Below are 122,920 nucleotides of genomic sequence, written 5' to 3' on the forward strand. Positions count from 1 at the left end.
AGCTGTCGAAAGTCACCCCTTTACACAAAGATGGCGACAAGTATCAAACAACTAACTACCGTCCTATAGCGATTCTCTCCGCACCTGCTAAACTATTGGAAATAATTATCCATAAATATTTTTATACCAAAGTTGAACCATTCTTGATCGAACAACAACATGGATTTAGACATGGCCGATCAACCACTACAAATTTAATGGTATTTACAGATTACTTGTCGAGAGCACTCCATAACAACGAGCAAGTTGACGCATCTTACCATGACTTTGCAAAGGCTTTCGATAGAGATGATCACTTAGTGCTTCTAAATAGGCTCGAAGAAATTGGTTTTTCGGAAAACTTATTGAAACTCTTTTGTAACTATTTGAGTGAAAGAGAACAATTCGTGTCCTATGGTGAGTTCAACTCTAATGCATATCCTACAAATTCTGGTGTGCCGCAGGGATCCAATTTAGGACCCCTATTGTTTTTAATTTTTATAAACAATATTCAGGGAAAGATTAAATTCGTCCGTTTTCTACTTTTCGCCGATGACATCAAACTCTTTCTGAGAATAAGATCGATAGAAGACTGTAGAAAGCTCCAGAAAGATATCGATGCAATTATTGACTGGAGTATTGATAACAAACTTGAGTTCAACTTCCAAAAATGTTCAGTGATGTGCTTTACAAGGGCACACAAGACCATATATTTTAATTACAAAATGAAAGATACGTCACTGAAGCACATGGTGACTTGCAAGGACTTAGGAATTGTGTACGACATTCGCTTAACATTTCACGCTCATATTGAAAAGATCTGTAAATCAGCCACTAAGATGTTGGGTTTTGTCATACACAATTCGAAAGACTTGACCAACCTTGCAGTAATAAGGCTGCTTTACTTTAGCTTAGTGCGTAGCATTCTCGAGAATGGATCTCAGGTATGGGGGCCAGAGGACACTGTCTATATACTAATGGTCGAGAAGATACAAAAAAAGTTTTTACGATACCTCTACATGAGAGAATTTGGTTATTACCCATGGCTGTTTCCAACAGCATTTATCTTGGGAATGCTGGGTGTATGCAGCCTTAGTTCCAGAAGGGATGTTGCATTACTCCTGATGGCGTATAAGCTACTAAACGGTTTAGTATCAATACCAGACATTCTGGCTAAAATAGGATTTTATGTCCCGGATAATTTTGCGCGAGGCCGCCAACACAGGCTTTTGATTCTTCCTAGGTGCAGAACTAACTTACCAATGGTGATGCCCTTGGGAAAAATCACTAGGTTAATTAACTGCCTCACAGGAAATGTGGATATTTTCCACATGTCCTACAACGTATTTAAACGTGAAATATTATTATTCAATACTTAAAATTGTAAATCTAAATTTGAAACTTTTTTCTTTGTCCCACTTGTAAATGTACCTATTTGTTATTCACTTTTTTGTAAATGTTAATTATCGATATTGCAATGTTCTGGTTCATACTGTTTTTGCAAATAAACAATAAATAAATAAAAATAAAAAAATAAAAAAAATAAAATAAAAAAATAAAAAAATAATAATTCTATAAAACAGACAAAACAAAACTTACAAAACAAAACTGACAAAACCCTTTAAAATGCATGTAATCGCAATGGGCCAATCAAAAGTGGACTGTAAAAAATAATTGTGAACTTTGGAGTTGACACAACTATGGTTGGAGATGGTGAACATGTAGTAAGGAAGGAATCTGACTTGCCCCTTTGATGTTCTTCAAAGATGTTGATGGTTGGATTCATTCACAGGAGATATGATTTATTTCACACACAAGCTTCTATAACATCCAGGTTAGATAAGAAACACACCGAGGGAACCGAATATGTTCACTGCACAGCTTTCTACCCTGAGTTGATCAATAAAAAGCACTGATCACAAATAGATGTTAATCAAACAGGCTTCATCAATAAACTGATTTGACAGTCACTTTTATTGTTGTAGAATGTCTCACAAACACGTGGGTATAGTCAGATAATGACAGGTAGGTAAAATGGGATGGGAGAAATTGCAAGGACAATGTTAAAGGAAGATTAATAGTTGCTTCAACAATACATGTGTAGAGTAGTAAATAAAGTTTACAAAAAAACCATCGGTAAGCAATTTTAAAAATGTTAAGTATGTTTACATTAAAAATATATATATAATTCATACTATGTCTGTTTGTATTATTAAAATCTGAAAGATTCTGACTAACTAAAGTGAACAAACTGAGTCTGAAGGACTAAAGAGTCTGTCATATGCTTTCAAAAACCGTATTTCATTTTGGCATACATTCAAAAACAGCGAATCTCTTTGATATTGAATGTCAAGATGGAATATTTGATGACATGATTTTTTGGTCTAGACCCAAGGTTTTAATTTTTTATTTTGTTAAAAGCAGTTTAATATGTCATATATTAAGTTTAAAGCCTTTACATATCTAGGCAACTTGAATTTCTAACAAATTTTTCGTGCCATTATTCAAAATACCTCCAGGTAAATCCACAAAATCATTCCCGTTCAAATGGTCCATTTCATAAAAACCCAGTAGAAAGCAGTTTCAGGTTTTAATTATTTCCTTTGGGAGAACTTTAGAAATTTGGGATGTAGCGTAAGTTTAATAGCTGCACTCAATCAGGACACGGACCAAGCGAAGTGGTCTATTGAACAAGTTGAGGGCAAAACCTGGATTTAGTCAAATTGCTTTTATTATTAATTACCCAACATTTTATTTTCTTGTGTTCTTTGAGAGTAAACTAAATAGGTTATTAATTAATTAACTAAAGCGGCTCGGGGTAGGTAGGTAATTAATTGCAGGAGTAATTATTTTAGGTTTAGGTCTATTGTCCACCTTTTAATTAAAAATCTTTTAAGTACATCATTTTAGGGTACGGATTCTAAATTCGGAAACACTTATAAGAAGCATAAATCACTTTGGTTGTGGATTTTCTGTTTTGTTTTCTTGATTTACAATCTGCAATAAATATTATAATAATATTCCTTTGTTGAATGAAGTTGTACAACGGAGAAACACAGGCCGAAGAAAATCAGATATCAGATAATATATTATCATCAATTATCGCCTCTTTGAGGGTTTTGAAGTCTTTGGATTTATTTCCTAAAATTTCTCAAGTACCAACCTATTTTAACTGAAACATTGCAAATTTACCTTCAATATTTTCTGAACAACCTATTATACAGAAAAGATTGAAGGTAAATGGGCAATATCAACCTATTGATGGAAACGGTATTTTTCATAATCTGGTTATTTTATACATTCAGGATGTTGTCGGTGAAATTTTTAACTTTTACTAGGAGAAAAAAATTCTTTTCTAAGGCATACCAACTTTAAAAAGACTTCCTCAACACAGGCTAGCCTAGTAAGGCAGGTTATGAGAAAACTCAACTTTTTCAATTTGTTACATACTACCTCTGGTTTTTATATTATTATTTTCTGTTGTAAACCTATTTACCACTTAATTTATAAACTAATGTACACTATGGAGACTTGTATGAAATATGAATACTTCTTGAAACGTGTATTCTTAGTTATAGTTACAAATTTATTTTACGATTTTCCGACTTTTTGTCCGGGTTAAATCTTCCCATTGGGGAAAAACTAAACCCTTCCACACACTTTTCTACAAATGATCATCTAGTCAATCCACATTATGCAAGTGCATTATATAAGCATAATAAATACAAAATAATACAAAAACAATATGTCAAATCACCAGAGATCAAATAGGAAAATAATTCACCGACTCCAGATATTTTCAGATATCAGAGGGTTCGGCTTGGTAGAACTTCTAATTATTTAATTAAACCTATAAATCCTACTGATCCCTCAATATTTCGTAATCCTACATGTATTTAAAATGACTGATTTTTGCATTGATATATATTATTATTATTAACTTAATAACATTATGTGTTGTATTTTGTCCAAGATTATTTTAGCACTCCATTAAAGCTACCATTGTTTCAAATGTCTCATTATGGACTTCGTAGTGGATATCAGAGTCCAATCTCTCATTATACACCTGCGCAGTAATCAACTATCCAATAACGTTGATTCATTAAGTGTTGAAATGTTGCTGTAGGTACAGCAACTTGACCAAAAATGATTCCTTGTCTTCATTTGTATTCCAGCCGATGGATATGAGCCCTGAGATTGACGAAGACAAGCGCGCTTGGAACAATCTCCACGGCGGCTGGGGCAAGCGGGGATGGCAGGACATGAACTCCGCTTGGGGCAAGAGGGCGTGGCAGAACCTTCACGGAGGCTGGGGCAAGCGCGGATGGCAAGACATGAACGCCGCCTGGGGAAAGAGGGCATGGAACAACCTTCACGTAAGACAGCATACATTACAATTCTTTATATTGCACTTGGTGGGACTTGGGACCATATGACGCTGCAGAACCTACATGGGGGCCGGGCCAAGATGGCTAGCAAGATGTGAACACCATGAGCGAAGGCGTGGAACAACCTGCACTAAATATACCTTTCAATAAGTACTCCTTCACATGGTAGGGCAAGATAGCGTTCCACGGCCGCATTTAACGTCACCCAATCTGACATTCTTCACTATACCTACACACTGGGGGGGCACCTGGATTATAAATAAGATATTTACACGCGGCTTGGGGTAAGAAAGTGTGAAACAACCTGCACAATTTAAAGCAAAACAAAAGTGTACCCCAGGGATCACATTTGAGACCAGTGCTATTATAGATACGAGTACTAATAAAAGATGTTGTCAATATTGTCAACATTCAGTAACGTTGATTTTTGACCATTCGCAGGTGTACTTGAATACTGTCACACAATTTTAAAGATAATTTGAATAATCTATGTAATTGATGCACTACAAACAAGGTTTATGCAGTTTCCCAGGAACCCATGTTTGGAGCTAATATAAAAAATAATATTAAAAATGATAAAAATTAGATTTAATAAAAAATAACAATAAATCGCTGGTCAGTGGCGTCGCGTTTGGGTTCCACCCTGGTGTCGTGTGTTCAAGTTTCAGCTGTCTAAGTCCCCCATCACAACACAAGCAAAATGTTGAGCTTGCTATAGTAATAATGTAGTAGGAGATAATATTAATATGGTAGTAGGAGATTTTCAAATATTGTCAGATTATTCGTAACCAGGGAATGTTTGTCTTTCTTCTAAAAAATATGTAAAAAAGATGGAACGAGATAAATTTAAGATAAATAATGATGATACTAATTTATTGTGTGTTCTGTATCCAGGGAGGCTGGGGAAAGCGCGCCTGGAGCAACCTGCACGGGGGCTGGGGAAAGCGGGACGCGGCTGATCTTCTGGAACTGCTGGCCGCCAGCCCCTCTCCCCTCGACCAGGACTATGTGGAATCTGGCAATATTGACGCCTATGGACCCATGAGACAGGTTACTAACACAGCATCTCTGTCATTTCTGCTACCTGGATCTCCACATCCATCAATGATTTCCGTAACGGAGATAGCTTCAGGAGATCAGCGCAAATTAGTAACCTAAAGCGATGATTTCTAACTGACTATCTCTTATACTAGTAGGTACTATACAATGTTGATATCTTGGTACAAACTTTTTGCTTCATTCACTACAAAATGATGAAAAAATGGAGGAAAATGATTTCCCTCGGGGCCTATGTCACTTTTGCGAATGCTGTATGGAGTGTCTTTGAGGAAAGGAAGGAGTGAGCCCGGGTCGTGAAGACACCTATGTTGTAGGAGTCTTCACGACCACTTCACGAGATAAAAATCATTTCATAGCTGAGCTTTTACAAGAGCAAAGAACAAATCGTAGAAAAGACCGTTCTCAACTTTATGTCAACTACCGAATGTTAACATTAAACCTACAAGTTTTGGGCGAGAGTTTGGCGTGTTTCTCGACTGTGGACCGGTGCCGAAAGGATCAATGACATTTAAATACCGGTAGAACACGGACAGCTTTCCCACTCGACGCCTGTGCTCTAAAGATTGCAATCCGTTGGTTAAGATGGGAGAATCTATCAAACGGACTGTCCGTCTCTGTACAGATACATGCCATGTCTTTTCGAGATGCCCTTGAGTTTTTCTTCCAGTCACTTTCATGTTATAGAAATATTTTTCTGTAATTTATTTCTCCATCCACGAAAGATAATATATTTATAACTTACATAGTATCTACACATAGATGGATTGACCCAAAATCGTTCTTCATAAATGCCAGGTAACTGACTGATCTCAGTCTGTTTTGCCTAGACCACTTTGAAATTCGCCTGCCTGTAAATTTGTTTGTGTGTCCCGTGTTCGGTCAATCCTGTCAAGATGGTATCAGTGGTTAATAGTACCTTTTTTATTACTGTCGCGAGCTGTCAAGTGAGAGTAATCAATATTACGCAAAGTCTAATGTTCTCAGAACTACTAGTTTGAAGAGTTTTTGAATGACATTGATTTGTTTGTAACGATTGCAGATTCTGAACAACAATGCCGAGAAGATCCTGGAAGCCGAGGCCGACCAAGACTTGGAGAAGAGGAGCTGGAGCTCGCTGCACGGAACCTGGGGCAAGAGGTCCGGAGACCAGAAATGGAGTAACTTCAGGGGTGAGTGGATTGATTTATTTAATTACTCAATTTTTGTCAATCTCTTTGATTCTAACCCTAATACTGCGTATAAACAGGAGAAAATTTCCGCGAGCCAAACTACGAATTATGGGGAAAAATTAAAGGATCGAAGCAACTGCAATGGGCTTTTCGCATTTCCTATAATTTCCCATAATCCGTGGTTTTACTCGCGGAAATTTTTTCATCTTTATACGCAGCATAACAGACGTGGAAAGCAGCAATCTAACTCAGTCCAAGTCCGGGTGAAATTAGTTCATAAATTTGATTTTAAAATAAAACATACAATGAAGTGATAGACACTCGCAGTACCCGCTGCCCTAAAAGAATACCATCTATCGATATAAATAAACATTTTTAAACAAACGTTTGTTCAAAATCTTAAGTCTCCGAAATTTATTCACCGATTGCTCTGAAATTTTGACACAACTTTGCATTTGATCTGTTCCTAACTTGTTTCTTTATCTGCACAGACAGACCGAGCCACAGCGACGGCGGGTTACAGCTAGTTCAGAATAAAAATATTTCCGTGTTTGGTGACCAGATCATCCATGTACTTCCCAACCTACTTCTTCCCATATCCTTCGTGTCCCCTCTCCCTTCAGCCTCATAGCATAACCCAATCGGGAGTCACAATTTTTTTTCGCATATCGAAAATACATATAGTAGAGTACCTAATGCATTTGAAGCAAAACAAGCTAAAAGTAATTTTAAAACTCAAATTATATATATTTTTTTTAAATTTTCAATTTGGGAGGTGGGTACGGGTGTCGCCGCCTTGGTAACCATTTATTTATTAACTAACGCCTGTGCCATATGTCACCCCAAGTGGCTCGCTGCGTTTGATTACTTAGCAGGGGTTCCATGGTTAATGGGTAAAGTTTGTCTACGTCTTGGCGGCGCATGCGTCTGCCAACCTACTGCTTGACAGACCGGATCGGGAAACACTGGTTGAGGGATACCTTTGACCTCTCCAACAAGACTCTATCTACCCATAGGCCATTAGGGAAATTGTTTTCCTCAAGGCCTGTGTGGAGCAAATGTAAAAAAAAAAACGAATGGACTGTGGATTACAATATTCACAGAAAAAAAACGTCAAAGTCAGCATTTGGTCATTTATCCTGAGACCTTTAGCTAATAGTAACTAGTGGATTAATGGATGTATATTTTCAGGATCGTGGGGCAAGCGAGAGCCCGGCTGGAATAACCTGAAGGGACTGTGGGGTAAGAGGAGCAGCTTGGACTCTACGGATGGTAATATATCTATATAACTATATTAATATGGATAGGAATTCTAAAACAAGTGCCAAAACGAGAGGAGGTGGTGTAGCCATTGCTATCTCAAAATATCTCAGTTCTTCAAAAATATCCACAAAAAACACATCCATCGAGCAACTATTTGTCAATGTGAACACTTCTAGAGGTAAAATAATAGTGGGATGTGCATACTTACCTCCGAATTCTGATGTCCAAAGCTACAGCAATCACTGCGACGAGGTTGAATCAATTTGTGCTAAATATCCTAATACTAAACTACTTCTAGTTGGTGATTACAATCTGCCACATTATGATTGGTGTAATATGAATTCTGTCAATTCTTGTTCTAATGTTAATATTCGTGTTATTAGAGATATGGCACTGTTCTTAGGTCTAACACAGTGTAATAATGTTCATAATATAGGAGGTCGTACGTTGGATTTGGCACTGTCAAATGTGTCTGACATCTGTGTTGTGAGAAGTACCGAAATTCTATTACCTGTCGATGTTTACCATCCACCACTAGAAATATGCATGTCTAATCTTAAACCAATTCCTATCGTAAAAAAGGTAGTAGAAACTCGAAATTTCAAAAAAGCTGACTATGTTAAAATTTCAAATTTCCTTAAACAGACTGACTGGTCATTCTTTGATAGTGACGATGATATTAATGTACACCTTAAAAAATTTTACTTCATCGTTAATTCTGCAATTGAACAATTTGTTCCTTTAACGACTTACAGAGAAACTCTATACCCAAAATGGTTCTCAAAAGACCTGATAGACTTAATTTACCTCAAAAAATTATCTCATAAGAGATTCAAACAAAGTCGCTTGGCCATCGATTATACTGCGTTTCAAAAATTGAGGGCAGAGTGCAATAAGCTCTCCGCAAAATGTTACAAAAATTACATTAGTGATGTCGAAGGCTCTATCATGGACGACTCAAATTTCTTTTGGAAATATGTTAAATCCCAAAAAGAAAATGGTACTTACATACCTAGTAGTGTGTCATTCGATTCTAAATTATCCCAAAATCTTCAGGAAACTGTTAATCTTTTTGCTGATTTTTTTAGCGGTGTTTACATTAATGCAAGTGAAGACAGCAATATTTCGTGCTTTGATTTGGTTGAAACTCTTGATATATCTGACTGTAATGTAACCATAGACGATATTATATCTAAGCTGAAGAGTCTTGATTCCCGAAAATCCGCAGGACCTGATAATGTTCCGCCCAGGTTTTTAGTAAATTGTATGCATACATTGTCATATCCTATTCATAAGTTATTTACAAAGTCACTCTCATCAGGTGTATTCCCGGACCTTTGGAAGTTTAGTCTTTTAACGCCCATTTTCAAAAAAGGTAATAAGAGCGAAGTAACAAATTATAGGCCAATATGTATAATGTCTACTTTACCCAAACTTTTTGAAAGCCTAGTACTAGATAAGTTGATATCCCGAATCAATCGAACCATCTCTCCCCTTCAACATGGATTCATTAAAGGTAGATCTACTCTTACCAATTTGATATTGTACACGAATGATATCGTTAATGCCCTTAATGCATCACATCAAACTGATTCCATATATACTGACTTCAGTAAGGCATTTGATAAAGTAAACCACAAAATATTATTACGTAAACTAAAATTGTTGGGAATAAGAGGGAGTATGTTGGAATGGTTTAAGAGTTATCTATTAGGAAGGTACTTAGCAGTCAAGATAGATTCGTTCACTTCTTATACATTTGCTGCCTCGAGCGGAGTACCACAGGGATCTCACTTGGGCCCAATTTTATTTTGTTTGTTTATCAATGATATTGTTAATATTTTTACTAATGTTAAAGTCCTGTTATTTGCCGACGATCTGAAGATATACAGAATAATCAAAGACGATGACGATCGCGCAATTTTGCAGTTGAACCTTAATAAACTATGTGCGTGGTGTTCTGTCAATGATTTGCAACTAAATTTAGGTAAATGCCAGATTATCAGTTTTTACAAAGGCAAAAATCCACTTAATTTTTCCTATTTTATGAATGGTGCTAATCTTCTTCGTGTATCACAGATTCGTGATCTTGGTGTTATATTCCACGAGAGTCTACAGTTTAACGAACACATCGATGAAATAACAAGCGATGCGATGAGAATACTAGGTTTTATTTTGAGAATGGGAGCAAATTTTAAAAGTATGTCAACATTAAAACATCTGTATTGCTCGTTAGTACGAAGCAAATTAGAATACAATTCCACCGTATGGTCACCGTACTACAAGGTCCATTCTCAATCATTAGAAAAGGTACAAAATAAATTCCTTCGGTACATTAATTTTAAAATGAAAATTCCAATCGAATTTATAAATTACAATAACTTGCTTGCTGAAACTAAACTTCTTAAATTATCTGATAGAAGAGTGTTAATTGATTTGCTATTTTTATTCAAAATTATTAAATCTTTAATTGACAGCCCTAATTTGTTGGAACTTATTTGCATTAATGTTCCTGCTAGGCAAACTCGCAGTAAAGATACTTTTAAATTTAACAAGAACCTCAACACTAATTATTCTATTTTTTCACCAATTCCTAGAATTCACAACCTTGCGAATAAATACTGTGAACTTATAGATATATTTGGTTTTGACAATTTTGTGAGCTTTAAAAGGCAACTTATTTCGATTCTATCGGCTAATAATTAACTTTTATAGCTTTAATAATTTTATTACATCTTCTCCCATTCGAAACCTTTCAAGTAAATTATATCCATATTTGTTTGTTTTTTATTTGCTCTACTATACACTTATAATAGTATGCATATACCAACTAACTACTTTTTATAAATAACACTATGTTCCATCTCAGATCTTATTATTTCTTATTCATGTCGATATTGCTAAATTCTATTAGTTTTTGCTTTTTACAGGTGCAACTCTTATTTTGTTATTTTTTTTTTTTAAATCTCTGTTATAATGTTCTTTACCTCACGAGTAAGTTACACTCTAATTTATATTGGTTTATCGATTTGTTAAACACACAATTAATACTGGGTTTAAACACACCCACTTACTTACTTTTTATGTTGAACTTTCTTTTACTTACTATTTCATGCTTGGGTATATTTTATATTGAATCCATCTTATTAGTGTTTTGCTAATTTGCACAAAATTTTATTATATGTGTTGCTTTCTTACAATTAACTCCATTTATCTTCTTATGTTCAAATATTGTAATCAATGTAAATGTATATTTTCATGTAAAAGCCCATAAGGGCGTAAATAAAATAATAAATAAAAATAAAAATAAATAAATAAATATATCTATAACTGTTGTGTATCCCACAAACAGTTCTCCAACTCGTCGTTTAAGGAGATTATAAATGAATGGTTCTTTGTGATAAATCAAGGATTTATTAATACTTCGCGTATTACAATGGTGACTCGATAGTCGACCTAACTAGAAGCTGGCTAAATGAGATCTGAAACAGTAAGTTTGTCTGGGAGCATTCCCACTGACCCTGGCGACTACTGGCCGCTGGCTGCCATCTTGCGGACTTCCGTGCAAGCTCTATGCACTGCCCTCTATGAGTGCATCTGTGAAGCTCTTACTTCCCAACAATTACCAGTGATGGTTCATGGCCTTCTCATTGGGAGTTCAATCGGAGATTAAAAAGGGAGAAAAAATTCTCTCCGAAATATGAAAAAATCCTTTGTTAGTCTTTTTCATATTATATTGTTGTATTTTAGTTTGATCATATCACTGCAATACGAATTAGCGAACTAGCAACAAGATGGAATTCGGGGATTCATTAAAATTAGCTCACTGGCAACACAAGATGCAATTCGGGGATTCATTAAAATTGGCTCACTAACAACGAGATGTAATTCGGGGATTCATTAAAATTGGCTCACTAGCAACAAGATGCTATTCGGGGATTCATTAAAATTAGCTCACTAACAACAAGATGTAATTCGGGGATTCATTAAAATTAAAATTAATTCAGTTAAAAGAATACAATCTTATAAAAATTTTAATCGAAATCGAATGGAAAATATAAGATAAATATATACAAAATATGTAATCGAAAATCACCAATGACGCAAAAAACAACGCAAGAGTTTGTTTTTTTAACATATTTTGTAATTAACTAACTCATTTTAATAAAAACACAATTAGATTATCGTGTCACAAAATAATCTAATAACGGAAAAAAATCTGTTGATTTGGAAATTTTCCCTTCAAATTTCATTATAATGTATTTTATTTTTAATTTTACTTATTTATAACATGTTTTTATTTTGTATTATCATTAGGGACTTATTTTTATGTTTTTTTTCTCTCTAAGTGATAGTTGTATATTCATCATGTAATATGGCAGATGGGGATTGCTCTATTCTCCCAGTGCTGCTGCATTAAAAAGTTAAGGCGATGCCATACGTAGTAAAGCAAAATCACGTGTTTTGGTTTGAAAATTTGGTCGCCTAGAAATGTTTCAGATGCTTTAATTAAATACTGCGAGTAGAATACATTTTGGCCTTTGAAATAATCGAGTATTTTTTTAGATAAGTCTTTTTATAATGTATAAGGCCTATGGAAACTGTTTTCAAGTTCAAAATCTCCTAGTTACGAACCCATTTTCGGTTATGATTTTATTGTATGTATAATGTGGCAAATTAAGTTATTTATAAAATGATCGAAAAAAAAATATATTTATGCCTGAACATCCACAAAATAAAATAAAAGGCACTTTTTGGCCATGTTTTTTTCTTGAATAAATCAAAACAGGCGGATGGTGTTAAGCGTGAATTTAAACCTTATCGCCATCTACGTTTGGGTTATTATTGATAGCGGCTCAATTTAAAATATTACACGACGTAGTGCAAATTCGGTGTTAGTAAATTTCTGCGCAGGCAACTCGTAGATTTCCAAGGTTTGCAAGTCTACCGCTCTGGCGCCACTAGTGTGTTTTGTATCTAATGCTACGTATACATATGCGATCCGAACTGCCGAGCTGAACCTCAACTTATGGAAAAGGAACGAAGAAACCGCAAATGGCGCGAAACGCCGCTTGCAGTTTCTTCGTTCCTTTTCCGTAATTCGTGGCTCGGTTCGCAAATGTATACGCATCATGAGAAATATTCAAATATTCATAACCTATGGGATATGGGAGTCATTTCGGGTTCGCTTTTAAGCAGTGGTCATAAATCATGATCACGAGTGTCAATTGAGTGGCACTCTCCTTTTTTAAAGTTTGTCCAAATTGTAATACAATTTTGACTTATTTCCGTATATTTTTTATTGGAATTCACTACAAAAAAGCACTCTAAAGAAAACCGCCAATGAATATAACACCCTTTCCCCACACGCAAAATAAAATACCCGTTTCTGGGAACAGGAGAAAACCTGAAAATACACAAATAAATTCCTAACCCTAAAATCGAAAATACGTAATTCGTCTTAGACAAAACCCTTCAATCATAAATAAACCACTACAAATAATAAACCTTTCTATAGTGGCGGAGTACACACAGAATTTTCTGTTCAGAAAACACACACAACAGCATTTGAATGCTGTTATATGCGAATTGTCTAACGATTATTATTTGTTATATCAGAATTGTCTAACGATGAAATCGAGCGATGAAATATTTGTTAAGAACTGTACGCTATCCCTGTGTTCAAAAGGAAAAAGAGCGTTGAAACCCGGTAGTCATCACCCGGTAGCCATTATCATCAAATGTTTTGTGTGATAAAATTGTTTTAAATCAGGACAAATGAAAAAGCTGAATGTACATATGTTTATTTTAGATCACACTAACAGAATGTATTTTGTTTCAGATTCACAGGGAACGTATCTGGACAGACAAGAAGAATAAATAAATTGTAATGAATAAATCACTAAACATGTATAAATATGTATTACCAGCCCTACGCAAAACTTTATTACAAATACTACTGACTCGAAGCCAAAAATCTAATATTATAAACATAAGTTATACACTAGTCAACAACTGAAGCCACGATTTACGTCTTCTTTCATTTAGTTAACATTAATCCTTAGCTATTCCTTTAGCTTTTTTGATTTATCGTTACTGAACTTATTTAATTTACATCATTATAATTATTAATATTCTTATTTGAAATGTTATCTTTTTTAAATGGCACTCATGTTTTCGTTATTATAGTTCAATCACTAATTAATAATTCATTTTCGGTTAAATGTTGAACTGTCTAACCAAGTAATATTTAAAACATCATCAATATCTTGAAAATTAAACTATAATAATAACATTTTTATTTAATTATCGAACTCTTCAATTTAAAAATACTTACATTGCTTATGAAATATTAAATGCTGTTAATACCTTTATTGTTTGTGATTGATTGATTAATTATGATTGTTTAGTTTATCAACCTTTTTCATACAAACTTAAATTTGAATTTACGGCCAAAATACCCATCCAAACTAAATGATTAGCTTTTAATTCAAAATGTATAATAAATATCTAGTACGAATATGTGCTAATTTATTTATTTTTGTTTTAAATTATGATATATAGGAGATTAAATAATTCAATTTTGCATAATTTTATGCTTTTTTTGTGAGTTAACTGTAATTATTAAAAAAATCTTCTCATACCTACCGTTCATAAAATAAAATAAAAAATAGCATCATCGTAAAAAAAGTGTTTTTTGGGAAGAAATTTTAAATTATTTACGACATATTTGTGTTCCACCATAAAATTGATTGTTTTAAATATTTAGTTTTCGCCCATCAAAATGCTTTTATTTATTCATATAAATTTTTTGTTTTGTTTGAAAATAGTTATCAATAACTCACAAATATTTGACAAAGTTGCCTAAGAAATCATGAAAAATATAATTCTTCAATGTCCTATATTTAATGATATAGAACACGAATAGATAAAATAGCTACTTCTAGTAGTGTACTAGAAAATTACCATACCTTTGGATTAAGAAAATAATTTTTAACTTTGATTGTGTATTTTGGCCACAAAAACAAATTAATGTTTTGTATTTTTTTTGTATTTGCCGCGCTGCCATTGCCCGTAATTGATTGATAAAAAAAAATTGTGTTATACATACATACATTTTCATTTTGATTATTAATTTGTGTATTGAGATATCACTTTATGTTGATTGATTGATTTAAGAATTATTCATTATGATTGATTTAAGAATTATTCACTATGAATGATTTAAGAATTATTCATTATGATTGATTTTTAGAATTGTCCTTTATGATTGATTTAAGAATTATTCATTTTGATTGATTTTTAGAATTATTCATTATGATTGATTTAAGAATTATTCATTATGATTGATTGATATTTAACAGCTTGAGGGAAGTCCCAGCCATACAACTCACATTGTATTCTTCTTTTAAGCTGTTGAAACCATTTCGTAGCTTAAACTTTCACTAAATATTTATGATTGAATTAATAGAAGATAATATTATATAAAACACATAGATATTTAAAGTATATAATACCAAATAAAATTGTATCTAGGAATGTACAATTATTTGTCAATAAATGCTGAAAAATATTACTTTGTGAAATAAATATTAAATGTACTGTACAAGCAATATCTTTCTTTTAATATCCGTTATTCAATCCACTTACGAAAATAAGAAATCTGTCGCCATTTTGTAAAAGGCAAGATGATTCTTCAAAAGTGACCAGCTGCTTACTCTGCACAGATCTGAAATACATCCGGCAAACTAACAGCCACCTCTGGTCTAGAGCCCCGAGATGGTAAACTTGCTTGAACTTTTATTTTTTTAAATGTGAATACTGCAGAGTCCCAACTGCTCCCAACCGTCTGGAGCCGGTGAGACTATGGCATCCACAATTGGGGTATGTTGCGAGGCTGAAGGTAGTAGGGAGGGGGAGGAGATGGGAAAGAGGAGGGTGGGGATACTTATCTATTCAGATCTGGTCACCAAACACGGCTAAAGCCATTTCAAGCAAACTTTTCAATTCTGTGTTGTGGTCTTACACCAGGGCGATACTGAGAGTAAGAGATACATTCCGTAAGTATACTACATATTACATATTTTAAATGAATAAATTGTGAAATAACACAAATTAATCAGAAAAGATTTATTTGCGCCCGCCGAGATTTGAACTTGCGTCCTTCGGCTTGCTAGTTGCGAGCCTTACCCTTCGACCATGGAGGCCGTCAAAACGACTTGGAGGAACTATCAACATTGAACAGTTCTTTGTCTGTCTTCCTCAACTTAATTTTAGAATCTTCAAAAACAAATAAACCACTTGATTCAGTCTATTCGGGTGGCAATAAGTGTAGCACTGACTCTACAATAATTCAAACAGCCAGGGGATCTCAATTAAGTTGTCTCTTTAAAAAAATCCATCTAAATAAATAACAATGTAAATGTTTTTGAGGATTTGGTAAGGAGACAATGAAAGATGGTGGTTGTGATGTTACAGCGTTTATTTTGAGTCAGTGCAGTAGAGCAGTTGTGAGATGACTCCGGAAGTGGACGTGGAGTGGTCGAGGAGATAAAGTTGGTGGCTCGAAACCGCGTTGGTGGAGACCGGACTTGACGATGTATTCAGCACTGGGGAATGACGTGGAGTGGTCGAGGAGATAAAGTTGGTGGCTCGAAACCGCTTGGTGGAGACCGGACTTGACGATGTATTCAGCACTGGGGAATGACGTGGAGTGGTCGAGGAGATAAAGTTGGTGGCTCGAAACCGCGTTGGTGGAGACCGGACTTGACGATGTATTCAGCACTGGGGAATGACGTGGAGTGGTCGAGGAGATAAAGTTGGTGGCTCGAAACCGCTTGGTGGAGACCGGACTTGACGATGTATTCAGCACTGGGGAATGACGTGGAGTGGTCAAGGAGATAAAGTTGGTGGCTCGAAACCGCGTTGGTGGAGACCGGACTTGACGATGTATTCAGCACTGGGGAATGACGTGGAGTGGTCGAGGAGATAAAGTTGGTGGCTCGAAACCGCGTTGGTGGAGACCGGACTTGACGATGTATTCAGCACTGGGGAATGACGTGGAGTGGTCGAGGAGATAAAGTTGGTGGCTCGAAACCGCGTTGGTGGAGACCGGACTTGACGATGTATTCAGCACTGGGGAATGACGTGGAGTGGTCGAGGAGATAAAGTTGGTGGCTCGAAACCGCGTTGGTGGAGACCGGACTTGACGATGTATTCAGCACTGGGGATGACGTGGAGTCTTCCGAGTACTCCAGCGTGAAACAGGGTAGCCAAAGGTAAGATTGACCTGGACGGCAGATGTGTAGAGCCGGGCGTAGGTGAGTAAGTCCGTGGTCTGTAGCGGCGCAGTGAAGTAACGGCGAAGCGCGACGCGGGGGTAGGCAGAGTGGCCGGCCACCTCAGAGACGGCGAGCAGTCGCAGGGCTCGCAGGTTGGTAACTGCTAATTAATGAATGACTGAGTGCGTCTCGATGCGCCCGTTTTATAACGCCCGGTGCGTCGAGAATCTTCGGGCGTGTAGGTATTTGCGCCGAATATTAATTGTATCTAGAGAGTTCTAGCTACGATGCGTTTGTATGGGCGAACGTTCCTGAATATTCTAGTAGCATCGCTACTTGTTTGTTTATTCAAAATCTTAAATTTCCAAAAGTTGTTCACCGATAGCTTTGAAATTTTAACATTCGAATATGCGTGTGTTTTTATGTACCTATATTACATAGATGTCACCTGTGACAGGTAAAATCATGCTTTGTGAAAAACAGCATTATCTGTTGGACGTAAAAGCAACAGGCACTATTGTTTATCTATCTGCACAGACAGACTGAGTCACAGCAACGCATGGTGGGGTACAGCTAAAACATAATACAAATAAAAATTATCCAAGTCAATTCCTGATGCTAGTTAACGGTTCTATGACATTAGTCAATTCCTGATGCTAGTTAACGGTTCTACATCATTAATCAATTCCTGATGCTAATTAACGGTTCTATGACATTAGTCAATTCCTGATGCTTGTTAACAGTTCTATGACATTAGTCAATTCCTGATGCTTGTTAACAGTTCTATGACATTAGTCAATTCCTGATGCTTGTTAACAGTTCTATGACATTAGTCAATTCCTGATGCTAGTTAACGGTTCTATGACATTAGTCAATTCCTGATGCTAGTTAACGGTTCTACATCATTAATCAATTCCTGATGCTAATTAACGGTTCTATGACATTAGTCAATTCCTGATGCTTGTTAACAGTTCTATGACATTAGTCAATTCCTGATGCTTGTTAACAGTTCTATGACATTAGTCAATTCATGATGTACAGGGTTTTCCAATAAGAGGTTTTATTTTGATATTCAATCGTAAAAGATTAATGGTTTCGTTGCTTGTGTGGCACGTAGCCCCGTCTTGTTGAAAGTAAACGTTGTCCAGATCAATACAATCCAATTCCAGCCATAAAAAATCATTAATCATCTCTCGATAGCGCAATCCATTCACCATAACTGTTGCTCCAGCCTCATTTTCGGAAAAGTAAGGTCCAATGACAATGATCCGCCGGACAATAAACCGCACCAAACAGTCACACGTAGAGGATAGAGAGGCTTTTCAACAATAACTCTTGGGTTTTCCGAGCCCCAGATGCGAAAATTTTGCTTGTTGACGAAGTCACCGAGGTGGAAATGGGCCTCATCACTCAAGATGATTTGCATTTGATTCACTCAAGTGAATTTTAAAAATTTCAATGCATTGTTGAAGTGTCTATCGTTCCATTTTTATTAATGGCGTAGTTTCTACTTGTCAAATGTCAAAAAATGACAGCTTCAAAAGTAACATCTACCGAAATAGCGGGCTATTCAAAATAACACCTCTTATTGGTAAACCCTTTAGTTAACGATTCTATGACATTAGTCAATTCCTGATGCTTGTTAACAGTTCTATGACATTAGTCAATTCCCGATGCTTGTTAACGGTTCTCCTACATTAGTCAATTCATTCTATGACATTTAGCATTTTTTAAATTAATTATTTTTTATTGTGTCAAAGATAATACTACACAAACTCATATGAAAAGATTTACATAATATTATGTGTTTGTAATATAAATATAAAATGGCTGACAATAACAAAATAAAAATTATGTGAAAACCGCACAAGAGCTCCAACTCTCCGGAATCAGTGGGACTATGGGGTATGTTTTTGTGGGGCTGAAGGGAGTGGGGAAGGGAACGAGATTGTAAAGTGGAAGGTTGAGAAATGCATGGTAATTAAGAGCTGGTCACCAATAATGGCTTCACACTTCAAACAAGGCTTCGATTCTGTACTTCTTCTGCACTACCACTCTGTGTCTACCACTCTGATCACTGCGACTCGATGTAGTACTCGATGTACACCACATGTAGAATATAGGAACTAGAGGGAGACAATAAGGGACCAGAAGTGAAAGCTTTTCCCAGGATTCTCCAACGGGTTGTAGGGCTGATAATCATGATAAATAACATAATTATTCTGAGAACGTTTAATTTTGTCATCAATAAAAAAACATGTTTTATTAAAAAAATATACATTATAATATGCAACAGGTAAGTATGTAAAAATACATCATAGCTTTTCATAATATTATTATAATTCAGTAATTCAGTAGTCTGATTTCAATAGAATTTCTCCAAAATACAATTTTCATTCTTGACTAAAATAACCCAAAACATTTTCGTATCAGGAACAAACTAAGTGAAAAATATTCAATGATTTATGTACATCTAATCATTTTAATATGGCTTTTAAAAAGCTAAATTCAGCAAGTATTCAGCTTGAAATTTTCTTTGCGACAATACAAACATTCTCAGGAGAAAGAGCCTTATCGACATAAAAACACAAATTTGTATCGAAATTCTTTCCGCGTAAATAAAGCAAACGGCCCCAATCCAAGATGGCTTTCGCCTTAAAACCAATTTCTTCTCTTTGCTTCAAAGAGAGGCCAAGATGTTTGGTTATAGACATGTGATATTTACCATCTTCCGATTTGTCATTATCTTTTTCGTCTTCTGATCCAGAATCATCATCGTCCATTTCTTCGCCATAGTAAGTTTCTTTACTAGAACTGATATCTTCACTTTTTTCCGCAATCATTACGGAATTGTCTAAATTTTCAGTAGTTTTGACTGCATCTTCAATATTCTCAGAACCTTCAACTGTAACTTTAAAATCCTCGATAGAATATTTTGAATTAATGGCAGAAACAACATTATTAGATTGGTTGTCTTTAAAAGTATCGGAATTTTCATTACCAATTTGAGATTTGCTTTTCTTAGCTTGTTTAGAATTGTTGATTTGCTCCCTCCTTTTACGGCTAAGACCTGATCCACAAGTGGCCCAGGAAACTAGCCCGCAAACAACGTCAAATTGTGAATGCGACACTTTATTATCCTGTAAAAAAAAAAAACAAGACATTAAAACAGCGCACAGTGAAATAACAGTAAACTGCGCTATATAAATGCGATGTTATTATGATTATTACACACACAGTAAAATCTCAAATATTGAGAAGAGGTAAGATTAAAGATTCAAAAAAAAAATTTCTTCAAAAAAAAATGCAACATTTCTGAGCTTCTTAACTTGAGTGATGGCTACCCTAATTTAGATGTTATTTTTATGAATAATAAATATTTTTTTAAATTTTAAATTCTTTTATAAAACCTAAAAATATGGGACAAATAGTGAAATCTAAATGGATTTGTTGTCTTTGAACTGCAGTAAGCAGTTCATATGTCTCCGTATTAAGATTTGGAGGAATGATATTAATTACATCGAATGCCTGAATCGAAAACCGAAAACATGGAAGTTCCATTGCTAGAGTGGTTTCGTTTAGACCCAGGTTCACTTCATCCTTTCCTCAAAAAAAACTCTCCGCACAGATACAGGGATAAAGGTAATATAGGGCTTTATCTGTGTCGAGTTATAAATGTAAATATTTTTTTTAAATATGCCAATGTTTAAATTTATGGGAGATTTTAGGCAACCAAAGACACTGAAAGAATTTCTGTCTAGGGATGAGAGCCATACTGGCTACTTATTCAAGAAATTGGTGAGGTTATGTTGAATTTAATTTCACTACACATGTTTTAATTATTTAGTCCCAAGGATTTTACCTCCAAGAATGGTCTTCCCACGTAGGAGTCCCACACACACCTGTGGTGGCAACATGTAGCCATTACTAGTCCTGTTGTCTTTTCCACAATATCATCCTTAGTCACACAATTCAGGGCTAGGTCTGGAAACATAAAGGAAACATATTGTTATAAATAGAAGGTAGATTACCTAGCAACAGCGGACAATAAGAGAAATAAACAGTTACAATTTAACCCGCCTACACTCGCGAGGGGTGTTGTCAGCACCCCACGCATTTTTTAACGTAAAAATGAATAATAATTTGTCTAGTTACGAGTCCGCGCTTTTCAGTACCTTCAAGTGACCTTTAAGCCCGTCGACACGGGGAGGGAGGGGCAGTGTGGCGCGAGCGCTCGCAACATGAGGATGTGTCAAAGTTTGCGAGGGGTGGTCACGACACCCCGCGAGTGCTCGTGTTATACTTATGCGGAGGTTACTTTATTAGGTTTGTTACGATAAATAAGAAAATTTTATTTGATTTTGTTAATTAACTATTATATTTATGATTTTCAATGAGAAAGTTTATGTTAAAAACTAAGAAGTTGTTTTTTTTTGGGTCTTTGAGGAATAATCTCAATATTATGACTAAAAAGGCTGATTATTATAATGTTTTGTAGAACAGTAATAAAGTTGATATATAAAATTTACGTTTTTTATTTACATACGTCATACAACACTAAATAATAAAATGCTGGTATAATTCCATTAACTGATACTATATGTATAAAAATGTTCTTTGAGTATGTGGGGTGGCCACAACACCCCGCGAGTGCTCACGAACGAACGGCTAAAAACCGCGCGAGTGATCGTGGGTTAATTGAATGTGTGAGTGTATTTCTCACCAGTAGCAACACCGCAAAGATGCTTAGAAACCGCCACAACGCTTTTAGCCTCTACAACGGCCGGGACGTTGTTGAGCACCAGGTCCGAGATATCGGCACGGATCCTCACAACGTTGGTGGTCGTGGTGGCTTCCTTCAGCAGCTTGTTGTCCTGCTTGTGACGGTGGGACGCCCGGTCCACAAGTAGCACAGAGCACGCGGCCAGGTGGTCCACTGCCTTGGAGAGGTAGTAAGACAAGTGACCTGGAAGATATAAGATTTAAAAAAAGGAAGTTATGTATTTCGGAAGAAACAAAAAGTGAACTTATCCCCGTTTTATAATGATATTTTCCTTGTGATTTGAATGACAGTCAATTAAAACACAATTGAGTTTCTCTGTAATGAAAGAAGAGGTTTATTTTGTTAATCTCACAAGAGTTACATACAGAAAAGCATTCAGTAACAAAACATTACCTGTAATGAAAGAAACGACATTTAATGTTATTAATTTTATGTCAATTCCTTAATCACAATCACGATAGCAATTACAAATTATTTCCATCAATCTGTCGTGTCACAACCCATAGATTATTTTTAATATGTCACCATAGATAACGAAATATCGAGTCGACTGTGTAGGTACTGTGGCGCACATCCAGCCAGTGACAGTCCACGACACACACAGCCACAATGACGAGACAAGCTCGGCATTGCCTTGACTTAAAGAAAATTATTTTCTTTACATATATATATTAAGTTTTTATAAAACTACTATATTTTTTTAAATATTACTATCGCAGAGCTGTGAAACATCATAGGATATATGGATTTTGTCTCCATGGTGCAGAATAAAAAGGATATGTGCATGCGGCAAACCCAGATATTTTCTTAAATAAAATTACAAAAATTTATAATTAAAAAATTGCCATAGATGAGAATTGAACCTTGATCAACTGCATGAAAGGCAACTATATTGACCATTACACCATCAACTATTGTAAGAACAGCAGCATAAATTCATTATATGTATTATGCACTGAAAATAATAAGAATTGTGCATTTTCGAATTTTACAATGTTACGTACATCACATTGTTTGTTAATAATACTAAACTTGATTGTTGGTTACGCCATTACTCACTATACATCAATTTATACACACATCTCATGCATACGTATGTACATACATGCGACCACTGTACTGAGATAATATTTTTGTCCTTTTGTCCTACCCTTCCTATTCTACTCCTGCACCTTTTTGTGCACATTGCAGTCAGTCTGTTACAATAACCCGCATAGCTCACTATAAAACCGCATCCGCGCGAGATCTTATTTCGCTTATTTTATTACATTTTACATCCGCGCCGATATCGTGCAAAACCGTTACGTGTTCAGTGCCACCGCCGTGATACCTGAGAAGATTAAACAGGAAGAAATGAGTGCCCTTGTTCCTAATGGTGAGTCCTTCCTTCCATAAAACATATTACATACTGTCTTATGTGCTGTGGTAATTACACTAACATTCAAGGTCCTTCGACAAACATCTTTTACACTCCTAAAACAACATAACATAACACCTTTTACACACCAATTATGTCTATGTAACAATACTAATTTTAAAGTCTGTGGAGTCTTTAAATGTACAAACTTATAAAATGGTGTAATCTGTTCAATATCAGAAAATGTATGAAAGCTAATAAGACAAGTTAACCTTTGTTTTTGACACAATTTATGTGTTTTAGTGAAGCTTTATGGATCACATACGCAACATAAGCATACTGGGATAACCGATAATCTAGAGAGTCAATCTGCAATTCCGCAAACATAGTGCCTCACTGATGTCGCTGTCTATTTAAGCCTTTCACCAACCTTTCCCAGCTCCCAGCTCCACGAAGCAGGTGCCCGGTGTTGCCAGCCCCCGGCCCTGAAGCACGTTGATGAGTGAGGAGGTTTGTAGCAGATGGCGCCGCGTATTGTCCCCACGCCCGTCCGTGTCCAGATCGCACGCCACTGCTGCGTGGCAAGGAAGCTTTTCGCACGTAGATATGTTACCAGATATTATACCTGGAAATGCCAACACTTTATTAAGCATATCTGGATGTTTACTTATTTAATTAAATATAAACACCCTGGTGGACTTTTAATAATACAGAAACAACAAGACTTTTAAATGTTTCGATAGCCAAAAATAAAAATAAAAAAACATAATACAAGGTAGATTTAAAGGTGAATTTAAGTGAATATCTTAATGTATAAAAATCACGTGTCACTGTATTTGTACACTCCAAAACCGCCCAAACGATTTCAATGAAATTTTGTGAATGCGTATGGTTGGTTCCAGCATGAAACATAGAATAGTTTTGTAGCGCTGTTGTCGAGATTTAAAAAAACCAAAACCACAAATTTTAACTTCCCTACATAGAAGGCGGTCTGTGGCAGGACAACATTTTATATTATAAAATGCATTCCAAATGGTTCAGTTGAATTCTAACTGGTTTCTAATCTTAATATATTTAAATTTAGCCTGCGTATGTTTGTGCTCGCAAAACTCGAAAAGTAGTCCACCGATATCGCTGAAACTTTCAAAGTTTGTTCTTATTAGTGCCAAGAGTGTTTAGAGATGTTTAAATGACAGAAGAATTTGGGGACGCCTGAGGAATACCTAACACAATATCTCTGCACCCTTGAACCCGTCAAGTCCCGTTGGCGTCATGTATCTTTTATCGGGAGATTTTTCAATGTGGATGAGTGTTTCAGGCTAATAATTATTGCTTATAAAAAATAATTGTTACCCTTTGTGCTATGCATAAAAAATCTTGTCTTAAACATTAGTTTACCAAAAAAAATAATTATTAATTATTTAAGAAATAAGATGGGCCAAACTCGACTCCGACATTTATCGCTAATAGCAATTGAAAACAAAACCGCATCAAGCCTGGATTTAAACGAAGTCATTGATACTTTTGCGAAAACTAAAGCTAGGAAAAAATTGTAAATATAATTGTTATTTAGTCAGTTAGTAGGCCCGACCTTTATATAATAAACCCTTGAATCTTCTCTATTTCGTTTTATTAGCCAAACCTACACCAAGTATTAATTGTAATTTTTGTTGTTACTGTTTAATATTTTTATTACCTGCCCTGCAGTCTGCAGTACACAAAAAGAGCTTAAGTAGCTTAGCATTTTTAAAGTGTTTGTATATTTCATATTTTTATTTGATAAAACCTAATCAGTTTACATAGCAGTGGGGCCCCATTTTTTAATTTGCCCCAGGGCCCTTGGTTACCTAGCTACGCCACTGTAAGGAAGGTGAGAAATAGGTACATGTAGGTGGTAGTACTGGCAGTTATTCCTGAAATTATAATTGCAGAATAGATAGAATATGTTTAATTTATATATTCCAATGGAAACAGAACTGTCCCAGTGAACAATGTTAAATGTGGAAAATGGCACTGGAGCTATTTTTTAAGGTTTCATTTAATATTTTTTAATTATTTTTACAAGTCTAACGCAGATTGATAGAGATAATGAATTTTATATTATATTAATGAATAAAAGTTTATGAACAACTCATCGCTACTTCACACATTTGTTGAGGTTAATAGAAGGATCTGATTAAGTCCAGTCCATAGTCCAGTTGGTATATGGGGACAAAACAAATCGAAATTTTAAATTTAAACATCAACAACAAAAACAAAGATTTCAAGATCTCACGGAGAACGAACCACCAAACAATTCTGTCTTGGTATACACTCCTTGCTTCATTCACATTCATACATTGTCTCATGCATACATCATGTTCTGGGTTGATCAAAGCAAAACGAACTCTAAGCAGAATTCTTGCCTGAACAGACTATGCAATAATTACAATAGCGTATTATCCAAGGTTGATATTTTCAGTTGCGAACTTACCAAATACAAGAGGTCCATAAAAGAATATTTCTCTGATGGTTTGTGAATAATGCTTATGTCTCTATCGTTTATATCTCTATTATGATTTGATTTATATCTACAACCTCTCTCCATGGCTATAAATGTATTGTTATGTAAATTTTTCGTTTTATATAATCTTTTGTTTTGTATAATTTTTTTTAATTCATATTCTTTTCTCACAAATTTAATTTACTTATTCCATATTATGCTGTCTCAGTAGAGGTAAAGTCACAAGGAGGAAATCCATAATTGGTTTTATTTTAGCAATATAATACTTATGTACAAACTGATTAAATGTAAACCGTCGATTTCCCAAAAATGAATAAATAAATTAATACCCTTCTGTTATTCTTGATATAGCCCAACTCGAGTATTTTGTTAACATGATCGTGCCATATCATAAATTTACCAATGTATTACTATTAAAACAATATTCACCATCAAATAACTGCTCCACAATGGTCACCACCTGCCTCAACACGTCATCAGTTACATTAGCCAGCGACCTTCTGTTGCCGTCCTCGGCGATAGCGATGTACTTGGGAGTGCCGTCCTCAGCAATAGCTATGTTCTTCGCACTACCATTGCCGGCGTTGGCGACGTTTTTACCGGAGGACGCCACATTGCAGTTCTTGCGGATGTACGATGGGAGCACCCCTTGCTTGGCGTTGCATACTTTAAGGTGCTTTTCTAATTTGCTGATATAACAGGTACTGAAAAATAAAAATCATCTATATAATAGAATACTTGCATAAATACAAGTCTCAAACCATTTTACTGACAGCACGGGCATTAATCATAACAATATGGATTTATAGATGTAGAGAAGTATGTTAGTCGTAAATCTCTAGTTTTGAGCCTCAATAAGAAAACCTTCAATTTATCTAAAGCATATTTTTTAGTATTCATAATGTACACCAATTCGTTATAAAGATTAATCAAAATAGTGATTTAGCACTAAGCTTCGCATTAAGATTGAAGTTAAATATAAGTTATGACATTAAAAGTTGTTGTACAGTATTGGTTGTATGATAGACAACATAAGATATAATTGCACAAATTTAAAAGCATCATTAAAATGATTTTTTGCTACAAAACGTGCAATTAAAAACTAACCTTTTACATATTTATGTTCATTTAAAAGGACTTACTGTTTGGGATCCAAAGGACAGGTCATTCGTAGTGCTGATTCATTCTGAAATAATATTTAGCATACTACATTTGTATGTTCATAATACAATAATAAATTAAGTGAATTCAAAAATTACAATACAAGAAAACTTTTTTAGGTTATTAGTTTATTATTTATATTAATAGATTTCTTTGTACCCAAATTCCACAAGCAAAGGCGTGTGATGAAATTGTTCAAACATATTCATAAGTCTCATCATTGGTCACTGGATACAAATAATAGCTATTACAGTCTCGGAGAAGTTATCTATAAGTTTAATTTTTATCAGGTCGAAACTAAAAGCCTGATTCCTGCTTATAATTCCCGGTTAATATTTTAATAATAAAAATAAGAAAGTACACAGATTTAGGAAATGAGATTAAAACAATTTGGCATTCTTCGACTATAAAAATATTACCATTTGTTATTTCGGCTACTGGCATTATACCTAGCTCTCTCATTCAAAATTTAGGCGTATTAGATCTATCAAAGCCGAACCCTCTGATATTAAAATATCTGGAGTCGGTGAATTATTTTCTCATTTGATCTCTGGTGAGTTGACGTGTTGTTCTTGTATTGTTTTGTATTTATTATGCTTATGCTTGCAGAATGTGGATTGACTTGATGATCATTTGTGGAAAAGTGTGCGGAAGTAGTTTTTCCTATGGGGAAGATTTAACACGGTCATAAAGTCGGTAAAAAAAAAAAAAATGGTTGATTTGTATAGCGCCATTTTTATGCAAAATAATACCTCATCGCTCAAGTGGTTAGAAGACATTTATAAATCGTAACAATAAAGCAGAAACTATTGTTTTCTGATGTATGAAACATAAAAAACTGTCGAATTAGAAGACCTTGAAGGGCATGGAAATAATGTGCTAATTTTGAATGATCAATTTGAAGAACTTTAAAACTATAACGTGTCAAAGTTACCTAGCATTGATAATGAATAAATTTCTGATGTTTCCAACACACAACTTTCACCTGATAATTGTTCGCATTGGAAGATGCTACTAATGGTGACTTGTCGTGTCATAGATAGATAATCTCCTTTCGATGTTTCCAGTTGAGTTATATAAGATGTCATATAAACAATTACCTGTTTGGATGGACCATCGCTGTCGATCTTGGGTTCGTGTTCACCGCAGAATGAGGCTCCTGTCCGCACTGACATGCGACAGAATCTCTTCTTGCGTGTCACAAAGTGATTACATCTCCCTACTTCGAGACTCATTTTAACAGGAGATCAGTGATAAACTATACTTCATAAATAAATTTATAAATTATACAAACGTTCATAAACTCTAATTCAAACGATAAAACAACTCGGATTTCATGTCACTTTAAGCAAAGTTTTACATGCCGGACTTATACTTGCCCACGCGAACGAAACTGACATATTAATGACAGCTGACAGTCAGCGTTGCCATATAACGACAAAAAATATATTATTAAAAATAGAGTAAAAACAAAAAATACATTTGTGTACGTACGGTGAAACGGCGATTTTATTTTCGATTCATAAGGTAGGTGTCGACTTTTAATTACTAATAACTCTAATTTGCTAACGTTCATTAAATTTTAAAATACGCCAATTTGCTACATCAGCAACAACTAATCCCGTTTTTTTTTTAAATATTAATTAGAATTTAATAAAAGTTATTGTTGTATGATTATGATCTATGCAATAATGTTACGTGTTGGGATCAAAAATACTATGTTTGAATTTCTTTCCAGTGTAACAGTGATAGTCTAAAACTTCATTACTTTGTTTGGTTTAAATTTAAAATGAGTGTTAAAACTTCACAGGTACGTTCTTTTTACATCACCTTGATTTGTGGGAACTGTTTCAATTTCAATAAAAATTAATTAAATAGTCAACGTAAATAACGTTAAATTTCTCATTTACCCCCACAACGCTTACCATTACTTGGTTTCCCACGAACTAATTTTCTTTTCCCGCTGGATTGTCTTCTCTTCTTTTATTTTATTTTTTCGATTTTTATAACCATTTCTTCTCCCACGGTCAATTCTGTAAATTATTCAAACTGTGATTAAATATTATTCAAATTTGGTTTTCATTACAAAACATTACAAATATGTACTCTAATTTTTAATGAAAATTTGAAAAGTTTGGTCCCAAATAATAATTTTACCAATGAAAATGGTGTAGGTACCAATGATATATAACACCCATAGACGTTATATATCTATGGTAGGTACCTAAACATGTTTTGTGATTTTCTAAATTGGCAGCATTGTTCACTTGAGGTTGTTTTCATTTTTAAAGTCATGTTTTTACGGTCATGTTGTCAACCATTGTCAACTGACAAGTTTTAAATGTTTGAAACACTGACGAAGAATTAGTTTTCTCTTTCGGATATTATTATCTGTTTATTTTGTTCGTATTATCAAAACCTTTTATCAAATGAGTCTACTGTCGGTAATTCTTCAGGTGGCTGACGAGACGAACCGAAATGAATTCAAAGTACAATTTAGAGATGTCAGCAAAAGGACGTCGCTGTTTGTTGACAATGTCAAACATTTTACAACTGATATTAAAGAAGTTCTAGTGAGTCGATTCGTTGATTATTTACCAATTAAAAGCCTGGAGTATATCAATTTTTCCGAAAGACGGTCCAAACTACAAAAGGAATGCGAAGAATTGCGATCTTTGATTGATAACATGCTGGAAAACAACTCGCTAACCAACTCCAGATTCCAAACTTTGTACGACGAGTTCGTGATCACGAGTAATAGGTTGAAATTTATCAGTGACTTGGGGCATTGTTCTGAAGAGCTGCAGATATCGAGCAGATATATTGAAAGACGTAAATTTCAACAAGCGTCCGAAAAACTGGAAAAACTTATTGAAATATTGAACCAACCGCTTTCCTACAAAGACTTTTGTGAGCTTGTCGATTCAATGAAAGATGAAGTGAGCTTTAAACATGTTAAATGTCTGTTGAAAATAACAGAGCAATGGAGGGATCGGCTTAAATGGTCCGAGAGCACTACAAATAAAGGACATTTGATTTTAGTTGAAATCAATGTTGGTGATCCAGAAAACTTGCAGTCAATATTAAACGCTCTCTCAAGTTCTAAGCGCGTCAACATAGAACTTATGCGATTTGCTAACTTCATGATGAATACTCTGATGCCGGCTTTACTGAATAAAGGGTGTTCCGTTCACGTCAGAGAGAATCTACATCAAGTCTTACTAGAAATAGAATATGTAAAAAGTCAAAAAGAAAACTCGGACGTTAAAACTGTGCTTAAAAACTTAGTTACGTTCTTCGAAACCGTCCAGTCACACATCGACTGCCGTTGGGAAGACAACCGAACAGTTTTCTCCATTCTCGGCCAGATCGTCGGTAAAGACTTCTTCAAAATGCTCAAAGAAAACTGCCTGCAAAACCTCGTCACAACCGACGAATCTAAAGCTGATATGTATCTACCGATTGCGGCTGAAATTGAAAAATTCAGCAATTACTTATGTGATATTAACTTCACAGATAAAGAAACATCTCCCCTTATCGAATTTATAAACGATACTCACAGTTTGATATGCGAAAAGCGCTGTAAAGTAATTCTAAAGAAAGCGAGAAGTTTGATGCAGACAAACTTGCAACAAGACATTGTTGAAGTGAGTACAAATCAAACGGGAGAGTTGTGCGTTGACGAGATGAAAATGTTAGAAAAGGGTAGCTGTGGTGATGTACGAAATATAGCAGAAAGTCCGTATCTGCTGCCAAAATGTAGTATTTCTCTAAGCGCTAAGAAGATCTTGCAGCTGGTCGTGGAGCAGCTAGACACAGCTCAGAGCTGCAGCCCGGCTATGGCTAGCAAGATAATGCTGACTGTTAGAAATATCTTTGAGCTTTATTACGCTCTGGTTCCAGTTTATCACGAGAGTGTTTTAAATAACAATGCATTGGATTTAGGTAAGACATTTTTAGATACTACTTTTCCTCGCAAACTTTACAACAAACTCTATAAAATAATTACTACATTATTACAACTAGAAAAAGGAAGCTAGAAAGAATTTTAATAGCTTGAGCAATAGCGTATTCAAAAATAAAACGCCTTCAGCGATAGACATTTCCAGGCATTTGTTTTGGAATTAAATCCAATTCATTCCATAAATCATACCTCCATTTTTCACCGTTTAACCTATGTTTTTAAGTTTTATAAAAAAAAATTATACAAACCTTTGAATTCTGTTTGTTAATTACCGAAATTGCCCTACTTTGTACTTATTAAATGCAATTTTGAATAGTACTATTTCTGTATGTTGTCTTTGGTCTACTGGAAATGTCTAGTCTTAATGACAGAGATTAAAAAATGCAATTATGTTAAATTTTTTTTAAACAAATTAAAATGATGTCTATACGCAGACTATACGATTTAAAAAAATATAGCACATAATATATTCCTGATTTATAATAGATAAAAAGATATTGACAGTGTTTTAAAAAAAAATTTAAGTTTTGTCATATTATTTCAAACATTTGTTATGAATTAAAATTATTTTTTATAATAATTGATATTTGCAGCCCTATTTTACAACAACTGCTTCTACCTCTCCCACGGCATGCTGGGCCACCCCTGGGGCCGCGCCTACCATAAAGAATCTGCCGTCAATATCACCCTGTTGCTGGCCGACCAGGTGCAGAACATGCGCCACGTGGCCATTGTTAAACTGGTCACTTTTGTAAGGGAGCAGAGGCAAACCATCAAAGATTTAATCCAAAAAAGCGGTGAGATTTCTTTTTGCGTAACTTTATATTTATTTAAATTATTGTTTCCGGAGTTGCAGTTATACCCTTAGTGTATTGGCCTGGTGTAGATATCACCTTTCACAATGGTTTTAACAATGTTAACTGACCAGATTAGGATGCTATGTAAGAATCTCTGTAAGCACACTGAAATCGTATTTTTAAGGCTGCCTGGCGGCAAATTGGCAGCATTTTTCTAAAATTTGTGAGGCGGGTATAGATTCCAGGCCGGGAACCATTTATTTGATAACTATCACCTCAGCCATAGGTCACCCCAAGTGGTTTGCTGCATTTCTTGGTGGCTTACGAGGGGTGCCCGGGTTCACGAGGGAGGGAGGTTGTAACGTAGATTGTCACCACATATTATATTAAACTCACCGTATACCGGTTATATGCTCCACCATAGCTTGCAGCAATAAGGGGAATTGAAATGATGACACAGCAATATCAATTGTGATATAATAACATGAATGTGTATTTAATTTAAACTTTGATTACAAGAGCAAGACTTAAATTTAGAAAATCAGGGGTGGTTGGCTATTTGATAGCACAACGTAATTTGAACTCGGCCACGACATTTACTCGTACTATTATATTAACTATAAAGCTTAAAATAAGACATCACCACTGAGCGCCAGTCTAGAAAACTCTTCTAAACGAATTTATAAACATGGTGATATCTAAGAGATTATGTGTCTAATTCATGTGGATTAATAAAATTGTCTCACGTGCGTATATTAAATCTCCGACATCTAAACAGCCCGTCCTCCGATGTGATTCCCACTTGCCTCGAAAACCAACTCCCGGCTTCTCTGGAATTCAACGCTCTGCTTCTTTGAATCCACCGAGTGGCGGCTGAAATTCGATGCCAACGCGTGTCTAAAAGTCTTGCTATGTAAGCGGACAGTTCCTACCGCTACAAGGTTTGTCTGGGTGTTGGCGGCGGATGAGCTGCCCACCAACTGTGTGGCACGGCGGATCGGAAGAGAATAGTTGAGGGAGACCTTATGACCTTTCCAGCAGGACTCTCTCGGAACATCACCTTGCTCCTCAGTGGGAGTGATGGATTCATACGTCCATCACTCCTGGACACAATGACCCCCGGGTTCCTACCAACCCCTCCTAATCTTTTCCTTCCCAGAACTGAAGATGACATAGGCCCTAAAAAGATTTTTTTTCCTCAAAAAAATGCTGAAATTTGCACTTTTTGTTTATGAATCATTAGACATCTCAACATTAAAGGAACATCTTAGAAGAACTACACATTTATTTTGTAATTTTCATCACAATCATTTTGCAGGTAGGGAATCATTTGAAGAATCCGTCGAAATACCAATTTTTTGTTATATTCAGATCAGGCTGATTTGATCGGTGATCTTTCGGTAGCCTTCGACAAACTCCTAATAGAGTTGGGAAAACATCAGTAGAGATGTCCAGTTTTGTGACGATTGGGTAGTAACCCACACGCTATATGGGAATTGCGAGAATTTATTAAGGGTTATTAAATTTAAGTAATGCCAACATTTCATAAACATTTTTCTTTATTTGGCACCAATTATCTTTCATACTAGTACATTACAAAAAACACATTAAATATTTTCGTGTCAATCATCTTTTGTACTACAAAGTAATTACTATAAAAATATTGAAAAGGTAACATAATAATATAAGAATTTGCTTAAAACAAAATAAAAAAAATATATAATTGTCGTTGACAGGACTCTCTACAGTAATTTGAGATTAATCATCTTCGGTACAAGTAACATTATAAAAAGACATTGAAAACGTAAAATAATAAGTGTTTTCCCGAGGGGTGCGGGATTGAGAACCCTACTTACAACATACCCCAATTGGGGATGCCATAGTCCCACTAGCACTGCGCAGTTTGGAACATTTTAAATTAAATCATCGTGACCAATTATTTATATTTCCCAGACCTCCGTGACCTGACAAAAGCCGATCCCCTGGATCTGGAAAACGACCCCACCATTTCGCAGTGCCTGGAGATCCTTACCAATCTGGCCCGCCTGTGGAGACCCATACTGCCGGTCCAAGTCTACGAAAAGACCATGGCCGGACTGATCTGCTGCCTGGCCGATGAGCTGGTTCAGGTCGTATTGAGCGTCCAGGAAAATGTGATAGGAGAGGAGTTGGCCAGGTGTATAGCCAACCTGTACAGGCCGCTGATAGAGAAAGCGCCTCAGCTATTTAGTGTGAGTATACATAATTCATAATGCACATAACTGTAACTCCATTTGCTAGAGTTTGCGAATATGTACATAAAAAATTTGATTAAATCTTTATTCAGGTGACATCTTTAAATATCACTGAAGAGATAAACCGATAGAAGTGTGTTATGGACGTATCTGTGTACCCAAAGTAACCAAATTTTTTCCTTACTTTTAAATTTTCAAATGTTGATATTCTTTCTTGAGCAGAAAATCAGTAGTTTTATTTGCTTGCCTTGGGGGTCTTGCACAGTGAAATTGATAATTTTACAATATCGATATACGTAACTACCAATGATTTTATATCGATTTTCCGAGCACGGTCGCACTTTTATATCCAGACCGATTTTAATAACGCAAAAAATTTGAATTCAATGTACGCTGGCAACACTAGCGCATCTCTCTATGAATTGACATTTCTAAATGTGAGACAGCAACGTAAAAGTTAATAATACTATATCAATTGACAATGTTGAATTGAGATATTAACTTCAATATATATTGGCAGTCCATGTGTACTTTTTGACAATAAAAAAGGAGTTAATAGTTACACTGGAATGGAATCAATTGACTGGAATGGAATTAAGATTTTAAATAATATTTATCCAATTTTGACAAAATTGCTCGATATTACTTTTTATAAAAAAACCTCGCTGTAGGTGTGCAAAAAATTCATTTTTCAACGTGAGTATTAATAAAATTAGTAGTAGTAGCAGATTTCACGGTATAAAAAAATTATGTGGAATATTCCAAAGGAGGAACTTTAGCGACATGTTTTAGTATACGATAGAAGCCTAATCAAGCTATCATCTAAGTATATTAGCTGATTGAGGGAAGTTGTCCCATTACCGCACCCTAATTATTACAGTATGATGTAAATTACACCCTAATTTAAATCATACTGTATAAATTAGGGTTCGGTAATGGGACAACATGGGGATAGATTGAAGATTTTTATTTCACCATTGGTCATAAACTAATTAATAATTTTTTTCCAGGAAACTACCGACCTTGAAAAACTGTCGGCGAAATGGCCCCGCCTCTTGCAGCTGGTGGTTCTGCTAACGAGCCCCATCTTTGCGGTGGCCAGAGGCTGGCAGACGGCCGGGGGCCACTTCTCCCGCCAGGAGATCATACACCTTCTCAGGGTTCTGTTTCCCGGGAATGCCGGGAAAGCGGCTGCGATGGATATGATGCAGGATTGAGGATTAAAAAATATTGTTATATAAAAGAAAAGGGTTTTTGCATACATAGTATGCATAAAAGCTTAATGAAAAGGACTTACTTATGTGAAGATACTCTCAGCATCGCCCTGGTAAAAGACCGTCATTCAGAAGTGAAACGTCGTTCGGAAATGGATTTGGTCACCAGATCTGAATGTCTAAGTACTTCTCAACCTTTGTCTTCCCCAACTTACCCACTGACAACATTTACCAATTGGGGATGCCGTAATCTCACTGGCTTCGGGCAGTTGGGAGTAGTTGGGACACTTGTGCGGTATTAACTTGCCGAAATATCATGATTTTTAGAAGTTCATTGAACCTTACAATAATGGCTTTACAGCTTTCATAAAGGACATGAAAAAATCAATGGACAATCGACTGTATGGATAATTATTACTTTCTGTATTTTCACAGTTTAAATTTCTCTCATTGCCAAGCTTTAAAAAAATGGTATTAATGTGTGTAGAGTTTCCTGATTTTAATTATACTGCCATTAACCACAAGTAACAGTGCGTTTATAACATTACATACGCGTTGTTTCACTATTATTGAATGTCATTGGCACATCGCATGCTGGTCACGCAATTGTAACTTTGCTATTGTTTCTCTACCATTGTATGTTTCATTGTCACCAACTAGAAAATATTTCAAGACAACACTTGGAAAGTGTTTGTCTTTAGATGCATATATGTAATGGGTTATATATTACTTTATATAAATATTTATGTTTATTACAATAAATAGATGAAAAACAATGTTGTATTTATTTATTACTAACCAGCTGACGTGTACCTGGCGTTGTTAGTTTTTTCTCTACTTTCAATAAATATAATATACATGTATTAAATATATAAACCTTCCGGAAGAAATTTTCTAAATGATACGGAAAACTCTATCAAACTCCGTTGCAGAGTTTAGAAGAACTAAGCGCACAAACAGACAGACCCGGATAGTGACTTTGTTTTATACTCTTTAGAGATACCCATGTATGTATTGTCACAATTACGAATTTACTAAAAGTTTATCAAGTAACGGTCTGGGATGTTCCGAATGTTCCACAACATTCCAGAATGTTCCGGGATGTTCTGGAATGTTACAAATAGGTGTAACAACACGTACCTAAGGATTTTAGCCAGCGATTCATGAGCATATTTAGGAGTAAAAAAACACAGGTATCACGTGACCACTAGACTGTACCCAAACACTCAATTGCGACTTGTGAAAAAAATTATTTGTTTTTGATTGAACAAAAATGTCATCAGACAGCAAAATGACATCTACAATTTAACTCCAAATATGCTCTGGAATCGCTGGTAAAAATCCTTCAGGTGCATGCTGTTCAGAGATGTGCAAAATGGGTACCCAAAACCATTTGAAATGCAAAATGGAAATGGGTCAAAACTTTTCCATTTGAAAATGCAAAATGCAAAATGGTTTTTAGAAAAGCATTTCAAATGCAAAATGCAAAATACCTATTTTCAAAATGCATTGAAAATGCAAAATGGTTTCTCACGTCAAACAATTACAATAATTATAGAATTTTTAAACAATTTTGTCATTTAATAATGGACATCAATATAGAACAAACATATTACATGATGGTAAATCCAAAAACACCACGACTACAGATTATGAAACCACAAAAAATTTGCGCGTGACAAATGTTGCCAACGTAAAAACATAGAAACTGCTATCTAACATTTAATATTACAGCGTCATGGCCCCATGTTCAGTATTTTTTGTAATGGTATCACTCGATTGCTAGGGCTCCTACCAGGGAGCAACTTGACAAATGTAAATTATCTCTCATAGCGAGGTTGAGGACCGACTAATATTTGGGGCTTATGAAAAAACGATGAGTGGAGATAGTAGGAAGAATGTTGCAAAAAAGCATTTAAAATGGAAAATGCATTGAGAAAAGCATTTAAAATGCAAAATGGAAAATACCCATTTTGCATTTTGCATTTCCATTTGAAATGGATTTATTTGAAATAAAGCACATCTCTGATGCTGTTACACCCTGTATTACTAGTACCTACACTCAATTATACATTTTCAATTGACTCAATAAATAATTTCTTCACAATGGTGTGTGTATAATATGCGTCAATCAATTGTTATTTACGAATCATTTTTGCTCACCGTCAGAGGCTTTATTTTGAACATTTTATCAGGCCAGCGCAATTGGGTCAGTCCGCTCCAGGCATCGGCTTGTCAAAGAGCCAAGGCGCTAATAATATTTAACACTTAGTGCTGCGTATACATTTGCGAGCCGAACCATGAATAATTGGAAAGAAAGGAACCAAATGGCGCGACCCGCCGCTTGCGGTTGGTTCATTCCTTTCGTGTTTTACTCGCAAATGTATATGCACAGTAAATAGAGTGCCCTTGAGGTTTTTACTAGCGCCAGGCGCCATTTGGCTCAGTGCCGACCCTGTATTTATATTTTATATTTTATTTATTTGCAAAAACAGTACAAAAACCAATACATTGCAAAAGCGGTAAACAAATTATTGAAGAAAATTTTATACATAAGTATACAGTTAAAACATATGCAAAAGCGGTAAACAAAATATGGAAAAAAATTTATACATAAGTATACAGTTAAAACAAATACAATATTTCGCGCTTAAAGTCGTTGTAGGACATATGGAAAATATCCAAGTTAGCTGGAAGGGAGTTAATTAACCTAGTGAGTCTTCCCAGGGGCATCACCATTGGTAAGTTAGTTCTGGACCTGGGAAGAATTAAAAGCCTGTGTTGGCGGCCTCTCGTGAAATTATCCGGGACATAAAGTCCTATTTTTGACAGAATGTCTGGAATTGATACTAAACCATTCAGAAGCTTGTAAGCCATCAACAATAATGCGACGTCCCGTCTGGAACTAAGGCTGCAGATATTCAGCATTCCCGAGATAAATGCTGTTGGAAACAGCCATGGGTAAAAACCAAACTCTCTCATATAGAGGTATCGTAAAAATTTCTTTTGAATTTTCTCGACCATTAGTACATAGACAGTGTCCTCTGGCCCCCATACCTGAGATCCACTCTCGAGAATGCTACGCACTAAGCTAAAGTAAAGCAGCCTAATGACTGCAAGGTTTGTCAGTTCCTTTGAATTGTGTATGACAAAACCTAACATTCTTGTAGCTGATTTACAGATCTTTTCAATGTGAGCGTGAAATGTTAAGCGAGCGTCATACACAATTCCTAAGTCCTTATAAGTCACCGTATGCTTCAGTGATGTATCTTTCATTTTGTAATTAAAATATACGATCTTTTGTGACCTCGTAAAACACATAACTGAGCATTTTTGGAAGTTGAAACCGAGTTTGCTGTCAATACTCCAGTCAATAATTGCATTTATATCTTCCTGGAGCTTTTTACAGTCTTCTAATGATCTTATTCTTAAGAACAGTTTAATATCATCTGCAAAAAGTAAAAAACGGACGAATTTGATTTTTCCCCGAATATTATTTATAAAAATTAGAAACAATAAGGGTCCTAAATTGGAACCCTGCGGCACACCAGAGTTTGTAGGATACGCGTTAGAGTTAAAACCACCATAGGAAACGAATTGTTCCCTTTCTTTTAAATAGTTAGCAAAGAGTTTTATTAAGTTTTCGGAAAAACCAATTTCTTCAAGCCTACTTAAGAGCACTAAGTGATCAACCTTATCGAAAGCTTTCGCAAAGTCATGGTATGACGTGTCAACTTGCTCATTATTATCGAGCGCTCTCGCCACGTAATCAGTATATGCCATCAAGTTTGTAGTGGTTGATCGGCCACGTCGAAATCCGTGAAATATATATCTATCCATGCACATCTGATGCCCTCTCCTATCAGAGTTTGGCTATCATCGGGGCAATCTTCAGGCTGCAAGTCAACTGAACAGAACTGCACTTGTATCTACCACATATCTTTCTTCTACAAATAGTGCTTAACTTATGCGATCCCTTGTCTTGTTTTGTGGCTATATCCTCATTTATTAGTCATATAAATTACGTAAACTTTTCTTACATAATGCAATATCATAGATATGAGAATGCAGATTAAAATCAATGATAATAATGCACCTATTAATTTCTCAACAAAGGAAGTTTTCATTACACGTGATGCTTTGTGCAACCGTGCGGAAAGAATGCATTTATCTGAATTTTGATTTGCATACTCTGCATTATTTCATAGTACTCATAATAGATGCTTAAATTACTTCTGGAATAGCATAAAATTTATTAATCTGGTGAATTTTAATATTTAAACACATATTATTGTCACCATAATTAGCCTTAACAACCCTCGAAGGGTCCTGGCTACCTCTAGGAAACGCCTCTAATTTTGACGCTCTCTTGCTGTCTCTAATTCCTTATTCCTAATGATGTGAAAAGTTGTTCTGGGTTGATCAATCATTTTCCCCAACCCGGGTTGATCTTGACCCACTGGCGAAGTGATTGAGTCAAAACTACCCGATCTCTTATCAAAATTGTTATAACTTACTTACTTCAGATATTAATTAATATGTATGTATATTTTATTCCTTGACGGTCAGAAACATTTTTAAGGATTGCGAAGATACTAAATAATGTAATATTTTGTAAGTACTTATTTAATTTTCAGCATTTGCAAAACCCTGGTGGCAAGAATTTGAATTACATAGTAGCGCCAGTGTGAAAAATACCCGCCAGAAATGTGTTATTAAAGATGGCAATGATGAAATTCATCAGTACCTACTTACATGGGACTCGAATTCTAGTTTGCACTCACAATGAAGCAAATTTTAATGACTCTGTTTCAAATTATGCGCAAACCATGTGTTATTACTTAACACAAAATATGTACCCTAACAAAACTCCATTTTAGGCTTATTAACACTTTTTATGCATTAAGTTGTAGGAAATATCCCTTCCTGCTTGTATTTCACTTTCATTCTTGGCAGGCATGCAAGCGAAGTGTTGCTTAGAGTGATTCTGTGTACAATTACTTTCTTTGTTACGCATCAGGAAACCTAACCTCTTCCTCGTGAGTTCAGTGGAGCGAAACAAAAGTAATTTGTAGCATTGTATGAACATCCATTATTAGTAAAGTTTATGCACATTGTACATATCCTATATTTCTTTACGCACTTTTGGAATAGTGATTGAATTTAAATTTTATAATGTGTCTTGTAGGTACCCATTAAAAATCATTTAAGTACCTACCTCTGCTGAAAATTAAGAATTTAACTAAATGATAATAATGCTGGTACAGTAGAACCTCGTTAATTCGAAATCCAGCGGACATCAAAAATCAAATTTCGAATTAACGAATTCCCACGTAATTCGAAATTTTATGAAAAGAAAAAAAAAAAAAATACGCCGAAAATCGATTCTCTCGGCCGCCTCTTCAAATCCGGGTGGTATTTTAGTTGTAAATTCGTATTAATACCAATTATTTCTTTATTTTCGCGGTCGATTACCGTAGCGGCCGGCCCTGTAAATTCAGATATTCGCAATAAATTCGTAAAAAATGCTCTATATTTACGCGTAAATCGAGATTTTGCTGCCGATTTCGGTCGCGCCCTACCCTTTAAATTGAGATATTCGTAAAAATACGATATATTTCCGCGTAAATCGAGATTTCGCGGTAATTTTCTGTCGCGGCCGGCCCTTTATTTCAAATATCTGAATTTGAATTCGTAAAAATACGATATATTTCCGCGTAAATCGAGATTTCGCGGTAATTTTCTGTCGCGGCCGGCCCTTTATTTCAAATATCTGAATTTGAATTCGTAAAAATACGTTATATTTCCGCGTAAATCGAAAATGCGCGGCCGATTTCCGTCGCGGCCGACCCTTTAAATTCAGATATTTGATGTAAATTCGTAAAAATATGATATATTTCCGCGTAAATCGAATTTTATCGGCAGTTTTTCGTCGCAGCCGGCCTTTTAAGTTCAGATATTTGAAGTAAATTCGTAAAAATATGTCATATTTCGGCATGGATCGAAATTTTTCGGCCGATTTCCGTCGCGCCGTATTTTTTCAACGCGGATATTCAAAGTAAAGTTAGTAAAAATACGATATATTTACGCGTAAATCGAAATTACGCGGCCGAGTTTCGTCGCGGCCGACCCTTTAAATGCAGATATTTGGCGTAAACTCGTAAAACTACGATATATATCCGCGTAAAATGTATTTTCTCGGCCCTTCAAACTCGGATATTCGAAATAAATTTGAAAAAAATACGACATTCCAGTGTAAATCGATTCAGATTTACAAAATAATAATACTAATTAGGACGATGTATAACCACGTAAAAATACATTTTTCGGCGTTTTACCGCCACGGCTGACTTTTAGATTCAGATTTACGAAATATTATGATTTATTTTCGCAAAAATCAAATTTTTTCGAATTACACATACAAATTTTCGTGCGGGGACAAAAATAAATTTCGAATTACGAATTAACGAATTTCGAATTAAAAAAAATTTTGTATGAAAAAATTTTTCAGCGGAAATTTTTTTTGCGAAAATTTCGAATTACGCGTTTTTTCGAATTATCGGGGTTCGAATTAACGGGGTTCTACTGTATGTATAGATTTAATAGATGCAGTTAGTAAAAATACAAAGTTTTTTTACTAACTGCATCTATTGTAAAAAAAAATTTAATTTGTTTGGTTTGACTGAGGATTTAACCTTCCTATCCAGTAACTGGAGTCGACAACTACCAACCTCGCCAAATGCCGATCGGGTAGGATCGACATTTATTTTGTGTATTAACTGTTGTAATGTCAAATGCAAGTATGCAGAGAAATGGAAATATGTCCACGCGTGTGTAGGTGGTGGCCACCAAAAGTTGATAGAATGCATTGTCATCAATAAAGAGTCTATCTGTCGACTTTCAGCTTCATCAGATTTCGGAAAGTGGGTTAATTTCCGCTTCCAAGATTTGCATTCATTAATTTCCGAAAACGAAAGTGAAATTCAAAAAGATGTATTTGAAAATAATTATTTTTATTTTTCTTTTCCAACGAAATTAAATAATAATAGTTTAAGATTTCATTTTATGTCGTGCTTGGGGATGCTGTATGATTTTTTAAGTAGAGAAAGTACTGAACTAGAGACTTGGATGAAGGAATTACAGACGAGAGCAGGGTGTTACAAGGCTAACGTGTAAAATAAGCCATTTTAATGCAGCAAATGTAAACTGTACGGATGTTGGACACGTGTTTGTCATTTTTCACAAAATGCAAACTGGTACTAAAAGGATCAATGATGCTAGTTCTTCAGAGCATTCTCCATTGAAATATTGGTCATATATAAACGGGCATCCATATTTTATGAAAGAATTTTTTTCTATCATGTGGAAATACGTAATTTTTTTGACATTAGAAAGAGAAATATGATAATTCTTTCCAGTTTGCCTCAAATATATAATTAATAAGTCAATAAAATCCTAAAAATAGCCAAAATGATTAATTCATATTTCGCGCCACTATCGTAACAATAGATTTAACTTTAAAATTGATTTCTTATTTTTTATTATATGAACGAAATAAAAGAGAAGTTACAGTTTTCTTACAAATTCCCCAAAAAAAACGAATGTGCTTTCGAAATATCGAGTTCCCTCAATTTTTTTACGATTGGAGTAAAACATTAAGTAAAAAATTGGTATCATTTTAGACAGCATTGGACATTCATTAACAAGAATGTGAAGAAACTTTAAAATCCTGTAATTTTTAGTACAGATCTTTTCGCTAGATACACATAATTCTTATTAAAGTGGAGAGGATAGATGTGGTGGTCTGTGGATCCATAGCAATACTGAAAGTATAGACAATACATGAAAGAGTAGCAAATCATTATTATTTACATACTTCAGCTGAGAAGTCTTCAGTGAGGTTCACATGACACATAAAAAGGTAAATATTCAGGATCATTGGTTACGATCAGAGATGTGCAAAATGGGTACCCAAAACCATTTGAAATGCAAAATGGAAATGGGTCAAAAATTTTCCATTTGAAAATGCAAAATGCAAAATAGTTTTTAGAAAAGCATTTCAAATGCAAAATGCAAAATATCTATTTTCAAAATGCATTGAAAATGCAAAATGGTTTCTCACGTCAAACAATTACAATAATTATAGAATTTTTAAACAATTTTGTCATTTAATAATGGACATCAATATAGAACAAACATATTACATGATGGTAAATCCAAAAACACCACGGCTACAGATTATGAAACCACAAAAAATTTGCGCGTGACAAATGTTGCCAACGTAAAAACATAGAAACTGCTATCTAACATTTAATATTACAGCGTCATGGCCGTGTTCAGTATTTGAATCAGTATTTTTTGTAATGGTATCACTCAATTGCCAGGGCTCCTACCAGGGAGCAACTTGACAAATGTAAATTATCTCTCATAGCGAGGTTGAGGACCGACTGATATTTGGGGCTTATGAAAAAAAGATGAGTGGAGAAAGTAGGAAGAATGTTTCAAAAAGCATTTAAAATGGAAAATGCATTGAGAAAAGCATTTAAAAAGCAAAATGGAAAATACCCATTTTGCATTTTGCATTTCCATTTGAAATGGATTTATTTGAAATAAAGCACATCTCTGGTTACGATTAATGTAAATGGATTATTATATTATTGTAAATGGCTGTCACCCCATATGATGAAAGCGAATTTTCATTTTACTTAATTGAAAATTAGAATGTTAAAATTAAAATTTCCCTAATTTAGATAGTTGCCTTTTATAGTAATTAAGGTGAATCAAAATGTTTTATTTAAAAAAAAATCATGTTAAGCGTGGCCAGAGATCCCGAATAAATACTCATAAAATTGACAATGCAGATCAGCGTAGCGTAAATTGGTAAATGCCTTGCCTAGAATTTTATACCAAGATCAGTGAATAGGGCAGTGCATTGCAGTGAAAGTGCAGCATGGATATTAATTATCAGCAGTGAGGCAGGGTAATATAAAGCTGTGACTGCCTGAAGTACCATCACTTTAAGGCTGACTGTGTTTTTAGTAACATGAACAATGAAATTTACGGTTAGTATTAGTGAAAAATCTATAATATCCAAGTGTCTTGTGTTTAAAATTAGTGAAACGGACAATTCAAAGTGATCTTGTGTGATAAAATAATTTTTTAGATGATATTCTATCAATGTGATAGGTTTAATACATCAATAAAATGTTTAATAAGTTCTCTGCTGCATGGGTCGATGATTGCCTTTAGCCATAAATAACTTAACATATACTCACTAGATCTATATCTTCAGGCTTTTTGTATGAAACAAATTGGTCCTAAAAAACAACAGATATGCCAATATATAGATAGTACATTTCTCATTCGGAGCCTACTTATTATACACCAATGAAAAACTCTGAAAGTTTATTCCACAGACTTTAAAAGTTTTTCATCTATGGAATAAACTTTCAGAGTTTTTCATTGGTGGATATAGCTAGGCAATATTTTGGTTCCAATTTTCGATCGGAGTTATACCCCCTTACATTTAGATTACGGGTCTTTTTATCATACCATCGCAAACTGTGTTTACATGAGTCCTGACTTGTTTAAGACATATGCATTTATTTTTTGTCGTCATTGAATTAATTTAAATGAACTATTGATCCAAAGCACTAGCATCAATGTTAGCTTTAATACTGGCCCATAGGGGACGACTGGGGGACATACCAAACACATTCCCGACATTTATACACAGCTGACACATGAGAATGTGTTGTTTTTTTAAGATTTGTGCTCAACAGCCTGAGCTCTCTTAAATGAGTTTTTCAAGACTAACTCCTAAATACCTTCCTCACACCATCGCCAAAGATAACATAGTAACGATCATGTGTGGATTTAAAAAAAACAAAAATTGGGAATCAAACTGTTTTAGGGCAAACATTTTCAATATTATTTGCATTGGTGAGATAAACAAAATGGAAAATTATAATTTTTTTTATATATGATAAATCTTAAATAACCTCCGTAAGACAGAATGGTTGGCAGAATCTCCATAAATAATGTTTACCTACCATCTTCGAAAATCATGTACAGTTGTGAAAAATTATGTTTTTTTTTTAATCATTTTAGATATCAATAGTTACAACTCTACTCGTGCTCATCTCTGACAGGGATGTCTGGTGTCAACAGGACTTCCCAGACCAGTTAGCCGAGGAAACAGGGGCCAGTGACACCCGCACCCAGCCCGTAACCTCCACCCCCACCTACCTCAAGTACGGGGAGAGGAAACGGGGGAGAAACGCCCCTACCACTGAGCCCCCAAAAAGCCCTACAAAACAACCGCAGACTATTCTAAAAAACGAATCCAGAAAAAGAGAACCCAGAGAGAAAGAACACAGACAAAAGTACGAACCCAAACCGATACCTTATGAAAACAAACCGAAGTATGAACACAAACAGATATATAATAAACCTAAACCGACGTACATTGATCCCCAACTCGAACAAATGTATAACGATCCCAAGTTTTATAAACGCGGACAAGTGTTCAATGATCCCAAACCCTACCAAATGTATAATGATCCTAGAAAGAAACATTATGAAGGCAAACACCTTTTGACACAACCAACAACACCCAAACCCAAGAAATTGGTCAACAGTAACCGTCCTCCTAGAAGACCACAACACACTAAATTAATACGATCAACTACCACTGAATTACCATTTCGAACAAACTACCCCGTTGAAGATTACACGGGATGGGTGCCTATAATTCCTTTAGTACAGCCAACTCATACCACAAGCACCGCACTACCAGAACCAGAAATTTACACAGCCAGACAGTTCTATTCTAATAGACCAGTGAATTACAACACTAAGTCATATTCACGTCCTCCAAGGATGATCCAATACAATCATAAACAGTTCTATTATGTAGCGCCTTCAGTTAAGAGGTCGAAACGTCGTGTAGATGAGCTGGAAAAAACACAGAAAGAAAATTATTCTTCTTCTTCTTTCAGAGACGACAGTCAAGCGGAGGAGTCCAAGAAAACTGAAACTAAAATCAAGTACAAGACCAAAATAAAGCATCACCACCACCATCATCATCATAAATATATACAAACCGTAATTGAAAAGGTGGAGGTGCCTGTAAAAGTTCCAGTTAAGGTGTACATTGATAAACCGTATCCAGTGGAAAAGAAAGTTCCATATCCAGTTGAAAAAATCGTACATAAGATCATCGAGAAAAAAGTACCCTACCCTGTGGAAAAGAAAGTACCGTATCCCGTTGAAGTTAAAGTCCCACAACCGTATCCAGTCAAAGTCATTGAAAAGGAATATGTTCTCAAGCCGTATCCAGTTGTTAAACACATTGTTAAGACTGTGGAGGTTAAGGTCCCATATCCCAAGCCATACCCAGTTGAAACTAAAGTACCGTATCCTGTTGAAGTGAAGGTTCCGGTTTATATTGAAAAGAAGGTACCTTTTCCTGTTGAAGTTGAGACCAAGGTCGCATACCCTGTCAAGGTGTATGTCCCAAAGTCGCATTCAACTGAGATCAAAGGAGAAGAGAAAGTTGAACATCCCAAACCGATTCCTTTACCTGTTAAAGTCAAAGGGGAATATCTTCCGTTTGAACATAGAGATATACATAAATTTCCTGTTAAAGTCAAAGCAGAGGAATTTCAACCGTTTGAACACAAAGAAATACATAAATTTCCCTTTAAAGTCAAAGCAGAGGAATTTCACCAGTTCAAACACAAAGAAATACATAAATTTCCTGTGAAAGAGGATTTTCATTCATTTGAACACAAAGAAATACATAAATTTCCTGTTAAAGTCAAAGCAGAGGAATTTCACCCATTAGAACACAGAGAATCACATACATTTCCTGATAAAGTCAAAACAGGTCAATTTCACCCATTCGAAAACAAAGAAATATTTAAATTTCCTGTTCAAGTCAAGAGTGATGAATTTCATCCGTTCGAACCCAGAGAATTGCATAAAATTCCAGTTAAATTCAGAGCTGAGAAACTTGAGCCGATTGAACCGCGAGAAATTCATAAAATTCCTGTAAAAGTGTATGCAGAAAACCATAAGGATTTAACAAACGATAGTTATTCATTCTCTTCTCATTTACCTTTGAAGTTTTCAGCACCCATTCCTGTGCCAGTGGAAAAATATCCCACTCACAGTAAAGTGAACAGTCCTAAACGTTTCACTAAAATATCCACTCCTATTGTTGTATCATTAACTCTAAAAGACAATGGAGCAGTCTATCATCCTTCAACGTTTCACCCTCCAACATAAGTAGTTGCATTGTTAGTCGTTAAATTATTTGTAAATAGGTACCTATGGAATATTGTTTTTTTTTTAAATAAAACCGACTTAACATTTTCTGTGATAAAATGGAAATTATGCTGTTTTTATTTATTTATTTAATTGATTAAATAATTATAAGAGATGGTAAGTACCTTTGTAAATTGGTGATACATTTATGATTGAAGAAAGCATTTAACAGGTTCTACTCTAAATATACTTCAAGTATTCTGTTACCATTGTCATTCATTCTTTTATCTCCAAACATAGCGTAAACCTACTAAACAGGTTGACTCAAAACCGTTCCGTCTAATTACAACCCACCTTTCAAGTCCCCTTCAATATAACCCTTTCATTTGTATTCTTCAGTCTCATAACATCGCTCACACCAGTCCAAAAGTTATCTTTCACATTGTCGCTTTCAGAATTAAGCCTGTGACAGACCACGCTATAGCGTGCTCGTCGAGCATATGGCGAGCAATATGATACAAAAATATTTTTCCATGGAAGAATATTTATTTTCACTTACAAACAATTCAACTATTTTACTTAAAAACTACTTTAAAACGTTGGATTTTCGAAAAAAGTTATCTGTAATAAAACACACATAAACCACTGGTTGGCAACCTCATTCATAAAGTAAAAGTTCACCAAAGACAACCAAACGTCTTATCACTAGTATAACCTACTCGTACATAAATTTAAACATAAATTCATTGATTTTAACATAAAATCATTAGTTTTCTGAACAATCTCAGGCGAAATTACATAATGATATTTTATGGATATACGTAAAAGGTACTAAAACTATGTAATAACGAAAAATATCCTTTATTGTATCTTATTGTACTGTGTATGTCTTAATAAATAAATAAATAAAAAGAACTTTCAACTAAACATCACACGAAGGTTCAGTTCAAAATGTTACAAAATAGGAATAATATGTATTTTTTTTTGTTTTTGTGTATATTATTTAGTTTTAAAATTTTGGTTTTATATCTGGTATATACCTACTACAATAATATTTTATTACCTACATACTAATATTTGGACTTCACAATATTGAGACATAATGCATGAAAAGCTGCAAGACTTTTAGCTTCCTTAACATTTACGGGTAGTTCATTGAATATTTTAACACCTTTATAATATATGTTGTCTTGTGTGCCAATAAATTTGTCTTAGGATGCCTAAAATCGTTGCAGTTTCTCGTAGGATAGCCATGTACTGTACTATTAATACTAACACCTATAGTTCAATATAAATACTAGGGTATTATAGACTAAATGTTGCCACAGACTTAGATTTTTGTTGTTTTTATCCTAGTATGTATAGCAGATATGTAGCAGATACAGCACAATGCCTCTGTCTAAATTATTTGAAGTTCTGTTTTATTTCTCAGAAAAATTATACTTGTGCAGTAATTCATGTGGGATTCCACAGTGGTGTTGTAGACCAATTACCTTGTTTAAAGGTCTAATTTTCCTTTTATCCTACTTAAGATGTTATTTTTTTTTTTGCAATTTTTTTAGTTAACATTTCAAAGTTAGTGTTATTTGTTTCTAAACCCAGATTGTTATTTTGTTAGAATGTTATTTTTTTTTCAATAAATTTACACATCTGTTCTTTAATTATGGATTCTAGTATTTGTTCACATTTTGGCAATCCATTTATTGGTCTAAAGCAGTTGTATCCAACCTTTTTGACAGCGCGGACCGGTCAACGTCTGAAAATTTTACCGCGGCCCGCTGAGGGTGGTTAAATTAAATGTTAATATTCTAGAATGTTTTTAATATTTTTAATTGAATTGTTTTCAACGGTATTGTGTGGGCGGTTACTTAGCGTAAAGATGTTTAACAGAATAAGTTTTTTCGTTTTTTTCTTGGACCGGGGGTTGGGGACCACTGGTCTAAAGTACTCAAAATTTTTTGCATAAACTATTTTGGATATGGGTGTTATTATGGAAGTTTTCCATCATTTCAATGAAACGAATCTGTCTCCAATAGCTGGAAGTGCATCTTTGATTATGCCTATTGTAATTCCATCTGGCAATGATTTTGATTTCATTGTGTTAAGAATTATCATTAAATATTCGCTGTTAATTTTATCAAAGCTTAATATGTGATTATTCTCTCTTCTTTCAGCTGGTTGAGAAGAATAAACTGTAAATTTGTGTGCTATTTTAGTTGTATCATCTTCAACTCCATCTGGAAAGCATGTTACTTAATGTTTTCTCTCTGTTTACCACTTACAATTTCTTTAAGTAAAGTCCACATTTTTGTTGAGCACTTTGAGAGGTAATTAGCTTTTGCATAATATAAAAATTTATGGAATATTTTATTTCAGTACTGTACATGTTTCTAATTTTCTTATAAGTTTCACACCTTTCTTGCGTAAATTGTATTTTACAGGCTTTATAAGCGGTATCTCTTTGTTTTTGTAGTAGATGTAGGGATTTCGTATACCATTTATTTGTATCTTTTAATTTAATATTAGTTACGACCATTTCAATGTCATCCTTCCAGGTGTTGCATCACATGTGGTAGAAATTAACTGGTGGTGGGGCGGGCAAGTGGAAGTGGCCCAGGGGTAGGTACCACTTTGTGCAGCGATGTCTAGTGAAATTTTCCTTGATCTAGGGGAGAAAACTTTTTTTAGGGAAAAGCACAAATATCTATGGAAATTCTAATTCGTTGGCAAAATGAGGGGAAATTTCGAAAATTCTAGGGAAACTTCGACATTCTGTGAAAATTCGACATAATTTTAATAATTTCAGAAGATATTTTTTGTCTCCCACCCCCCAAATTTTGTATACTATCACTGACTTTGCAAGATGGGTTCTCAAGAATGAAGCAAACGGTGTGTGCCAAGACAGAGTTATGTGTGGAGGTCCGTTTTCTCCGTCTATCCTTGTGGAGAAATTAAGTGAGGGTTAGCAGGGTGTTCGGCTTTCCAAAGGTTAAGTATTATCACGGTCATCACAAACCGCAGTAATGTTACAAGGTCGATAGTTACAAACTATAAATGCTATGCATTATAAGTAATAAAGAAAATTAAGATAATTTTGGTAGTTCTTAGTCGAAGTATGATACAGTTAAATACTGAAGGAAATAGGCTAAGGTCCTGGGTTCAATTTTTAGATGCGACCTTATCTTTTTCTGATATTTCTGTTTCAAATTTTCGTTTCGTTTCTAATTCAATATATTATTGAATACGCTACTCTGCAACTATTTATATTGATTGACCGTGAGGGTATTTTAAAAAAGTAGCATTTATACACTGCAATACCCACCAGGTGTTTTTTTTTAAATCAGGCTAGATATTAGAAAAAAAAAACAAAAATATATTTTGGTGAATTAATCTCTTGGTAATTAATTAAATAAACAATAAATTAGTGAAGTTTTGTAAAAGCTAAACTGATAATAGAATAAAATTAATGATGAAAAACAGGTATTGTTTATTTTTGAAAACTGAAATTACTTTAGTTAGCATATTAAAAAATCAGTACAATATTGATTCTGATGATGAAAATTTTTTCTAATACTAAGCTAATATTGATAAAATAGAGTTTAGAACAGAATACGCCACTGAAGTTTATATAAATATTAACAAAATTCAAAAGTACGTACTTTCCGAAACTCAGAAATAGTGTTGCTACCTACACAGAAATCTAACAGAAACGGAAGAAGAAGACGACACGTCACTTCCATAATATATGCCGGCGAGCAAATCTTATCTTTGTACAAAACGACCTTGTTTGCCCTAGACGGGTTGTCACTTCGCGCTGTCAAACTTCTCTTAAATCGAATTAATTTGTAGAATTCCTCGATAATAACGTAAACGATATATGAAAAAGATGAGTCGTCTTATCCAGAAATGTCTCCAGGCTGTTTCGGGCCAGACCGGTTTGACCAATGTCAGTGCAAAAATATTTAAATTACTACGTGTATATTATTTTGAGTTAAAATTTTACATAATCAAGTTTTCGAGTATGTTTGTTTGAATTTATTGTGTGTTCATTGCAGAAAGCTATCCCGGCAGTCACGACAACAGCGAAAAACAATTATGCCACTGGCTCAGCTACTTTTGAAACTAAGGTAAGAAAGTAATATTTTTAGGTTAGGATTTTTTTTTATTTATTCATTTATTCTATGTACTTCCATATGTTAATCATTGCTAATCTCTATAGTTTTTTAAATCTAAATTCGATTCACACGTCCTGTTTTAAGTACCGAATGAATCTTTTACATTTGCAGCTACGGTAGTTTTTTTGTAAACATTCGTTATGTAATCGAAAGTTATGGAATAATGTTGTGTTTATTATTGAAATTTATTATATTTATGACAGATTTGCTCTCACGTGATTTATGCGTGTATACCAATATTTAGATGTTGATATTTGTACAATACATCCAATTGATGGTAAACTACCCACCAACACTGAAATTGAAATAAGTAAATTGAATGTAGTAAATTGCACAGCACTCTTTTTTCAAATGAAATATTTATAAAAACTGTTAAAATCAATGTGCTTTCGAGGAATCATTTAAAAATGTAAAGAAGAGCAAAAAAAAAAAACAATTTTAATCAATAAATTAAGAGCCGATAAACACAAGGAAAACTTAGTGATCTATGATCTGACACAGTGACAAATCTTTGTGATCTGACACAGCATCTCAATTAGGAAATTTCTCCAATAAAAAAAGGATAAGCTTGTCGATTTCCGCTGCACGCTTAATACCCAAAAAATATATAAATAGCACTTTGTCTCATCTTAATTACTACAAGAAATAACTATTTATGTGGTGGAAGAAGGTGAAAGATGCATTAAAGTTCCATTTTTCTCAAACAAAGTTAAGTTCTCAGGTTAGGAAATAACCCAAATTAAACCCTAAAAACCAGTTTTGTGCATGTTTACTTATAGTTGACTCCATTAGATTTTTAAGTTAAAATCAAGTGTTGTTTTTTTAAAGAGCCTGTACATTCTGCGGAATTCGACAAGTTTACCAAAAAAAAATGAATAACACAACTCGCATACACTTAACAAAAATAGCCTATGTTGTATTATCTGCAGCCATAATGGTCATAATCATCAATATTTATTATTCCTGATGATTTTACAATTTTTGAATTTTTAAAAATTGTAATAATCTTTCATATGTACTTTCCTAGAATAACTATACTCAGAGAAATGATTTTTTAAATGTATCCTTAAGGATACACTGGCGTTTAAGAGGTTAAAGTTCCATTTTTCTCAGTCAAAGTTATATTTGAAGGTTAGGAAAAAACACATAATTTTTTTTAATAAACCAAACTAAGGAACCGATAACCTACTTTGTGCATGTTTTACATCTCCCCTGTCTTAAGGCGAAGCTTAATGCCAAATCTATATTTTGATTAATCTTTATAACGAATTGATGTACATTATGAATACCAAAAAATATGTTTTAGATAAATTGAAAGTTTTCCTATCGCTTCGCTTGAGTAGAATACAAATACAAAATTAAATTACTCAATAAAAAATATTAATGCAAACTACTAAAAAAAGTTTTTTTCAATAGAAATGTATGAACGCGAAACATCTTTTAAAAAATACAGTATTATAGCTAAGATTATCTGTGACAGTTTCACTTGATTAACTTTTTTTCTTTCTTATAAAATTATTTACAAAATAAATAAAAAACAGTTTTTTTTGCTTGAAATCAAAAGTTTCTAGACTCCGTTTGTCAAACGATTTTAATGCCTATTACCTACGATATAAGGCATATCAAGAATATACACTTTTTTGGCTTGCAGCTTCCTCTTAAATATAATAGTAGTGTTAAATGTTTCAATTGGTAATAGTGTTATTAAGAAAAAAAATGCGTTAATGCTGCCGAATTCGGCAACTTTACCAGCAAAAGTATACTGTTTTTAGTAATAATTACAAAAAAAAATTTGTAGTCAAAATAAGTCATATTAACAACATATTCATGGTCTATTTTTGCTCACTGAAAACAAATCCTAATCAACATAATGTACTTTTCATGAATTTTCACAACACGACAACAAGCATCCTATATTTATATTTAGTTTTCGTAATTTCCAGAAATTTCTACACAAAACAAACCTAAATTTTAATTTTTTACTTTTAGTATTCTCTGGTGAAGATATTCTGATCATCATGGCTATTTTTACTGAGAAGCTACTCTAAAAATATGTTATTTAGTTTTTTACCATTCTCCAAGTTTCGTCAGTCAGGATTTTTTCCAGCACATTTTCCTTGAATTAACAATTGTATTACTTAGGATTTATATGTACCTGATTATATTATGTATCTCATTATCATTATCTCTTAAATATTAAATGACAAACCTATATCCCTATCATTGTTTGTTCCACTTTAAAGACTTTTTTTCACATACCGGCATTTTATTTTCCTTCAATTTGACATTGAATAAAATGAAATAAATATAACTTTGTATTTATCCTTAGACATTATCTCTTTGAATTCAATTTAAAAAAAACTTCTATTTATCTTTTTTTTTTTTTTTTTTTTTTTATATTTACTCCACACAGGAGGCCCTGAAGAAAATAATTTCCCTCAGGGCCTATGTCATCTTTGGGGATGCTGTGTGGAGGGTCTTTTTGTGGAGAGGAAGGAGTGAACATGGGTCTTGAAGAGTCCCATGTTGTAGGAGGGAGGAAACACAGAGGCCGGCAGTTCGTTCCACAGCCGAGCTGTTGAACTTAAGAACGAATCGTAGAAGCGACCCGTTCTCATGTGACAAGTGTCAACTGTGTACAAATGTTGGGCGCGCGTTTGGCGTGTATCCCGACTACGCACCGGTGCCGAAGGGATCAATGACGCTAGTTCCTCAGAGCATCTTCCATTGTAATACCGATAGAACAAGGACAGCATACCTACCTGACGCCTGTGCTCTAAAGATTGCAGTCCGTTTGTTAAGATTGGGGAATCTATCAAACGGACCGCCCGTTTCTGCACAGAGTCAAGGGTTTTTTCCAGGTATTTTGGGGCTCCAGACCAGAGATGGCTGCCAAATTCGACAGTAGGGCGCACTTGCGATTTGTACAGGGTGAGCAGTTGTGTACTATTAAAGTATCTGCGGGCCCTGTACAGTACGCCCAGCTTCTGAGAGGCCAACTTTACTCTGGCTTCGATGGAGCCCCCGTACCTGAGCTGGTCACTTATCTGCAGCTAAACAACAATTTATTTGTTTTAATACTGTACCACTCTTGAAATTTCTTCAGTTCGGGAATTTCGAATTTCTCTCCTCTATATCTTTCGACTTTGTATAATCTTGATAAAGGTTCTTCCAAAACTAAATGTTCACTTTATTTGTTTTCCTTCAATTCTATATTCAATAAACAATTATTGTATTTATCATTCCACATTACCTCTTTGATATTTGTGTTATGTGTTTCTCTCCCCAGCCATGCAAGCTCCACAAGCTGGAGTCAGGTCCGGCCACCAGCGTGACCATCACGGGGGAGGAGGCCCTCACAATGTACGAGCAGATGGTCATGATCCGTAGGTTGGAGGCTGCCGCCGGAAACCTCTACCAGGACAAGTCCATCCGAGGCTTCTGCCACCTCTACTCCGGTGAGTTATCGCTTATACAGCTCATCATCATTTTAATCAGTTTGATATACGATCCTGTCGTTGAGAGCTCTGTTAGAACTTGTAACTTATCTTTCTATTTCCTCTTTCCTTTTCCAAAACCCAATGAAAGTGTTTCGTTGTGAAGAAAGAGTTATTATTTCAATTAGCTTGACAAGTCATTTTTCTACTTTAAATCAAGAATGTTACACGTTGACATCATAGTTTTTCTCTCATCCAGTCAAGTAGCCTAATCTAACGTAGAATAATATTATTCCAGGTCAAGAGGCAGTGGCCGTTGGAATGAGGGCAGCCATGCGCTCCCAGGATACTCTGATCTCTTCGTACCGCGTGCACGGCTGGACCTACCTGATGGGCGTGAGCCCCCTGGGGGTACTGGCGGAACTGACGGGCAAGTCCTCGGGCTGCGCTCGCGGTAAGGGAGGCTCCATGCACATGTACTGCAAGAACTTCTACGGTGGGAATGGCATCGTGGGCGCTCAGGTAACTAACACTAGATAACACTGTAACTTCTACACGGTTAGTGATGTCTAGGAAATCAACAGTGCTATTTTTCTAAAGTTCAGTTAACTTATCAATCAATATTGCGACATCTGTGGGGAGGCAGTCACGATCCTCAGCTTCTGGCTCTTAAAGAGACCCATGTTATAGGAGGGAGAAAACCCAGAGCCGAGCTGTTGAACACATGAAAAAATCCCATTTTCATGTGGTAAATGTAAACCATGTACAAATGTTGGGCGCGCGTTTGTTATGTTTCCTGACTGCACTAGTGCCGAGAGGACCAAAGACACTAGTTCTTCAGAGCATCTTCGATTGAAATACTAGTAGACCAAGGACAGCGTCAATAAAGTTATCAGTCAATATTATGACGTTGTTTCAATTGCAGTGGCTAAACTCTAAGACTGTCGTGTTAAATGAACCTGAAAATATGGGGCATCAGATGAAATCTTAATAATAAGTCAATATTAAACAATGTGTTCACAACTGTGTCTGTGGCGTCTAACATTCTATACAAGTAATGCCTTAAACGTTTCTTACAAGATTAAGATTATAAAACCAGTTACAACTTGTTATATCCAATAAGTTTTAATTATAAAGCAGAAAACTGTTTGCTCAAACACCAAAACGTTTAATTCGCAATTTCAAATTCATCATGGGCTCTAGCACGGTCGATCGATAAAACGCTATACCAATACGATATTGACTAAGATATGATTTGAAATTTATTTTTTTGATTTTTATTTTTGAGGTATTATGCCGTGTTGCTCTATCATCACATCTGCCCTGTACAATTACACATCTGCCCTGATGTAGGATGTAACGCTGTTCGAAACGTTGTCTAAATAACACAACTGGAAGTAACATAACACGGCATAAAAACCCAAAAATAATTACTATTATAAGATATTGGCTAAATCAGTCATCTATGGTTATTACTCGGCATTAGGTGGTATGTGCAAACACCATCAACATTTGATATACAACAGCGGTCTATGTAATGAACGCAGGCAGACTAACGAAGCTCGTAGAATTTAAAGATGTCTTATATATGATCAATTGAATGCGTCTGAGCTTGGAGTAACGGAATTCAGACAGTTGTTCAGAATATCACGAATTAAGGCTAAATACCTCATTGCCCAATATTGTCCTCATTGCTAGTAAAAACTACAAGGGCGCTGTGTTGGGTGTAGGGATGTTATCGGAGGAATTGCTCCAGTAGCGCCTTCACAGGACCGGCCCTGAGTGAAAATATATTTTAAAAAGGGTTTTTCTCTTACAGTTCAGTGATTCACAAAGACATTATTTATGACATTATTTTAACCCGTGTCTGGTGCATTGTTTGTCTTAGGTGCCCTTGGGAGTTGGCCTGGCTTTCGAGGCCCTGTACAATAAGACAGGGGGCGTGTGCATGGCGCTGTACGGAGATGGTGCCGCCAACCAGGGCCAGATCTTCGAGGTCTACAACATGGCCAAGCTGCTCAACATCCCCTGCATCTTTGTCTGCGAGAACAACGGATACGGTGAGACCTAATGCTTATCAACTCAATTAAATAAAAAAGTTAATCCACATCTCCTTAGATAATTATATCGGTTTCTAATAATTTAATTATCACATGCTTCACATGATCTTTACATTAGTGATTATATCTAGAATACATAAGCATTGCCCTGCATTTACAATGCTGAAGAATCGTGCCCACATACGCACGGAACTAAGCACTGCAATTGCAGAGTGACCTTCATGTTGTCTTTGGATATTACCTCTATTAGTTATTTAAAAACAAAAAATTAAATGTAGCTTTATCAAGTATGATATTGTCTATGTTAGTATCATTACAGTTGCTTTAATCACTGCACTAACATTGAATTAAACTTTTTAAAGTTAGATTTTCACATGGCACTTAAAAACATTCGCTGCAATTTTGCATTTGCAAGATTCACTGATAGCAGAATGAACCATTTAGAATCTACAGAATAAAACTAACACACCCAAATTCGTATGAGATACTTATTTGCAAGATTGACTGATCGCAGAATGAACCATTTAGAATTTACAGAATAAAACTAACACACCCAAATTCGTATGAGATACTGTGACTTGTGTTTGCTTAGTTTTTCCTAAAGTTTACTAATCTGGAGTACGATTGATTGCAAGTTACAATACATAGTTAAAATTCAGTTGGAGTATTTCTTCTTTGAAATAAAATTCAAATAAATGGAATATTTCTGAATGTATCCGAAAACTAAAAACTGTTTTTGAAAAGTGATGAAATATGCTGTCTTATTTAATTAGTAGAAATAATCATATATTTTTTGAAATATTAAAATTATGAATACAACAAGAAAAAAAATTCAAATGGCTCACTTAACGTTTTTTGTAACTAAAATTACTGATAGTGAAAAAAATGATTAAAACACGCTTATTTAATTAGACAAATGTATTACAAACATTATGGTAACCCCACTTTTTTGTCGTTTCATATAAAAATAATTAATTAAAAATTCACAAATAAGTTGTTTTTTAAATTGCTATCGGTACCTTTGGTTTCACAAAGGTGCACATTTCAATTCTTCTGTCGTTAACTTCTAGATTTGAGTATAAAGCGTGGTGTTTTCTCTTTCTATAACCGTTTAGATCATATTTCTCATCACGACACAACTAAGGAAGACACAACGATTTTTGTGAGACCATATGAGTTGTTCCTAAAAGCGAACAAATTAGCCTTATTATATATTAGTTAAAAGATTGCTTATTTCTATTTCAAATCTGTCACCGCATTCCCGGTATATAAAAGAATAACAAAAAAAATTTGTTGTGTTTTTTAAAATTAATATATACATAAATATATAGCGTGGCCCTAGATACAAATTATTTTCATATAATATTATCCTCTTTTCAGCAAACAACTTAATTGTAAACATTTCCTATCTTAACTTCCTGGCATTTGTCCAAGACATTTCAGTGATAATCTTCTAATAAAATATAAATACATTCAAACTGTCCTATAACTCTATTTCGTATAATAATAATAATAATAATAATAATAATTTTATACCTGGTTTTAAACCATATTCTTTTTGATTCTAGAAGCAACTAACTAAAGGTCTGTGTATATATTTTTTTGTAGAGGTTGAATCAGAGGTCAGAAACATATTGGTTTGAAAAGTAGGTATTTTAGAGTTAGATTGGTAAGTTGGGTTCGTTTAGCTAATAGGCAAGGAACAAGGGTGTTATTATTATTTAACTTTCCGACATTTGATCACGCTGAAACTCGACAGATAGACTCGTTGTTGATGACAATACATTCTATCAACTTTCACACGTGGACATATAAGCATTTCTCTGAAATCAGATGACGTTACCACAGTTAATATACGAAATAAATGTCCGTCCTACCCGATCGGCATTTGGTGAGGTACAATCCTCAGTCAACCAAATCAAAAAATTTATAAGAAATTTTAAAGTAGTATTGTTGTAAAAAAAATTAGTTTAGGCGATGCCATACGTAGTAATGCAAAATCATGTGTTTTTGGTTTGAAAATTTGGTCGCCTAGAAATGTTTCAGATGCTTTAATTAAATACTGCGAGTAGAATACATCTTGGCCTTTGAAATAATCGAGTATTTTTGAGATAAGTCTGTTTATAAGCCCAGAAAAAAATAGTGTAAAGACCTATGAAAACTGCTTTAAAGTTCAAAATCTCCTACTTACGAACCCGTTTTCGGTCATGATTTTATTGTATAATGTAGCAAATTAAGTTATTTATAAAATGATCGAGAAAAAATTAAATATTTATGCCTGAACATCCACAAAATAAAATAAAAGGCACTTTTTGGCCACGTTTTTTTCTTGCATAAATCAAAACAGGCGGATGGTGTTAAGCGGGAATTTAAACCTTATCGCCATCTACATAAGGGCTGTTATTGATAGCAGCTCGATTTAAAATATTATACTACGTAGTGCATCGCCTTAAATATAAAATGAAGTTCTATCAGGCGTTCTATGGTATAGAAAATCTGTTCTTACTGGTCTATTTCATAGATTCTATGAAATAAATCATAGAATAGACGAGGTGGGAACGAGCTGTTAACTTAGCTAAAGTCTTTTCAATCGAAGTAACGAACTAATAAGATTGTTATTTTAATTTTAATATGTATGTAAAAAAAATTATAATTATTCCATTCATTTTTGTAAGTGCTTACATTGGTTTAGATCTAGCAACATCTTGGCTCAGAGCCAAGGATCTTTCCGTTCTGTCACAATTCTGGTCTGTCTTGTTGACAACAAACAAGAAAAGGAATTATTTCTTTTTCTGTAAAGATGTTTTTTTATTAAGTGTTGCTACCTCGCTAATACCACGTACGCCAGATTAAAATAAAATATCCGCATTGTGTTGTTTTCTCCTTCATTATAAAATATTCTATTTTAGTTGAATTTGTCTATTGAAGTTTCTAGAAGAACGATAAAATGTTTGTATTTATTTTGATTTTAATAGATTTGTTTTGGGTTGGATTTGAATCAACTAAACACAATAATTTAATGTTTACATTGTAAGTCTGGCTGACAAATTTAAATGTGTTTATTTTTTGTTGCTGGGCCATTCAGAATTATTCGAGATATTCTCGTCCATTTGTGACCTGACTTAATGTTTTTTCTGTAGGATATTTTTTTCTGTAATGGCCAGCACAACATCAAAAATGTTGGATATAAATAAATTTATGAGTATTTCTGATTTAATAGATTGTCGGGGATACTACAGGGTTTGTGTCTTGGTCCAGTTATATTCCAAACCTTCTATTAATTATATTTTCTTCATCATGACCCTGTATTATATCCACTTTCTCATACTCGTCAGTTCTTCCCAATACTTTTTTCTCATGTTCTCAGAATTTATTATTTCTTTTGTCAATCCAGTGACATTTTTATTTAACTAACTAACTAACCATCTGGCCATTTCTCCACATGGGTAGTAAGAGAGGATGGACCACCAAACAACTCTGTCTTGGCGCACCCTCCTTACTCACATCAGTCACATTCATACATACCCTTCTGTTATACCCTTGTGTCATCACGGAGGACTTATCTAGCCTTACGAATTAAACTCACGACGCCTGGATGGAACTGAGACGTGGTGCCAACTCAGTCACTTTATACACGTATATGGTTTTGCCACACATTCGACTCAGGGATCACATTTAATATAGTATTCAGTCTACTTTCTTCCTTCCTCTGTCAGTTCCTTGCCTCACTGGCATCCATCAGGATTGGTATCAGCACTCCATTGTGGACCGCTGGCTTTGCCTCTTTGGACATTTTTATGTGGCTTCCGAACTGTGGATTATTTTATCTTAAGGCTATAGGGAGGGGTAGGAGATGCGAAAAAAGGAAAGTTGAGAATATTAATATCGACTTGCTAACCATAGCTAAATCTACTTCAAGCAGTACATTTTAAAAAAAAAGACAAATATTCCAGAATTACGAATAACCTGTCAATACTGTATTTTAAAAACTCGATAAATGTAGGATATTGCTTGTGCAATGATGGTGGACTTAGCTAGCAGAGAAATTGAAGAAACAACTGCTGGGTGAGAACCAGACGTATTTGTCAAATTAGCCACTAACAGGTTAATCAGTTACATTACTTACATACTAGAGCTTTAAATTTGTTTTAGGTTTCAAATGTCAATATCAGAGTCAAGGTTATTTGTTTCTTTAATTGTATTTATGTATTTGACTAATATAAATCTCTCTTATTTTCACAGGAATGGGAACGAGTGTGGAACGTGCGTCAGCCAGCACGGCTTACTACACACGCGGTGACTACGTTCCCGGAATCTTAGTGGACGGCATGGACGTGCTGGCCTCCAAGACCGCCACCAAGTTCGCTATCGAGCATTGCACTTCTGGCAAAGGTAAATATCTACACAATACACAATGGAAAATAGCCTAAAGAATGTTGGATAGTGGGAATGCAGTGGCAGTTCTTCACAGGGGGACAGTTTGCGCCAGATATTCCGGAAATCTGCACCAAACTGAATGAATTCTACAGGGTTTTCTAATAAGAGATGTTATTTTGAATAGCCCGCTATTTCGGTAGATGTGACTTTTGAATCTGTCATTTTTTGACATTTGACAAGTAGAAACTACGCCATTAATAAAAATGGAACGATACACGCTTCAACAACGCATTGAAATTATTAAAATTCACTTGAGTGAATCAAATGCAAATCATCTTGAGTGATGAGGCCCATTTCCACCTCGGTGGCTTCGTCAACAAGCAAAATTGTCACATCTGGGGCTTGGAAAATCCAAGAGTTATTGTTGAAAAGCTTCTCTATCCTCAACGTGTGACTGTTTGGTGCGGTTTATGGTCCGGCGGAGTCATTGGACCTTACTTTTTCGAAAATGAGGCTGGAGCAACAGTTACGGTGAATGGATTGCGCTATCGAGAGATGATTAATGATTTTTCATGGCCGGAATTGAATGGTATTGATCTGGACAGCGTTTACTTTCAACAAGACGGCGCTACGTGCCACACAAGCAACGAAACCATTGATCTTTTACGATTGAATATTAAAATAACACCTCTTATTGGAAAACCCTGTATAAACGTAAAAGCAAAACATTAGCATGAATCATAATTTTTCAATCATTTTCAAGTGTCAAGCGTCCGCTCCGCTTCATGTCTTGAAGCTTACTAACTGGAACTATCGTCCGAGTCCATTGATGCATTTCTTAGAATGTAGAACCTTGCACCCAGATGGGAATAATCCGACATGTCCCTTCAGGCATTTGGGTACATTCTGTGCATTTCCTTCTCGATCGTAGGCAATCCTTGAAACCATGCATGCGCACTTGTATGTGAATTTTGAATACCACAGGGAGTCTATTAAATCCTGTCATGTCAAATATTTATATTGTATATTGTATAGTATATCAGTATCTATTGATATATAGGGTTTTCCAATAAGAGGTGTTATTTTGAATAGCCCGCTATTTCGGTAAATTCATTTTTTGACATTTGACAAGTAGAAACTAGTCGCCCCCTAGCCAAAAGGCCGCTTTGATTACCAAGCACACATAATAATTTATTTTTTTATATATTCTATAATATGACATAATAAAAATATTCCAACACAAATTTTGAAAATTATATTAAATTCACCCCATTTTACAGTGTGTAATTGTGTAAATTTGTAATTCTAATCTTGCTGACTTAAACTTCCAGGTCCGATAGTGATGGAGATGGCTACCTACCGCTACTCCGGGCACTCCATGTCCGACCCTGGCACCAGCTACCGCTCCCGTGAGGAAATCCAGGAGGTGCGCCAAACCAGGGACGCCATCAGCCACTTCAAGGAGAAGATCCTGGCTGCTGGACTGGTCACCGCCGACCAGATCAAGGTAGGGTCACTCCACATCCAAACAAACACCCGCTCTCCTTCTCCTAGCTGAGATCAAGAGCTGAAGAACTTCCAGGAATGCAGTCGCTGTGTATTCATTTATTACAGTACATCTCGGCAATAGTATTGAAACAAATTTAACTCACTAAGGGCTACTCAAAATTATAATGAATGTCTTTTTTTGTTTCCATATTACGGCACATCCAGTAATTTCACTAACCTGCCACCCCAAAAGTCAGACAACTGTGCTATTAGTGAAATCGGCAGATTATAGTGTATATATACTACAGGGTTTTCCAATAAGAGGTGTTATTTTGATATTCAATCGTAAAAGATCAATGGTTTCGTTGCTTGTGTGGCACGTAGCGCCGTGTTGTTGAAAGTAAACGTTGTCCAGATCAATACCATCCAATTCCGACCATAAAAAATCATTAATCATCCCTCGATAGCGCAATCCATTCACCGTAACTGTTGCTCCAGCCTCATTTTCGAAAAAGTAAGGTCCAATGACTCCGCCGGACCATAAACCGCATCAAACAGTCACACGTTGAGGATAGAGAAGCTTTTCAACAATAACTCTTGGATTTTCCGAGCCCCAGATGCGACAATTTTGCTTGTTGACGAAGCCACCGAGGTGGAAATGGGCCTCATCATTCAATATGATTTGCATTTGATTCACTCAAGTGAATTTTAATAATTTCAATGCGTTGTTGAAGCTTGTATCGTTCCATTTTTATTAATGGCGTAGTTTCTACTTGTCAAATGTCAAAAAATGACAGCTTCAAAAGTAACATCTACCGAAATGGCGGGCTATTCAAAATAACACCTCTTATTGGAAAACCCAGTAAATATGCAAAAACTTGAAACAGGTGTTTCGTAAAAACAAAGAAACAATTGATTTTTCATAAAATTATCATGTTTTCTTTGAAAGTTTCCATTTTGTAAACTTATTCAAACAAAAATCGAGGCAGAACGAAATGAACAGAGGTGACATTTGCTAGAATATACAGAGGACTCTCCGAAATGTTTTAAAACAATAATTAACCCTATTTGGACGCTCCGTGCGATAGTCTCCAGGACTTCTGCCGTCGGTTGTAAGGCGAGCTGCTTTTCTTGAAGTCCTTCGTTTCTTTGCGCAGGGATACGCACACAGAGAGATGGATGATGAGAGATGTTGTTATTAAAAACACTTGTGTTTTGATAGATTGATTTATTGCGTTTTAATTCAGATTAATTGCAATGATTCTAGTTGTTGACTCAGAGGCTTTAAGGTGTCGAAAGGGTCTTAGTCACTGGTAAAATGGTCAGCGAGAGCAAGCTATATGGCAATATAATAACTGAGTGTGTGAGTAAGACAACCCAAGCTGAATGAATTTGATTGATTGTTCAAATTTTCCGAAACAACTCGTCCTTAGATAGATTGATTGAACGTTTTTGAAACGCATCAATACTTTTTGACGTGTTAATAATTGATTTAACCTAAGTGGCAGCAATGAATGTTCTTAACCATAGAACAACGAATGAATTATTAATAAGTCTTATTTTTATGAGATTGATTTTTACAAGCTTTTGCCGACATTTTTACTGACACTGAATCTTGAAAATAAGTGTCCACTAGGGCTTACAATCCCACATGCCAAAATCCTGCGGGATTTCTGTAATTTTTGATTCTGCGGATTTGCAGGATTGAAAAAATTTTTAATTTATTAATTTAAATTTAAACCAAAAACACGCTGTTTTGATTAGCACATCCTTGCGAGTTGCGCGTGATACGCAGGCACTAGAATGCCCAGAAGTCAGTACCTATGAAGTTTTTACCATGATACTTTTTATCTTGAAAGTCTTCTTAAAGTACTTATTTCATTACGTTTTCATCGTCTCCAGAACCAAAGATGAATGATCTGTAATGACTGCGGAGAATCCTCTGTGACAGTTGGGTTTTTATATTTTTTTTACCAAAGTCTTTGTACCGGACAGCAGGCGGATGGACATAATCATTAAAATAATTAAGGAAATGAATATTTACTGTTATCATGCAATTAACGATGCCGAATCTTTTTTGAAGCTTATCACCGGACACGTATCATGTTTCAAATGGGATTTAACCGTAGTAATTAAAATTTGGTTATTTTTTCTTGGTTCCTTAATGCTCTCATGCATCCTGTTTAGAGATAAGAATATTTGATGTACATTAACACGTGTTCAATTCGAACTCAATAAATATGCAAACAACTGCCACAATCAGTCAGTTGTCCGACGACATTCGCAAGTTGTGTTTCTTTGTAAACCCTTACCTAAGGTACCCCCCAGAGGAAAACCGGCATTTACAGTCGATGTTACTGGCGTAGGTGTCCAGTACATTTATGGTCCTTCGAGCCGGATTTTCCTCAGATATCAAGAAACATGACACCGTCACTGCGCTCCTGGAAAGGCGCCGAAGCACCTGCTTCCAGGAGAGGATTAGTGCCGGCACCCGAAGACAGCGGCAACTCACGCTCTACTTGGGAAACAGTTAGAGCACTACAGGAGGAGAATTGGCGCTTACAACGCCAATTAGAAGAGGATTGGCGCTTACAAGGTCAACAGGAAAAGACTCGGTACTTACAGAGTCGAGAAAAAGAGTGTACACCATCACTGCGCTCCTGGAAAGGTGACGAAGAACCTACATCCGGGGGAGGATTAGTGACGTCACATCAAGACAGCGATAACTCACAATTTATAGAGGAAATCGCTAGACCGTTGGGGGCAGAGCTTCGGAGACAAGAGCTGTCGTTCAATCGTGGACAAGAGGAGGCTGCACGAAGTTTCCACCGCCTACTAGAAGAATCTACTCGGCGCTTCCGGCTTAATCAAGGTGAGCAAGAGGAGTGCATACGGCGCTTCCGGCGTCTACAAGAAGAGTCTACACGGCGCTTCCATAGTGAACAAGACGAGGCTGCACAGAAAATGGGTGCAGTAATGGCAGCTTACCTTTGTAGCGTCCCGTTGCTCCCCCACTTAGTACCATCTGAGAAAAAACAGCAGACATCATTCTCGCCTCAGCAGATTACGCCAGAGGCATCCATGGATGTGATGAAAGTTCCACAGTTATCGTCGGCCTCTGAGCAGATGCTTCATAAAAATGAAGAAAATGAAAATGCACAGAGTGCAACTGGTGGTGGGAATACCACCCTCACACTACTGCCTGAGGATATACCGGAGACACCGTTCTCTCCTCAGGATCCGCCAGAGGATTCTACGGCTGTGATAGAAAAGCCACAGCTACCGTTAACCTCTGTGCGGCATCTTCATAAAAATGAAGAAAATGAAAATGCACACGGTGCAACTCGTCAGGGTGGCTGGAAGTCCACCCTCGCACTACGGCCTGAGGAACCGGAGACACCGTTCCCGCCTCAGGATTTGCCAGAGGATTCCACGGCTGTGATAGAAAGGCCACAGCTACCGTTAACCCCTGCGCGGCAGCTTCATAAAAATGAAGAATATTATGAAACATTGTCGCTAAATAATGTTAGCGAAAAGAAACGACTCGCAAGGAAAGGGGTCGACAACCAGGCACATAATATGGCGCTGATGGAAAGTAAAATTAATTATGCTGCACTATCATCTGGAGGCGTATGGTGCCCCGGAAACACCATTCACGAGGACGATTCAAGATTTGTGAAAAATCTGAAATCTGTGAAAAATGTGAAAATTATGAATCTGCCGAGTGACATTTATCAGCAAATTAATGTACGTGAAATCAGAACACCGGTGGCACAAGAAGTGTATCAACACCTAATATTAATCAAACGAGAGAATGGAAATGCCTTTGTTCCACAAGAAAAAAGTGAACAAACTGTTTATGTTAAGCTTATAACGGAGCCCGAAGACACAAGCCATGAAAAAATAAACAATAATAACATGATTGCGCACGCGGCAGTTGTGCCTACAAAAAGTTTTGAAGAAATCTTCCAATATAAACAATGGAGAAAGTCAACTTGGTTCTTAGATACCGGACAAAGAATCGCCATTGCAGCGTAATTGAAATAAAGATTGGAATAAATAATAAGGAACCAGATAAGGTTCAGATAAACCCAATAAAAAGAGTCACATGAGAGACAGTAATAACAATAAAACTGATTCACGAACTTGAACTACAAACGAAAGAATTGTTTATTATAAACAAATACCTCACATGTAAACACTTGACATGTGGGTCACATAACCGAAGGCCGCCCTTTACTTAACAGGCGATTCGTTCATTCATTCTGCTGAAATATGAAAGCTGATTACTTTAACGATCACTTCATGCCGTCAAAAGATACGGATTTTTAATTGACATTGAAGAAAACATAGCAGTACCTCTCAACGACAGAAACTTCAACGAATATCTACACTTGGAAAATACCAACACACCTGCTGTGAAAACCATTGTTCTTCACACCTTAAGAAGATACCTTGCTGTCCGAGGAAACTATTTGGTGAAAAATACTTTTTCACGTTGGGGGTGTACCGGACAGCAGGCGGATGGACATAATCATTAAAATAATTAAGGAAATGAATATTTACTGTTATCATGCAATTAACGATGCCGAATCTTTTTTGAAGCTTATCACCGGACACGTATCATGTTTCAAATGGGATTTAACCGTAGTAATTAAAATTTGGTTATTTTTTCTTGGTTCCTTAATGCTCTCATGCATCCTGTTTAGAGATAAGAATATTTGATGTACATTAACACGTGTTCAATTCGAACTCAATAAATATGCAAACAACTGCCACAATCAGTCAGTTGTCCGACGACATTCGCAAGTTGTGTTTCTTTGTAAACCCTTACCTAAGGTACCCCCCAGAGGAAAACCGGCATTTACAGTCGATGTTACTGGCGTAGGTGTCCAGTACAGTCTTCTTACTCGTAAAATATTTTCTGTAAATTACTATTACCAAAGACTATTCATATGAAAAGTCCTCTTTCGAGCGATGGAAATTTCTGGGTGTTCGGTTTTCAATTTGTCTATTCGATTTAATTAATATCATACCTCCAAATAATAATACGGAAACATATGAACTGCTTACCAATGAATCCACCTAGATTTCACCATTTATCAATTATACATATTTAAATTTTATAATAAAAAATTAAAAAAACTTTAAATTTATAATAATCACCTAACTCGTTTTGGGTAGCTATCGATCGAGTGGCTAAATGCCTTACTGTATTACCTTTTCAATGTTCTTTTTTATAATACGCTAGTTTCAAAGATACCACATAATAAAAAAAATGTTTATGAAATGTTAAAGGATCCTGCGGGATTTCTAAATTTTATCCCGCATTCCAGCGCAGTTTAAAAAAGGTGCAGGACTTGCAAACCCTGGTGTCAGCGAAACGTATATATTTCTATAGAGTTTAGAGACATTTCGGTGTGTATGAAATATTTGCAGTAGAGATTCGCTTGCCAAATTCCTTTGAAGAATTCATAACAGAGTTGTACTGAAAGATTCCACCAAATATGATTTATTATAAATATCTTCTCAACTTTCAAACAAATTACAGGTAACTTGTTTTGTATTTAACAAATGTGGTTAGATATTGATAATTAATTAGAACGTACGTAAGTATTTACATATTGAAATTTTCATTTTTTAAGGGCTAATCTTTTTTTGCAGCATTTAACCCTGTGGACGCAGGCGTCTCTAATAAGATACATTAATTACACGGTCTTGCACGAGCCACAATGGATTCTTTCAGCATTCTAAACTAAAAATCTATGCGAGAAAATGTAACTCCAATAAATAAACTGCTCTAATGGAGAATGTTGTCAAGTGAAATGAATTGATAATTAATTCTTTTAGATAATACAAAAATAGATCTAAAAGACTATTATTTTCAGCTCTGGTCATCATTGTCTGTGCGGTGATTGCAGAGGACCACCTTTTGCAACATTTGTTTCTTGTTTTGCAGAAAATCGAGACGACCGTCAAAAGCAACATTGACGCTGCCGTCAAGGGCCTTGCAAACGAACGCGAGATTCCCATAACGGAAATGTCAGCAGATATTTATTCCAATTGCCTCGAACCTTTGGTCAGGAACATCCTGCCTGACAACCCGCTCCACCATATTAACTTGTCCAAGCCACAAAACATGTAAACTCAAATAAAATCAACTTTTTTTTTATAGATGCGAGAAAAAATTCATAGAAACATGATGTTGAAATATAAAATTGCAAAAATTTTTTCTTTTTTATATGTAATATGAAAACATTGTATTTTTTTTTATCTTTCAAAATATGTTCCAAAAAATTTTTTCTCAACACTTTTTTGCAGTCTTAATAGTAAAATATGCACTCTTTTTAACTTCAGTCTAATTTAAATAATACACATATACGTAAAGCTTTTTAAAACAAATGTATGTGATACTTGTAATTTTTTTTGCGAATTTAAAAAATACTCTTATAATTTATTATTTAATTATGAAAATATATGAATTAGACATTTTTATTAACATCAATCTGTTTTACTTCTCCAAACACCGGCTTCAAACTACAACAATATTTGACGACGAATCGTGTGACAAAATGGGTGTGTTTTCAAAATTTTACACAAAATAATAACCGAATTGGTTTATAGAATCAGTGAAAACAAAACTGATAATAATAATTATCAAAAATTCGGATTGATTCGACCAAACCAAAGGTATACTACGTTATTTCTTGATGTGTGTCCCTCAATGTACAAAACTAACATTTATGAATGTTTATCCATTTTAGCACGAATCGCATTTCCCCGCATACCTCGACATTAATTTATTTTTCTTTTAGCCACATTCTACTCCATTATGGATATAGTTTCCATGGAAAAAAAAATCAAATTATTAACCCTTTGAACTCCAATGACTCATATGTGAGTCTCACCCATTACAGAAACTCACGTGTATTTGTTGTGTAACTATTGGATGGACTCAGTGGCGGCTCGTGACTTTTGGGTGTACTGATAGTGCTTATATGTATTATTAAAAATAGCTGAAAAAGATTTTTTATTTTTTTATAAAAATCGATTTTTTGTATGCAGATTTTCAGGAAATTTAAGCACTCTAGTAACCCAAAAAACACGAGCCGCCACTGGAATGGACTTAACATTATTTTTTACGGTTAAATCCATTTTTACAGAAATTGAAATTCACCACTGAATCTCATCAGAGTTCAAAGGTTTATTGATTATGAAAGGCATGCTCTCGTTATCAATTAGATGTTGCATTATTGTTTTTATAAAATATTATTTTTTCGTAGATTTTTTCCTAGGACAATAATAATTATAGATTTTGGGTTTGCTGTGCTTTCCTCTGTGTAACCTTTAGATTATCTCCGCTATTCCATGATAATTAATAGAAATTATGTTTTATGTATTTGCTATTATCCAATTATTACAAATGTTCATTAACACGTCGAACGCCATCTAGGTCACCGGTGACCTCATAACGAAAATCGTCATTTTTCTCCCGTAGCACCATGACGGTCACCGGTGACCGCAGTAAATTTTCTTGATTTTCATGGAAAATTTTGGTAAAAAAAAAAAGGAATACGTTTTGATGGTCGCCGATGCCATCTGAGTATTTTTTTTTTTCAAATTTAAAATGGTAATTTTTTTCATTTCCACAATGGCGTTCAAAGTGTTAAGCACGGAAAAGAAAATTCACTAAAAGCGAACTCTATGTTCCATCATTTTCCCCAGATAACAGCACTTCAAATATTATGTATTTAAAATTACACTTTGTCTTCTATTCAAGCACGCCATAGTAAATCTGTCTGCACAATAATATATTGGTATTAAGTATTGAGAAAGCACCGATTATTATTTATGTAATTACTAATGAATCGCACATAATGTTGTATCAACCATCCACCATTCCACACAAATGTAACCCTTATATAGTACTACCTCGCATGGGACATTTCCATTCACAGAATGACTTATCGACCTTCTTGCATCCACCGACAAATATAAACCCTAGCACCTGAGTCGTATCACACGTGAGTCACCCGAATTCGCTCGCTGTTATTTTGTTAATCATTTTTTTTGTTTTAATTTCAGAACATCGATCACGAGGTGAAGAAGGACTGCGATGAAGCTGCGAAGCGGTCCAGGATGGACCCTGAGATTCCCATGTCGGAGCTGGCGGCTGATATCTACGCCTCGTGCCTCGAGCCCCTCATTCGCAGTTCCCTTCCGAACCAACCTCTTACGCACACCAATCTGTCCACACCTCAAAACATATTGTAGAGAATCGACATAACCTCAAAACCTCTGTCAAGTTACGCTAGTTAAAAGCGCCGTATCTTTTAAATGCTTGTTTTTGTGGTGCATTTTGACTGTTCACGTCGATTCTACGGACAATTATATTAATTAGTACACACTTTGCGGGACATTCGCTCTACCATTAGTAGGCAAATTGTTTATTAAATGAGGAAGATTTTTATTTAAAATCGGCTTAACCTAACTTATATCGACACACAAAAAGGAATGTTTTGCCAAAAATACTTTCTTTTTGCTTTGTTACAACATCCTCTGTGGAAAAACGTTTTATTTTCAACTCTTTTCTCTCTATGATGAACATGAAAAATTGTGCCAGAGCTTTTAATAGGTTGAGTTTGACAACTTTCTTCAAGCCTTGCGACTTGTACGTTAAAGGAAAGCTACCCCAGTGAACGTCCAACTTTGAGCATCATAAATTACAAGCATTATATCTTAAAAATACTGCTTATTTCCTAGAAAACTTGTACAATATTTAATATTCTAATGAAAAACAATACATTGCGCAACTACGTAGAAAATAAAAGAAAAACTCGCGCAAACATTATTATATTTATTATTATATGTAAGCAAAAAATAAGAAAAAAATATTAATATGTACTCAATTATTAAAGCGTATAATTAAAAAGAATTAGTTGAAAAACAACTGGGATATCCCGAATTCAAGATATTAAAACGGCAATATTATTGTTTTTAAAACTTTTTGCTCCATTATTTTTTAGTATTGATGTTGAATTTCTAGTATTTTTTTAAGCTTAAAGCAATAATACTTTCAAAAGTTTTAAGTGTCGTTATTAGAACTTTAGAAGTTCGGAATGTTGTTGATATTTTATAAACAGTTCTAAAGATAATTTTTTTATTTATATTTCGTCCATTTTATAAAATGATATTTGTGTATAATTTTTTTATTCGCATGGCAAATTTTCTAAGCAATATTTTGCATTTTTAATAAGATCTGCAAGTATGTTAAATTAAATAAACAATTTTGTACATATTGAAAAGGTATTTTATTTACAACAATAATCAATAATTAAAACAGATAGATGTATGATATTTATGCTTCCATTGACTTTTTAATAATGTGTCTGAAAAGTACATAATTTTTGACCTTTTTTAATCATTTTTAGTGTGAAAATGGCGATCTTTAGCAGTTCTACCTTAACTATAATATTTGACAATCCTGCTGCTGACTCTGTTGTAACCTCTCTTTCAGTCACACGGGTCATTTAGGAATAAAGAGGGATAGGTTACAGTGGAACTATGAGCAGTACGCCTAAATAATCCTACCAATCACCGAACAGATAATCTCTAGAAGTGTGACCTGACAGATTTAAAAGAAAATGTTTGTCGCAAATTTATGAGAAATCTAGTTTATATATTACTATCAAAACTATAGTATGCTTCTGCTGTTTGGGCCTCATATATACCAGCAAAACTACATAAGAATTACTGGAACAAATCCATAAAGGTTTCTAAGCTATCTTTGTATGAGAATGCATGGTAAGTACCTGTGATTCATGCATCACATGGATTTGAACTCTGAGGCGAGCTATAAGTCTCTAATCTAGGATAATAGAGCCTCTAATTGAGCCTTTACAGTAACTACAGTTTCATTAACAGCCCAAACCTTCTGGAAACCTTGTTGCGAATGTCGATTAATCACCTTGAATGTAGGATTGTGGCCAATGCAATAATAAGAGTAAAGTCCTATCCTTGATGCTTCTGCTCCTGCAGATAGAGCTTGCGGTAGATGCCGCCCCGCTCCATAAGCTCCTCGTGGCTGCCTGCCTCCGCAATACTGCCACTGTCCAGCACGCAGATGAGGTCTGCATTGCGGATGGTGTTCAGGCGGTGCGCTATTGTGATGCAGGTGCGACCGACGCTGGCTTTGTCCAATGCTTCTTGCACAAGCTGCAATTGTGAATAAAGTAATTGTCACCACAACTTATTCAAGATACCATACGGCAGAACAGGTGTTCTACCACAGCAGCAGAACAAGAATGGTTCGATTGAATGAAATTTCCAAAACAGTAGATACATTTAATTTTGGTTAATTAATCTGTGGTACAATAATTAAAATAAATACTAATATTTAACCAAATTTTAAAATATTAGACATTTTTGCAACTTTCTGTCCAAATTGAACTGTTTTGATGGATTCGGAGAGTTGAGACCAGTTGGGACTATAGTGCGAACCTATATGAATGTTAGGTTAAGTTACCTTCTCTCTCTGTGCATCCACTGCGGAGATGGCCGTGTCCAGCAGCAGGACTCGAGGGTCTGTAAGGCTATGTAAAGTTTGAGGTTAGGTTATGTTACCTTCTCGCTCTGTGCGTCCAGGGCGGAGGTGGCCTCATCTAGCAACAGGACTCGAGGGTCTCTGACAAGCGCCCGGGCGATGGCGATCCTCTGCTTCTGGCCTCCGGACAGCTGCGCGCCCTGGGGGCCCAGGCGTGTAGAGTAGCCCTAGGGCAGACAACAGAATGGTGAATTTCTCACAAAAGCAGACAGATAAACCGATAGAATTTTTCGTGTGCCCGAAATGGTTGCATGACAAAATAGAACATTGACAAAACAGAACAAACAACAAAGTATTCCTGAATCCTATTCTGTTTTGTCACTAACTGGTTACAGCTCGAATTAAGGTCAAATTTCACTCATTTCTGGTAATTTTGTTTTTAATCAATTTTTTGTTACATACATTTATTTATTTGTATATTATAAAAACAAATATATTAATAGGGAATAAAAAAAATTGATAAAGAAAAAGAAAAAAATAATAATTGAATGCACTCTAATTCTATCTACACCTAGGAGTAGAAAGGTTTTATGCAATTGGTGGCACTGTTTTTCTTTCAAATCGGCAAAGATCTCTAACACTATTATCCTGGTTAAAGACCACCATCCCGAATCGAAATACTGCTTGATATGGCTGTAGCCGTGTTTGGTGACCACCTCCTTCTCTTCTCTCTATCGTTCATCCTCACAACATACCCCAATTAGGCATGTCGTAGTTCCACCGGAATAGTGGAACTAGGGCATGTTCTAAAGAGTTAGACCTCTATATTAAAAACATGAAAATATGTAATAAAAAGCTTATACCAGCGGGAGTCCGATGATGAAGCCGTGTATATTGGCGCTGGTGGCTGCCTCAATGACTTCTTGCATGGAAACCTCGCGGCTGTTGTCCCCGTAGCGAATGTTAGCTTCAATGGTGCGGTCAAACAGTACGGGCTCCTGCCCCACCAGGCCAAGCTGCGAGCGCAGCTCTTTCAGCGGGATGTCCGATACTATGTTCTGAGTGTCCAGGTACTGCCGTGAAAATTAATTGAAGGTTAGAATAATTGGTATTGAAAGTCACGGCAGTTCGGGCTCTTTTAGGGATTTGTGATAGTTCGAGCTACAGGACATAGATGGCTCTAGTGTAGACGATCTTATAGGTTTAAAAAAATATCCGACAGATGTTGGTAGTTGTTGGGAAATAAGAGCTTCACAGATGCACTCATAGAGGGCAGTGCATAGAGCTTGCGTCGAAGTCCGCAAGATGGCAGCCAGTAACCAGTAGTCGCCAGGGCCAGGTGAGAATGCTCCCAGACAAACTTACTGTTTCAGATTTCAATTAGCCAGCTTCTAGTTAAGTCGACTATCGAGTCACCATTGTAATACGCAAAGTATTAATAAATCTCTGATCTACCACAAAGAACCTATTATTCATAATCTCCTTCCACGAGTTAGAGAACTGTTTGTGCGAACACAACAGTAGTATATAGGGTCGACCCTCCATGATAGGTACCAAGGTATGGAGAACCATGAAGTTCGAGAATCACAGTAATTTTGAAAGCCTAACAGATAGGCTTTGGCCCCAAGGCCGTCCTAATTGTAAGAGTTTTAATCTAAATAAATCATAGAATAAAGAATAAAACTAGAAGTAGTGCCTTCCATACAAATTTGAATGGAAACAAATGTTCCATTTAGCCCAATATCACAGCGCTCCATCTCATTTAGACTCTGCTGACATCGTAGATTTCCGTCTCGTTGAATTTCGCAAACACAGTTTTGTATTGGAAATTTAAATAAGATTAGGTAAATATTTGGATCACGAAACACGCCCACAAGGCACTTCTTGTGTTATTCTGTATTCTAGGAAATAAATACACCATGTTTTGTTGTGAAGATTGTGTACTTTTTATCAAGAGCCATTCACAGCAAAAAATATGTAGCAAACAATATTCAGTGGCATTATTTTTGACAGCTTTGTTGTTAAGTCTTGAAACTTCCACCAAGAGTTGAAACTTATTTAAAGCAGGGTGACATTCAAATATTAGTTCATTCAGGAAAATCCCTTGCGTCAGAACAAATCTGTGTCATTAACCCATCAGGGTACTAATTTTTATTTGTGACATCATCTGTGCATAATTGAGAAGGATTCTTACTGTACACTGTATTGCACCCCATATTACACCAAATGATGAATTGTGACTACCCAAGTATGTGGGAAAGTTTTAGCCACCCCAATGGCGGGCAATATGCCGATGCGAAAGAAGTGCAGTCCACCAATCTTGGGGACTTGGGGAAATGAAACTTGATTTTTTTATATGTCACTGCAATGATTCAAGGATGAACTATGAATAGTATTGGAGCTAACACCCTGAAAGAGTTACGGTCACCTCGAAGTTATGTCGTGCTGCATCCTTACAGTTCTTTTTACTAAATTTGTTGCAGTTTTGGCCTCTCGATACTCCATTACCTTGCAGACTTTTTGTAACCAAATCTCTTTGATTGAATAAATATAAGTGTTGCCAAATAAACTCACAATGTCCCCTCGGATGGGGTCATACAGCCTCTGTAGCAGCTGTATGCAAGTGGACTTGCCGCAGCCAGAGGGCCCCACCAGCGCCACAGTGTGTCCCCGCACCACCGTCAGTGACAGCTCCTGCAGCACAGCTGTTTCGGGACGATTCGGGTAGCAAAACTGTACCGAGTCGTACACTATATCCCCGTCGGCTTTCTGCAACAAATACATGGATATTGATAAACAAAATAATTTAATAAAACTCAGTAAAACATTATTTTAGTTTACACTTTTTAGGGGGTGAATAATTGACTCCGAAATGTTTATTTATTTAAAAGCAATTTCTTTTGGCAAGTCAATCTGAAACGTGGTCAATGATAGTATGTACATATATTTCAGTTTGATTTCTGTGTAATTAATTAATTCACTAATGTTTTTCGTTCCTTCCATTGCAGTCTTATGTGCAACTATAGTAATGTTCTTGAAACAAACCTATTAAAAGTAATTGAGAAAAGAATTCGATACACAGCAATTTTTTTTTTTCTATTTCACTTTTGTTGGTTGGCTAGGTCAGTTGCTTCCTTTGTGTGATATAAACACAGATGGCACTAGTAATATTCTAAGAGCTTCTGATATTACAGAGAACAACAAGATTATGTATCGTCAATGTGCTTGCAAATACGGCTATGTGCCAGATTTCAGCAAAACGTATTTTACACAAAAAAATTTTAAAAAAATCAGGTAATCGGGGGCAAAATCTCGGTTATGAGCATAAGTTTAACCGTTATCGCATAATACTCATTCAAACATTGTTTATAACGCATTTTCCTTTCTCACAAATATAATTTACTTTTTCCATATTATGCTCTCTCAGTAGAGGTAAAGTCACAAGGAGGAAATCCATAATTGGTTTTATTTTAGCTATACAATACTTATGTACAAAATGATGTAAACTTGTCGATTTCCCGAAAATTAATTATTATACGCCCATACGGGCTTTTAATGAAGTAAAATTCGCTATTTAAATTATATAGAACCCATGTAGAAAGTATTATGCTAATTATAATTATTATTGAGGCATGTCATTATAGCCTTCTTGTAACTATATGTTATACTACGTGCTGATATCAGCATGGCAGTAAAAGTAGATACTACCCTTTGGCCTGAAAAGGCTTTCCTGATGATAGCCTGAGCACTTATAGGAGGTGTCTGGGGGCTCAGCGATCTGAGTGTCCGTAAGGAAGAGGAAATGGGAGAAAAGGTGGTGGTGGGCCACCTTCATCCTTGGTCCGCATCGTAAGGTTCGCTGTCATAAGGTCGTGAATTCATTACACGAGCTGAACACTCGTTTAAGGTTGATGTTAGCTTCATGAGAACGGACCGCTTCTTCGACTCGTTTTTAACAGCTCGTTTGTGGAACGAGCTAACGGCATCCTTTTTTTCTCCTTCGTATAATCCGGGCCTCTATGTTCTGGATTTGATGATCTTTAAATTGTAAATGTGTTTGTCTTTACCCATCCTTTCAAAGGTTTGGCATCGGGAGATGATGTGATGAGTGGCTCCCGGTCCAAAAGGGCAAACATGTTTTTGGCCGCCACCACGGCCATGTTGACGTTGGGCGCGTATGCCAGCGCTTGGCCCAGCATCCATGATCCAAAAATGAGAGCCTCTGATACTCTGCAAGAAAAAAAGTCAGATGAGAAATTATAATTTAAAAAAAAAAAATGTATTTGACTGATATATGGGCAGAGGAAAGCCCTTCTTCCACAGGGATATGCAATTATCTGATACTCAACGATTCAAGTATCTTGGAGACTACCACCATAGATGAAATTTTGTAAACTTGTCGGCAACTATTTTATGGAATCCATCCAACCCTGCATAGTTGGATTGCGGACTTTCTTAAGGAAAGAACAATTCAAACCGTAGTAGGCGGCTCTTCTTTCTCTGTGCACAAAATCAATGAAGGATGCCACAAGGATCTGTGCCGTCACTCACACTGTTTTTGTTGCACATCAACGATCTTGTTAAAGATCTATCCTCTCCTCTACCCCTGTAGTGATGGTCAGTTAGATGGTTAGCTAGTGTGCATGTAAATAAAACACTAACTAACATGATGACATCCTCGTAATGAATCTCCCTGTTGGCAACCATGAGCCCGCCGTAGGACAGTGACACGGCGTAGCCCAGGATGGGCGCCGTCTGCCCCAGCGAGAAAACAAACCCTCGCATGCGCACCTTCTTCTGGGCCGCTGATGATACGCGCCTCATCTCCAAGTCGTAGCGTTCCTGGACCGCACGCTCCTGACCTATCAAACAGACGGGTTCCATGAAGAAACAGAACATTGAAGAAAAATGAATAACAAACAAACAAACCAACAAACAACAAACCTAACCTATCCTCTTATTTATGGTATTTTATTTTACTTTGTAAGAGACAAATAGATTTGTATATTTTTTTGAAATCTAATGTAAACAGTGGACAGTGACCTTCCCCTTGTGTTGAAGATCAAGTGTGCAAAATTCAGTCTTGGAATAAAACTGTAGGTTTGTATACAAATCAAATCTACGCCGCCCGCCCGCCCGACCTCGTATCTTCCTTATAATATACGAGGTTAATCAAGGTAAAGCCAAAAAAGTTTCATGCTAATGTTGGTTAAAGATAGGACTTTTATTTTGCCTTATAACAAATAAGAAGGTAAAGGCAAGAGGAATATAGGAATAGGATAGGAGATGCTCTTGTTACATTCTATACTCAATACTCATGCTTCAACAATTAGTGATTGTACGCATTTCATCGGTTCAATATTTCTGAATATTTTTGAAAGTTATTGTTAAGAATGTCGATATTATCAAAATGTGTGTTATACTATACTACATAGGATATATATATATATATATATATATATATATTTATCCCCTCTCGTACTATGTTGATCTTGCGCGAAGGTACGCCAGGTATATGTTGATCCGTTTGCATTTGTTGATCCACCTCGGATATGTTGATCCATTACCCAAGCTGGCATACATATGTAAATCCCTATAGATCAACTTGTGTCATCGAGATTTAGCTGTAAGCCACGCCCATTTTTCGGTCGCATATACATTTTACACGATTTATTTTGTTGATCTATATATTTCTGACAAACTTGACGGCTTGCATGCGTTGTAAATTGAAAACCGCAGATTTCGCGCGCGTTGTGGTACTTTTTAGATTGTGTTAGAACATCCATATTCTATGAAAATGACTTTGTACTTAAAGAGGATAGACTGCCTCACGAGTATTTATATTGAAAAACTTTCGCAAACATCAAATCCATGCTAAAAAAATCTTTTGAACTTGATTAAACAAAAATTGTAAATTTAATACATCATTTACTACGTTTCGTGACTTAGCAGGGGTGCCCGGGTTCATGGGGTGAGGTTTGTCTGGGTTATTTTATAAGAGAAATTTTGAACTTTGATTGAATAAAATTTTATTTTAATGTATCTTTTACCATCTCTACCGACCTAAGTTTCTTGTAATGATTAAGTTGAAACAAAGCGTAATATCCATAATATGTGCCTATTAAAATTGCGGCGATTAGATTGGTGAGAATTTAATAATTTCAAATTTTAAATTAAAATTGCTATAAATTTATTTAAATTTGTTGTTTATTAAACATGGCTAAAGTCATTTCAAGCACCGATTCCAACCAACGATGTTTTAGTATATGTTCGTCAATCAACAGGAGCCATAATGTCTGTACATCAGAGCCCTCGAGAACTATTACAATTATGTGTACCGCCGCCCCGGGAACCATTTATTAGATAACCAACACCCCTACCATAGGTCACGGCCAACCTTTAGCGAGATTGTTGTTTATTTCTTATATTTTTTACATCATTTCCACACAGGAGGCCCTGAGGAAAATCGTAACCCTCAGGGCCTATGTCATCTTTGTGAATGCTGTGTTGGGGGAATTTTGAAGGAAAGGAAGGAGAGTGAGTTCTGGGAAGTAAATAGGTTTGATGGGTGGGTAGTAATCTGGGGTTCAGTGTGTTTGAGTGATATACATAAGAATCTAACTCTCCTACTGCGTTGCAAGGCGATGCGTTGAAAGAGGACTAATCGATCCGGCCCACCACGCAGTTATTAGGCAGGCGCATCCGCCGCCAAGCCCCTCACATACCTCATCCCATAAAATCGGGCACTCCTGATAAGTCACCAAACATATCAAACAACTTGGGGAGACCTATGGCAGAAGTGTGGGTTATCCAATAAATGGTTCCCGGGGCCGTGGTACACATACCCTCCTCCCAAATTGTGATAAACGTCTACTTTCAAATGTAAAACATAATTTAAAACGTACCTAAATGACGGCCTCTGTTATCGAGGGGTAAGGCTATCGACTAGCAATCCGAAGGTCGCGGGCTGAAATAAATTTTACTAAAATTAATTTGTACTATTTTACAATTAGTGTTTGACAACCAGATCTGAATAGCCAGGTACTATCCCAACTTCCTCCTCGTCATCTCCTTCGAGGTTCACAATATCCTCAGTCTCACGACAACCCCGATTTGGGATGCCATAGTCTCACTGGCTCCAGGGACTCTGGTGTGATATTCATTTTTTTTTTTTTAAATGAAAACAGAAATAGTGTCTGTGAATAACATTCATTTAAAATGACCACCCAACGAGAGGCTGATTTGTTTCACAGTTTATGGATGACACGTGCAGTGCTATACTAATACCAGCTAGAGGAGAGCGTAAAACACTTCAATATTTTTTTATTTAAATTTTGATAATTCCTCGATGATTCATATTAATGTTTCATAAAAAAATACAAATGAAATCACACCACATCCAGACAAAGAAGCCGATATGTTTTTATACACTAAAAACGTTTTTTTGGATATTCTCTGTATGAAAACTAATTTCGTTAATAAAATAATACTGTATTGTGAATTTGATCAGACCTACTCTTCGTTGTTAAGATAATGCACCTGCGGACTCAGGCCTTAAAGTAATAATACTCTAAGTCTCTAGCCGCCGGCCGGGATATAACGACACCCTGATTAGAATACATTTAATTGTTTTGTCTTTGATATCATAAATATTTTTAATAAATTAAAAACGGCTATGGAATTCCACGTTTTGCCACCGCGATACTATTGATTACTTAACACGGCTAAATATTTCATAACGACTCATTAACGATTCCAGAATGTATTTTATTTATTACTGTTTTAAAAAATTTTCTGTTTCTTTAGACGATTTTTTTTTATAAAGTGCCTATAAACTACATTTTATTATTTATCCACTGGAGCGATTTCTGCCATATTTTAGACCGGTCGGTGGCCGAGTTGACATCGCGTTTGGGTCCCACCCAGGCATAGTGTGTTCAATTCCTGGGCTGGCTAAGTCCCCCATCACAACACAAGCAACATTTTCAGCTGACTGTGGTGGTAATAGGAGATTTTCAAATATTGCCAGGTTATTCTTAACCCGGGAATGTTTGTCTTTCTTTTCAAAAATTAGTTTATATTGTTTATGTTTTTATGTTTTCGGGGGATACCAGTACAATTGACCCAGTACTACAACTAAACGTCAGTTTTTTTTTTAAAGTTTCTGTGAATACAGCTCCCAAGTCTTGCTCAAGTGCATGTCCGTCCCTAACACTTAGTCAATGTACTTATTTGTTCGTTGTCCTCTCGTTCCTAATGTGAAGTTGCTATTTGAATTTTAATTCATAAATGAGATCCCTGAGGCGTATGTGTGGTTAAACCATGTTTGATCGTGTGAGGAATGTGGAGATCCGCAAAGAGTGCAAGGCTGATGTAAGCGTAATGAGTAAGATTAAGAAAGGGACGCTTAGATGGTTTGGGCATGTAGAGCGAATGAGCGAAGATAGGAGTGTGTAAAGAGGATATATGATGCAAATGTGAATGGTAGCAGAAGTCGGGGAAGCCCGAGGAAGACATGGCACGATCAAGTGAATCAGATACTCGAGTCGGGTCATGTCAAGAGTCAGAATAATAGAAGAGTATTATGAGACGATGTATGAATGTGAATGAGGCAAGAAGTGTGTGCCAAGACCGAGTTGTTTGGCGGTCCGTCCTCTCTGTCTACCCCTGCGGGGAAACGGCGTGATCGTTAATTAGTTAGTTAGTTAAATATACACGTTGTTTGGGGGAAAGTTTTATCTCATTCATAAAAAAAAAACTTTTTTCCTTCTTTTTTATTGAGATTAAAGCAAATTATGATATAAACATAATTTTATTTTTTTATTTTATTACACTAAATAGTTACGGTTCGTGACTAGACTGATTTTCTTGATGCCAGATAGTGTATTACGTTAAACATAATTGAAATTTTGAAAAATTATTATTCAACTAATTAAAAAACTTCTTTTCCTCGTCGAAGTTATTAAAATTGGACAACTTTGGTTGAATTGGTTCAATTGGCCAAATATAGAATTCATTTGGCCCACTGTAAAAAAAACTTCATATAAAATATAATCGAACAAATTGATTAAATATAATTGCATTTGTAACCACCTTGTAGCTGTTTTTTAGTTTATGATTTATTTATTTCAAAGAAAGATGCCGACTTCCGGTCATATTGTTGTATAATATTAAATATGAGATGTTTCTTTTAAGAGCATTTCATTTTATTTAGAGAACTTTAAAATATAAACATTTCCGGTAAGGGTTCCATGATAACTCAACACAGTGACAATTCAACACACCTTTAAAAAGTGATGTAAAGTCATTAGAAACGATGAATAAAAAATTTAAACCTAACCGAACCTAACCTACTTAACCCAGTTAATAATTTTTTTGTTTCATCACTTTCCATGACTTTACATAACTTTTTAAAGATGTGATGAATTATCATTTTGATGATTTATCTGGTCATCTCCGGTAAGATGTAACAATCGTTTATACAGAATATTAATATTTGAAGTTGAGTTGAGTTCTGCGATTATTAAGCTTACGAGTTTTTTTAAATTCTAAAATAATGTGATAATTGATAAAAGATGGGTGGATTCATTGCTTATAATATAGATCATTTTGTATGTCTCTATATTCAAATTCGGAGGTATGACTTTTTTATGTGACACCTCTCACAAGAGTGCCCTTGTCTTTATACGTTAAATACATAGAAACTATGTCTCCACCCAGTTGGGCAGCGTTATGGGGCGGATTAAGATAGGGTCTGTAGGAATGAATTTATTAATGCGGGTCTTAAAGAGGCCCGGATTATATTGAGGAAGAAAAACAGATGCCGATAGCTCGTTCCACATACGAGCCGACTTACGATAAAACGAGTCGGAGAAACGACCCGTTCATATATGTATCGATAACATCAATCCGCTCGTGTCCGTCGAGTTGTCGAGTATCAAGCACGTGCACGGTGCACTGGGGATCAATGCTGCTAGCTCCTTTTAACAGGCTCTAATAAAATATCTGTAGAATAGACACAGCATACGCACATTTCGTCATACATGATTTTACCGTACATATGCCTCAGGGATCTCATTTCTACAGTATTCAGTCTACTTTCAGCCTTCTTCTGCCAGTTCCATGCCTCACTTCCATATATTAGGGTAGGTACCAGCACTCCATTGTGGACTGCTAGCTTCGCTTCTTTGGACAGTTTTTTCTTAGCTCCAACCTCGTCCAATCATCCATTAATTACCCATTATAACCAAGAACCCGGCAACCCCTACTAAGTCACGAAGCGTAATCAGGAGAGATGGTAATAGATGCAAGTTCAATATTTCCCATATAACATTATGCCTTTTGCCGCCATTTTGGATTTTGATGGTCAAAAGGTATCCCTCAACCAGTCTCTTTCGATCCGGCCCGCCACGCAGTAGGTATTTTTTTAATGGATTTGATTTTTGCGAAAGTTTCGTTTCAATCTAAATACGCATACATTTCTTATAAACAATTCAAGCAACAAACAGTCGAATGAACACGTCATTTTGATTTGAAACGGTACCATCTCACAGTCATTTCATGCGATATCCGACTCTAGAGACTAATACTTTGAGTTCAATATCACAAAAGATTACGGAATCAGATAAAACCTTGTGATGAACAGTCCACCGATTGCTCTTGATTGGTTCATTTAGTAAAACCATATATAGGGACACAGATCAACTTTGTCCAATAACTTCTTACCTGGATCAATATACTACGGGAATAGATCAATATATATGAGATCAACATAAGTATGCCAATTTAGGTAGATCAACATAAATTATGCATCCGATTTCCATACAAATTTAGAAAATTTTATGAACAGTATATCAAATGGTTTTTCTGGCAAACTGGCAACATTGATAATTATTGTACCACTGTTGTCAATTCATTCAGATGTATTCCACAATAGCCAAGTTATATGGTGTTAAAGGTGGATCAACATAGTCTAACAACTTCTTACTGGATCAACATACTACGGGAAGAGGTCAATATATATATATATATATATAAGGGGAACTTTTTCCTTATTTTTTATATATACTATAGATAATATACATTTTAGTTGATAAATTAGCCAAAATTTCGTTGATGAACCCTCTTTCTTTGCTCAAGTGCGAAAAACACCCTCGATATTCCCAGTCACCAAAATATATCTTAACCCATTGGCCTCAAACGACGCCGTCCCGGCGTGTATACGGCGATGTGTCTTAAAATCAAACGACGCCGTCCCGGCGGGTCTGATGTCTGTCGGCTTAAAAACGAAAAAGGGATATATTATTGACATCTGTGTTCAAAATTTTAAATGCCAATCGCTCTGTAGATAATTAAGCATTTATTTCGTAGCAATTGGCAGGACTCCGTTGGTACAATTTTTTCCTGATATTTACGATTGAAATTTTGTTATATTTCAGCTTCATTGAATTTTTTCAAAATGGCGTGTGGTTCGGGAATCGACAAGCTTATTCGTAAAACGCATGGTGGGCGGCTAACAAGAGCTCAAATTGCAAAAAATATATATTATGGTTATAATTATGATTAATGTACAACTTTTCTTAATCCAATTATAAAAAAATGAAGAAAAAAAATTGGTTTTTGAAAAAAAAAAATTTTCATATCCTCGTTTAATCATATTATTATTTTTTTTAAGCAATGCATATATTTTTTACATACCTTGATTCAATGCACAAGTAAATTAAAAAAGATTGTTTCGTTTGCATGTTTAGTTTAAAAGTTATGTAAGATTTAGTACACCACTGCACTTAAAACTTTTGGTACAAAATTAATTCGGATGTGAAGGACAATTTTTTAGCCAAACAATTCGGAGGCCAATGGGTTAAACATCATAACACAAGAAGAAGTAAATAGCCAAATAAGATTCTCACATAAACTGGCGACGGTCTTAATATTAGTGATAGCCTCAGTGGCTATTCTTGAAGAAGCCTCTATGAAGCCCTTCTCCCCTTTACTGACTCCAGCGCTGAAGTAGGACTCCAGGAAGACGGCCCCCAGCACCACGGGCAGCACGGAGGCGGACACAAGCGTCAGCTTCCACGAAAAGTAGAAGGCCAGCGCAAAGCCCAGTGACATGGTGGAGAAGGAGTTCAGTATGGAACCAATGCGAGGCCCGGTCGCCTGCCAATTGAGAAGCAAAAAATTCACTTAAATATTTATTATAATATTCGAGGGTACCTAATCCCAAAATAATTTAGATTATATTTCCATTGTCCTGAAGAAGGTTGAGTGCAACCAAAACCGGTCGACCTATATAACTCAAATAAAGTAGTTTAACAAAAAGTTTTACGTTGACGAACAGATCGAAGTCTACTGAATTACTGCCCACGAACCGAAACTCCCGTAGAGCGGTGCATCCCTGTTTGAAATTACCCACTCGAGGCCCACTTCAGAGACCCGAGGCTCACTTCATTCTCTTGGGCTTTAGGATTATCTCCCTCCCCACCCACCAACACTTCTTCGAGGGTACTCTTAGGAAACCGGCTAAGGGACGCGGGTATTGGGGTGGTTGTGGCCAGGCCGCTCGCCACGCTCATTCTCGCCGGGACTGCCCTGTGATTGTGGGTCAAACTGCCCTCGATACGGGGCTTGTACATTTTCTTTTGTTTTAATCATACTTACTCCTGTAAATATTGTTGTCTTTCCTTATTATTTCACTTTTGCTTGCAGGGAAACTAGAGGGTCAAGAATTGTTTTAAAAATAAATGTAGCTTCCTTTCAGCAACCACAAAAAGAGAGTCCTGAGGTGCGGGGCTAAAAAGGTTAAAAAATCAGTTTCCTCACACTTCGTTTGTCCCAAATAATAGGCTGTCCCGATAAATCAGTGTATCAACAAAGTGGAATCGACTGTATTACATTTAGCATGGTGTTTGTCTTTCTTGTGCTCACTCACTCAGACATTAGGTACAGGTTTTACAAATTATTAATTAGTACCTAGGTAAATACTTACACCTTGAATGGCGCTGCAATCTCCTGCGAGCCTGGAGCCGAGAGCTCCTACCGAATTCTTATCATCATCAAACCATCCCATCTCTTGGCGAAGCATCGCCGAAAACGCGACAGATCTGAAATAATTGCTTAGGTAAGTGCACCATTATTTTTAATATCATCATCAAAACATCGCCATCTTCCCGATGGAGATGACCAGCAATTTGATGTTCCCTGTATCATCCACTCGTCGGCTTGTCGGTTGGTGAAAGGCTTCAGTAAATTGGAGTTTTTGTCTGAAGAAGGTGACAGTGCGATTGACATTTTTTTTTTTTTTTTTAAAAGAAAGACAAACATTCCCGGGTTACGAATAACCTGACAATATTTGAAAATCTTCTACTACCACCACAGTAAGCTGAAAATGTTGCTTGTATTGTGACGGAGGACTTATCCAGCCGAGGAATTGAACACACTACGCCTGGGTGGGACCCTAACGCGATGTCAACTCGGCCACCTACCATTAATACTAATATTAAATTGTTTTAAACAATAGTTGAAGCTTAAAATAATGATTTTAATAACATGTTTCAAAACCTAAGAATTTTCCTCAGAATAGTTTAGTCCATGTGTCAAACAAAAGCCAAAACCAGATATCCAAATACAGCATGTGTATGCGTGATTGCCGCCAAAGATGATAGAATGCATTGTCATCGACAACGAGTCTATTTGACTGAGTTTCAGTTTGATCAGATGGTGGAAAGTGGGTTGATTTCCACTTCAAAGATTTGCATTCATTCATTCACGAAAACAAAATGGAAATTCTCATGTATAATAATGAAGATACCTCAGTCTAGCAGTGAGTCTTGCACCAGATATGCTGAACATGTAGATCTGCGCGAATGTACAACTTCCAGTGACGATTCCAATACCAAGGAACCAAAAGCAGTAACCCATTGTTCTCCTGATTACCTCGTCACCATCCTCCAGTGACAATACCTATTCAAAAGAGACAAACGCATTTCATAACCTTAAGCTCAATATTATAATCTGTATCTGATTCATTGTGGATCGAATTACTATAACAACCACTCCGGGTACAATCATAAGTGCGAAAACCATTTCACTAGATAGCTAAACACTCATGGGAAATACGATCAAAAAGCTGGGAATAGGAGAGAAGAATTGCTGGAAGTGAAACACAACAAATCTTAACAGTAGACCAGCATAATTGTGAGGACTTTTCAAATGCTTTTTGATTATCCGTAAGTTTGCGCTATCATTTTGTATAAGCTAATAAAGTAAAGCTAGCTAACAAACAAACTAACTTACCCCAAAAATGCCTCCAAAGATGACTGCAAAAACGGGTAATGTGGCTCCATTAACAAGGGAGGCAATGCAACCAACAGTTATATAAGGCCATTCGGGCGAGTTGAGCTTCAGTATCCTCATGAAGCTGGGTTTCTTCGGTTTATCCTTGGTCTTCTCGGTCAAAGTCTCGATGGAGCTGTCAGATGAGGAACTGGAGGTCTTCTCGACAGAGACTTCAGATATTGCCGTAAAGGAGTCCACTAAAGCTCTGCTAAGTCCGCGACTTCGGGAAGGCTTTAAACCTGGAAATAAAAATTGACTTTGGTATCTAGAAACATTAACTGTTTATCTGACAAAAAATAAGATTCAAACGACCTACAAAGCAAACATCGTGAGGCTGCAAAAATGGTTGCACACCTAACTATCAACACACAGTTAAATACTTGGTGCAACAATCCAGGTGAACTGTCACAACAACAACATTCAACTCACGTACCTCGGTAAAAAAGGAAAATGCTCCAGAACATGGCATTACCAGTCATCAATGAAAATGACTCGCCTTGCCAACAACACCTTTATTACGTTTCGCTCACAGACATATGAATTAATAGACGAGAAGATAATGGCGAGGGGTAAAATCAACTGTTGAAGAACGAAGGGGGTTAAGCTGACTGTGATTCGTCAATAAATCAATCTGACAGTAAATAGGCATCTCGCATTATAATATCACCATTTAGTTCTTAAAAGTAAAATCTGCTTTTGAATGAATAGACATTTTTACATGGGAGCGCAAATTACTCGCCACGTTATGAACTAATTTGCGAAGTCCAAATTCGGCAAAGTAAATTTCTTCTGTTTGCAGAGTCGTAGTTAGTTTCAGAGTATTTAGTTAAGACACTTTTACAAATGTTTCATAATTTACTTACCCCAGTAAACAACGATGAGCACACTTGAGAATCGCTACATTGTGATGTGATAGTATATGTTTCTAAAACTGATCCATATAATACGGTGTGAATAAGCTTAAAATAAAGTAAAATAATGCTTACTTATGGAATGTAATACGACAATTGGGTTTATTCTCTTTTTCACATCTATTTTTACAAGTTTTCATATCACAAGTCAACATTTTGCCGTGTTATTTCGTAAAATGAACCGATGATGCCTCGACCATAGTTCGCACAAGAATGATGACGTCACGTTTTCAAATTTCACTTGAGGCCATACGCGAGCCCAGCCGGCTCCAATGGAACCGGTATGGGGAGTGGGGATAATACGCTTTTAATCACTTAGGGCAGGTCTACTAATATTCATATGTCTATGGTTTCGCTAGACTAATCGCTATACATGCATGACGCCCAGTTGTACCACAGTGACAAATTCACGTTTAATAAAGTGATCAAATAGCCTTTCTGTGCCGATTTGTTTTTTATTTTTACATTTCATAGGACCCCGTTACACGCCGATTCCAGGTGCATTATTTCAGCTTTCTATCACATTGTAATAAGCCGGCAAGCTTGACAACATGATAGTAGTCATCTCCTGCTGATCACAAACAACATGATAGTAGTCATCTTCTGCTGATCACAAACAAAATGATAGTAGTCACCTTCTGCTGATCACCATTTGTTCAAAAGATAAGACGGACTCAGGACAGGTTGTTTTCATCAAATTTCATAGCTGATTTTCAAGTTCTGTGAAGGTTCTATTGAAGTTCTGTTAATATGGTTCCATGATAACTCAACACAGTGACAATTCAACACACTTTTAAAAAGTGATATAAAGTCATTAGAAACGATGAAATTTTTTTTTTTTTTAACCTAACCTAACCTACTTAACCCAGTTAATAATGTTTTTGTTTCATCACTTTCCATGACTTTATATAACTTTTTAAAGATGTGATGAATTATCATTGTGATGATTTATCCGGTCACCGTTAATATATATCACTATTGGCCAGTTGTTTCACAAAACTTAAATAATAACAGAACTTGAATAGAACCTTTACAGAACTTGAAAATCAATTTTTAAATTTGATGACTTGTTCAAATTCTGTGAAACAACCCGTCCATAGAATAGCCATTTAACAGGGATCTTTCAACTGTCAAAAAAACAAATTGGCGCTGAATGGCCATCTGATGACAATGCTACATTTGAATTTCTGTTAAATGGGTTGTTTGGGTTGTCCCAAGATATGTAGGGATTTTGAAGAATACACAGTAAAGTATCATCTCTTATTAGAGCTGGTGAAACTATAACTTGCATTAGATTTGGATATCTCACCCTGGGAGACTTTGGGATGTGTGGTGGGGACATCTGTATTGACCAATTTGTAGTAGGAGCCTTGTAGCTCCATGAGCTCAGAGTGAGTTCCCACTTCCACCACCTGGCCTTGCTCTATCACCACTATCTTGTCAGCATTCACTATCGTGGATAATCTGGAATGTATTGTACTACTGGTTACTACAAACCACAACAAAACATCTCAGCAGTAGGCATAAAAAACTGGACAGAAATAGCAATACACCAGCAGGAGTGTTGGCGTTTCCTTGAGGCGACCAGAAACTCCAAGGGTTGTAGCACCTACTGGCGTGATGTATGTAACGGTATTACCTATGCGATACTATGATGGTGGTCCTGCCCAGGCATGCCTTGTCGAGTGCCTTCTGCACCTTGGATTGGGAACGGGAGTCCAGGGCCGAGGTGGCCTCGTCCAGCAGCAGGATGGCGGGCCGCCTGACGAGAGCGCGTGCGATGGCGATGCGCTGCTTCTGCCCGCCAGACAGCTGCGCACCGCGCTCGCCTACCATTGTGTTGTAACCCTGAAACAGACAAGACAATATTGGTAAAATATGAAAATCTCCATAACATGTCCACTGTGTCATTTAAAATAAATAAAATGCAGTTCTTAGATAAATATTGGCCAAATAACTTACTCTAGGGAGTTTTTTAATGAACGCGTGGCAATTAGCATTCTTAGCGGCTTCTTCAATATCTGCTTGACTGCAGTCAGGCTTTCCATATCTGAAGATAAAACATACTTTTAATTATGTATTCGATTTCAAAAGCTTAGGCTTTCTAAATATGTACCAAGAAAACTGCTTTAATTCACAATAAGTACCTATTGAAATCATGAACGATTGTTTGAACCGGATGTTTTCAACGGAATTCTCGGAAACCCTGAAGACCCTGACAAGTTTTTTTGCTAAGCCCAGGGTAATTTATTATCCCAACTGTCGCTTTTTATTGCGGACAGAATGCACCACTTCAATAATCACCAGGAACAGGATTACATGGAGATGAATGATGGACTTGCCGAACGTCACAGCATTGCTGCCAGGGTCTCTTATCTGTGTGAGTCAGCGCTTTATTAGCAGCAGACACATACCCGGACGGATGACGAACCTCGTGCTGGCACTGTTGGTGGACGCGGTGAACTCTTTCGCTGCAGCAGCTGGTCCAGTTTCTTCACCATCTAGGATTCTTGCTGCAGAGTCTCCATCTTCTACCTTCGTGTCACCTGTTCCTATACTTCATTTTACTTAACTTAACTCCACTTAATAAGTACCTATTGAAATCATGAACCCCGAAAAGAGAGAAAAAAAAATATATATATATTATTTTCATTTATTGCTTGCTGCCACTGAGCCGACAGTAATATGTGTGTCTTATCTCTCTGTCCCAAAGTCCAGAGCTATTTTTCAATTTCCTTCTTCAGCATGGCTGGTCTATGGATGATGTGTTTTGAGGTTTTAGGGGTGAGACTGTGGTCACAGCCCAGTTCTTTGCTGACGGCAGTAGCTGGCTGGCTACCGTATCAACCTTTCCACAAAATATGAACTGTTCACCTTTTGAATTACATGAGCTAAGATGACGCCTTATATAGTAAAAATCCCCCATCCACTACTACCGCTGACGAATTTTTGTCCTCCAAATTGTGAACATAATTTAGTCCAAACTTCATCGCCCTCTGATGAACTCAATCGTTTCGACAGCGGTCTTGGGAAATTTCTCAGGAATTCCTGCCGGTCGTCACCCAGTGACTTTTATAAATCTGTATATTGGTGGAAATTGGCTTCTTGAGTTTGATGAATTCGGTACAGCTCTTCGTAAATGTAGCAATAGTGCGTGTGCACCAATACTCGTTTATTAACCTCTTCAAGGTTAAAGGATAGTGTTCTATTAATATTTCATCTTTTTAAAGTTTTAAAAGAACATTTTTAGTTTAAGTATAAAAATTTACTCGCACTTTATTGGGTTTTAAACTGGCCTCGCTCTGGCTCAACCCCCCTACTTTATACCTACTACAAGACTCTTTCCATGACCCAAAATAAAAAATCTGATTAATCCTATAAATAGTCATTTTGAATAGGACTTGTCTAGGGTTACCTGATGTTGTCCCTGATGGAGGCAGCGAACAGCACCGGCTCCTGCCCCACCAGTCCAATTGCGCCCCGCAGCGAGGACACCGAGTACTCCCTGATGTCCCGACCCGCGATGGTGACCTTCCCCTGTGACGGGTCGTAAAGTCTCTGCAGGAGCTGGATGCAGGTAGACTTGCCGCAGCCAGACGAGCCCACAAGCGCCAAGGTTTCTCCGGCTTTTACCTCGAGGTTTAGGCCGCGGAGGATCTGAAGGGAACGAGAATCAACATTTAGGTAAATCAATATCCTTAATGCTAATAGTTTCGTACAGACATTCCACACAATGCACGTGAGCAACGAGTAAGTTAATAATAGTCACAATGTCAAAATTGATTTCATACACTTTATTTTTAATAATAAATATGAATATTTTTCCATGATTAGATCAAGATTAAGATCAGATCTTATCAATTTATGTCTGAATTCTTGACACAATCAGTTCCAATTTTGAAAACTACACTTAAATTCAAAACAACTCAATTTTAATTGACTTTTTTTATATTTTTTATTTATTCACATTTAAACCCGCTAAACTACTTATGTAGTTTGTCAGCAGGGACATAGAGACAACATTTATACACTCATAAGATACAATTTGAACGGTACATAATTACATTAATTGGTTACATTGCAGAAAAGTTTAAATAGCAACATAAAAGCCTTATATAATAAGCAAGTAAAAATAAATGTATGAACAAATTAGTATTATCAACAAGTACATCAATAGTTTCATAAATAGAGGTAGGTAGTCAGGTATTACAAAATAATTGTTTTTCCATTTTCTAAGAATATGAATTCCATTTCAGGGGCATCAGTATAGATCATTATTATCCAATAACCATTTCCTTAGATTATATTTAACATTAGCAGTATACATGTTATTATTTTTAATTGTCATTGGTAATAGGTTAAAAATTTTGGGTACTATATAGTTTAAAGTTCTTTCACCATATTTATTAGTACATTTTGGAACTACCAGTCCTTCATTTTGAGTGAATCTTGTGTTATGTTTATGGCAAACTCTTTCCCTATACAATGAATCAGACAATATAACATTTTGACTTACAATATTATAAAACAATAATCCTCTGACAGGTAAAACATTCAGGGACTTGTATATTAATTTAATGTTACTTCTGTGTTGATTGTCATATTTATGGATTAACAATTTTATAATGGAGTTTTGTAATGTTTGTATATAGCTTATATTAGTTTTACAAGAATGTCCCCAAGAAGTAATTCCATAACGTATAGTGGATTCAGCCAGAGATAAGTAGATTAACTTTAAAGTACTTATAGGCACGAAATATTTTATTTTATAAATCCTACCCACAATAGCTCGTAGACGTTTACAAACATTAGCAATGTGTACATCCCATTTCATGTAGCAGTCAATAGTAACACCTAAATATACTTCATTGGAATATCAAAATCCACTCTGACTCCATTGAAAAACTTCAGCATAAATTCCTAAGATTCATTAATTATAAACTCGGTCTACCAATTGAAACAATAAACTACAATCACTTGATGAAAGAACTAAACTTATTAAAACTCTCAGATAGAAGACTTGTTTTCGGCTTGATTTTTATTTATAAAATTGTTAATAGTATTATAGACAGCCCTGATTTATTGAGTCTAATTACCTTTCATATACCTACAAAAGCTAGTCGATCTAAAATTCTTTTTAATTGCAACAAAATAATCAGGACTGAGTCATTTACATACTCGCTTGTACCTACATTTTATGGCGTTTAAATAAATAAATAAATATAATCACAGACAGATTATTTTAACTCTTTCATTCTATGTTCTAAATAGTAAGTTAGTATATTGGTTTTGAGAAGTTCCCCAGAGCAATATAATTTTTCTTTACCTTAACATCAGGCCTCGAGGGGTAGTGAAAATATATATCACTGAAGACTATGTCCTCCCGGGGATTCTCAAGTTCTGCCCCATCGGGACTGAGGCTGTCTATCTCAGACTTGCGCTCGATGATGGCAAACACGCCGTGGGCGGCTGCGCGCGCACTATTGAATGCGTCGATATGGGGTGCCGTCAATCCCAGGTTCTGCGCTCCGACCAACACGCCGAAGAACACCTTTAAAAATTTAATTAAATATTGTTTTTTTAGAAAATGTAATTATCGTCAGATTCGAAGCCTGGTACCACGTTGGGCGCCAGCAAAATTATTACAGTAATCAGTCACAGTAATTTATTTATAATTAATGGCACAAGTGCTGTGCTCGAAAATTATTGACAGTATACCAGCATACAGTACATGTATATAAGAAAGAAAGGAAAAATATATGATTATATAGGTTAACAAGAAAAAGAATAAACATTAGTAAAGTTATTAAAAGAAATAAAAAAGAAACATAAAACATGTTACGTAGTGATTTATAGATTTGTTTTTTTTTTATTTTATAAATATTTACAGGATGATGCAGTACATTTTCATTTGACTATCACACTAGGCTAATGCCCATGTTGTGGTAGTCATACATAAAATACTTCATTAATAAAATATAATAATAAACAGATAAAAAGTAATAATATGGAAATAAGAAAATCTAAGATAAAAACATATTAGAATAAATAAAACTAAATGCAAATATGTATAGAAATAATATTCAAAAATCTGTTAATGAAAAAATAAGAAAATACACAGATTTATGAAATGAGATAAAAAGAATTTGGCATTCTCAGACAATAAAAATATTACCTTTTGTTATTTCGGCTACTGGCATTATACCTAACTCTCTCATTAAAAATTTAGGCGTCTGTCAAAGAATTTATATATTAAAATGTCAAAATCAGTCATTTTAAATACATGTAGGATTACAAAAGCTTTTTTAAATATTTATGTTGAGGGATCAGTAGGATTTATAGGCCCTATTAGGAGTTCTACCGAACCGAACCCTCTGATATGAAAATATCTGGAGTCGGTGAATTATTTTCCCATTTGATCTCTGGTGAGTTGACGTGTTGTTCTTGTATTGTTTTGCATTTATTTTGCTTATATAATGCACTTGCATAATGTGGATTGACTAGATGATCATTTGTGGAAAAGTGTGTGGAAGGGTTTAGTTTTTCCTATGGGGAAGATTTAACCTGGACATAAAATCGGAAATATAAAAAAAGTAAGGTGAGAAATAAAGAAAAATAATATTTTGTTGGAGATAGAACTGAAAGTTGGAATAAAAATTGTAGGTATTCTACTACAAGAGTACATGTTTAAAATTCGTGCCATGTAAGAAATTGGAAAGAAGGTGTGATAGAGTAATTTTTTATATATATATATATATATATGTATTAAAGAGTTTAAGGAGTCTTTGTAGAAAACTCGTCCCCTTTCAAATAACCGATGTTTTATTCGGGCAGTAAAAAGGGAGTTAGAATTATACGACTTTAAGTCGGTTCACAATGCATTATATATTTTCGAAGCGATGAACCAGAATTGGCGCTGAGCGAATGAGGTATTTGTTTTAGGAACCAAGCAACCCAGGTTTGATGAAAAACGGGTGTGTACTTGATGTTGTGGAGCCACTAGTAGGTTATTTTTCCGTATATAACATAAGCTTATCTTAGTAAATAACTGACAGTTATTTACACAGTTATAACAGAATTGTAGCCTGAAACCGTAGTATGATTGTTACAATAATACATACTAACTAGAGAACCTTGATTTAATGTTGGAACATGAAAGTGAATCAACATTTTTGTTATTTGTTTTTGGGGTGTTATGCCGTGTTGCACTAATTCCTTCTTTAGCCAACATTTCGGACAACGTTACAGTGTCCATCATCAGGGCAGATGTGTAATTGATAGTGGTGAAAACATACTTAAACACACTTTTCACCACTATCAATTACACATCTGCCCTGATGATAGACACTGTAACGTTGTCCGAAACGTTGACAAAATCCTTACTATAAAACCCAACATTTTCATTACCCTATAATCCATATTCTAAGGATAGTCCATAGAAGTTGTACGAGATACAAAGCAGAGTTTTTTTTGTCAAAAATGATGACCAGATCAAGTATTTCGACTAAAGAGATTAAGTCAACATTAGCCAATGAATAATTATATATTTATGGATTTTTAATTTCGTACAACTTCATAATTTGGCATTTGTTAATATTTAGCTGAAGTTTATTGCTACAAAACCATTTGAAAAAGTTATTAACATTCTCTTGCAAAATAAGGTAATCGTACACGTAATGACCTTAGACAGTTTCATATTGTCTGCAAAGAGGAAAACTTCGATACTGTAGAAAATGATTATGGCGTCATTGATGAATAGGATTGATAATAAAGGACCCAGATGTGTACCTTGGGGGACACCGCTAGTAGCAATAAATTCATAAGATATACAGTCATTTATCTTAACAAAAACTAATCTATTAGATAAGTAACCAATCAACCAAGCCATTAAATCCCTAATTTTCTGAGCTTATTGATTAGTATTTTGTGGCAGACCTTACCTAGCATGTGGATGACTAATATTAAGGCAGTCGTCCCACGGATCGGTAAGGAATTGACAAAAACCGGGTGCTGTGAAGACCCGAGAAATGTTGCATGATCTCTGTACACGGCAGATAAGTCATGTAGCTTTTACCTTAGAAAACTGTCGGTGTTGCAGATTTTTGTTTTCTCATTTATGCTGAATGTCATTATCTTATCATCGTCAAATTGACTCACGGGTAATGTTATAAGGGTAGGTACTATTGCAACAGGTAATTTAATATACTAATATAAATTGTAATTTGATAAGAGATGGAGGAGATGGTAAGGAATAAAACTAGTTATTCTGGGAAAAGTACATTTGATAGATTGTACACTATTTTTATAAATGTAAAAACACATTATCTAATAAGATGGTACAATAAATGAAAACATAATTTTGCTAAAAATAAGTAAGTTATGACAAAAATAGAATCAGACCAAGCAAGAGGTGAAGGCTAGACTATGTTGAAAAAGATCGGAGCAGGGTGGGAAGGCATGAGAAGTGGAGAAGTTACAAGTTACTATCTTTGCTACAAGTCATTTGTTAGATTTAATAATTATGCAGAGGCAGCTTCATACTTTAAAATTGATTCACTGAGTGTACGGAGGCATCATAAGGATGCACTATTCCTGTATAAAGTAGTAAACAATAATATTCAATGCCCAGAGTTGCTAAACAAGATTCCATTCAATGTACCTGCGCGTTCAACACGCTCTTGTGTCCTGTTCAGGGTTGATCAAAGCAGAATCTTTGCCTGAACAGACTATGCAATAATAACAATAGCGTATTATCCAAGGTTGATATTTTCAGTTGCGAACTTACCAAATACAAGAGGTCCATAAAAGAATATTTCTCTGATGGTTTGTGAATAATGTTTATGTCTCTATTTTTAATATCTCTATTATGATTATTTGATTTATATCTACAACCTCTCTCCATGGCTATAAATGTATTGTTTTGTATATTTTTCGTTTTATATAATCTTTTGTTTTGAATAAATTTTTTAATTCATATTCCTTTCTCACAATTTTTATTTACTTATTCCATATAATGCTGTCTCAGTAGAGGTAAAGTCACAAGGAGGAAATCTATATTTGGTTTTATTTTACTATATAATACTTATGAACAAACTGATTAAATGTAAACTGTCGATTTCCCGAAAATGAATAAATAAATAAATAAGAATACTAAGGACCAAATTTGGTGGAGACCGTTTGGAGGAGGTAAGATATCACCCTAAGATGTAAGACAGTGTGTATTGCGTTATATTTGATACTACACATACACACCAGTGGGCAAATATTATTTTTTTGCACTTACAATAGTGAGCACCGCCGGTGTGTACTCTTTCTCCTCCAGATGGCGATCATGCACTATGAGCGTAATGCCGTAGTAGAAGGCGACGGCGTAGCTGATGTAAACTATCAGCCACATGATGCCCGTTCCGAGTCCTGAATAGAGACCCTTCTCACTCCCGACTTCTTTAGCTGGCTTCAGTTCCTGCGTATACCTGACAGAATTAAATAAATAAAAAAATATTTTATTTGATTACTGGAGGTTAGTTGTCTTTTTTGGCGCTACAGACCTTTCTCTTTCTAAGTCCTCTCCCCCAAAAGCAACCACAGTTCTGATGCTCCCCAGGACCTCCTCTGCCACCACACCAGCAGAGCCGTACGCCTTCAACTCCTTTACTGATAGACTGCTTTGCACCTGTTGACATAACAGAAAAATTTTGAATAAAACAACAACATAAAACAATAAAACCGCAGAAATCAGTGAAGAAAGGCAAATGTTCTTTTCTTCTTCAGACTTTATTTGCTTATTGCTGGTAAATGTCCGAGATTCTTCTTCAGACTTTATTTACTTATTGCTGGGAAATGACTTTTTATTCTGGAATTCAAGTGTGACAAAGTCATCAAATAGCATTCAGGGCCATTTTTTTTACAGTTGAAAGTATCCCATATTAAGATTTTAAGTCTGTTTCAGCTTTTGAACAAACTTTGATCAGCAGAAGAGAACAACTATCATATTGTTAAGCTTGCAAGCTTTTTACAATTTGATAGAAAGCTGAAATGTGCCTGGAATCGATCTTTAACAGGGACCTTTCAAATGTCAAAAAAAAAAACAAAATGGTGCTGAACGGCCATTTAATGACAATATTATATTTGAATTTCTGCGAAACAACTGGGCCTAAGAAGGGGTTGTTTCACAGAATTTGAAAAATTCATTGAAGTTCAGAGTTAAAATTAAAGTTCTGCTATCATTTCAGTTATGTGACACAACTGTCCGATAATGTATAATAACAGAACTTGGATCTTGACTTTAAATTTGATGAATTGTTCAAATACTGTGAAACAACTAGCCCAAAGATGTTATATATTTTGGATCAGGGCCTGCCATTTTAGCTCTCCTTACCTTTTTACGTCATCACTTCATCTCCGATTTGGTCATGATAAAATAAATGCTCAAAATCTCACAGCAAAATTTGCAGTCTGTCTTTTTTTTAATCAACAATGCAAATAATACAAAATTACCTCGATTTAATTGTTTCAATTAAACGCTTCTTTGCCTATGGGGCCGTTCAAGTATTATGTAAGCACTATAAGGGGGCAGGGGGGTCTTTGCTTTGCTTATTTTTGATGACATGGGGGGGTGGGGGGGTCGAGATAGTGATTACGTCAGCACTGCTCAGCAGTAGTTATTTTTTTTACACGTTGGCAACCCACACATTGTCTATGTTTGAAAACCGAATACATATTCGGGGATTCCCATAAATATTTAATACGTTTATGTACTTGCTTAAAAAACAGAATACATTAACAGAAAAATGCATACAGGTACCAATTTTTACGTAAGCATGGGAGGGGGGGGGGTAAGAGCTTTGCTTACTTTTGGTGACAAGGGGGAAGAGGGGGTAAATAATTGTAATAGATCTGCTTACGTAATACTTGAACGGCCCCTATCTCGCAAAAATAATTAAATGTGTGATTGATGTCAGTTCTTCCGAGCCAGCATCCACCACCTGTTTTTATTTATCTTGTAATAATTCTTAGTAATTTCACAATGGATTATGAAATAAAAAAATATAGCTCATATTTTAACCTTGGCTACAACAGCTGTCGCCATCACAATAATGGGAGTGCCGCTCAAGATGACCAAAGTCAACTTCCACCCGTAGCAGAAGGCGATAATGACTGAGACAATAAACGACACAATCAGGTACACAAATATTCCAATCTTCTCGCCCATTCCTTCCTTCATCTTTTCAACGTCTCTAAAAAAAAGAGAAACTTCAAATTATTTAACAAGCTTCGATAAAGCAAGCAACACAATAGGCAAACAAATATAAACTCCAGAGAGTACATGGAATATAACGTACTTTGCAGAAACATAAAATTAGAAAATGTTTGAAAATGATACCAATTCAATTCATTATTATAAATTTTAAATAAAAGTGGACCCAATAACGACTCTTGATGAACTCCCAGGTTGTTGTTAATTGGTTCCAATACTGAGCTTTATTATAAGGCAGATGAAGCGCAGTGTTTATTGAATTATGCATAGGTTATAGGTAGAATGCTTACTCGGACATTTTGGTGGCAAAGTTAGATCCCTGTTTGGTGTCGTACCAGGACATGTCTTGCCGCAGCATTGACTCCAAAAGCAGCCGGCGGACCCTTCCAATCTGAACACAAATAATATTCACTAGGCTCATTCATATCTGAATAGTAAAAAGATCCACATGGTTACAGCGCCAAATATTTAAAAAAATTAACCTGTCACCAGTGAACTCAATATTGAGGAATGTTTCTCTACTACAAACTATAACTAATCTAAAATTCTTTATTCAGAAAGGTTATCTCATTGGACAAGGATCCAAGAGGCACCAGCAGTACTAAACTAATATGTGTGGTAATAATTTTTGTTGTTCAGTGAAAGGAAAGTTTTTTAGAAGCTTTACATTGTGAACCGAATTGCTCTGTTGCAGTTGGAACGGTTTAAAAAGTGGACTAACCTGGTTCAAGGCAGCGTAGTTCAGAAGGTCGATTCCAGCCACACCAAATATCATTTGTAGTATTGCAGTCACTACGTTGCTTACGGCAAAAGCCTTGGAATCTTCCAGTAAGGCATCATATCGCTCCCCCGACGATGGATTTGTACTTAAAAAAAAAAAATTATATATATATTTGAGTACCCAACGAAGAATGAAGGACTTGTAGTATGAGAGAATGGTGGGGTTACCAAAGCCTTCAATGTAATACAACACAAAGTACCTATATTGTTCAGGGGACGAACGAATTTTTATATCATTGGTTGATTTTTTGATGGACGAAACATTTGATTAAGTTTTCCAAAGAAACAATCTCTAGAGTGGCAATTTTATGAAAGATGTATCTTAATAATATTCACTCTATGCATGACCAGTGAAACTGATCTTTCTGGTAATGCGGTGTTTCGGATTTCATTTAGAATCATCTTCAAATTTAAAAATCTGAAAGGTTCGCACTTTGAAAATGATCAAAATCTTCTTCATTCTTCACCTTATTAGTGTTTCGGGCATTGTAACAAAATCTAGTATGATTCCACTTAGAAATGGGTTATGGATAGATGACATCTTTAAATACTTACAGCACCCTCCCCCCACCGAAGTAGGCCAGCACGATGGTGGACGTGGAAGTGCTAGACACGTTGCTGGTACGCTCCACCAGTAGCATGGTGAACTCCCCGTAGATGATGGTGCCCAAAGGGATCCCCAAGGACATGATGCCACAGAACAGTATGCCGCTCCACAGAGCAAGGGATTCCCGGAGATTGGCGTAACGGAACTGAGGAAGTAATAAACATTTTCATTAAATTATCCCTGTGAATAAATAAAAGAAAATCAAATTATTATTGGCAATTATACGCTACGTCGGCTTATTTTAAACCCGCCAAATATCAATATGTACTAGTATTTTAATTCAACAATAAATTATTACTTATTAGATTTTTTCCACCTGAAAACAAACAACTTTATTTCTGTAGGAAAGGCATTGTTAAAAACTAAATCTTCTACTAGGCAGCGTAGTGGTTAACGCAGCTGACCGGCAATCAGAAAGCTGCGGGTTTAATTCCCGTCGGCAGCATTTATTTTTTCACGGAACATTTTTTCAATTAAGTGTTTCAGGCTAATAATTATTGTTTATAATAATTTGTTATCCTTTGTGCTATGCATAAAAACCTTTTCTTGTAAACATTACTTTATCATCAACATAATAATCAAAGAAAATCTTTAATTAATCTAAATTCCCAACATTGTTGCGTAGGGTATGGCTATGGATGCCAAATGGCTTCCTTACAGTAAGAAACTGGCACGAGACTCATGGGAGTGGAGACGTCTCTTAGAGGTGGCCAAGACGCCAATGATGATGAAAGGAGACCATGAATTTAATTAAAATTGAAAATGAATGGGTTATTTTTATATTAATGTAGATTTGATACCAATTCACGGAATCCGATGACATTTTCGTTTTTCTTATCAGATCTGCAAACGAAGAATAATTTATTTTAAAATATCACAGCAAAAATGTGCTCATACAAAGTGTTTACTATATAAAATGTGCAACACTGAATAACTACAAACTGGTATTGATTCGTCAGTGATCGTAACCACAGATTAGGTCCATAAATCAACATCATAACATTTACGTTACTACCAGAGATGTGCTTTATTTCAAATGGAAATGCAAAATGCAAAATGGGTATTTTCCATTTTGCATTTTAAATGCTTTTCTAAAAACCATTTTGCATTTTGCATTTTAAATGCTTTTCGCAATGCATTTTCCATTATAAATGCTTTTTTGCATTATTCTTCCTACTATCTCCACTCATCTTTTTTTCATAAGCCCCAAATATCAGTCGGTCCTCAACCTCGCTATGAGAGATAATTTACATTTTTCAAGTTGCTCCCTGGTAGGAGCCCTGGCAATTGAGTGATACCATTACAAAAAATACTGATTCAAATACTGAACATGGGGCCATGACGGTGTAATATTAAATGTTAGATAGCAGTTTCTATGTTTTTACATTGGCAACATTAGTCCCAAAATTTTTGTGGTTTCATAATCTGTAGACGTGGTGTTTTTGGATTTACTATCATGTAATATTTTTTTCTACATTGATGTCCATTATTAAATGACAAAATTGTTAATTAAAATTCTATAATTATTTTAATTGTTTGACCAGAGAAACAATTTTGCATTTTCAATGTATTTTGAAAATAGGTATTTTGCATTTTGCATTTGAAATGCTTTTCTAAAAACCATTTTGCATTTTGCATTTTCAAATGGAAAAGATTTGACCCATTTCCATTTTGCATTTCAAATGGTTTTGGGTACCCATTTTGCACATCTCTGGTTACTACTAAGAGAAATAAAGAACTTCGTTTGACTTTGCCAATCACTGTTCGTATACGATATTATTGGATGGGGCAATGCAAACGATAATATTCTAAAATCACCAATTAAAACCCAAAAAGCAAACAACTCTATTCTAAAACACCTTTACATTCATAAATTCAAAACACAAGAAATAACAACTAACACATATATGTATTAGAAACACAGATCTCATGGTCTAAAACAAGGCTGCCCAACCCCAGGCCCGCGGGCCACAATGTGGCCCGCGAACGAATTATAAGTGGCCCGCGTGAACCATTTTCAAAAAACCCGCCAATCCGCCAATTTGAAAAAGTGTCGCGGGCCCGCGGTAAAACAAACAATGCAGTTTGCGCGCGGTCACCAGTGTTGCCAACGAAGGCAAGAATCAGCGACGAAAAAATCTAACCTGTTGAACTTACTTTTTAAACAAAAATACACCGGTTTTTGATATAATATTTTTTGCGTCCGAAATGGAATCTTGTAGCCACCCCCCCCCCCATGGATTTCAAATATTTTGTGGGGAGCACTCATTTTGAATTTTTTTGTGGGGAATTATGTTTTATAGAAATTCTCTAACAACCCCCCCCCCCCCCTGAAAACATACTGACACCAAATACAGACTGAAACCAAAAGCAATCAACTGTACTTACTAAAAATCACCATGTAATTTTGTAATATATTTTATAATTTTTTCAGAAAAAGTAGTACATAATATATTAATAATTATTTTGTATTATCCGTACCATTAACTTTTAATAATATGTAAATGAAATCTTCAGCACGGGAGATGTCACTGAGGATATCATTATTTCTATTTGTTACAAAAAAAAAGAAGATAATAAAATATTTATTTCTTCTAACTCAGCAAACTTATTTTATAATTTTTAATTAAAATATTTATTATTATTATTATTAAATTGAAAACTCACTCCTCTTCTCCTTTGAAGCAGGATGACTTGGTGAAGGACCCATAGCAAGATTCCATTCTCCTCCTGGAAGCAGAAGTTAGCTTCATCTCCATGCCCATCCTGTTTGCCCTGTGGACGTTATATAATAATACATTTATTAAGGAAAATTCTTAATTAAATGATAACTGAGTTTTCAAACTATCCACGAATTGGTCTGAAGAAATGTGTAGCAATGCATAGCTACCTTCTGAACCGTAGATGATTAATTCTGAGCATACCCAAAAGAAAGTCAGTAGGATAGAGCCATAAGTCGTAGCCATACTCCCTCATGTAGATTAATCTTAGGAAATTCTTCTCTGCTCTCTCCAACATGAGAGAATACTTTACCTGGTGTGGACTCCAAATTACCGACCCACTTTCAAGTCTACTCCTTGAATTGAATAAAACTATGAGAAACAGGATATCTCTAGAATTCCTTGCAGTGTGTAGAACAATGCATTCTCAATGAAGTGCTACAACCCTTCTCAATATGAACATAAAAAGTCAACTATCAAACATGATTCCATGATCCTTCATGGTTGAGACACATTTTAAACTTCGGGCGTCCATTGTACCGATAATACCAGGTATGACTCGCCCTAGTGATGCGCAATATCAAACTAATCTGATTCCTTTTACTCCAGTCAACAATTCTATCAATATCTGACTGGAGTTGATTGCAGTCATCCAAAATTAGTAGTTCTTAGAAATTTTTTAGGTCATCATAGGCTTCTGAAATGTCGTTAATAAATATGGAAAAGAAGCGTGGCTTAAATTAGAACCTTGGGATACCCCTGACCGTACAAAAATATGTACAGATTGGAATAGTCCATGAGACACAAACTGCTCCCTGTTCGCGAGATAGCTAGCAAAAAAGGTGAGTAGTCTTATGAAGAATTCTATTATAACCAGTTTATTGAGTAAGACGTTGTGATTAACAGTATCGAAGACTTTTGAATACTCATTTTTTTATTTATTTATTTGTTAAGACATACACAGTACAATAAGATACAGTTAGAAATTTTTTAGTTATTACATAGTTGTAGTACCTATTACGTATGTCCATAAAATGTCATTACGTAATTTCGCCTGAGATTGTTATAAAAGGAAGGAAGTGTGTGGATAGATAATAATAAATGAATTGAAAATAAGAATTATAATAAGCTCACGAATTATTGTATGAACAATCTACTTGATGGCCTTTGTCTAATGATTTTGATCCGTAAACACCAATATGTTAGTTTTTGTTGATCAGCCTTTTCTAAATCCAGGCTGTACAGAAATTAAGAACGGCTTCACTTGTGGTATTGCCACCGGCTTAAAATTTTCCACCTAAGTCTTTGAAAATCGGACAAATTTTTGATATGTTCCCAGAATCAGGAAATACACCATTTTCTAGGAAATGGTTAAATATGAAGCTTAGTGGCAGTTTTAAAAAACTCTGCACAACCTTTAAAGAAGAATAGTCCTAAAACATCTTGGCATCATACATGATGTCGTGCTAAATGGAAATATGTATGTATCATTGCAGTGACTAAAATAACAGCACGTCTTTATGGAAAAACACACTACACTAGCTTATTAAGCACTAGCTTCGCCGGCCACACGAAGCTAAACACAAAGCCTTATTTTATTTAACCTAACCTACAATAACCAAACCTATAATAATTTAACCTAACCCAACCTAACCTAACTTATAATAACCCAACCTAACCTAACATATCATAACCCAACCTAACCTAACCTGTTACCTATTAACCTTACCTTTTTTTAAATATTTCTTTATTTATAAAACAAACCTAAATACCTTTATTTTTCGAGCTCAGTCAAAATAGTACCTACCAAGTTTAGCATATAGAGTAAATGGTAAAAATTCTAGCCACTCATCTCAGGAATACCAATAAAAGAATATGTCATGAACAGAAATTATTCCGGCTTTCCCTCCATACAACGAAACCGAATTTTCATTTTACGTAATTAATAATTAAAATACTAAAATTAAAAATTTCCCAAATGCAGTCAGATTCCTTTTATAGTAATTAAGGTAAATCAGAAGGTTTTATTTAAAAATATTTCATATTATCCGTGGCCAGCGATTCAGAATATTTACCAATTATTTTTTTAATTATCCTGACGAAGAAACCATTGGTTTTGAAATATGAAGATTATTATTGATTAAAAGTGGTGTAAACAAAGTGTATATTTATATATAATTAAAATAATCTTTATTTTACCCTCTTGTATTCATTTTGACTTAGAATATAGATCTAAGTATATAACAATGTTTTTTAACAAGCTTAACATTTTATTCCTGCCACGTCTGACATTTGTATATTTGACAGATTAATTTTGCACATGATAAAAAATTTATTTCAAATTACTATTTTAAATGGATTTTTAGAACGCTTCTGTGTCTAGAAATAAACCCCTTATCCTAGCAGTTCTTGAACATGAAATATATCTATCACACTTGTAAATGTGTCCAGTGTATAAAAAAAATTGAAAACAAGCCCGAACTTTTGGTTTTTACGCAGCCAGCAATTTACTAAAAAAAGTCTAGTAATTTATATTCTTGATATTACAATGCGAGTTGGCTAATAATGTCAGATTCATTTATTGACAAATACCGAAGTGGGAGGGACGGTCACGCCGTCTCCCGTTCACCGTGCAAATCGGTTTGTTCCCTTTCCCTGATTGACTCATCTATTCATTTGAATAACTATTATCAGTGAGTGACTTTGGAGAATCTTCTGAGGAACTGATCCCTTTCGAAACGTTTTGAATCCTATTCCTTTGCGAAACTTTTGAACTACGCCTGGGAGCCTGGAAAAATCGGTGAGTAGAGTTTCTTGTAACCAGAGATTTACTAGCCTTTCCCCGACGAAAGACCACTGTTACTGTTATGGCTTTTTCTTTAAGCATTATAAATAATTTACTTGGGTACCGTTGTTTCCTTATTTAATAACTTCCAAAGCGGGGGTTTTTTTACCCCTGAAACATGGTTTTGAATTTAGACGCTAATATGGCATCATAATAACGGTAACCAGATAACTCAAAAAAAACATTTTCACCATGTGATTTTTCAACACATACATATTCATCATATGATAATTAATCACAGTAATAAATAAGAACGGTTATGATTAAGAACGATCGTAACTAAGAATAGTGATTTTTAAGAACATGACATATTCAGCACAATTTGCCAGTTATTCTACGTTAGTTTACCAATTATCAATATTGCAAACAATACAAAGCCAACTGTCACGGGAGAGTGATTTATTTATGTGTCAAAGACATGCGTCCGACCACGTCCGACTAAAGCCTTTTCCCCAAAATGTGTTCTTCAGTCAATTTATTTGCTTGTTTTATGTTAGGCGTAATTAAATGCTTAATTGGGACGATTCGTCATTTTTGGTGCGATATCGAAGTTTGTCAAAATTTCTCGCTTCAATTTCAAGATGTTATTACAGCTGTATTTAATAATGAATAAAACAAAGTTAGTTAACATGTCCAATGAAATAAATTACAATCAAATACAAAATAAAATCACTTTTTTTTGTCCAAAAATTAAAGAAAAAATTTACAAACTGGAATATTCAAAACAAAAATTTTTACGATAGGAATAGTCTTTCAAAAGCGTTTTGAATATTCACATTTCAAATTATGACCGAAACGTTTCCTTTCGAGCGGTTTTGGCTTGTGACGACACTGCGCCCGTATTTACTTCTTTACAGCTGATCGCAGTCGTGTAATCAGTCTTAAGTGTATACATTGTTTTTTGAAGAAAATGTCTGTAGATACATTTATAAATAATGTATAGTACCAAAGTGTACAAATACAACATCTTCAACATCAGACAACTAACTAACTAACCATCACGCCGTTTCCCCGCAGGGGTAGGCAGAGAGGACGGACCGCCAAACAACTCGGTCCTGGCACACACTCCTTGCCTCATTCACATTCATACATCGTCTCATACATACTCTTCTATTGTTCTGACTCTTGACATGGCCCGACTCAAGTATCTGATTAACTTGGTCGTGCCATGTCTTCCTCGGGCGTCCCCGACTTCTGCTACCATTCACATTTGCATCGTATATTCTCCTTACACTCCTTTCATCGCTCATTCGCTCTACATGCCCAAACCATCTAAGCGTCCCTTTCTTGATCTTACTCATTACGCTTACATCAGCCTTGCACTCTTTGCGGATATCCGCATTCCTCACACGATCATACATGGTTTTACCACACATACGCCTCAGGGATCTCATTTCAACAGCATTCAAACTACTTTTTATAAATAACCCAAATGATGTTATGATGTGCTGTCCCGTTATCAAAACGTGACTGATTGCTGGAGGATCATTTTATCAGCTGCGTTGAGGATAGCTGCCGATGCCGGTGGTCCACCTCCAGTCCCCGCTCCCCACTGCATACTGTCTCAAGGTGGGATTTTTTAACTTCGTCTTTGATCTTAAATCTTGTCAGGTCTTAAAACAATTTTGAATAATATTCATTATTTACAGTAAATAAACAGTAACGTAGATAGAAAATAGTTAATTACTATTCAAATGAAGTTTATCTATTTTATGCTAAATAACACAGTGTGAGAATATGCCTGTCAATAAGAATAATTAACTCGTAATAATTCTTCCTATAATTCCTTGTCCATATTAACCCTTCTTGGTTAGTATACATATACAGTGTATTCCATACACACTATACATTCTTAGTAGGTAGTGTTGAGAGGAAAGCAATACTACAGTTCCTTAGTTAATACAGTTCCAATTCCCACAATATTGGTAGAGACAGAGATTAAAATCTCTATGTATTAAGATAACGTAATGTGAGAAAACTCCCCTGTAAAGATTAAAGATTCCTCAGTACAAACCAGACGGAGAATTAGAAGATTGATCAAATATTAGTTAAAAATGGTTTAAAGCGTTACGAACAGATGGGTATAAAACCGGCCCCAAGTAGCCAAGAAATGTTGTAAGGTATTTAGAAAATATAAATCAGAAATGAAAATAAAGAAATCAAAAATGTATTTATATCACAGACATAGGAATTAATAGACGAGAAGATAATGGCGAGGGGTAAAATCAACTGTTGAAGAACGAAGGGAGTGAAGCTGACTGTGATTCGTCAATAAATCAATCTGACAGTAAATAGGCATCTCGCATTATATAGGCCAGTGCAATTAGCGATTCGCGATCGAAGTAATTCCGGTAGTCCCAATTTTTTTATATGTTATATAAACTGATCTCCTGATGTAAAATCTGAGTTTCCGACCTTGGCGCACCTGTGCTCGCGCCGCCATTTTGAAAAAACTGGCCGAAATCGGGCCAAAATCTAGTTTTTCCCAAATATCTCATTTCCAATGCAATTTTTGGCTAAAGTATTTTAACAAGTATAATAGAACATAAAATAACCTACAACTTTTGTGCCAACAAATTTCTTCTATCTCTAATAGGTACCGAGGTAGAAAGTCGTAAAGGTGCGTATATTTTTGAAAAAACAAGTTTTTTGCGCGACTAGGTTTGGTTTTTTATCAATACTTCGTTTCCAGTACAATTTTGTGAAAAATTTATTGATAATAATTTTGTAGAAAATAAAATTTCGTTAAAGAAATAGGTATATAATTTATATTTTTTATCTCTATTAAGTATCCAAACTCTAATCCCCCAAAACCAGGCCAAAAATTGAAACAGAGGTTTGGTGTTTTAAACTTGGCATTCCTTGATTTTATTTTTCTTTAAAAATTATTGTTCTAAGAACATATACGTTGACAACAATCGTCATGGCTGTGTCAGACCTAGCAATAAATATAGTAGATAGACTATTTCAGCATATCGGTCGCCATACATTCCCAATGGGAAGACCACTAAAATAGGCCAAGCCACTACATTTGTGGTCGCAGCTAGGTCTGACATGCCTATCAACGTAATCACAACATACATTTAAGATTATTAATACAATTAAGATGATAAGGTACATAAAAAAGATAAAAAATTGGTATTTTCGTAAAATTAACATTCATTGACATTCTTTTCTTTATTAGTTAAGTTGTCAGCATAACAAAAAATAAAATTAATGGTAGATCAGTTTAGACAGAAGTACGAGCCCTTGACTATAGTTTCTTACTTCTGGCCCTGAATAGCTTCTTCATCTGTCTCATCACCCAAATTTGTGGCGACTGGGTCATCATATTCCTCGTGATCGTCATCAACAAGGGCTTCTACAGCATTCTCGCAGGAGTTGCCATTGCAATGAATGCAGAGTAGGGAACATTTCAAACCCGACTTTCTGCAGGTGCACTTTCCAGCGCAACCTTTTTTGCATTGACATGATATGAAGTTCAGTAAGGCCTGAGGTGCAGCTTCCTTCAACATTGTTACTGGAGTAAGTAACCCAACAGCATCCTTTTTCCACCCCCATTCAGTCGGATCTTTATCGTGACCAAGCCAAGTCTGCACTTGCAAGTATGTTCTTGAAGCGTCTTGCTGGACTGCATCTTTGGTGGGTGGTAGCCTGGATAAATTGAATTTGTTCTTATTTACTCCTTTGACAAAAATGATGTACCTTAAATTTTCCAAATTTGATTTCTCGTTGCCGCCATACAAAAGTGCAAATAGTTGTTCGGCAGCCAAAGTGATTGTTTCTGTCTTTGCTTTTGGGTCTTGAAATACACGAACAAGTTCATTCACTGAGTGGTTCTTGAGAAGAGTATTACAAAATTTGTGTTTGCCTTGACCGAACGGAGCTCCAGTTGTATCGCAACCACTTATGGCATGAAGGAATAAAATGTTTTCAACTATTTCAATGTGTTTAAAACATTTGTTCGAGTACAACGCGTTAGGTGATTTACCTTTTCCAACTTTTTGGTAATATACGTTGGGAGGTGAGAGAGCTGTGAGGAGTACCAGCAGATCAATATCCTGACCAACGATTATGACTACATCATGTTGAGATGACAATAAATTTGCTGTGTTCACTATGAGAACGTCAGCATCCTCTTCAGCTTGTACTGTCGTTATGTGGGATCGTGCAAATGAGGTTCTGAGTAAGGAAATAAAACGAGACTTGTTCTTCTCATTTCCCAGAAACTTTTTTAAAAAAACCCAGGCACTTGTGGGTGCATGCTTTCAAAAAACAAAAAATTCAGCAGAAGTTGTAACTCTGGCACGCCGTGCTCTTTCCACCCCTTTAGTGCTTTTCTTTTCCATAGAATCTGGGTATTCATGGAATACCACTACTGCATTGGATCCATAATGATTTTGTACATACCTGACATATTGCTGGAAAATTACTGAAAAAGGCTGAGCACGACCCCATACCACTTTGTGCAGTAAATATCCTCCATCAATTACGTGTATTTTACTGCTTCCCAGTTCTGTATTATTTGGTAGAGGGTTGAATGATGAATAAAATATAGACTTCGTTCCTTTGCGCATGCCTTCCTCTGAGAAAAGAGACAATGGTACAGGAGAGAGTTCATATTGAATAGCATTAATGGATCTATTGCCATAGTCACACCCTGATTTTTGACACTGCTGGTCACCGCCGCAAGAGAAACTATCGCATCATTACGTTTTAAGTGTAGGTTTCCAAAGTTCTGGTTGATAACTTTAGACATAGCTAATTTCCCCATCTTTTCAGCCACGTGACAAGAAAATGGTTCATGGCAAGCAAACCAATCAATGAGAGTTTGAACTTCTCGATCATCCCTCTTAATTCTTGCAGGCCTCATCTCTACATGTTGCTCTGACGTTTCTGATTCAATCCCACAGAATGACTCGATACCCTCACAAATGTTATGCAGATAAACGAATCTAGCAGTCCAACGAAGGATGGAACTGTCTGTGAAGGGAACCGGAAGGGAGGAGTAGAAGGGTGGGGGGGGTAGCCTCCCCCATACCGAAGTGCCCTCTAGTAAATTTATAGATGTATGTATTTAAAAATGCAAACAAAAATCTAATAACGTGATAATAAATCGTGATAGATTTTCTGTGCGTACCTACCTAAATTTGTTTATTCTTTATATCGGTAAAAAAACTGTATAAACGTAAAAATTGCACAGCTTTTTTTGAAATTTTATGTTCTACAAAATTGGTATCAATAAAATTTTCATGAAATTCCACTGGAAACGAGGTATTTATAAAAAACCAAACCTAGTCGCGCAAAAAACTTGTTTTTTCAAAAATATACGCACCTTTACGACTTTCTACCTCGGTACCTATTAGAGATAGAAGAAATTTGATTTCACAAAAGTTGTAGGTTATTTTATGTTCTATTATACTTGTAAAAATATTTTAGCCAAAAATTGCATTGGAAATGAGATATTTGGGAAAAACTAGATTTTGGCCCGATTTCGGCCAGTTTTTTCAAAATGGCGGCGCGAGCACAGGTGCGCCAAGGTCGGAAACTCAGATTTTACATCAGGAGATCAGTTTATATAATATATAAAAAAATTGGGACTACCGGAATTACTTCGATCGCGACCCCCTTTTTGGCGCTAATTGCACTGGCCTATATAATATCACCATTTACTTCTTAAAAGTAAAATCTGCTTTTGAATGAATAGACATTTTTACATGGGAGCGCAAATTACTCGCCATGTTATGAACAAATTTGCGAAGTCCAAATTCGGCAAAAAAATTCGGTTCTATTTTCAGAGTCGAATATTTCGTTTAAGTATTTAGTTAAGACACTTTTATAAATGTTCATAATTTACTTCCCACAACCAACCAGCTTTGTGTTTGGGGCCATTCAAGTATTACGTAAGCAGATTTATTACAATTATTTACCCCCTCTTCCCCCTTGTCAGCAAAAGTAAGCAAAGCTCTTACCCCCCCCCCATGCTTACGTAAAAATTGGTACCTATATGCATTTTTCTCTTAATGTATTCTGTTTTTTAAGCGAGTACCTAAATGTATTAATTATTTGTGGGAATCCCCGAATATGTATTCGGTTTTCAAACATAGACAATGTGTGGGTTGCCAATGTGTAAAAATAACTACTGCTGAGCAGTGCTGACGTAATCACTATCTCGACCCCCCCATGTCATCAAAAATAAGCAAAGCAAAGACCCCCCTGCCCCCCTATAGTGCTTACATAATACTTGAACGGCCCCTTTCGCGTCCAGACGTTTCTCGATGTGATAGTAACAATTGATTCATATTATACGATGTGAATATGCTTAAAATAAAGTAAAATAATGCTTATATATGGAATGTAATACGACAATTGGGTTTATTCTCTTTTTCACATCTATTTTTACAAGTTTTCATAGTACAAGTCAACATTTTGCCGTGTTATTTCGTAAAATGAACCGATGATGCCTCGACCATAGTTCGCACAAGAATGATGACGTCACGTTTTCAAATTTCACTTGAGGCCATACGCGAGCACAGCCGGCTCCAATGGAACCGGTATGGGGAGTGGGGATAATACGCTTTTAATCACTTAGGGCAGGTCTACTAATATTCATATGTCTATGATTTATATTAGAGAAGCAGTGATGGATTTCGTCTTTTAGTAAATTAGATTTTTGGTTAAACCTCATATTTTATCAGACTTTTTACAAGAATTTGATTGCTAGCGTGTAGGGTAAAGCAGAAACAATATAAAAAAGAATGTTTTGTAGGTACTCGAATAAAGTACATTTATTTTGAAGTTGTATAAGTAAAATAACTTCTGGATTAAACAGATCATCTTAAATTTGCAGCTTTCCCAAGGGAGACAGGTAATCTTTTAGGATTGCTGGCCACGCTTAATATAATTGACATTTTGGTATTTCTAATATTTTGTGTTAATAAAAAATAGGTTAAATTTATTTTATTTTAAGATGCAGCAAAACAAACAGTGCGGTTTTGAAGGACCGGTACTTGTGTAGTGGGGGTAGCAATCTGGGAGGGTTCTCATCGTGTCGGGAGGGCTATGCCGTTTCCATGGATTGGTCCGGACAAGGGCTTCGCCGTTTGCAAGTTTCTTGAAAATGACTGTTTGTTCTTCACCACCCAGTGGACCTTCGGGCTGCAATTTGCGACTTCTTCCTGTGAGGCTGGCTAAACATCAGCCTCACATCTTGGAAGAACTCAAGGATCGAATTCGGCAGGAAATCACTGTTATACCCATCGAGATGTGCCAAAATGTGGCCGAAAACTTCAGATATCACCTTCATCAATGTATCGCTGCTGGGAACCATCATCTTTAGGACTTGATGCATAAGACGGTATGATGTACCGAATAAAATAAAATAAACCCCATTTCTGTAAGTTGTGCTGTTTTTGTTTTTAATAGCCCTTCAAAACTGTATTGTCTGTTTTGCCGCACCCTGTATATCGACCCTTTGGAGCACAAAGGTGCCAAGTCACCGGAGATGAATTGTTCAGAAGAGCATTTTTAAAGTTTGAACAGCCGTTAACAGTGTTAATATTAACAGCCGTTAATACTGCGGACATAGTGCTGTTGTTTTCATTGATTATTGTAGAATTGGTGTAAAAATATGGACTTGTGATAAGTGTGTCATACAAAATGGAGGAAAACGAGAAGGAGTCTTTTTTGCATTTTGGTGGGTTTGGGACTCCTTTGCTATCAAAAGGGTCGACATTTTATGTTCAAAAAACTTGCCCAAAATATTATTTTATATTTAATACAAAATGTCACTGTGTGGACAGAAATGATAGTAAAACATCAATATGGCGGTGGTCCCATACAAAAGCAAAATTCAATTACACGTAATTTGTAATAATGAAAGAGTTGTTTTAAAAAACATCATATTAAGCGTGGTCAGCAATCCTAGAAGCTTACCGACAATTCTATTAGATATCACAGAACATAAAAAGGTCTCAAAGAAATCTTTCATAAACACATAGATACTTTAAAATGCTGCAGAAATAACCACTCGACCTTGAGCGACGGAGATTCCTGGGCATTCAGATTCTGATTAAAAAATAATCATACCTCTGAATATTAATACGGAAACTTATAAATTGCTTACTGTGGTTTAAAGCTAATGAATTCCACCTATATTTTCAATGATTATCCCATATTTGTAGGTTTTATAATTGAGGTTTTGTGGGAATTTCGAAAAAAATTAAATCTACTTAAATTGAGGCAGCCATCGCTCAAGGTTCAGGGCGATGAGACCTATATATGGGTAGCCTTCGTTCGGCTGGCTAAGACCAATGATTTCATAGTTCACTAACTTGAAATGGAATATTATATAATATAATAAGACAAGTCAAAATATTTCACCAACAAATGTAGATATAATATGTCTCGACGCCATCTAGTGGGAAATTTAGAATTAACAAAGCCTTTCCTACAAAATAAAGTTTTTTACAGATGAAAAAATATACACAATAAGCAGTAATTGTTGATTGAAGTACTAGTACATATTGAATTATTTTGCGTGTCGGAAATAAGCCGACGTAGCTCGGTGGTCCAGAGCACCTGACCGGACATCAGAAGTTACGGATTCAATTCCCGTCGGCAGCATTTATTTTTACTCGGGAGATATATACAATTTGTATGGATATTTCACGCGACTAATTATTGCTTATAATAATTTGAAACGGAATAGATATGTTCGTGAATAGTGTTGTTCTCTAATTAAGTAAAGCTTAAATGTAGGCAGCCATCGCTCAAGGACCGGGACGATGAGACCTATATATGGGTAGCTATCGTTCGGCTGGCTAAGACCAATGATTTCATAGTTCACTAACTTGAAAATGGAATAGATATGTTCCTGAATGGTGTTGTTCTCTAATTAAGTACATATGTATAACTTTCAGGCCTTTCTATGTTCGATATAGATATAGTAAATACATATATCTCAAAAAATAAATATTTTAAACATTTTAATTGTGTCAACTTCTCTTAAATGTGATTAACGGTTGATTAAAGATTTAAAAATAGATGATTTTTAGGTCAATCGGTTACTAACTGTGATATTGTTTCTCATGCTTAACAACAAAAAGCTTTCAGGGTATTTACACAACCTTGTTCTACAAGTTCCTTTTGTATGGAAAGTTTCACATATAGAGGGTGTCCAGGGGTAAAGTGCGCCAACTTCGGAAGGTAGAAGTAAAAAAGATAAATAACTTTTTTATATTCTCTATTTTTCTATACAAAAATATAGTTCCATTTTCTATTTTTCCCCCGAAGTTAGCTCATTTTATGCCCTGACACCCTGTATGTGTTTTGAATTTTTTACGTAATTAATACAAAAGTTGGCTGAAAACATACAAACCAAATACATTTGTTCGGAAAAATCTATAGTGCAAACGAAATGTTTAATGACCATAAAATTAATGATTTCATTTTACAATTTACAGTATTTTCATCAGCAAGTGATCATATAAGAAAAGTTATTGCAGAATTTCATTTATCAGAAGCGATCAATTTAAATTATTTACACATTATCTTTGTGCATCGAATTTTCTTATGTAAATATATACATACCTACCTACATATATTTAAATATAAAATACATACATAGTGTAATAATTATTAATATTATCTGAACACAAAATGTTACGATAAAGTCAATCATTTATACTTTTTGATGATTTAGAAGACAGTGAGGTTTAAAAATACATCACATTATTTTTGACAACAATTTGTGATGTATGTAATGAATGTTGTGATTGTGGTAAATAGCTACCGTTAAAACTAATATTACACAATTGATTTGCCCAAATGTCGGAAATGTCCAAATATTAGACCGGATTCAAAATGCTAGGTTTACAATAAACTGTTTTACCCCTTCTAGAAGAAAGAGATCTACATACTAACATAATATAAATTCTAACCCCATCAGTCAGAGAATGCCAATTCAATTCGATTTCAGTAAGCATGAAGAGTTGTAGTCTATTACATATCACCGAACAGTTTAAAATATTCACCGCTTAGTAACAACATTAAACAGGAACATGAAACAACCCATCTTTTGATTGCAAATTGTTGTTTCGCTGAAATTCAAATGTAACATTGTCATCAAATGGCAATTCACTTGAAAACATGACAGTTGTCCTTTTCTGCTGATCACAATTTGTTCAAAAGCTAAAACGGACTTAGAATCGGCATTTAAGGGAAACCTTTCAACTATAAAAAAAAAACAAATGGCCATTTGATGACTTTGTCACATGTAAATTTCTGCAAAAAATCTGAGCATGCCTTCAATTATTCTTCAATTATCATTCATCTAAGCCTTCAATTTAAAATAAAGTTTTTGTAAATTTTTAAGACAAAGCAAGCACCCGGCCTTAACATGGTGAAATATACAATAATATCTTTCAGTATACATTTATATATCAATCTAATACTCATTTCTATTTGGATTGTCAGGGTTAAATTCACTAAATAAGGAGAGAACATCCATTATCTTCTTTGTGGCGCATTCTGCATCATAAGGTCGCATTTTGGATAGTCGTTCAGCGACGTGTTTGCTGATGTGAGTGAATTTCGAGGCTTCAGTCGGGTTGAGTCTTTCGTCATTTTCCAGGACTTTTAGAACACTTCTAGCTTCCTCTAGAAGTTGTTCACACTCTGATTTATCTATTCTTTTCATCTTCTTCTTGCTGCCAGATGTGGAGGCCTTTTTCTTTGATAAAGGCTCGAAGTCTGAGTCTGCATTCTGAAACAAATACATACATATAAGTATTTGTAAAGATTATTAGGGGAGTATAAAGTGAGACTGAATGCTGTAGAAGTGAGACCATGTATGATCGTGTGTGAAATGTGGAGATCTACAAAGAATGCAAGGCTTATGTAAGCATAATGAATAAGATTAGCATAGGAATGCTTAGATGGTTTGTGCATATGTAGAAGAAGTCAGGTATGCTCGAGGAAGACATGGCACGATCAAGTGTATCAGGTACTTGAGTAGGGCCATGTCAAGAGTCAGAATAGTAGAAGAGTATGTATGAGACTATGTATAAATGTGAATAAAGCAAGGAGTGTGTGCCAAGACCGAGTTGTTTGGCGTCCTTTCTGCCTATCCCTGCGAGGAAACGGCGTGATGGTTAGTTAGTTATCAAGTGAGATACCGTAATTTAACGCTCACTTTCACATCCAAACACTCAGGTGCACGAAAACACCGATATTTGAAACATGAGTGACTGCAGCCAATGAATATTAAATAGAGTTAAAGTTTTCTGCCAGAAATGACGAGGGCAGATACAAGTGCGCATCGCTAGACATAATATAATACAATTTGATTTAAAGTTTTTTTTTAGTACTAAATATTAATTTCCGACTTAACGTTAAATTTATTTTTTAAATTAGAGAAAATATAAATTTAACATTACTGACTTTCTGTTCTGTCAGTTTACAGATCATAATAAACTTCATAATACTGCATTATTAAGTCAAATTTCTGACTTAACGATTTTTGCAAATATGTCCACGATAAACAGGTGTATCGGCACGTACCCGACAAACTTTAACCAGCTATTCCTTAGCACATTTGGAGTAAAAAAATGTTATCGGCACTTTGCTGTCCGGTAACATTTTTTTTTAATAAAAAATTTATTATTCATATTTTCACCACATGTCACCAATGTTTTATCCTTTGTCAAAGTTTGAAAACCCATCTGGCAATATTTTGTTCGAGTTTCGTTGAATAATGTACGTACGTACCTACGTTGGCGCGCATTTACAATCACAACGAAATGGCACGGCACCATTCGTCTCATTTTTAACTATTATTATTTAGTGTGTACGAAAGAGCGAGGACACTTTTGACACACTTGCTAATAACAGCTGTTTAACACGAGAAACAATGCAAATGACAGTGACGGAGTGTGGATTTTTTATTTATTTTTTGTTTTTAATGGAAAAAAAATGTTACCGGACAGCAAAGCGCCCATAACATTTTTTACTCCAAATGTGCTGAGGAATAGCTGGTTAAAGTTTGTCGGGTACTTGCCGATACACCCTGTATGTACAAGTCTTCAGGTTTGTGACCGTTTCGGACACCAAGCTTTGCCCAAGATGGCGATCAGATATAGCTTTGAGCTGGCACTGCGTCCACAGGGTGCCAAGTGGGTTGGTACACGTCCTCAGTCAGGGGTGTGAGTCACTGAGCAGTGATTGGAATGAAACTTACATCGTACTCTATCTTCACATTCTCTATGGGTACGGCTTGCGTCCTCTCCAGCTTCCGCTTGATGGCCTTGAACTCCAGGCCGGCCATGAACTGGCACTGCTCCCACAAGTGCCAGGTAGGGTGGTACACGTCCTCAGGGGTGTGGGAGGTCTTCTTGGTGACTTCTACTTTACGCAAATTGTTGCGGTAGGTGCTCTTTATGCTGGTCCAGCGTTCTTGCACAGATTTTGCTGGAAAAACACAATTTCATAAAAACTGAAAATAAGCTTACAGGTGTATTAAATTAATTGACAGATAAAAATATTGTGTGGCCTGTGATCAATTTAATTCGAGATGGATTCAATATGTCAACAGTCATAAAATCATTAAAAATCGTAACAAACTACTGTGAATAAAAGTTATGCAAAAAATTATGTTGTCGGTCAAAATACAAATATAACACAAATATTGAAGATACGAAATTACAGATTTTGACATGAGAGTATGTATACATGGCGAATAGATGTATCTTTCTTTTTACTCACATAAATAATAAGTTAGACAATTATTTTAATAGGGTTCAACAATATTAAAATTTGAGGTTAGCAGTCTTAACATTTTAACACATTCAAATATTATTATTGATTGATTTTAAAGTTTTATATTTAATTTCGTATAGTTTTATCATTTCAATGACATGTTATTAAATTCGGGGTGGACTATGAAGTCAGAAAAACAAAACAATAGTCGTCGGTGTTTTATCTAAAGTAAGAAAGGAACAAACATGCCATTGGTGATACGACTCAACTTCTGGTCACTATCTGAATAATAATAATCAATTCTGTGTCAAAAGTTGGTGAAATAGTGTATTTACTTGTAAAATCTCCGCCAAGTTTTGCTGCAATATCCTGAAATGAAGAGTTCCTAAGGCGGGCATTGAAAAAGTCTGTATTTTTGTTATTCCAAACGTGATCGGCTTCTTTCACTAGGTCTACAAGCCTCGCTTCATGCTGAGGGCCCCATATTATCTTATGGGTCATTATAATTATTATAATATGAGCACTTTTGTATTATTAGTACCGTAATCAAAACTTTGGCGATATTTCCATAATATCAAACTATCAACAAACTGACAAACATAATCATAGAAATAACATAAATAAACCGTAAAGCATAGATAAACCACATGGAACATAATGTTCTGCGTGTATTCTCTATGGCTACCCTCCATAGAACTCCACAGTGTATAAACTAGTGATGGCACAATCGATGAATCATCGATGATTTACTCGATATTTTTGATCATCGAAATATTTCGAATCATTATCATGGACAAATCGATTGTGTCAAAAATCATCACACAGTCCGAGACAATAGTTTTGTAACGTCATCGAACAAGGAATTGATTCTGTCAAAATCGTCACACAATCTGAGACAGGTTTATTTATGTCCTTAGATATGGTCCCAGACAATCGTTTTGAAACGTCGTTGAACAAGGAATCGATTTTGTCAAAAATCATCACACAATCCGAGACAATCGTTTTGAAAATCATTCCAAACCAAAGGTCAGATTTCACTCGAAAACGTAAATCGATTCCCACCTCCGAGAAACGTCAAAAATATCTCGGATTGCTGACATACGAGAAATTATTCAGGTGGTACATTGTGTTACGTACTAGCTAATATGATTTGATATCCACTAGGAACTGGGATTACGCTATTATTCTTTGATAATTGTCAAATGTTTAATTAGGATATTATCTACCAACACAAGAAGCTATGAGTATGCTAAAACATCATGTTATTTTATTTTTTATAAACAGTTAACATAATTTAAAATTGACCAGTTCAAAAAAAAAACAAAACAGAAGCAATAAAAAATGTAAAAAAATTAACCATATTCACAAAATAAAACAAGACTAACCATAATAAAAAATAAAAACAACAGTTCCTTTGTTAATCTTGTATAATATCAAATGACGCGAGCAGTGTTCGGGTTGTCTCGGTAAGATACACGCCCCGTCCGCAAACACCGCTCGTTCAAAAGCTTGTGGTTAATAAACATAAATTGTTTATTTTTATAGTGCCGGTTTTGTAAAAAATCACCCCGAGGGCGTTCCATAAAGAATCGTAAGATTGAATATTTTTTAAGGTTATGTATGTATTTTATGTGAAAGATGAAATCGGCCAGATATATAAATATTATAATTGGGGCCGTTCAAGTATTATGTAAGCACTATAGGGGGGCACGGGCTCTTTGCTTTGCTTATTTTTGATGACATGGGGGGGTGGGGGGGGGTCGAGATAGTGATTACGTCAGCACTGCTCAGCAGTAGTTATTTTTTTTTACACATTGGCAACCCACACATTGTCTATGTTTGAAAACCGAATACATATTCGGGGATTCCCACAAATAATTGGGAGGGGGGGGTAAGAGCTTTGCTTACTTTTGGTGACAAGGGGGAAGAGGGGGTGAATAATTGTAATAAATCTGCTTACGTAATACTTGAACGGCCCCTATTCGGTATTTAAAAAATAAATCGTATAAAAAATCGTTTTGAAACGTCATCGAACAAGGGATTGATGCTGACAAAAATCATTCGAAATCACTGTTCGAGAAAATCGTTTTGAAACATCGTCAAACAAGGAATCGATTCTGTCAAAAATCAATCGAAATCACAGCACGTCATTAGTCAGAACTAATTGATGTCACATCATCACCAATTCATTCGAAAACGTAAATCGATTCCCAAATTCGAGATACAATTTGTTGCTATTTTTGTAATAACGAAATGATTCTAATTGGGTTCCTTTGTCTTTAAGGACATTGATGTATTATATTTGTATAAGACATGAAGCGAAAAAATAGATTCCGCTTTTACCTCCAACTCTCCCAATGCTCTAACTAAAACTACTAAATCCGGTCTACGCGCACCGCTTATCGCGTTTTAATAGTGGAACAAGTTTCGACTATTAGTACGCAGTAGCGCCTTTAATTGAAGTTCTATGCTCAAGGATGAGTTAGTTTCTTAGAAAATCGTAACCACACGATCTTTTATTATGCCTGGTTCAGTGTTTAATCTACACTGCCAATTAGATAATGTAAACATTATTAAAATACTGTCTAAATGCAAAATACAAAAATAATATTTGCAATGCATCATTATTTTCTAATTGGCTCACTGGAGGTTATCCATCGCTTTCTCTCCCTGGAATAAGTAACAGATGGTTTCTCCTTCAGGGCTCTCACGACGACACCATTTTTTATTTAATAAATGAAGCCACATTTATGTTGAACGAATTTAGAACCTTCAATGTCCCTCTGTATAGCAAAAGTTAGTATCATGTATGAAGTAATGGCCATTGTTAATGGTTAGTTGAAATTGCAAATGACCCTGTTGAGAAATCCTAAAAACAGTAAATAACATAAACCTGCAATATTTGCCAATGATTCATAGAAATACTTTTACCATAAATAAACCATTCACACTGCCACCTTATTACATTTCCCATACATTCTGATGGCAGAATTATCCACTAGCGCCACCTAGCGGGACGCGTTGTGAGGCTTGGTTTACTTTAATATATTTTAGTGGATTATAAACATTATTTTGCCATGCTACACCAGTGCTTTAGCGGACAGAGTTGCCAGTCAGTACAAGTAAATAATGCAAGGACGCCAATATTTTAATGGAGTGGGATGTATTATTATTATTAATGTTCTAGAGTAGGTTTTTGTTCATA

General features: G+C 35.6%; 6 protein-coding genes across 6 annotated transcripts; 3 read left to right on the forward strand and 3 right to left on the reverse strand.

The window, feature by feature from the left end:
• The first annotated feature begins 3,285 nt into the window (after nt 1-3,285).
• On the forward strand, nt 3,286-14,417 carry Mip (Myoinhibiting peptide precursor). Its single transcript, XM_089644458.1, has 6 exons — nt 3,286-3,294; nt 4,155-4,355; nt 5,262-5,417; nt 6,466-6,595; nt 7,787-7,867; nt 13,701-14,417. Exons 1-6 carry the CDS (start codon nt 3,286-3,288, stop codon nt 13,736-13,738), a joined length of 615 nt encoding a protein of 204 aa, XP_089500584.1. The 3' UTR covers nt 13,739-14,417.
• A 5,087-nt stretch (nt 14,418-19,504) lies between these two features.
• LOC149413750 (tRNA:m(4)X modification enzyme TRM13 homolog) lies at nt 19,505-28,346 on the reverse strand. Its single transcript, XM_089644519.1, has 7 exons — nt 28,044-28,346; nt 26,925-26,968; nt 26,212-26,486; nt 23,710-23,904; nt 21,863-22,105; nt 21,002-21,123; nt 19,505-20,279 (listed from the first exon to the last, which is right to left on the reverse strand). The coding sequence occupies exons 1-7, from the start codon at nt 28,176-28,178 to the stop codon at nt 19,659-19,661; spliced, it is 1,635 nt and encodes a 544-aa protein (XP_089500645.1). The 5' UTR covers nt 28,179-28,346; the 3' UTR covers nt 19,505-19,658.
• Nucleotides 28,347-29,313: 967 nt separating this feature from the next.
• LOC149413751 (centromere/kinetochore protein zw10 homolog) lies at nt 29,314-35,856 on the forward strand. The gene is made up of 4 exons (XM_089644575.1): nt 29,314-30,888; nt 31,501-31,704; nt 33,658-33,935; nt 34,949-35,856. The coding sequence occupies exons 1-4, from the start codon at nt 29,373-29,375 to the stop codon at nt 35,153-35,155; spliced, it is 2,205 nt and encodes a 734-aa protein (XP_089500701.1). The 5' UTR covers nt 29,314-29,372; the 3' UTR covers nt 35,156-35,856.
• A 15,320-nt stretch (nt 35,857-51,176) lies between these two features.
• Nucleotides 51,177-71,523, forward strand: LOC149413752 (putative pyruvate dehydrogenase E1 component subunit alpha, mitochondrial). The gene is made up of 8 exons (XM_089644625.1): nt 51,177-51,368; nt 51,478-51,549; nt 54,887-55,055; nt 55,333-55,556; nt 56,923-57,094; nt 61,337-61,486; nt 62,803-62,978; nt 71,045-71,523. Exons 1-8 carry the CDS (start codon nt 51,300-51,302, stop codon nt 71,231-71,233), a joined length of 1,221 nt encoding a protein of 406 aa, XP_089500751.1. The 5' UTR covers nt 51,177-51,299; the 3' UTR covers nt 71,234-71,523.
• Nucleotides 71,524-72,242: 719 nt separating this feature from the next.
• Nucleotides 72,243-114,292, reverse strand: Mdr49 (Multi drug resistance 49). Its single transcript, XM_089644460.1, has 23 exons — nt 114,167-114,292; nt 104,062-104,169; nt 101,343-101,539; nt 100,729-100,873; nt 100,298-100,398; nt 99,816-99,987; nt 98,299-98,423; nt 98,034-98,223; nt 94,077-94,301; nt 92,166-92,407; nt 90,713-90,800; nt 90,390-90,598; nt 90,060-90,214; nt 87,798-88,078; nt 87,313-87,464; nt 86,491-86,605; nt 85,412-85,661; nt 78,169-78,364; nt 77,570-77,732; nt 76,077-76,271; nt 74,366-74,575; nt 73,583-73,729; nt 72,243-73,174 (listed from the first exon to the last, which is right to left on the reverse strand). Exons 1-23 carry the CDS (start codon nt 114,290-114,292, stop codon nt 72,971-72,973), a joined length of 3,996 nt encoding a protein of 1,331 aa, XP_089500586.1. The 3' UTR covers nt 72,243-72,970.
• A 3,031-nt stretch (nt 114,293-117,323) lies between these two features.
• LOC149413754 (uncharacterized) lies at nt 117,324-120,300 on the reverse strand. The gene is made up of 3 exons (XM_089644680.1): nt 120,051-120,300; nt 119,198-119,427; nt 117,324-117,724 (listed from the first exon to the last, which is right to left on the reverse strand). Exons 1-3 carry the CDS (start codon nt 120,214-120,216, stop codon nt 117,407-117,409), a joined length of 714 nt encoding a protein of 237 aa, XP_089500806.1. The 5' UTR covers nt 120,217-120,300; the 3' UTR covers nt 117,324-117,406.
• Between the last annotated feature and the right edge of the window lie 2,620 nt (nt 120,301-122,920).

This window comes from Hesperophylax consimilis, chromosome 21, assembly GCF_061612785.1.
Source record: "Hesperophylax consimilis isolate HC1 chromosome 21, BYU_Hcon_1.0, whole genome shotgun sequence".
Taxonomy (NCBI): domain Eukaryota; kingdom Metazoa; phylum Arthropoda; class Insecta; order Trichoptera; family Limnephilidae; genus Hesperophylax; species Hesperophylax consimilis.

Excerpts from the sequence above, each read along its gene's own strand:
- Mip (XM_089644458.1), top strand. Across the intron at positions 4,356-5,261 it reads GGGCATGGAACAACCTTCAC|GGAGGCTGGGGAAAGCGCGC; the intron begins GTAAGACAGCAT and ends TTCTGTATCCAG. Across the intron at positions 7,868-13,700 it reads CAGCTTGGACTCTACGGATG|ATTCACAGGGAACGTATCTG; the intron begins GTAATATATCTA and ends ATTTTGTTTCAG.
- LOC149413750 (XM_089644519.1), bottom strand. The coding sequence starts at position 28,178 with ATGAGTCTCGAAGTAGGGAGATGTAATCACTTTGTGACACGCAAGAAG. Across the intron at positions 23,905-26,211 it reads TGTGGAGCAGTTATTTGATG|GTATAATATCTGGTAACATA; the intron begins GTGAATATTGTT and ends TGGCATTTCCAG. Across the intron at positions 20,280-21,001 it reads TGGGAAGACCATTCTTGGAG|GATAATAAAGTGTCGCATTC; the intron begins GTAAAATCCTTG and ends TTTTTTTTACAG.
- LOC149413751 (XM_089644575.1), top strand. The coding sequence starts at position 29,373 with ATGAGTCTACTGTCGGTAATTCTTCAGGTGGCTGACGAGACGAACCGA. Across the intron at positions 30,889-31,500 it reads TAACAATGCATTGGATTTAG|CCCTATTTTACAACAACTGC; the intron begins GTAAGACATTTT and ends TGATATTTGCAG. Across the intron at positions 31,705-33,657 it reads AGATTTAATCCAAAAAAGCG|ACCTCCGTGACCTGACAAAA; the intron begins GTGAGATTTCTT and ends TATATTTCCCAG.
- LOC149413752 (XM_089644625.1), top strand. The coding sequence starts at position 51,300 with ATGAAAAAGATGAGTCGTCTTATCCAGAAATGTCTCCAGGCTGTTTCG. Across the intron at positions 51,550-54,886 it reads CAGCTACTTTTGAAACTAAG|CCATGCAAGCTCCACAAGCT; the intron begins GTAAGAAAGTAA and ends TTCTCTCCCCAG. Across the intron at positions 55,056-55,332 it reads CTTCTGCCACCTCTACTCCG|GTCAAGAGGCAGTGGCCGTT; the intron begins GTGAGTTATCGC and ends ATATTATTCCAG.
- Mdr49 (XM_089644460.1), bottom strand. The coding sequence starts at position 114,292 with ATGATGGTTCCCAGCAGCGATACATTGATGAAGGTGATATCTGAAGTT. Across the intron at positions 99,988-100,297 it reads TTTGCCACCAAAATGTCCGA|AGACGTTGAAAAGATGAAGG; the intron begins GTAAGCATTCTA and ends TCTTTTTTTTAG. Across the intron at positions 94,302-98,033 it reads CACCGGCGGTGCTCACTATT|GTGTTCTTCGGCGTGTTGGT; the intron begins GTAAGTGCAAAA and ends AAATTTTTAAAG.
- LOC149413754 (XM_089644680.1), bottom strand. The coding sequence starts at position 120,216 with ATGACCCATAAGATAATATGGGGCCCTCAGCATGAAGCGAGGCTTGTA. Across the intron at positions 119,428-120,050 it reads ACTTGGCGGAGATTTTACAA|CAAAATCTGTGCAAGAACGC; the intron begins GTAAATACACTA and ends GTGTTTTTCCAG. Across the intron at positions 117,725-119,197 it reads ATGTGAAGATAGAGTACGAT|AATGCAGACTCAGACTTCGA; the intron begins GTAAGTTTCATT and ends TATTTGTTTCAG.